Raw genomic sequence first — 108,219 nt, forward strand, 5'->3', positions numbered from 1 at the left:
GAGCTGCAACAAAATGTTGCACTTGTAGATGCTCCGTGTTCAGGATTGCATCCATTCTGTTACAACTCTTTGTTCTTGATAAGTGTCTTCAAGTCAGCTCCAGTTTTTGGTGACCCGATCATATTATTTTTTTTCCAAGAGTCATTCAGAGGTGGTTTACCATTGTCTCTGTCTAAGGCTGAGAGCATGCAACTTTCCCAAGGTCATTCAGGCAGTTTCTATGGCTGACCAGGGATTCAAAACCTGGTCTGTCAGAGTCCTAGTCTAACCATATCCTCCAGCTGTCCAGACCTGGGAACAAGAATTCCAACTTATTCTCTGGCATTTCATTTTTTTCAGTTGCCTTTAAAATGCTCAGTTTCTCCTCCCTCCAGTTTCTCCCTTTGTTCTCATCTTATTCAGTTGCTACAAAAGTAGTTCACTGTCAAGTAACTCAGCAGGGAGGAAAGGAGAAGGGAGGCCAGATTCTTGCCCTTCATAGTAGTCAGGTAAAAGCAAATTGCTGTGCCCTCTCCTAGCTTATGTGCTCCTCCTCATTAAAATGTCAGGGGCCCCTAAGGGTCATCCATTCTAGCCCCATTCCTCTGCCCTGCAAGAACACCTAGGAGGCTGCAAATGTAAGGGGCCCCTAAGGGTCATCCATTCCAGCCCCATTCCTCTGCCCTGCATGAACACCAAGGAGGCTGCAAATGTCAGGGTCCCCTAAGGGTCATCCATTCCAGCCCCATTCCTCTGCCCTGCATGAACACCTAGGAGGCTGCAAATGTCAGGGGCCCCTAAGGGTCATCCATTCCAGCCCCATTCCTCTGCCCTGCATGAACACCGAGGAGGCTGCAAATGTCAGGGGCCCCTAAGGGTCATCCATTCCAGCCCCATTCCTCTGCCTGCATGAACACCGAGGAGGCTGCAAATGTAAGGGGCCCCTAAGGGTCATCCATTCCAGCCCCATTCCACTATCCTGCATGAACACTAGGAGGCTGCAAATGTCAGGGACCCCTAAGGGTCATCCATTCCAGCCCCATTCCACTACCCTGCATGAACACCTAGGAGGCTGCAAATGTCAGGGACCCCAAAGGGTCATCCAAAGAGCGGCAGTGCTGAGAGAAAAAGGGAACCTCCAAGCCGCGAGGTTATTTATTTGAAAAAATAACTAAAAATCAAGACAGGGGTGTATATATTTAATAATAAAAATAATGAAAAAATAAATAAAAATCAAGGCAGGGGTGTATATATTTAATAATAAAAATAATGGGGAAAAAATAAAAATAAAGACAGAGGTGTATATATTTAATAATAAAAATAATGCATCCTGTATCACCCACTCATTGCCACCCCAGAATGCCTCTTGCACATATAATAATAATAATAATAATAATAATAAATTCATCACCGTAAATGCCAGAAAAGGATGTGATTGTCATGCATTCTTTTATGACTTTGCATCCAGATTCCCCTTTTTCCTTCGGCTCTTTCCTTCTCCCCCTCCCCTCCGCTAAATAGGACCCTAAAGATGGGGGGGACCCCCTCGCTCCCCCGGAAGCACAAAGGTCATGATGCCACCAAAGCCTCCAAAGGGCATGCACAAATATTTTGATGCGAAATGCTCGACAGAAACGGAAGGCGCTGATGTAGTAGACAGTTCCGCTAAGCATCACACAAATCGCAACTTTCGCGCAATTGTAGCGCTAACATAACGTTACGGGGGAATGACAGAAAAGCAAGCAATGTGGTAAGACATCGCGCGAAACAGTCATTTCGCAATGTTCTTTACACTTCCTTAGCGCAATTGCAGGGTCCAAAACTTGAGTCTGATAAACTCCACAATCAGCCTGTCAATGAGAACTAAGCACTCCCAATGCTAGTATGTTCCAAGCTATTTTACTTTCCAAAAGTTGTCCATCTGTAAACTTTGGAGTTTCTTTGAATCTGTTAACACCTCCCTTTTAGACAGCAGTGGTATCATTCTGACTACATAAACAACAGCATTTAGATGTCTAGATGTTAACATGGAACACAGATGGTTTTAATAAGCTTCTTAGATACTGCAAACTGTCATCTGTGAAAAGTGATGGATCCGTTTTAATTTTTAGTTCATTATAAGCACTTGTTTCTAATAAACAGATACCTTTTCAGCAGTTATCACTGCAATAATTATTTTAGAATAATAGAACATCAAATGGTTTCAAAAATTTAATTCATTGCTCAGTTTTACCCAGTGCATATAGATCAATTAACTGATAACCTCAGGAAAACTAGAATGTCTTAATACATCTTCTTCTCCAGGTGATTTGCCTTAAAGAACGGTAGCTAGAAGTCATTAGTATGCTCCAGCTTGCCAGACAAAAAGGCACTGACTATTCAGAAAATTTGTGTGATGGCATGGCTGCTTTTTTCTCCATTTGTCACACTAAAGCAGCCAAGAAAAACAACAAGCATGTATGGCACACTGAAGTCAATACTCAGCTTTAACTACCACTCAGACTAGATTATTATTTAACTTTTTTTTGGCAGAAATACTTCCCCAAGTTATGAAAAACATCTGTTTATCATAGTACATTGCTTGCCTTACTTACCTATTTTGCATTTACTCTGTTTTTCTTTTGTGAGTGATCTAGTTTGACAGAATAGCATAATGAAAAATAACTACACAATCTTCTCCTGCGGCATCTCCTTCTTTGGAGGTTTTTAAACAGAAGCTTGATGGCCATATGTCAGGGTTGCTTTGGTTGTGAGTTCTTGCATGGGAGGGAGTTGGATTGAATGGCCCTCGTGGTCTCTTCCAACTCTATGATTCTATTCTATTCTATAAATATTGGCGGGTTCTAACATCAGCCACCAGCACAGTCCCTGCTGCCTCTGGTGAATAAAGTTGTGACATAATCTGTGAGAAGGTGTGGCTGGAATATCCTCTTCTAATCTGGGACCATTCAGGGATGCTGGCATTCAGCTAGTCATCTCCAATTTGCACTGGCCCATCTGGGTAGGGAAGATGGGAATTGTGATCTGCATGGGTCCAAGAACAAATCAAGCACAAATTCTCCCTAGAAGCCAAGATGACTAAACTGACACTGTCATACTTCGGACATATAACGAGAAGGCATGACTGACTAGAAAAGATAATAATGTTTGAGAAGGTAGAAGGCAGCAGGAAAAAGGGAAGAAAGCATTGCGGGTGGATAGCCTCAATCAAGAAAACCATGGCCCTGAATCTGCAAGACTGAATAGGGCTATTGAGGATTGGGAGTCTTGGAGATGTTTCATTTCATGGGGTTGCCATAAGTCAAGGCTGACTTGAAGGCAGTTAACACACATACATATCTGAAAGACACCAGGTTGGGGAAAGCTACCCTTGAATGCCATGCTCCAATTTTATAACAGGGTAAGAGCAAGGTCATTTGAAATTTGTTTGTATAAACAAGCCCACACATTCATCACACATTCGCCACACATGAGATAGACATGAACATTATCCACCTATTTAAACATTCACCCCCATTGCTGTTTTTTGCCTTGATCTTCTGCCCTGCAATGCAGTCAAATTTACATTCAAGAGGATTTCAACTGCTGCAGAGACAAGCAAAAAATTAAGAGATGGAGGCAGCTAAACTAGACAGGTCCTCTAATTAAGTGTGTACCATGAGTTCATAAGTTAAGAATGTTTTCTCTCAGGTGTGCTTAGATGGGCACAAGTAATAAGTTCTGGTTTCACAATTTCTGTGCCTAGGAAGTAATTTTTATTATTACTATAACCCCTATGTGCTCATATATTTCCTCTCCCACATATTAGTTTTGAGGAATTACTTTTGCTGCTGTACCATTTTGAGGAGAAGATGGAGGCAATTCTGATTATTGTGGGATAGGGAGAGGGATTGCGGGGGAGCAGAGATGTAGTGGAACAAGGCTTGTGAGATCAAAGTGCAGACACTTTCCCATTAGCAAGCATGGCACGCTGTACTACTACCAATAACCACTCAGGCTTAACTGCAATCTTCCCAATGGCTGAGAACAAAATGGATTTTCCCAGAAACAATACATTCTTGTGACTCTATTGCTAACTGATATTGTTAACTGCTGTCAAGTCAACTTCAACTTATGGCAACCCTATAAATGAGAGACTTCCAAGTCACCCAATCCTTAACAGCTCTTGCAGACTACAGGGCCGTGGCTTTCTTGACTGAGCCTATCCACATATAACAGAGCACTCCTTCCACACAGTACTAACAAGTATTAGCTATGCTGCCATTTCTGTTTTCTCTGAGAGATTCTCCACAAGTGTCACTCTCTACTACTGCTGCTGCCCAGTAGCTGTTTGGCATATTTAGTCTGGCTTCTCAGCCAAAGCCTGTATGGCATAGGAGATCCTACTAGCAGCATTGCTACCATAAGCATAGCCTCTTGCCTCAGAGAACCATGCAACTCCATCTCCATAGAAAAGCAGTGCATGGTGAGCTGTGCATCATACTTGTTGCAATGTGAAATATCTGGGAGTGTCTTGGTCTTGAGTGGATAGTTAAGCACCTGTGAAAAAGGAGGCATTGAACAGATTGGTGCTGTACTTTTTAATTATGTGCTTTGAAATTGCTTTTAATTCTATAATATATTTAACAGTAGAATTTGTTTCACTGTATTCTAATAGAACAGTGTCCTGTTTTAAAAACTGTACATATTTTAAAATTTTGTTGTGAGCTTCCTTAAGTCCCAGTTTTTGAGGCGAAAGGTGAGATGTATGTCAAATAAATAGATAAAAAGCAAGCTTTACAAAAGACTTGCTCCCAATGTTGCTGAAAACATCTATGTTATCTTTGTTGACTTATAGGTAACATTTTCTTAGTGCTAGGAAAATTAAATTTTGGGATTCTACTGAGTGTAAATGTTATGATATATGCCCATGCTTCCAAATTTACTACTATACCACTGCATTGATGCAAAGGAAAAGAGAGGCCTCATCTTGTCATTCTGCCATTCCCTTATATATGTTACCTTTCACCCTAGCCATCACTTTCTAAAGGAGAAACACTACTGTTACAAGCCGTACTTGACAGCAATTGGTTGAAAACCCAAAATCCTACTTTAAAAAAATAGCGTAGCACATGTAATACCAGCAAGAGATTTGGGTCCAAGGCCAGCAAATAAATAACATTCCCCAAGAAGAACACAAAAAGGTTCATCTGCAGCATAGAAATAATGTTTTTGACACCATCTTAATTGCCATGGCTCCATCCTGCAGAATATTGGGATTTATAGTTTTGTGAGGCACCAGTGGTCTTTGGCAGAGAAGGCTAAAGACCTTGTAAAAATGGAGCTACAGCACTCAAAGTGGTGTCAAACTGCATTGTTTCTACAGTGTAGATGCATCAAAAGTGTTATCTGCAAAAATAGGTTAACCAATAAACGTGAACATGAACATATATACAGAACAGACTGACACATTTTTAAGACTTCCACTTGTATAAATGAAACACGGTAAGATGTATTCAACTTTTCCAAGTCTGTGGTTTTCCCTGAGGCATCTTAGAGTGACGCTAGATTCTATAAAGTGCTCAACAGCACATTAAGTGAATCGCTACTTCTTGTACATGCCAAATTAATATAGGGAACTCTGGATCATGACTGTACTCATGTTGAATGCACAGCTGCCAGTGATTCATGTACTGCTGAGTATGTAGGACTCCACATCCACACAGCAATGGAGCCGGATCTTGCAGGGTTAAAGCACAGGGACTTTTTGATTAACAGAGATGATGATTCCAACTTCCAGGTCTTCTAGCTCTCTGGTCCCTTTGAGTTTAGCTACAATCAGAGTAGCTGTGGATTTTTGTATACTGTTCTGAGGTATCCCACCTGTAATACAAAATCTTTTGGAATGCCTTGGTTTTCAATGGGTGATGAATATGTATCAGCTTTACAAAAGCTCTGTTCCTCTGGGAGGAAATGAAAGCTGCTAGATCACACACACACACACATTAAAAAATATGTTCCAACCCATCTGCCAAACATTTTAGTTTCTCTTTGAGGATGTGGTAATAGGGTCTGTCATAACTGTCATGAAAAGTGCCTACAAAATTTAGCAGTAATATATGCTGCACCTCTGCACCATACTGGTAAAGTTTTTGTTTGTTTGTTTGTTTATTTGTAAACACACCCATGCTGAAAGCAGACCTGATCCTTCACAGTGCTAGTACCTTACAGAGACACCATTGCAGAGACAGACTACTATCTCCTATGACCTGTTGAATTTGATGAAACCATCCAACCCTAATTGTGTCTATACCAAATTGAAATCAATAGGAAAGGTTATTAGTCTGAAAACAAACTTCAGTCCCATGGAATTCAGCAAGATTTTAGATGTTTATGAAAATTAGAAATCCATATTCTACAAAAACAAATTTTCAAAGACTGAATAAGAATATTATCACCTGAGAGTTTGGAGACCAGGGTTCGAATCCTGGCTAAGCCATGAAACCCACTGGGCGACCTTGGGCAAGTCACACTCTCTCAGCCAAGAAACTTGCCAAGAAAACCCCATGACAGGTTCGCCTTAGGGCTGCCAGAAGTCAGAAACAACTTGAAAGCACACAACAAGAACAACAAATGTCCTGGCTGCCTGCTAAGGAATCTTGGGAACTGTAGTTTTGTGAGACATTTAGCTTTCTGGCAGAGAGCTCTGGTGCCACAACAAGCCACAATTCCCAGGATTCCCTGGCACTGCGACCAGGACAGTTCAAGCTGGCTTAGTTCTGCAGTGTGTTTTGGAACAACAGCATAGAAAATGATGGCAAAAATCAAGGTTGGCTTCTCTGTTTTTTTATTTTTTGAAATGTGTGTGTGTGTATTTGAATTTTTTCCCCAGCCTGGATGGTTGAATCCGTGGGTAAAGGAACCGTGGATACGTGGGGGAAAGGTTGAGGCATGAGCTTGAGGTAAAACCCTTCAGCATAGAGCCAGGGCAGTTGAAGCGCTCTCACTCTGGATCATTTCTGCAGTGTGTGCTTTGGGCCTTGGAGTTGTTTCTGACTTGTGCCAGCCCTAAAGTGAGCCTAGCATGGATGTTTCTGCAAGGCGTGTGTGTTTGGAGCTCTTCTTGCCTGGTTGCTCCCAATCTCCCAGCGATGGCCCAGCAGCTCTTCCCCAGCAGCACCTTCTTATTCCTGGATCGAGCATCATCACAACTTCCCTTCAGTTCCTGGGCTCAACCCTTTTGACTTCTTCTTCCTTGGAGAAGAGGCTCCTCTTGCTGGAGTCTCTGGAGGGACGCGCTCTTTGGGAACCAGGGCAGGGGATCCTTGGATTTCGTGTTTCGTCTTTCATTTGGAGCCCCAGGAGGAGGAGGAGGAGGAGGAGGGCCCAGGAGCCTCCTTCCTTCCTTAGCCCTGGGGATGGCCTGGGACTGGCACTTGCTCCTCTACCTGGCGCTCTTCTTCCTGCTGCTGCTGCTGCTCTGCCTCCTCCTCTTCGGGGTCCTCAAGCAGCTCAAGAACTCCGTCGCCAGCAGCGCTGCAGGGGCTCTCCAGCCCTCCCTCCGGGAGCCCTCCTCCTGGGGCTTCTGCAGGGAGCAAGCCCTCTGAGCTCTCCGCCCAGGAAGGACCCCAGCCAGCCCCAGGCCTCCCGTCGGAGGAAGAACCAGAGACTCAAGGGGAGCTTCTCGGTCTCTCTGAGTCTGGCTGCCTGGATGTTGGTCTGCGTAAAGGAGAAGAAACTCAAGGCGAGTTTATCAGTCAGTCAGTCAATCAGTCCATCCATCCATCCATCCATCCATCTTTATAAGCACCTATCTGCCTTCCTTCAGAAGAACCACCCTGAGGGGGCTCTAGAAAAAAGAAACTTCAGGTGAGCTCATCTACCTGTCTGTCTGTGTGTCTGTCTATACATATATGTCTATTTATATAGACAAGCACCTGCCTCCTTTCCCACCTCCCTTCAAAGCAGTCGCCCAGAGGGGGCTCTCCAAAGAGGAACTCAAGGGCAGCTTTAAGGTATAGTCTCATATATAGGTCATATATAGAACATTCATACACACACACATATATTTCCTATGGACTTCCGTGTGTGTGTATATATATATATTTCATATATATATTTCATATGGTCTTCCATATATATATATATATATACACACACACACACACACACACATACTGTATATGTGTGTGTGTGTGTATGCATACATACTGTATACTCTTATATATAATCTCAAACACACACAAACACACACACATTGTGTGCCTTTAAGTAGTTTCTGATTTAGGGCAACTCTAAGGCAACCCAATCACAGGGTTTTCTTGCCACATTTCTTCACAGAAGGGTTTGCCATTGCCACCCTCTGAGGCTGAGAGTGTGTGACTGGCCCAAGGTCACCCAGTGGGTTTCCATGACTGAGCTGGGATTCGAACCCTGGTCTCCAGAGTCATAATCCAAGACTCAAACCACTTGCATTTACTCACACACAAACACACACATACACACACATGCACGTGTGTGTGTGTATGTATATATATATATGTGTGTGTGTGTATGTGTGTGTGTGTGTGTGTGTATATATATATATATATATATATACCCTGTCTAATTTTTAAGAAGAGAAACTGGGACAGTATGTTGAGCTCAAGGAGAAGCCGACATGTTCCAGGAAGGATGTTTTAGGACATGTTATGCTCCCACAGATGAACCACAAACTTCCCCAGGTGCCAAGTTTTATATGCCACCTCATTCATAGCCCGGGGGCATCAGGCTAGCACTCACCTTCAGCTTCAGCTTCTCTTCTGGAAAAATGGGACAGCAAGGGATACTGTGTGAGTTAAAAACAAGAAAAGAAATGGTAAAGAACAAGTGGAAGCAATTTTGTGCCTCTAGGGGTACATCTACACTGTAGAAAGAATACAGTTCAGCACCACTTCAACTGTTCCTGGTTTTGTGAAGCACAAAACTTCAGCACTGTTGGGCAGAGAAGGCTAAAAACCTTGTCATACATCCCAGGATTCCATAAGACACAGCTATAGCACTTAAAGTGGTGTCAAACTGCATTATTTCTACAGTGTAGATGCACACCAGGATCTCGATCAGTTGGACAGAACTATTCTCTGCAGACCCTGTTTTTTTGGTTTAAAAGTAGCTTTGGTTACTGCCTGTGCTTTTGGTCTTTGCATGATGTACATTGCCTACCTTGCACACCTTGCAGCATGAATATATATATATATATATACACACACCACTGTTTAGATGAACTAATTAAGCTGTACCTTCAGTAGAAGCCTTTGATATGTTAAGAAGCATGGGGTGGTGGTGGAAATTTTTAAAGCTTACTGAAAGCAGAAGAAGGGCTTTGAACACTTCAGAAGTGCAGCAAATAATTGCTGTCGTCATCATGATCAATATCACATTAAGGACATCTGTTCATTCTCTTCTTCTCTCTAATGTCTAATGTTTACCATTTTTTATTTTAAAAAACCCCTAATAACCAAACCTATTATTGATATGTTCATATATCTTCCCTCCCTTGGACTTTTGTTTTTAAATTATTTTATTATTTCACTCCGATTTGTTTGTCTATACATCCAACACTATTCTTAATTTGATCACTTCTTCTGTGATCAAAGGCATTTTATGCTGGAATGAGATGAAATGGGTCAACCTCATATATCTTTGCAACATTATTATTATTTGGTTCACTTTCATCTCTCCATCTCTCTTACCCTGTCTCCGTACTTCATATGTTGTTGTACATGTGCCTTCAAGATGCCTGTCAACTTGTGGGGACCCCATGAATTTCTGAGGTTTTTCTTAGGCAAGGAATACTCAAAGGTGGATTTGTTGCTAGGGTTCCTATATAGAATGTATTTTTCAGTGCAATTCCTTACATATTCCTTTTGTATAGAACATGCTGTCCAGTTTTATGGATACCAAAGTCTATAGTCCAAAACCATTTAAAATCACCAGTTAAAAAGAAATTGGCAATTGATTCTAATGGATGTGGATGATAGTTTGGATTTCTTTACTGTATTCTACCTTTTCACTTGTCTTGATGTTTAAATTCAGTACATAGATTCTGCCAGATCCTAGTGCTCTCTTTCTGTCTCATCTATTTTAATGCTATCATCTTTGACCATATAACCACCTATTTGTTTGACTTCCAAGGCCTTGTTTACATCCAGAGCATTTATGTCCCATTGGGATCAATGTGACCATTTGGTTCTCATGACTGATGTCCTAGTGATATCAGTGGGACACAAATGTGACTGTTTTGTTCTAGATTCATGTTGGGGAAATTTTGGACTGCATGCATTTGCTATACACCTTTTCTGGCAAACATTCCCTGACTGACCCCTCTAAAGTCCCCATATGTAGCCCTAGCCTGCATAGCCAATAGTGAGGAATGCTGTAAGTTGTAGTACAGCCACATCTGGAGGGTCACATCATTATCACTCTTGGACCGTATTTAACATTAGTCCTACCTAGAGTAGAATCACTGAAATCAACGGGACTCAATTTAACTGTGACTAACAGCTCCTCCCTCCCTAACTGTCATCGTCCGGCCTCTGAGAGGGAGAGAAGGCTGGCCCAGTACCATCGGGCTAGCCTGAAGAAAGAGGCTCCTCCCTCCCTAACTGTTATCGTCCGGCCTCTGAGGGGGAGAGGAGGCTGGCCCAGTTCCATCAGGGGCTAGCCTGAAGAAGAAGAGCCCTCCCTCCGGTCCATCTGCCTTGGTCCAGGCCTCAGAGGGAGAGAAGAATGCTGGACCTGATTCCCTCCCCCCTCACCATTCCCTTCTCCTTTTGTGTCGTGTCTTTTAGATTGTAAGCCTGTGGGCAGGGAACTGTCTGTTATCCCCTCTATTGTAAACCGCTCGGATTCCCAGTGATTGGGCGGTATATAAATAAAACCTATTATTATTATTATTAAATGCCATTTATTTATATCAGTGTTCTCTGGATAGAACTAATGTTGGATTTAACCTAATATGTTCCCCATTGTTCTTATTTCAGTATTGTATAGTTGCTCAAATTAACAGGCTCTCTAGCACAGAAGTTTTTAGGCACTATTTGGATCCCTGCTTCCAAAACAAACCCAGCATCATTTTCCTTGTAAAAGGTTTTCAGAGATGGAGCCTGAAATCAACAGATGTGGCATCAAGACTATCAGAATACGGATCCCTAGTTTCACTGGCCCTTGTTTCTGCATTTATTTTGTTTTGTTTTATTTTGTTTGGGCAGATATCCTTGTGAAGAAGCTTGGAATAGCAGAGTCTGTATATCTGAATGAAGATAAATTTCAGAGTGTGTGTAGGGAATACTTGTGTTTATCTGCAGTTTAGAGAGGAGCAGATGGAACAGGTCAGAGGCTAACAGTTGTTTGAAATAAAAATTACACACATGGTTAATTGGTTTCATCTCTATTTTGCAAAAAGTCTTGACTGCTTTTAATCCTTGAGACTAATAACTAGACCATTAATTTTCTTGTGAAAGGTTTCTTGCCATCAGGCCCTCGCCATGACTTCAGCCGCTGTGTACTGATGATCACAATTTTCAGATGGAATGCATCAGAGAAGAAGATTCTGCTCAGCAACCAGTTTTCCAGTGAGGGTCAGGTAAATAATTTCTTTCATAAGGCTTGACATCTGCTGCTACCTGCGATGCTAGACCCTTATAAATTACTGATGTGCAAATGCAGTCTGTCTAGCACTGTAGGAACAGTCCTCCTGTCCTATACAGTGTATGAATTCTCTAGTGGCCTCTGTCTGTATCTGACATTATTTAACACTATATATAAACAGAGAGGTACTATTGCCTTGTGGAGAGAGAGAGATTTCTTGAATCTGGGAAAACTGGTTTTAAATTACACTTCAGCAATGGATTTATTTAGTGACCTTGCAAAAGTCAGTGGTCATGCTTTCACCTTCAGCCATGGACAGGAAACCATTAGTCCCTGTGTGGCACTCTTACTTGCCCTCTGCACCTAAATTTTGCCACCAATATTTGATGGCAAAATAGTAAAAGCCCTTTGAAACAAGCAAAAACTATGTTTAAAAAATATTTTGCACTTTGCTTGAAGTTTTGCAGTCAACTGTGGAAAGACTTTAAATCAGAAATATGAATTATGTGGCCTTCTTTCCTCAAATTCCTGCATACACACATATGTTTACATCTAAAATGCCACAGAGAAGCACAGCTTTCTCCCTAAATGTTGTTTTAGGGCCTCCCCAGCCTGAAACAGCTAAAAAGTATCTTTGGAGCTGACCATACATCACTGTAACTCTATGTTTGTAATCTGTAATAATCAACAAGAGCACAACTTATGTGTTACCACCAGCACATTTTTTTCATATCGGCAGATATGAATTAACTCACATTAACTTAATTATATATGAGCTCTCTATTATATGGTGGCCTCCATATTAGCATGTGAAGGATAAGTGGGGAATCATGTAGCCTTCCAGATGTTGGCCTGCAACTCCCAGTATTTCTCACCATTGGTTTTGCCGGGGTAGGGATGCTGGGACTTGCAGTCCAACAGCATCTAGAGGACTTCATAATTCCCCTTTGGGATTTAGGGGCACATATGAGGTCTCATGAAAGGATAAATGTTAAGCCAAGAAAATTTGCTCGTCCACTGTATTTGACAGAACTGCATTTACTGAATGTTTTCCTCTCAGATGGATATTAAAGATATAGGATCACCTGTGCCTTTACCCTGAAGATTAAGCTACCTTCACATCAGTATGATTTGCTGTGCGTGTACATGTCATCATGGAGTACACACCTGCCTTATTGTAGCTATTTGTCCAAGAGACTGTTTGGAATTCCAGTCACCTGTATAAGTGCAGTAAAGGTTGTAGAATATTTCTCCAGACACTACTTTGTAATAAAAGGCTTCATTTTCATCTCTTCATATTTGCCCAATCTCACTAAATTTAATTCAGGAAATTAATGTAATATACATTTTATCCCACACCCCATCTCTCTTTTTATCTAAGTAGTATGACATTTTCTGACTTCTTTGCATTAATCTTAGTGCCCTGCTAAAGGGAACTAACATTTCTGTAATTAGTTTGAACTAATGTCTTGAGGTGTCTTTTTTTTCTCCACCATTGTCCCACTTTTCTTTCTTCATGATCACAGAAATGACAGTTTTCTTATTTTCCCAGATCTATGCTTTTAAAATCAGTCCCATCTGCCTATCTAGTATTTTTATCCTGCTTTAAATAAGTATAAAGTGTAAGTATAAAGTATCCAAAATAGGTAGGTTAAAATTATGCTAGAATAACATGCATGCAATACATTAGATTAAGCAGCCATCAGTGGAGTAGCAGAGCCAGGATTTGCAGAGCACCTGACTTGCTTAGCAGAATGGTAATGTCATCTTTGAACCTCATAAAGGTTTTCTTGCCTCCTTTGAACAGGGTGACAATTTTTTCCAGCACCAATCTATTGTTGCACGCTATTGTGATTGCACTACTGAATATTTGGGATTGGTGTCGCTTGGCCTTGAATGGACAGTTGTTATTGTAGTGGCCCTTCAAATGGTTTATAATTTATGGTGACCCTAAGGTGACAGTGGGGTTTTCTTGACAAGATTTCTTCCGAGGAGGTTTGCCATTGCCTTCCATTGAGTCTGAGAGAGTGTGACATGCCCAAGGTCACCCAGTGAGTTTTCATGGCTCAACAGTGATTTGAACTCTGGTTTCCAATACCCATCCATTACACCAAAAAAGCTTGCTCCTGCTGATGGTGATAAAAACTGTTAGAAGTGGTTTGCTAATATGGATCAACTCTAGCTGCATCCACACTGCAGAAATAATCCAGTTTGACACCACTTTAACTGTCATGGCTCAATGCTGTGGAAATCTGGAAATTGTAGTTTAGTGACACATTCAGCCTTCTTTGTCAGAGAGCTCTGGTGCTACAAAGAACTACAGATCCAAGGATTCCATAGCAATGAGCCATGGCAGTTGAAGTGGTTTCATCCTGGATTATTTCTGCAGTGTGGATACAGCCTCAGCTGCCTACATTTTGTGTCTCTCCTTGGAGGTGAGGCCATGGGTATTGTCACAACTGAGCAACTTTACTTCTAAATTTATCACTGATTACAATCTTATTTATAAGACTCAGAAAGCCTGACCACCTCTCCAAAAATATATGTGTCTTGTATCTTTTTTTTGGAAAAGCAAGTGAATACCGAGTCTGTCTTTCTCTTTCTAGTTCAGATGTTTTTCTGAGCTGATAATGGTACCTGAAGACCATTTAATATTTCTGAAGAGTTTTGAAAGAATTTAAGCAGATAAATTATTTGGCTTGAAGCAATTTTGTCTCCTGCATAAAATAAATAGTATGGTTGAGAAACCACAGATTCTTTTGTGGAGAGTTGAATGACTGAATGAATACCCAGAGATGCCAAGAGTGGATTAATAAATCAATATCTGGAAATGCCAAATTTAAATAGTGAAAGAGATAAATAAATGACAATTTGTGGCAAAATTTAACTTTAAATACATAACTACGGTGGTTTTTAGATATATTTGGCACTAAAAGGAAAAAGTTTTAGCCAGTTGACCATTGGCTGTGATTGCATAGAGATACTATGCTCTGTTGTCAGCAGCTAATTGCTAGAAAAATATTAACCAAATATAAGGAAAAGAGGTAAAAACAACTCAGGTTAGAGGACTTGGGTAACTGTCAGAGTAAAGTTGTTTGAATGCCTGACTACAACTCTGAAAACCAAGGTTTGATTATCTGCTCGGCCATGAAACCTATTGGGTGATCAAACTCTCCTTGCCAAGAAAACCCCATGATAGGTTTGCCTCCATATATTGGAAAGGACTTAAAGGCACACATCATGAAGGGAAGCAATGACAGGTTTATAAAATCATTTGGAAGTTTGAGTAGCTATCTAATCTATTTCCTGTCAGATTGTGAGATGATTAATTAATAAAGTGTTATGTGTTGTTCAACATTTCCAGCTGAATTCCAAAGTTAAGCTCACATAATATTAAAATTGATCTTTTTTTTCAAAATGTAAAAACTACTATCAATTGAGTTCATTGTTTCTCTATCGTCTTCTTTTTTAAAACTTCCAAGTGTCTCTTCTGGATAATGTATGTAAACACTGCAGTGGTTAAGGAAGTTATGATTTCAGTGTGAAATTTTGTAAACCAACTGCCAGGTTAGAAATTTTGGGACCTACTGAAAAAAACTCTGAGCGTGCCTTCTGAATGTAACTTAATACTCATTAGTTGCACTCTTTGGTTGCCTGTTTTAATCAGAATCACAGTAGTTATAAAGGAGCAGAATTTTCTTCTGGAGTAAAAGGTGAAAGAGAAAACCTTCTATTATTGAATATAGAACTGGGTTGCGATTCTCAATTACTAGCTATTCGCAATTCCTTATTCCCACAAAAATATGAAATAGAAATAGGATGAACAGCCCTAATGAGGAACTTTAAAGTCTGAAGGCCTCTGTGCCTTCAAATATATTTTCAGCTACCCCATACCATAAGTCTCCATATGTTTAGCAGACTGTAGAAGCATTTGCATTTAATAACAATTTTTGGATAGCATACTAGGAAACAACAAAGACAAACAAGTATATCAAGGGTGTAGACAATTCCCGGGTACCAGAAATTTCTTACTTTATTTAACATAGTACATGCCATCTGTTAACCTTCCTGGTATTGTGTTTGAAAGTCTTTCTTATTCCAACCTTCTCTTTCAAACCTTATCCTCTCTATATACTTTCCTTCTCATGTATCCTCTTCCACAATCCTTCTCTTTTCCTATTCTTCCATTCATACATTCACCTTTACATCTATCCTTTCCTAAACTTTCTTTCTCTTCTCAACTCCCAGACTCAAGACCTTACTAAACCATTCCATCCTTTACTACATTCACTCACCTTTTTCTACTTTCTTATCCCTCTTGCTACTTACACACTATCCTTCTTCCATTTTCTCATTTATAACTTTTGCCATCTTGGCCAGGCTGCACATATCCCAGTTTTCATCTGAGAAATGTTGGAGGGTATGCAGTTAGCTATGCTGGCAGATAGTATATATGGGTGTGCGCAGGTCTGTATAAGCAGCACTGTCCCTGATTGTTCTTCTTCAGCACTTGCCCTTGCTTCTCTGTGTTGCTGGGTGTTCTCTGCTGCACTGTCTTAAGACCCCAAACAGACAGGCCAAAATAAAACTGCTTTGGGTCACTTTGGGGTTATGCTGTTTAAATGATGCATGCGTCCTAAGAGTCCAGAAGCCGTGCCAAAGCCATGCTCCAGTCCTCTGGAGATGGCTTTGGCACGGTTTCTGGACTCTTAGGATGTATGCATCATTTAAACAGCATAACCTCCAAAGTGACCCAAAGCAGTTTTATTTTGGCCTGTCTGTATGGGACCTAAATTAACTTGCTGCCCTTAAAGTGAGATTCAGTTGCCAGTGTGGTTGGCTAGTATATATGGACTGAAGAGAATCTTGTCCTTTACCTTAGACAGCAAAATGTCTTGCTTCCTTCTTTCAAAAGCTATATAGATTTTTTTTTAAAAAAATATATATCCTTCTCTTTTTCCAATGCAGGGCAATGAACAATTTTAAAACAACCAAACACTGAATTAAACAGTTTTAAAACATTTTAAAATTCAATGAGAGAGGCTGGAGGGAATACAACACTTCCCATTTGTTAAAAAACAAAACACAACCATTGCACAACAGTGAGTGGGGAAGGAAGGGCTTGATTGAACTTTTTCTAGATATGCCAGTGTCCCTCTCCAGAAGATTGAATTGATTTTGGGCTGTCACATCTTTTAGTCATTGCTGAATATAGGGCAGGAGGAAGAGGGGGAGAAAGTGGGGTGAAGGAAAAGGGTGAGAGAAATTCTCTGTCTCCTTTCCTATCGAAGGCTGCACAAGGACGGGACTGATCTGTCCTATTTACTTTCAGCTACTTTGTAATCTGCATGAGGCAAGGTGTTAATGATTTGCTCAGGTGAGATTATCTTCTCTTTCCAGATGGACCTCCTGTCTTGCTGGGCACCATGACAGAATGCCTTATCATTTCTCCTTGGGGAGGGAAAAAGAGATGGATGCTCTGTGAGAAAAGACAACCTGTTTCTAAAGGCTGTTATGTTTGGAGACTGGACACGTTGCAGAGTAACTAATAATGGCCAGGCAACATTGTAAATGTGGTTCACTGATAAACTATAACATGCAAAATGCTTAGCATGTGTTTTCCCACTCAGAAGTATGCTTCCCCTTGCCTTCCCTTCCCTTTTAAATTTTGATTAGCCACCACAATATTTTTTTTCTCCATGGGCCTGTGTCCATGGCAATGGCTGGATGGCAGTCATCTTTTTTGACAGCAGCATAAAACAAAATGAACAGTTTTGCAGCAGTATAATCTCCCCCCTGCCACCTTCATCCACTTTGTTTTACAAATGAAACTTGAACTCTGCTGTGATTTATGTATCTGTCTTTCTGGAAACACTAAACTGAAATAATAATATTTGTAGCTGGGTTACAGAACACTCACCTTTACCACTGATGATGCAGAGAACAGAATCCTTATTTAATAGTTGTTCTTAAAGATCTATTAAGCTAAAACATCAATCAGTTGTGCAGAGTTTACATGCTTGCCAATGATTTCAAACTACAAGGCTGTAGCAGAACGGTTACATAGGCAGCTTCTATCTGATTGCATACAATAGGTATTTATGATCATATATATGTGATATATGTGGGCAGTATTTCAGAATGGCTGCCATGGTAGGTGTGGCCCATCACATAACACTTATTTCCCAGAATGGTGAACTGATAAGGCTGAAAGACAATTTGATCCAGAACTGTACTCAAATGATTTGCACAAAATGATTTCTTTGAATCCATGTTTTTTATTCTAAGAAGTCACCGATTTCACAGAAAGGCTAGTCAATTATTTTCTCAAATCGCCTCTAAAATAGATACTTCCCACATTGCAAAAGCATAAGAAAACACATGCATTCTTTCTGGATCACTCCAACCACACAACCTCTGACACTCTAGAGGGGTATTAAAGTTTTTAGTGCTCTCTTCTGCATACATTTATCCCACATCCCTATGTTGTTGTTAACTACCTTGGAGTCTACAACAACCATATTCATCCATAATGGAGATGTACAGTCTTAATTTGAAAATCGGTTGTGCCCAAATGATGACAAGTTGATATTTAAAATGTATTAAATATTATTGAAAATTGAGATGGAGGATGAACAAGTAAAAGAATGTCTGGTCAAACAGGCACAACATTTAGGTTATAATGTACATATAAAGAAGTGGACAAATGGCTTAAAGTTTATTTAAGTTATGACCTTAAGGAATTTTTTATAACCCCAGCAAGAATTTTTAAAATGTATAAAGGTTCTTTAAATCTATGTTGGAAATGTGAGAAACAAGAAGGAAATTTTTATCATATCTGGTCGACTTGTAAGAAAGCTAAAAAAACCCTTTGGACTCAGATTCATTATGATAATGAAATATATCCTGAAAATAAAATTTCAAGTGAAACCAGAACTATTTTTGTTGAGAATTTTGGATGAACAGCTGGAGAGGAAGAATGGAAGAGTTATGTGGTACATAACAAATGCAGAGAAAATGATTTAAGATCAGACATAGAAAGAGAAAAAGATTTAATCTCAAGAATACTGGTTGTTAAAATTATATGAATTTATAGAAATGGATAAGTTGACTACATTAATACATGAGAAATCATTAGATGATTATAAAAAGAATGGCAGCTGTTAATAGATTATATGGTAAAGAGGTGGGGATCTGCAATGTTTTTAGGTTTCTAAGTAAGAAATGTCTTCTAATGTAGAGGTTTATAGATTCATTTAAAACTCTTTTTGAAACATGATATATTATTAAGGCACTAAGTAAGAAATGTTTTACAGAGCTTTATAGATTTAAGTTCCTTTTGAAATATGTCATAATATCAAGGCACATTTCTTAAGTTATTTCTTTTCTTTTTAAGATTATTGCTAACGTTTGTGATAATGTTTAAATACATTTAATGCAAAAGAGCCACAGATAAGCAAGTTGAAATCCATAGTTTCCCTGTCTTTGCTTAATTTTTCCTTTTTGTTTGTTTTTGTAGTCAGTACAACTTAGATTTGTAGTTTAGTGAGGTTTGTTATCCATATATGTTTGTTTTCAGTATATAGAAATGTTTGTATTTGTTGTTGTTATTGTTATTATTGTAATAAAATATATTTTAAAAAGAAACATAAAGCCACCTCTTCTCCAGCCCAACTGACCATAATAGCAACTGTGTTAAAATCTTTTCAATATAACATTTTTAAAAAGAGTGGTGGGGAAGGAGGTTGGTGCCATGGCCTCCTTATGCCACATTAGAAGCCCCAGCCATACAGGAGAGCCACCTGGAATCAAACATCCTGAAAACCAAGGAGTGTTTATCTATTTAAGGTTGCAATCCACTGCTCATGGAATTCAGTGAAAAAACGCACACACTGGGATGATTTATTACAATGAATCTGGAAATTCTGTTTATGTTTTGTCTTTTCGTACACTGTTCAAGATATTTTATTGTGCCCATCATACAGAGTCCTGTGAACTGCCAAAGATGTAAAAATAAAAGTCCAAAACAATAGGTATATATTGTATGTGTTGCATCTGGTGATTATGTTTTGTCCCCTGTTAATGTTAGCATTTAGGTCTCAGATATAATTTTGTCAGATATTTATTACAGATAATGTACGTGAAAAGCAGTTAAACTTTTTTGAGCATTTCAGTTTTGTGAGGATGTAATCAATTATTGCAAAATAATGAAGGATATAAAAGCAATAGTTCTCTATGCAATTTCTGATTGAAAATGTCTGTGGAGAAGATAGGAGGAAGGGGGTTTTCCCCAGTAAGGAGTTGAACTTACATACTGTATCACTTGGAGGAGAAATGAAAAGGAGTTTTGAGTAAAGTAAAGCATTTGATTACAACTACGGAAGAAATACCAAAACTGGATATTGTTGCACACTCCTTTCACATGATAATGTACAACTGTAAGAGAATATATAAATAAAGCTCATCCTAATTAAAAAAAATACATGATTGCAGTTGCAAAATACTATATGATAGAGAATGAAATACCAAATAAATTGATACTTTACAGTAGCAGCAGACAATTTTAAAGAGAAAATTCAGTGGCTATCCTTACCAAGACAGTGGCTATGTTTACTATCTGAAGCAAAGAACAAAATAGCACCGGACTCCTATCCAATATGCAAAAGCAGAAGTTCAGTCTTACTTCTACACTGACACTGGTACCGTATCTCTCCCTTTCTTCACCTATAGCTTACACTTGCAGGGCAGGCTTCATGGCATAGATAGCTCTCTTTTCCAACACTTTGTTTCCCCTTGGGCAACCACTTTCCTCTGCCCACCTAGATAGGAATGGATGGATTTATATTTATAGTGTATTTATAATGTATAATACAATAATACAATTTCTGTGGTTTCTAGTAGCATATCACCTTTTTCAGATTCATAGCTGATAATCTAGACCATAACATTAGAACCACTGAGGCTCACACAATAGATATTGCTGATGCTATGGAAAATATCAAAATTTGCCTGTTGATTACATGGTGGTCTCCATGTTAGCTTGTTGGGGTGATCACTGGGGGTTTCCAGAGAGGATAAAGTAGTTTGGTGAGGCACCATCATTCTTTGGCAGACAAGGCTAAAGACTTTGCAAAACTACAAATCCCATGATTCCACCGGATGGCGCTAGAGCATTTAAAGTGGTGTCAAACTGTATTATTTCTACAGTTTAGATGCAACCTGGGAGGCACAATGCATTTCCAGAGAAGAACTAACCCAAGTGAAGAGGCAACTGATCCTCTCGTGTCTTACCACCCCTGTGAATCTCTGTGAGGTTCAAACTAGAAATTAAGGGGGACATGTATTCCTTACAATTAACTAATTTTCCCTCTTGCAAAATGATTTCCTCAGAGATAATGTGCTTCAACAATTAAACTTACAAATTAAGTCCATGTTTACCTTCCAAACACTAATAGCAATGCAAGCCACATTAAATGTATGGCATGTTAAATGAAAGATAGGTAACTGAGGAAAATCATATACTATGGCAAACAGATGTCTCTCATAATTTTAAGGAGCAACTGTTCTAAAAACATTTAAAGTATATCCTCTAGTAGTTTGTATGTGAATTTTCACCAATTCAGTGCAGTATTTGCATATGTGAGTTATGAGATAATTTACAAATTTTAATGAACATGAATTGGTTGGTTGAAAGTATGATTTTTTTTTTCTCCCATTGCAGTTCCCTAAGATATAAATGTTTCTGTCAGCTCTTCCACACTGCAGGAATATAGCAGTTTGACATCACTTTAACTGTCAAGGCTCCATCATGTCATGTGGAATCCTGGGATTAGTTCTGGTGCCTCATCAAACTACAAATCCCAGAATTCTATAACATGGCAGCTAAAGTAGTGTCAAAATGTTTTATTTCTGCAGTGTGGCTGCTTCCCAAAGCACCCAAAGGCTGCTTCCCTTCACTACACCATTATGATTTTCAAACTGATCAGTATTATCTTACTATAGAGTTGTGGAAGACTGCCCTTTTAGCATCAGATGCCACAGCCCCAATCTCGCCTTTGTGTGGCTCTTTTCTGTGCCATGCAAAGAGTGTGTAGCCTCCGGTGCTATAGCACCAATGGAGCGCCATGATGCCACCTGCCTTATGGTGTGGCATGCGCCGTCACACCAGCTTGGGGGCAGAGTTGGGGCATGTGGATGTCACACTTTGACTGTGCCCCCAGGCCTGCCTTAATGGCTGGTCTTTACAGCCCCTTGTCATTTCAAATATATAATCGTGCCCTTCCTGCTTAATTCTTAAAGCCAATAACAAAATAATGAAAATATCCCAAACCTTTGGATATGTCTGAGTTCTTCTAAATGAATAATAATTTATTGGACATACTCAATTTCTATTTGGTTGGGTCAATTAAGAAGGCACTTCTGTACCAAAAATAGAAGAGAAATATTAGCCTTTAATTTTTTTATTTGTGGTATAGTTATCTAAAATTACTGAATGGTGGCTCCTAGGGAGATGCCAATGATCTCTATAATTGGGGGATAGATTTAGGCCATTAGAATTTTTTCACGTTGTTTTATTCTGTCACTTCTGCTTTAAGGATTTTTTAAAAATATTTTATTTCTCATTTGCTTTATTTTGATGACCCCAATCTATGCTTGCTTCTCTCCCTTGACACCTAGTGCCACTATCAAGAATTATCATTATGACTAGGAAAGTTAATGTTAATAAGAAGTTGGGAAGTAATTATATTAGCCTACTTCTTAAGTCAGTAACTTTATACTAAGAAACAAGAATCAAACTAGAAATTAATGGAAATGCATGTCCTGCAATAAATCTGTTTTTTCTCCTTTGATAGCGCTATAGATGTCCGCTTCAGCAATCAGACTTACAAATGATGCCCATTTTTATGTTTCAAGCACAAAGCAAAGCATGCAAAATGAAAAATACAGAGCCAAGGATAAACATTTGTTCTGACAAGCAAATATCTTTCACTACTTGAAGGAGCACTTCTAGATATGTGCTTAAACATCTAGTTTGACTCTAAGGTTAACTATCAGTAGTGCTTCTGCTTAAATACAGTTAAGAGGTGATATGATAGCCCTGTTTAAGTATTTGAAGGGATGTCATACTGAGGAGGGAGCAAGCTTTTTTTCTGCTGCTCCAGAGAACAGGACCCAGAACAATGGATACAAGCTACAGGAAAAGAGATTCCACCTCAACATTAGGAGGAGCTGTTTGACAGTGGAACACACTCCCTCGGAGTGTAGTGGAGTCTCCTTCTTTGGAGGTCTTTAAACAGAGGCTGGATGGCCATCTGTTGGGGATGATGTATTGAGATTTCCTACATGGCAGAATGGGGTTGGACTGGATGGCCCTCGTGATCTCTTCCAACTCTACGATTCTATGATTCTGTGATTCTTGTTCTCTGAAATAACAGAAAACACGTCTGTCATAGTTCTTCAGATATTTGAAGGCAGCATTTTCCCCTAACTATTTTCTTCTCCAGGCTAAATGCTGATATCTTTCAACAGTTTGTCATAGAGCTTTGAAAATGTCCCCAAAGGACCTCAGGATTTCTTGTTGGCATTATTGAAAGCATTCGCCCTCTGGTCCTAGCTGCAATGTTACAATTTGCTTTGCACATTTTATAGTAGCATACTATGCTCAGGAAAAGCAGACCCAAATCTTCACTGGAGGTGCTTCACAGGTCTATTGATATAAAGGAGAAACTATTTCACCTGTTCTGTATATTTCTCCTTAGTAAAAGTAATTATGTCCTTTCCCAGCAGTATTGTGTAATGTTCCTAGGAATAAAGTTACTGGTCAGAAAAGAAGTGTGTGCAGTAGGTATGCATATAGTTCATTGTTTCCCTTCCAAATACCAACAACTGTGTGATTTGGCCATTCCCTACAAAACAGAGTTTTGACTTAGAAATCTCAATATCAAAGAATCGGGGGTAGGAGAGATCAAAGAAAAGCCCACACTTAAACTGTGCTAACATCTGTCTGTCTTATCTATTGATCTATCAATCATTTATAATTCTGCTGGATAAATAAGACTACAATTAATGAATTGATAATGGCTTGCTTCATTCCATATAAAATATTCATCATGATAATAGGCCCACATGTCTTTAAAATCTTCTTGTGTATATTCTGAACATTTTCTTAAATTACAGATTTAATTCACTTCATTTCAAGTTTAAACATGATGGTAGCATAAGAGACATCACAATTCTCTGGAAGTTGACTTATGACTGCATATTAGGTGTGACTATTGTAGAAGGACTTAACCCCACTGATTCCCACTTGGATAAAGTCTAAAAGCAATTTTCTGCCAGAAAATAGTTTTCCTCTTCTAGACAGGTTATTTTAGAAATAGAAAAACATGGTTATTGTGTCTTTTGTTTTTTTGCTGGGGGAGAAACAGGTTGCTCCTGGACAAGGCTTTATTGTTCTATTTATTACTTGGTGCCAAATATCTGATTTTTGTGTGGTGGTGGTGGGTCTATAAATATGCATTTATATCTAATTACATCTAATTTATCTGATTTATATCTAGATTGATCATCTACAGTATTTATAATCCTTTCATCCTTGACAGCTACTTTCCCAATTTTTTCCCTGACTACAGAAAGCCTGTTAAGGAGAAACAAGTGGGACAGCTGAACAAGTTTCTTTTGACTAGTAAAAGTAAGAGCATTCAACCTGGAAGCACTGGATATATATTTTTATCAGTGTTATTTCTGTTTTCTTTCTTCTTTTCTTGCTTAAATGTTGAAACTTATGATGTTTAGAACCACAAGAAAGTTAATATTAAGAAGAATACATCATTTCCTTTAATGGGAATGCAGTATTTTGTGTTATGTATTACAGTGGTAATTTTAGAACGTACAGAAACCTTTTAAGTCAGGAATGGAAAATGTTTTGCCCTCCTGATACTATAGGACCACAACTTCCATGAGACCTAGCCAGCATACCCAGAGGTGAGGGAAGATAGGAACTGCAGTCCAACAACACCTAAAATACTACAAAATGACCACACCCAGGGATACATTATTAGTCACTCATTTGGTGTAATTGTTTCATTGGCTCAGCATTACAGCTGGATTCTTGTTGATGTTTTACACGTGTAAGTTCTGTTATGGAAATAGTTGGACCTTTCTGTCTGATGTGGAATGTCCATATTCTGCTCATGTTTGGGGAGTGAAGCTGTGTATGTGTGCCATTGTGCATGGATGCACATGGCACATGTGTGTGTATGCATATTTTGTTATGCATGCAGTTGCACATATTCTGTCTTGATTCAGTTACCCAGTGCTGCCATTCAACAGAAGGTTGCATTCGTAACATACAATTCTGTGTGTAGGGATTTGTGCTATGAAACCCCAATGTACAATCTCAACCTTTGTGTGTTACTTGCGCAAATGAATAAAAATGCATGGGATCAGACTGTCTCATTGATACTGCAGGCTGAATATGGATGAGATCATATGCATGCATATGAAACTATGTTTTTTGACAGATGGGTCCTATTTTTGAAACTGCTCTGCGGCCTCCAATAGCTTAATCAGCCTCACCTAGACGTACCGTAAGAAGTCATAATTTTATATTATAAAAACCTATAATCTACAATTTAATATATTATGCTGGGAACTGAGATATGCCGCCACTATGCCAGCAGAAGGGCAGTTATCTCCAATTTGGGAGGGGAAAAAACATAACACAACCAGAAAATCCCTTGCCAGCATCACTAGTAGTTCCAGCTCCACAACCAGGAGCTGAGCCACCACTGATGTCCACATGTCATGCAGACAATGAGAGAGTCAAGCCACACAGGACAAACTGGGAGCACTATTTCCAAAAAATTACAGAGATTCCTGCAGGAGTAAAGCACAAACAGGCAGATGAGCTGTGATCTGAGGATGACTGGTCTGAATTTCACCATGGAGGAAACATTTTAAGTTCCCAAAGAAGCAAACATTCAGCCAGGCAGAAACAATGGTGTAGTAAAGCCAGCAGTTGCTGAGATCCAAGTATCAGGATGTTTTGCTCTACAGGGATGATGCTGTCATCTACCAACCCTGCTAACCCTGTTTCTTTTTTCTTTCTCCTCAGTTGTACACATACAGCTTCCCACAACTGCTGTGTGTGCAAGAACGGAATGATTCTCTCAAGAGGCTGTTCTGCAGGTGATACCTATCTGGTATTCCATAGCCTTGGGTTTCAGCGATACCTCACAGTCCCTCAGCCAGTGGATCTGTAGTATAGGATGGGAACTATTTAAACTCAGCTTTTCTTGGAAAGATTTCTCCAGATAAAACAACTATGGAAATGTTCATTGTGGTTAGCTGGAAAAATGCAAAATGACTGATTCATCCAGGCTTTCCCCCACCACACACAATCTGATTTATTCCAATATGTCTCACCCTTTCCAAACCTCAGTACTGTAAGAGGTATATCTGTATCTGTTATATCTTGGCTGGATAACTGTAGCCATTGGGATGCAGTGGCTCAAAATTGCCCAAAGGCCAGCTGTAAATTTGACCAGGTAGCATCTGGATGTAATTTCTAGTTTAATTTTTGAGTGTCATAGAGAGGTTTTTTTAAAAAAAAGTTTTGGGGCTTAAATAAGTTAGGGAGTAAAATTCACAATCTCTCTGCTCCCGAAAGACTGCAGGAGAATCCATGGGGACAATTTACATCTCATTTTTTAAAAATGAGTGTTTGCTGCTGTTGCTGTGTGCCTTGAAGTCATTTCTGACATATGGTAATCCTAAAGTGATTCTACCACTGGGTTTTCTTGATAAGATTTGTTCAGAAGGAGTTTTGCTTTCATCTTCCTCTGAGGCTGAGAGAATGTGACTTGTCCAAGGTCACCCTGAGAGTTTCCATGGCTGAGAAGGGAGTCAAACCCTCTAGTCTCCAAAGTCGCAGTCCAGTGCTCAAACTACTACATCATGCTTGCTTTTCTTTACAGGTTATATTTTCATTTCATTTCATTTCTATGCATCTTTCAGCCAGAGTAGGACCCATGGCAGCTCAGAAAGAGAATCAGCTAAAAATAATAAAAATTTAAAACACAATTAAAACAAACACATTAAAACAGTATAAAACCATTAAAAAGCATACAAAATTAACAAATTAAGCACCCATGATAAAAAAAAAACATTAAAAGTCTTTGCCTACTGGGAAAGGAGAACATGGAGAAGGCCATCCTAACATTCCATGGAAGGCAACTGAAAAGGGTGGGAACAGCCATAGAGAAGGCTGTCTCCTGTGTCCTCACTAAATGAATCTGTAACAGTGGTAGGACTGACAGAAAGTTCTTCCTGTAGTTCTTAAGAAAGGTTTGTATGGGGATACAAACAACAGTCTTTCAGATAATCTGGGCCTAAGGGCTTTATATGTCATGAGCAAATGAACCAAGCAATGATTTGGGGAAAGACAATGCATGCATAGGATGCACAAAAAATAGCTGGAGGGGGCACTTGCAGCCTATAGGCTGCATTTCCCTCATATCTGTCTGTATCTATATGATCAGAGCCCACTTTTATAATCAAAAAGTAGTATTTCTCAATCTGTGTTTAAGGAAATTAACAATCCCTACACCTACCGTAACTCTGTCCCCACAAGTTTCAATCAAGACTTACAAGACTGACAGAACTATAACAAGAGAAGAGCACCAAGTCCAGTTAATCTGACTGATGATCTCAAGAACAAAGAGTGTGATATTTTATTTGGAACTATAAATTATATCTTATACCCTGGCCATTATCAGGTTGCTTATTGTCATTTTGTGTCTATGTTTTGTTTTGTTTTCTCCCCCAGTAAGGGGATGTTCTGTCCTGTACTTCTTTCTATTTCAGAATCCTTGCTTCATATTCTTCCTGTAATCTAATTTGTTTTCAAGGACTAGATCAAATGGCAGGGGATCAGAGAGAGAGAAAAATGAATGTTTTTTTGATAACGTCAAGTGGCTTTTCCCTTTTTTTTAAAAGCTGGTCCATTAACATTCTAATTCAGCATTAAGGATCACAAGGGGATTCAAGAATCTTCCAGTAACACTAATTTGTAAATGGGTTGTATTTGAAAGTAGCAATTCTGAAATAAGAAATACTTTTCATTAGGCCACTGGCCACTTTCAACTGTCAAAATAGATGAAGGGGAAACACTTAACACTCTTTTCACTAACAATCCAAATTAGTCTGAACATGAATTATCTTTGACTGCTGGTATATATACATTACCAAAACAGACATATCATCTCCCTGCCTATCATTCCAAAATGAACATTTCTGAGAATCAAAGTGTTCACTGTGAAACAGCTATTAGGCTGTTGAGAGACCACTTCTGATTCCCATAACAATTAACAGAAAGAACATGTAAAGAACAATTCCCATAAAAACATGATCAGAAGTTATAGGCCTGAGATTGAAATCTACAATTTGTGCCATGGACCTTTTGTTGAAAACAGATTTATTGCAGCAGCCATCCAACCATTCCTCCTTTATATTGTCCATAATATGTTCCTGAGATTTTTTTGGATTTTGGTCAGAAAACATAGACTGGGTTAAAGGTGAGTGCTTAAGATCTTCCCTTAATGGAAGTTCAAGTCTTGTTTTCTGAATTTGTGTTTTTTTCGATAGGATGGTATTGTTATTGGAAGAGTCAAGTTCAAGTCTGCACTGAGCAATGAAACTCACTGGGCTCGAGTGTAGCTTTAAGGTTGGCAAAATGAGGGTATTGCTCCACAATGTAAGAATTCTGCCCTTCATGTAAATTTCCTTCAGTTCCTAAATTTCTAGTACTGAAGTAACTAAAAATGTCAGTTGATGATTTACAAATACAGTTAGGCAACCAAAGAAAAGGGCAGGCAAAGTTACCAAGGCAATGTAAATACAGCAAGGGTGACAGTTCTAGGTGTGAACAGTTTTCAATGTCTCACTCTCTCCAATGCTAGGAATTTAGGGACTGAAAGAAAATTTAATCTTTTTTTTTTATAATATTCCCAATATTGCCAACCTCCCACAAGCAACAACCCTCTCATTGGGCGATGCAGCAGTCAGTTTCAGCCAGGCACTTTCATAGAGATGTTCCAAGGATAGAGTGGGTAGGAAGAGAGCCATGTATACCATCTTGAATGGATTAGAGGAAACTTGGGGTACAAATGTTACTAAGGAATAAAACCGTAGTCCTTTTTACCCTGAAGGATTCCTTGAAATAACTTTCAGGTCTCATGAAATCCCTGCATAAACATTGTTATATCTACATTTTGAAAAAGTTTTTTTCCCCAATTAAAAAATATTTCAAACCCCCCCCCCCCCCCCATGGAATCCCTACCAATCTTTTGTGGAATGTAGGTTAAGAAAGCCTGATGTGGCTTATTATCATTTCTTCATCTCTTTCAGATTCTGACACTTTGGTTCTCTCTTTTCTTGGGGTTCAGCACTGATTTCCTGGATTACAGCTTCCAATTAACTCATCTACTATCTTTTACCTGTTCTGCTTGTATCATTTTCATGAGTGATGTCCTGCTTCTGTTGGACTATATCATACTGAAAATGCTTCTCAGCCTTTTGGCTAAGAGCAAGTGTAGTACTGAAAATGAAATTATTAAAAATGTTTTATATAAGAATAGTGGACAGTTCTCTTCAGGTGGAGTTAATACGGCATTCTTCACAATTCTCTGATATGGACTCCTTGTACATTTTGTCTTTGTTAGTAGCCAGATGCCTGTTTTCAGTATTTTAGATAAGCAAGGTAAGATGCCTCATAGCTGGAACATCTGAGGGATCCCTATAAATTATTTTGGGTTTTTTGGTTGTCTGTTATCTTTTATCATCTTCAGGTTATCATGAATTGTATTGTGCTATACATGCCCAATACATTTCAAAAATCTCATACAAATGTGTGTATCATTGTATACATGTTGCAAATGGATTTCTTTTGGTTAGACTGACATCCACTTTATATTTTGGGCTTACAGAATGCTAACACTTTCCTGCAAAATGTCCCTAGGGAACATAATACATTTATTTCAGTGGATACCAATTGCAGAAAACTGAAGTGTTTGCTTTCAAAGTAACACTCCCTTTGTGTATAAAATACCTTATGCAAATACGAGAAATATTCAATTGGCTCTGGCTGTTAATCAGTCCAAGCTGAAGGATGCCATTTTCTGAAACACTGAAATGAGACTGAACCAAATCTTAAAATCAGAAAGATTGTTGCAGTCCTATCTTTGTTCCTTGATACCTGGATTTACACTATGACAATTCTGTTTAAATTGCCATGCTTGACTGTAGTACCAAACAACAACAATCTTGTTAGGGGAGAATTAATAAGTATTGATACACAGACACAGGCATACTCTCTCATACTTGAACTGAAAGTATCCAAATGTATCCAGAAAAATAGAAAGAAACTGACTTAGGTAACAAAATTAATAAAACAGTTTGGAAGATAAGATTTATTCAAAGTAATACAGGATACAAAGTACAGTGGGTCCTTGTTATCCGCTGGGGTTTGCTTCCAGGACTCTCTGTGGATAACAAAATCCGTGGATGTTCAAGTCCCATTAAAGATAATGACACAGCAAAATGGTGTCCCTTGTATAAAATGGAAAATCAAGGTTTGCTATTTGGAATTTACACTTAAAAAAATATTTTCAAGCTGTGGATGCTTGAATCCATAGATAAAAGAATCCGTGGACAAGGAGGACTGACTGTAATACAGTACATGCTTTGATTCCAGTAACCAGTTGGTCTCAATGAATAACTAAAAAGCAAAGTCTTCTAGTCCATAACTGAGCTACTAGTACTGTAACACATCTGATACTCTTTCTGGGGTGATCTCCAAGTTTGAAATATTGCTCCTGTCCATTTGCAGTGGTCTGACATTCAGAGTGCTCCTTACATCAACATTTTTCTGCCCTGCCCCTACAGTTTTTTTTTTAAAAAAATAACTGTAGATAAACATGTAAATAAGCCCTGTTCAGCTATCTAGCTTAAGACTGAAATTGTACAATTAATTTCTCGAGGGTAAAGCCCAATGAACTTGATGGATAGTTTTCCTATAGCAGTTTTGGAGACAATATTTGCCTTGTGGCTCTAAATGGTTTTTAGACTCTCAGTTTTCTGAAAACCTACAACTGTGTCCTTTAACTGACTCTTTTAACTTTCCTCTTCCTTTCCCGGGACCTCATCACATTGATCTGACTCATAACTACCATCTGACTCATTTTCATTTTGCTACACTCCACCGGATTTTCCTTCTGCATTCTTTGTGCATGCAGTCATACAGGCAGCTACACTCAGCTCCGTCTTTTAAAGGGTGTTTTAAAGGGTGTTTAATTTGGCTGGCTTGTATTTTGCTGTACATAATTTCTCCATTTTATCTTATCATAAAGCTCATATTCTGATTCCAAAATCTGATAATTTTGAACAGAGGCATGGACAGCATCTCCCCCCCCCCCCCCCGGTTGAAAAATGGATATGCTTTCGGCACTTCTCTGGGTTGATTTTGGCTTTGAATCAGTCAGTCTGAAGTCTGTGGAATGTTTTTGGAAATATCCGTTTCACAACTTTCAAACACATTACTAACTCTAACTCCTACAATCTGATCTGTGTGACTTCAGTTTTAATCGTATAAGTTTTCTTGAAACTAGACACAATATAGTCATTTTTGTTTAAAAGTATCACTTTCACATTAAAATGCATAAAGTTTCACACTATAACTCAAAAAATACATGGGTGTTGAAGGGATTGTGGGATCAAAAGCCATTCATGATGGCTTACATCTGGACGAGAAAGTCATCTTTATTACTCTGCACACATAATTACTGAGAGATTGAAGCTGCCATTATTAATCTTTCGCCTCAAATTTAGTCTGATATCACTCCTCCTCCTCCACATTACACTATAACTCTGTCACTGAACTTGAACAAATCTGGGAATATCCTCACTATTGTTGCCTGATATTCATGGAGATGAGAAGAGCAATTGTGTTGTTAGGGCACATTCTTTTACAATATTCAAACTTATTGATATAACTACAGGTCATAACACAGGAAATCAAAACAAATACAGGTAAGAAAAATAAAACTATTCAATGGATAGTATCTAGCAATAGCTACAACTTTACTAAAAATTATTCAAATATTGCTAATCCATCTAATAGGTTTAGCCAATTCTTTTTCTACTGATTTCCTTTCAAAACAAAACAAAAATGGCATAAAGAAATGCATCCACCAGCAAATAACTGGTTCACTCTGCTTCTAAACTTGTGGAGTTATCAATCAGATTCAATGTCTTTGCTCTTACGGCTTCATAAAAAGGGACACTGTAGAATATAATGTCCTCCACTTGTATCCAACCACAAAAGGCTCATTCAGTCAAGTTCTGGTAAACATTTCTGTTTCTGGATTTCATGCCTTCTAACATCTTGTAATGATTGTTCATGCTCTTGCATTCAATTGTACTGTCTCCCAACATCTCCAGTCTGTCATATTTTTTAAACTGAAATTTATCAAGCCATGAGCAATAATAAAGTCAAAGAAAGAAACAACAAAGCATGGATGTAATCTCACTGGAACTAAACACATATACCAAAGAGTATTTGTGCACCAATAATTATTTTGCTACTGCCACTGTTGAAGTCAAGACACCTTTCCTAAATGAGAAACCATAACTTGTTGAACAGCAACCAGCTTCCATGTTCATTCAGCCTTCTGACATTATCAGTGAGTTTTTCTATCAATGCATTTTCCCCTATTTTTTAAAAATATATATAATAGTTGAAGTAGAAAAGCAGTCAAAGGATGTAATACAAAGTCTGACTGAATCATATCAATAAGACTTCAGGAAAACCCCTTCAATATAACCATAAGTCAAGTTGGTGCTCCAACTGCAGAGGCAGAAGAAAAGGAAACTGAAAGATTCTGTGCTAGAGTCAAGTAAGAAATTGATCACACACCAAAACAGGAAATGTTGATAATCATAGGTCATTGGAATGCAAAAACAGGAAAGAGAGCAGAATCAAAGATTGTAGAAAAATTTTGATTAAAAAAAAATAAGAGAGGAACTTATTGAATTTTGTGCAGCCAACAGTTTGTTCATCACACATTCATTCTTTGAGCAACCAAAGAGGTGACGTTATACATAGACATCATCTGAAGGCCAATATAGAAATGAAATACACTACATAACTGGAAGCAGAAGATGGAGAAACTTCATTCTTTCTGCAAAAACAAGACTGGGATCCGATTATGGTACAGACCATGAATTGCCCATATTAAAACATCAGGGTAAAGCTAAAGAACACTAAGCCAACCATTGCGCCAAAATACAATCTGAAGAACATCACAACTGAATTTAGAGGAAATGTAAAAAATACCTTTGCACTGTTAAGCTTCATTGACAGGGAGCTAGAAGTACTCCAGACTTTGTCAGAAAACACACTACCTGCATCCAAAAAGAACAAGAAGCTTCATGAGGCTATCCAATTCTGTTTTTCTGGTTTCAAATCCCTCCAGTTTTAGATCCTTTTAAAATCTTTCTCAAAGTTGACAGTGAGGAAACCATTGGCAACTTAATTCCTCTTGTCCTTTGGACATATCATGAGTAGACATGATACACTAGAAAAAAACAATAATACTTGGTAAGACAGACAGCAGTAGAAAAAGAAGAAGAGCACATTCAATTAAGAAAGCCACAAACCTGAGTCTGCAAGACCTGAGCAGAACTGTTGATGACAGGTGACTTGGAGGTCTCTCATTTATAGGACCATCAGAAGTAGTTCACAAGAACAACACCACTATACTCCTGTTGTACTATACATGTAGAAAGTTGGGGGGGGGGGGAGGAGGATTACACTGTGAATGCAGTGCAGCACAAAGGAAGTGTTTAACAGGGTAACCAGAAATGTAATGAGGGGAAGAAGGTCAGAGGAAAGCCTCTGTGGTAAACATCACACCCCCATTCCACATATTATTAGTGGACCTCACAGAAATACAAGAGAAATTAAGACGTTGGATACAGATGTGGGAATTTATTCCTGCCTGTATCAGAAACTCCAGGGACAGAAATAAACCTATACCCTCACACTGGGTTTAAAAAGTTGCAGCTAGTCCTAGAAATTTTTTTAAAAAATAGACTAGGTTGAAAGGCAAAACATTTGCATATTTTTAAACATTCTGATAGGGTACAATTCTGTGGCTTTTGGTAAACCTGGATGAGCCAAATGACATAGGTGACTTGAAGAATCTGACCTCAAGATACACTGAATGCAAAGTTTGAAAGCTTAAGAAATACATGCTTCCCCCGTGATGTACTGGTAAGGATGGCATTTATTTATGTGATCATAACCAATTTGTCTCCAGTTATAGGACCCAAGGTGGCTTGAGCATAAATTAATGCAAAATTCAGATCAAAACACATCACTAATAGAGTTGGAGAATGATTTTAAAAGGAATTAAATAAACTATCATATTTAATCCAAATATTGAAATACCACTTAAAAACACAAGAGTATAATAGCCTCCCCCCCATAAGAGGACTTTCTGTATGCTTGTTTATGGCCAATAGGCTATCTAAATAAAAAAGTATTTGCCAATGAGTGGAAGAAGCTGAGAGAGGAATCCAACCTATGTTCCCAAGGAGCAGCCATCACAAGGACTCTTTCTCAGGTCCTCACCAATGTGAGGATGGTGGGACTGAGACAAAGCCTTCCACAAAGAGCTCAGACTTGTATAGGCCTGTAAAGAGATATAAAGTCCTTCAAATCATGTGGAAATGTTGTGAAGTAGATTTATTTTTCTTAAAGTCTGGGTTTCACGAAGAGGATGAATAGTGATCCAGAACAGTGTCTTGACTGGTATCCTTTTCAAGGAGCCAATAATAGATTTTTTAAGACCGAATATCCTTTAATGAGGACAGGGAATATATTTCCAGGATAAGGGACAGCCTATTTGCTTGCTGGTTCTCTTCTCAGTAGTACTAATAGTAGCTTTTATACTAGTTTTCTCAGAGGCTGCTGAGCTTCTTGAAATATTTTCACAATACTAGGTGACCTCTTACAGTAATTGCTTCTTTTTTCAGGATGATGTTGATGAGGGTTTTGGCCCACTGCTACAGCTAAAAGGCTACTGAGGATGATCTACACTCAAGAGTCTCTTGAATCCTTGACGTTTCAGGATGTCAGGTTCCAGACTGATACCTGGGCCTAGTGTCTCTTCTTTTTCCTCAGTCTCTGGCTGCATCTGCACTGCAGAAATAATTCAGTTTGACACCACTTTAATTGCCATGGTTCACTGCAATGGGATTCTGGGAATTGTAGTCTGTTGTGGCACCAGAGATTTCTGGCAGAAAAGGCTAAATGTCTCACAAAACTACAGTTCTCAAAATTCCCTAGCATTGAGCCATGGCAGTTAAAGGGGTATCAAGCTAGATTATTTCTGCAGTGCAGATGCAGCCTGTGTGTGTGTGTGACTGCTGAACTCCAGAATCATCACTTTAACAGACCTGGGGTGAGGGGAAAGAAGTAAGTAGACATTTTAAGGAGTCAAAAGTGTATGTGTGAGAGTATGTCCACATAGACAGCACACATAGGTGACCTGAAGGCATATGTTTTCAGGTTACCTGTTGACTTGCGAGTTTCATAGAGTTTTATTAAGGAATCACCAGAGATGGTTTTGCCAGTTGCCTCCTCTGAAATATAGCCTATGGCACCTGGCATTCAGTGCTGGTCTCCCATCCAAGTACTAACCAAGGCTGACCCTACTTAGCCTCCAAGATCATATGGTACTTTACGGTACTGAGGCCAGAGGTTAGAAGAAGTGGAAGTGGTTAGGTTAGAAGAAGTCGAAAAATGTGGAAAGTTTACCAACTGAGGATAGGGTCACCTGATAACATTCCTTGAATTGTGGGAGTGTAGGTGATGCATGATAAAAATATTCCTAGTTGATTGTTTGTTGTTTGAATGGCAGGATTAGAAGCATTGCATCTGCAGCTACCTTTGGAAGTACAGCAAGAACTGGATTTCAAAGCTAAAGTATCCTTCTCCTGCAGTGAACTCTCCAGCATATGATGGGGCAACAGCAAACAGGCCTGGCATAAACATCTAGGCTGGCACAGCAGCCAGTTTGTCACAGCATCTGTTCGTCTATCTTTCTGTAGTCAGTGGTGGCCAGCTGGGTATGTCCATGGTTACAGAAGCTCACTTTATTATAACTTCAAAACTATGCTACAGCAAAACTGTGCTCCAATTTATTTCAATAGTCATGGAGGTGCCAGGGTGTACCTGAGTTTAGAAGTCAAAACTGCTCTTACTCAGATGATGATTTAAAATGCAGTGCTGATAGATCTCTCCAGTTGTTCCATTTTAACACATCGGGTATTTAGAAACAGTGGTAGGCTATAGAATGATTATTTCCGCAGTGAGATGTAGCCTGTCTGGTGCCCATTTAAAATCAACCACATGACACAGATGTCCTGGCAACGAGTGGGGGGGGGGACCACAATAATAATAATAATAATAATATATTTATATCCCGCCTCTCCATCCGTATCAAGGTGGCTTACAATAAAATCAATATAACAATAAGATAAAACCCATTATCCCTCCCACCAACACAACAATTAAAATTCCCTTATAAAAATAAAATAACATCCAATTATTAAAATAGTCACTAGTGGTTTGAGCTTTGGACTAGGATTCTGGAGACCAGGGTTTGAATCCTGCCTCGGCCATGTAAAGCCACTGGGTGACCTTGGGCCAGTCCCACTCTCTCAGCCTCAGAGGCTGGCCATGGCAACCCCCTCTCTGAAGAAACTTGCCAACTAAACCCCATGATAGGGTTGCTGTAAGTCGGAGGTGACTCAGGGTGACCAGATGCCATAACCGCAAAGGGGGACAAGGCACAGAAAAATGTAGGGCATTACAAAATAAAAGCTACAAACACTAGTATAAATATAAATTCACGCATCTTAGGCATGCTCCAAATGGAGGGTATTTTGGAATTCCTCCTGGACAGAAAGTTTAAAAGGCAGGGCATGTCCTGGAAAAGGAGTCCTTCTGGTCACCCTGAATGGAGGACCTTTTGGAATTCCTCCTGGACAGAAGGAGGAAAGGGAGGACAGGTCCAGGAAAAGGAGGACCAAGTCTGGTCACCCTGTTTAGAAAGGACCTGAAGGCCCACAAGGACAAGGGGGAAGCTCAGCAGGAGATGGGGAGAGAGAGAGAGAGAGAGAGTGGGGAGGGAGGCCAGTTTGGTCCAGCCACCCCCATGACCAAACCCAGACCCCAGCCCTAGCCACCCTCCATCTTGTGACTGTGAGGGAACTTGGGAAGAAGGCGGGAGGGAGCCTAGCTAGGAGTGCCCCCAGAAGGCCTGCCCCTCTTGGGTTGAGGCCAGAGGAGCCTGGGAGTGGCCAGAGCCCAAAGGGAGTGGGCCTCCTGGGCGGGGGAGGAGGCAGCCCGAGCTGAAGACTTTCCCACTCAGCCCTTCGCCATTGCCTCCTCTGTCTCCTCCGGCTGAAGTTGCTCTGAAGGTGAGTTAGAGGGAATGGGAGGGAGAACCCCTGCAGAGCCCCCCACTCCATCCTTTCAGACCCCCAGGAGCTCAGGTCCTGGACTTGCCTCCTCCCAAAGTGGGGAATCCCATGATCTCCGCTCCTTTTTGAGCCAGTGGTTCCCCAAACTTTGTTCCTCCAGGTGGTTTTTGGACTCCAGCTCCCCAGAATCTATTCCTCTCTCCAATCTTGCCTATTTAATTAATTTTAAGTTACATTTTATTATCTGTTGTTTTTAGTGTTATTGTTATTTTAGTTTTAGGGTAAGGGCTAAGGGGATATGCACTTTTATGTTATGTCTGTACTATGTATTTTATTTATGTATTTCATTGTAATGCGCCTTGATCCTCCTTATGGAAAGGCAGGATATCAATAAATCTATCATCACCATCATCATCATCATCTCTGGCCATTTGGAGGATATCTTTTGCAGGCTGATTCCCCATCATAACATCATTACTAAGCATTGAAACAACATGCAGGCATCTGACTAACATCTCCAGTTGTGTTTTTTAACCCTCCTGTTTGGTTTGTAACATCTTGCCTGATGAAGAAGCCCATGGAGCTTTGAAAGCTTGCAACAAGTATATTGTGCATTTCAGTTTGTCAATAAAAGTATCACTGAGGGATTTTTAGTTAGCTTTATGTTAGAGAGGTTTTACTCATGTAATGTTGCTGTTTTGGATTATACTCAGCTTGACAGGTTTTGATTCTTCTTATTTTATTTGACCCCCTGCTATGTAAAGTACTGTGCAAACATTACAGCATTCTATAAATAAATGTTAATAATAATAATAATAATAATGAATGCAAAAGATCTGACTTTAGGGCTACTCAGAATGAACATAAGAAAGCTAAAGCCCAGCCCCTGCTTCCACCCGGCAGAATTAATGCCTTTCGGCTCCATCCTATGGGATCCTGGGATTTGTACTTTGTTGTGGCAACAGAGCTCTCTGAGACAGAAGGCTTCTCAGGGAGCTACAAATCCCAGGATGTCATTGCATTGAAGCTATGGCAGTTGGAGCAGTATGAAGCTGCATTAATTCTGCCATTTAGACACAAAAAGGAGAACTTTCTCCTTGCAAGGCCTCTGGGGGAATGTTAATGGGAAAAGTCAGGGCGTTGGCTGTCGAGAGCAGAGTCCCGGAAGCGGAGGAGGCTGCATCTGCACTGTCAAAATGATCCGATTTGATGTGATGTCAAACTGGATTATTTTGACAGTGTGGATGCAGCCAGAGCCGGTGCTTTGAATATGTAGTTTGGCGCAACCGTTTCTGGGGAAACATTTTAGCTGCATCCCTTGGAAGTCTCCAGGGCTAAACCTGATACTCCTGTTCTCCTCTTTTGCAGCTTCTCTTCCTCGCCTGACAAGTCCCTGAAGCCATGGCAAAAGTAAGTCAGACTTTTCTTGTTTCTTTTTATATCGTTTTCCTTTTAAGATCCCCTTGGGTAAAAGGAAAGGCACAATTTTCACGTTTGCATCATTTGGCCTGATGTTTATTCATCTCTTTGTGGATTGATTTGCACATCTATCAGAGCTACCTCTAAAGTAAACAGGACAAAGTTGGGTGCATCTTGTTGTTGTTGTTGTTGTTGTTGTTGTTGTGTGCCTTCAAGTCATTTCCGACCCTAACCAGAAAACCTGTCATGGGTTTTTCTTGGCAAGATTTCCTTGGAGGAGGTTTGCCCTTGCCTTCCCCTGAGGCTGAGAGAGTGTGACTTGCACAAGATCACCCAGTGGGTTGCATGGCTGAGTTGGGAATCGAACCCTGGTCTCCAGAGTTGCAGTCCCAACACTCAAACCACCATGTGTCTACATTGTAAACATAGTACAGTTTGACACCACTTTAAGTGCTCTAACCTTAACCTGTAGAATCCTGGGACTGGTAGTTTTACAAGTTCTTTAGCTTTCTCTGCCAAAGAGTGGTGGTCCCTCACAAAACTATAAACCCCAACATTCCTTAGCTTGGAGCTACAGCACTTAACATGGGGTCAAACTGCATTATTTCTACAGTGTAAATGTAAAGCGAGAGTTTAATTCTGTGCAGATTTGAACTTAGATCCCCTATGTTAAAGCCCAACATCTTTGAGCATCCTTGAACTTTTCTTTCCATGGTAAGCATGCAGTACTGCAGTAATCATGTTTGGTGAAAATTTGTCAGCCAGATGAGTTGCTTGAGTTTTTAAAGTGCTTTATATCCATCCTGTAGAATCCTGGGATTGTTAGTTTTACAAGGAACAACGGGTGCACCTACACTGTGGAAATAATGCAGTTTGGCCTTCTATGCGAAAGTAGTACAAAAATTCACATCCCAGCAGTCTGTAGGATGGAGCCATATCAGTTACAGCGGGGTCAAACTGCATTATTTCCACACTGAAGGTGCACCCATTGTTCCTGCCATTTAGTGTATCCTCACAACAATCCTGTGAGGTAGGTTGACTTGAGGGGCAGTCAATCAGCCAGCTTAATTGCAAAGGGATGCTAGGAATGGTTGTCATTTTCTGACCATACTTCCCGGTGACGTTGTAGTAAATTTCCACCAAAAAAGGTACAGTACAGGGATAGGAACCAGTAAATACTCAGAGCTGCCCTGTTTCCTTTAGTCTCTTCTCCACAAATCCTTCTTTTCCAAAGCTGGGTGATTTTTGGTGCATGGGGAAGATGGCATGAGAACATGGAAAAAAGTTACTATTTCAGACTAAGAGCCCCAGAATCCTCCAGCCACTATAGTCACTGGCCATGGATTCTGCAAGCTGTAGTCTAAAGTAATAATTTCCCTAAGTTATTTGTTAAGATGGGGGAGACTTTCACTTTTTACTCAGTTTGCTAATTGTTCAAAGTTGGATTCTCTCTCAGAAACCCATCACACCAAGGGAGGGTGAATTAGGCACAATGTGTTCTCCTCCTCCCTGTATGAAATGATCCACGTCAGACTTTTTCCATTTTCCGCTCTTTTCAGCCAAGTTTCTCTGCCCTGTAAATTGGTGGGTGTTGCCTGTTTCTAGTGGTTAAGAAAGGGGAGGGGAGTCTGCTTTGCTTCCTTTTGCACTATTTACTCTTTCTGGCTACTTTGCCTTTCTTTCTTTCTTTCTTAAAAGCCGAATAGCCTTTAAGAAGTTATTTCTTCATACACTTTTGAAATAAATTCTTCCTGATGTTGCCTGACAAGGCTTTCTTGGCGTGAGGAGGAATGGTAGCTGAGGGTTAAATTATACATGGGGTGGGAGTAATAGAAGGTCAGGTTACACATGGCGTGACTGGAACTGCCAGTGTCTTTTAAATATTTTCCATAAATTGTCTCATTTGAGGACACAAATTGGATTGGGATTTTGGTAAGAGGGGACTAGAACGTCTCTGCTTGTGCTACAGCCCCCAGTCTTCCCTCTTTCCTGCTGTTAGCCACAGAGAGGGAAAACTGCAAACTGAAACCTGAGGTCCAAAACACACTGCAGAAATAATCCTGTTTAAGACTACTTTAACTGCCCTGGTTCAATGCTAGGGAATTCTGAGAACTGTGGTTTTGCAAGACATTTAGCCTTCTCTGTCAGGGAGCTCTGGGGCCACAGTAAACTACAATGCCCAGGCTCCCCTAGCACTGAGCCAGGGCAGTTAAAGCAGTCTCAAACTGGATTATTTCTGCATTATGTTTTGGACCTGAGTTTTCTCCTTCACTGCTAACTCTGGTTTTGTGGGGGGAATGACTCCATTTGCAGAATCAGTTTGGGACAGATAGACACCCCTCACCCCACCCCAGCACATCACAACTCCAGTCCAAATTCTCCTGGGATGCTTTTTTGTAAAATAAAAAGACATTTGAAGTTTCAGTTACAAAATGTCGGTGTCAAGTGCAGAGCTTTGAAACGCAACTTTCTGAAAGTATAGCTCCCAGAATCCCGCAAGCAGCCTGGCCACTATTCATGATCTCTGGGGGATTCTGGGAGTTATAATCTCAGGAAGTACAGTATCCAGTTTCCAAAGGTTAATTCTGATACAGTTTGATACCTTCATAGAATTATAGTTGCAAGGTGACTCAAGATTCTACCTAAACATTAGGAAAAACTTCCTAATGAAACAGACTTCCTTGGAGGGTTGTGCACTCTTCTTCTTTGGATCTCTTTAAGTGGCCAGATGTCCACACCTTGAGTGCTTTAGCTATGGATTCCAGCACTAAATCTAGCTCATTGTTCTTTCAGTGCTGGAATCTAAGGCTAAAACACTTGAGGTGTGGACAGCTGATCTCAGTTTAACGAAGTCTGAAGAAGAGGGTATTACCCTCCAAGGCAGTCTTTTCCATTACTGCATTATCAGGAAGTTTTTCCTAATGTTTAGGGGGAATCTTGTTTTCTTCTAATTTGAATTAATTTGTTTCTATCTTAGGACATTATCACACTATACTCTTATAGTGCTATTATTTCACTTTAACTGCTCTGTCTGCCCTATGGAATCTTTGTATTTGTTGTAGTTTAGGGAGGGACATTCAAAATTCTTAGCCAGAGAACTCTTTGTTGTTATTGTGTGCCTTCAAGTCATTTCTTACTTATGGTGACCTCCAAAACAAACCTATCAGAGGGTTTTCTTGGCAAAATGTATTCAGAGGAGGTTTCCAATGGCCTTCCCCTGAGGATGAGAGTATGTGACTTGCCCAAGGTCACCCAGTGGGTTTCATGGCCATGTTGGGAACTGAACCCTGGTCTCCAGAGTCATAGTCCAACACTCAAACCACTATGCCAAGACAGCTCTTAGGCCTCACTAAACTACAAACCCCAGAATTTCATAGGAGGCAACCATAGCAGTTGAAGTGAAATAATAGCACTGTAACAGTGTGGTATGATATTGTGCTTCATCTCGGCAGCCAAAAACAAGATGGTGCTATTTTTACATGACATCTCTTCAGATATTTAAAGATGGCTACCCTACCGCCTCTCAACCCTCTCCAAGCTAAACACATCCAGTTCCTTAAGCCATTCTTCATAGAGCTTGGTTTCCAGACCTTTCGCCATCTTGGTCATTCTTCCCCAGACATGTTCCGATTGGCAAATATCCTTCTTGAACTGTGGTGTCCAAAACTGGGCAGAATATTCCAGGTGAAGTCTGACCAAAGTAGAATAGACTGTCACTATCACTTCCCATGATCTGGATACTATATTTGAGTTGATGTAGCCTAGAATTGCACTGGCTGACTCATGCTTAGCTTGTGGTCTGCTGTCAGAAGAGAAATCTGCACAGATTGAGAGAATGTATGGTTACACAATTTTTCTAGCAATCTGCTCCCTTTACATTGGTTTTTGATGCAATATTGGTTTTTGATGCTTGGAGTCAAAGCATTGCAATAATCCTTTCTGCTTCTTTGAAGGTCTTAACATAGTCTGGCCAGAAATGAAATACCTTCAAGAATTTGGGATTTTTTTTTTTGGACTTTGGTCTTACAGTCCCCAGCCAGCATGGTTGCTGGAGATTCTGGGAGTTGTAACTCCCTGCCCCAAAGTAATCAAGATACAGTAGGTCCTTGGTATACACTGGAGTATGGTTCCATGAACTCCCCCTGCCATGGATAAAAAAATCTGTGGCTGCTCAAGTCCCATTAAATACAGTGGCATAGTAAAATGGTGTCTGTTATATAAAATGACAAAATGAAGGTTTGCTTTTTGGAATTTATACATATTAAATATATTTTCAAACCGTGGATGCTTGCACCTATGGATAAAAAAAATCTGTGTATATGGAGGGCTGACTGTAAATGTATTCTTTTCAATAAAAAAGAGTCATTCTGTAATAAAAACAGATACAGTAGTAAATTCTATGCTTGAGATGCCATTGACCTGATGCCAATAGGGCAACCTCTCCCTTAGGACCAGCTCACACCTAACATGGCAAGGATAGAGGAACTAGCGGCATGTGTGACTCAGAAGGAGGCACCATCTTATCATCTTGGTAGTAAAATGTCTTGGGCATGGAGAAGCCTGTAAATGTCAAGTCATCTGGACAAAGGTTCCTTTTCTGTTCTTTTACCCAGCATGCAAAGATTTCATGTATGCATGGGCAGTCAGTGAAGTCGGGAACAGAAGTATGGAAAGGTGGAAACGTGTTCTTGGAATGGATGGAAGGTGTCTTCAAATCAAGATACTAATTAAACTAAATTAATGTGGAAGAATTGTTTGAAAATAGGAATCAGTTTATGCAAACCATCTACATGCTGAAATCCTTGCAGTTCAGATGTGAATCTTGGGATAATATAGAAAAAATCTTGATAGTAGATTCAATGATATATTATTTAAAAGTGTGTGCCTTGAAGTCACCTGTCAACTTATGGTAACCTAATGAATTTCATAAGATTTTCTTATGTAAGGAATGCTCAGGGGTGGTTTTGCCATTTCCTAATAAGATCAGCAAAATATAAATCAAATGAATAAACATGGATCCAGACAGCTAGTTTTGCCTGCAGTTGCTTGGATGCTTGCAGTGTGGTCCAGATAATTGAACACTTGCAACCGATTTTCAGAGATACATATCTCTCACTTAGTTCAATGGGAAAGCTTTAATGGAAATGGCTTATTATTTTAAGACTTCACTAGTATCTAACAGAAGTGCTCTGAAGATGCCAGCCACAGATGCTGGTGAAATGTCTGGAATAAATTCTTCTAGAACATGGCCACATAGCCCCAAAAACCCCACAAAAAACTATGGTGCCCTTGCTTTATCATTGAAATCTTGTTATATGCTATTGCTGTGAGACTGCAGCTTATGCTTTGTATTCTGTAATTTCACATATAATTTTTAAAAAGAAGACAGCCAGGGCACATTTATTTTGTCAGACCTATAATAAGAGTTTGGTTATTTTAACCTTTTAACTCCTTTAGCTGAAGCGTTGGCTTCTGCAACTGTTTTTACTTTGTTTACTTTTGATTTATAGCTTTTTATTGTTTTTCTGTTTTCCTTGTGTATCAAGTTTATGGTTTTATTATTGTGAAGTGCACTGGAGTCTACTGTGGCAACAGTTGGCATATTAGGGTTCCATAAACAAATAAATGTAAATGATTTTATACTATAGCTACCTTGTATTTACTTTGATAAAAAACAGCAAGAATAAACTGCTGAATAAAGGTCACAAATATACTAGACAGTGCAGTTTTGTTTGCTGCATTATATACAATACCTTTCATGTTTTTCTTTTTTAAAAAAGAAAGTACATCTGGGATTGATAAGAAAGAAGCAGCCCATAATACTTATTCCCAGCCTCAGCGTCCATTTAAAAAAAAAGGGTAAATGGACATTTTTGTAGCTGTAAAGTTTTTAGATATGCTGCTTTAAATAGAGCTTGCATTGGTGATATTTGAATAACCTGATATAAAACAAAGCCAAAGAGCAGCCTTGGAGGTTGAAGTTATGACTGATGAGAGGAACAAAAAAATTTGAAAGGGGATTAAGCATTTCCTCTCCACCAGGCACTCATATTTGCATTGTCAAAGGCTGCTTTTCATTTTTTAAAAATAATTAGATGGCTGTTGCCCTTTAACTGCTTTCTCCTTTTATAACATCATCTTCCTAAATTCCTTTCCCTTGTGCAGGGCATAAAAAATAGAGTACTTTATCCCATCTCCTGTTGCTGGGAAGGTAGCATAGAAGAGTGATTTCTGTGAAGGAAACTGGTTGAAATTAAAAGCTTTTTTTATTTTTTAAAATATTTCTGTCCCACACTATATAACAATGTACCATCTCAGGGGAGCATACAAGTAAAATCAATATAAATAGGTTGAAACAATTTCAAGCAAAGGTAATTTAAGGAGATCAAAAACTCATTCAACATTACAAGTTGAAACAGGTTTAAAAGGTTAGTCTGTTCTTCCTCAACCCACTGTTCGGTGTGCTTCCCATACAAAGGTTCTATTGGGAGTCTGTTTACTTTTTTCTCCCACATCAGTCGTGTTTGGCCCTGCTGTAACATTCAAAGTTGCATGTCAAGAAGCATAACATCTAGGGTATAAGGAATGTGCAAACATGAACCAACTGCAAACAAAGTGCTGTAATCCTTCCATCTTACAAAGATACACAAGCTAGTGGATGTACTCTAAAAGTAACCTGCACTTTGCATATGCTCAGCCTTAGTTCCCTGTAGAAGTGCTAATGTGATTCTCCCAGCAGCTGTAATGTTATAGTGCAGTACCATCCCCTGAGGTCTAAAGTATGCTTTTTGCTGCAACATCCACTTTGGTAATTGGAGGAGTTTTCTTGACCTGCGTGACTTGCCTTCCCTAGGAGAGCTGTTTGTGTAGCAGTACCTGTAGTTGCCACAATGTGTGGATGTCATCTGAAGAAGCTAGGAATTGGGCACAGCTAATTATTTTGCTGTGTCTTTTGTAGTATGCTGGCATCACAGTATATCAGATAGAAAAGTGAGACCTGCTCTGAGACAGAAGTTCCCAACCTGTGCTCAGAGGAGCCTACTTCCCAGGTGCTCAGCGGCCGCTCCTGGAAAATAAAAGAAATAAAAATTGAGTAAAATTAAAGAATAAGAATATATTCTTACATGTACTCCTAAACACCATTACCTTGTAACACATAGGGTATGCCTCTTAGGGGCTCTGCCATAGAAATAAGGACTCCATGTGTCAAAAAGGTTGGGAACCCCTGCTCTAAGATATATTTGATTGGACATTCAAGGGCTGGTATTTTTCTTTCTATTTCAAATTTTTTTAGAGGTTTTGATAAAATATAGATTGAATCTATTTGTTCAGAAAGGGGCTGTACAGACTGCCCCTTTTAGCTCCAGATTGGTGCTGTAGTAACCGCACACTGCAGGTCTGATCTTGTGACCGCAGAAAGGACGCCATAGCCACCGCAGCTTTTCAGCGCTCTTTTGTCACTGCATCATCTAAATGCAGTGCCAGAAGAGTGCCTTGACAGCACCCACCGTGTAGTGCAGCGCATTGTGTCACAGCAGCCTGGGGGTGAAGTTGGGGTATGCGTTGTGTGGCGCCATGCCCCGACTGCCCCCAGGCTGGCCTGAATGGCTGGCTTGTACAGCCTCGAAAATCCATATTTGCATAGAAAAAACCATGCCATCATCTGCTTAGATTTAGAACCACAGCAGTGCAGGTGTGTGGTTGTTTGGCATGAGCTTAAACATAAATGTAAGAGTTATTGCATTAGCAAAAAAGGCATATTTCTCTAGAGAATGCAGCCCCCAAATCCCATTTTTCCATCCTTCAAAGTCCACCAACTCCTCCATTTTTTTAAAAATGGCAAGATCATCAGTCAGATTACCTCCTGAAATGAAATGACATTGGCCAGAAATGTGTACCAACAAGGCATTTGCCCTTTTACCAATATGAATCCTCCAACTCTAGAGCCCTTTTCTGTGCTGGATCTGTATTAAAAGTAGTGATTGAAAGTGATGTACTTCCTGTATGTTAGGATGTACTGGTGTGGTCTGTGGATAATTGTGGAGGCATTTGTTCCTATCCCTTCTGTGGTTTCTGACCCTTGATTTAAAACCAATATAGGTGACACTATACATGGTATAAAGAGGAACATAATTCATACACCCACCTGCCTAATATAACATAGTCAGTATCTGTGCATTTTATACTGTAGTGTCAAATCTGTAGGAATGGGATGGGTGGGCAAATATGGTCCTCCAGAGGTTTTAGAGGTATTTTTTTCATAGCTATTGGCAGCATGGCCAATGCTAAGGGACAGTGAAGGATGTCTTCCCCAAATACCTGAAAGGCCACAGTTGTCCAGACTTGTTTGAAATAAATAAAAAGCAGCCTCGGGTCTGGTATGATGTCCACTAAAATGCCCAACTGGAGATCCCCCCCCCACCATGGACACTTGGAAACATTGTGTTATGCCTTATTACACAAATACATTCAGGACAGGGGAAACCTGCTTGAAAAGCCCAGAGAAAACATCTGGGAAGAACTCACAGCCACAAATCCCCTGTCCTTGGCCACAGATAAAGGGTTGAACTATACGTTACCATCAGCTGATCTGATTTTATTAATTTAGGGGAGGGGAGGGAGCTGTGGTGGAGTTAGTTTTGGCCCTTGCCACAGTGCCAATAACTCCCAGAAATTGACATCTGTTTTCTATTTCCAAGTTACTAGCCTGTCGGTTGGTATTTGTTGTTTGACACCGTGGGGTGTTTATAGTAAAACTATTACTCAAGGTGGCATTATGTGGCATTTGGAGATTTACTGTCTGGAAGCTTTTTTTTTTTTTTACTTTTGGGCAATTCAAAAAATTTGAGGGGCTATAAATAAGTTGACACTTTCCCCACCCCTGATTTAGACGTTCACTGAAACTATAGATTCCCCCCCCCCCCCCACAGATGTGTATAAGTGGTTTGAGTGTTGGACTCTAAGATTCAAACCCTGCACAGCCAACTGAGAAACCGTGGGCAAATCACACTCTTTCAGGCTAAGATGAGGGCAATGACAAAACTCCTTTGAATAAATCTTGCCAAGAAAACCCTAGGATAGAATATCCATCCATAAGTCAAAGTTGACTTGAAGGCACACAACAGCAAGAAACAGGTATGTAGTCAGTTTGCGATGTCTTCCCCCACCAGCAGAGAAGACAAAAAATAAACTGTGTATAATATTTTTCCAGGGGGCGGGGGCGGAATTAGCTGAGAATATTTTGAATTGATAAAAAATAAGAAAATTAATACAAACTGGAAGGGTCTCATAACAGCTCTTCTTTTTTAAAACCCACCTACGTTGGGGAACAGTTAGCCATGACTTGTGCAATGTTTAGTTTGGCTTGAGTTTTGTTTGGTTTTTTTGTTTTCTTTACATCATCCCTTTGTTCATCTTCTCTTGCATGCAGTTACTACTTCTCTTGTTTTCAGAGGGCATGCATGCACACAAATGATCTGATTGTCATCCTCTCCCCTATAGCTTCGTTTACATAGTTAAGTTCTGGCTGCAATCCTGGATAATTAAATCCTGAGCGGTCTGGTAGTTTTCCAGTGAAGCAGCCTCATCTGAAACACCTGGTTTCTGCTCTTGGAAAACAAAACAAAACTCTTAACTGTATTCTCTATCACAGCCTCTGTTCCTTGATGTTCTTGTGTAACAAATACTAAACATCTAAATGGTTCTTGCTGCACCTTTGAGACTAACTGTTCAAGAGAAGTTGTACCAAGGCTATGAAAGCTCATACTACAGATTCTTTCACACATTGATTGTCTCAAAGGTGCAGCAAGATCCTTTTGCTTGTTGATGTTCCAGACTAGTATGGCTATGTCTCTAAGTACTAAGCATGTATATGCTTGCATGTGCAAGGCCTCAAATAATCTGAGCTGTTTAATTGGAATAATTTGTCAGTGAGTGAGGATGCATTGCAAAACTTTGCATGTGGGATTGATGCTTTGGATGTGCTCCCGTGGGATCTCTTTGTTCTAAAGCACTTTGCTGGAGTTTGCCAAGGCTGGTGTCATGATAAAATCTAAGGACTGAGTTAAGAGTAGCACTCACACAAATATTGTGTAACTCTTTCCTGCTACACAGTGTGCTGCAGGTTTTAACAATGAATAATCTGGATTTTATTCCCATTTGTATCTTTATAAATGTTATTCTTTGGCTTAAAATAGAATTAATGGAAAAGTTGGACAGAATACTTCTGTACACATACTGACCATTTAAGAAGAGCAAGTTCTGAATCAGAATGTACTCCTTAATTGGTGAAAATGATCAAGGAATAATTTAGCCAATACAGTCGGCCCTCCCTATCGGGCTTGCTTTGAGCTTACGTGGAAGGAAAGCCCCAGCAGAAATAATGGGGCATGTACCCGTGCCGTGCACCCTGTGCACCGCCACAAGCACATGCCCCATTATTTTCTATGGGGCTTGAGCATACACTCTTTTCCCCATAGGCGGGGGGGGGGGAGGTCTGGAACGGATCCCCTGTGTATGGGGAGGTGCAAAAAGTGCCATATGTGTGTGTGTGTGGGGGGGAGGTCTGGAACGGATCCCCTGTGTATGGGGAGGTGCAAAAAGAGGCTGCTTTTTGTGACTTCTTTTTGCGTCGCGGCCTGGAATTGGCTTTATCTGGGACTCAAACCACCAGGTGATGTCCAAGGTGACAGTGTGTGCCAGGAGCACGTAGCAAGATGTAAATATACTGTGTCATCTTTGCAAGGGGGAAGATATTCCAAGATTCACAGGAAATTGTACAGGAAGGGGCAGAGCAAGGTGTCCACATGGCAAATGTGTATATAAGCTCAGATGTCCGTTTGTACATTTTGTTGGGGTTTGTAGTTGGTGGATGGTGTTGGTATATGCTGGCATATTCCTTCTGGGTGGCCAAGAAAATATGCTGTTAGGGACATACACATGCATAAGTTGCATTATGGATGCAGGGCCAAAAAAACCATTGTGCAGTGGACATATTCTGATACTAGCAGAAGTTCCTTGTCTTCGCACATTCCACATTGTACGTTATGTGTTGTGGCTGTGTATTCTGTATTTTACATTGAGCAATGGCACTTAGTCATTGACTAGTATTGCATGTTAGTATTCTGCATGGGGTTGCATAGCATATACCTATAGTATCTCTATCTCCAGGTAATTAGCTATGCTAATAGGGTGCTAGGTTTCAGCCCTTGCATGTCTTTCTTGCAAGGGGAATGCTTGGAGTAGTGGCAGTTTGTTGGCTTGGAGCGGATATCTACCAGGTAGCCAAACATTCTTCAGGCTTTTCCCTAACTTTGGAGCTGATGAACGGTGCAGGGACTGAAGCACCCCTGCCAGCATGAGCTTCTATTTCTTCAGTGGTGGAAGGAAGCCAGAGGCACACTTACTATGGCAGTCACTGTTGCATTTAATTCACCTAGATGTCTTTTTTTTTCCTTTTGTTACTATAGTGTAGTGTGGCAGCTGTTCTGCTCAGAGGTAATATGATTCATCTTTGACCTGCCCTAGTACACTGCAAAATAAATTATGTCTTTTTTGTGTGGCAGATATCAATACTGCTTTCTTCTTTGCCCTTCCTTTTGGCATATGGGTGCCCTCAGAGGTTCCACTTATTAACAGTGGAGCCAGTGAATTAAAACGGATAAGCAGAGCTGAGTTTTTTGGATGAACTGAAAGAACAAAACCAGTGGTGGTTAGCAACTTCCATGTCAGTGGGCTAGAGAATCCATTCTGATTTTGAGGTTAACCTTTAAAGGAACTGGTGATAGGGACAAACCTATTTGGGTGATAGGGTTTTCCTTGGATAGGTCCTTTAACGTTCAGGCTAAAATCTGCACCAGATTCACCACTGCAGTGGCATGAGATCTGTTACCCAAAAAGATGGAGGGGGGATTTGGGGTCCCCACCAACTGTGTCAGCATCTCTTTAAATGTTGGGGGAATTGCTTACCTCAAGAAGACTTGTGAGAACCTCAGTAACTTAAAGATTGTCTTCGCCTATGTATATCAGTACTAATTGTAGGAGGACTCTAAATTTGGTAACTATGGTGCGGTACAGACCGCCAAAAACCGGTGGCCTCCTGGTGTCTGTTTTTCCGCCAGAGTTAAGCCACAGCCACCAAACCACTGGTGCACCCGTTACGTAAGAACCATGTATACAGGGCGCCGCCATTTTTACACCCTCGTCATGTGCTAGGGTTGCGGGGCATGTGGGTGCTCCGCCCCGAAGCTACCCTAGCACATGACAAGGGCGTCCCTAAAGGCCCGTTTGTACTGGGCCTAAAAGAAGGTTTTTATTTAGAAATATGCAAGAGTGCAACCAAAGACATGATAGCAGTTCAAACAGAAACACTATATAGAGCTAACAGAAATAGAAGTAAAGAAATTGGATAGCAGAGGCTTAGGGTTGTAGAGGGGGTATATTTACCTGTCCTGAAGAGGAATCCATGGAAAACTGTGTGTAGCTCAGATGGCTTCTGAGGGTGGCACAGTGAGTGAAAGATGCTTTCTGTGCATAAATAAGGCTAGAGCTGGAGCTGATATTTATGCAGTGGACACTTGTTATACGCTGGGGTTTGGTTCCAAGATCCCCCGTGGATAACAAAATCTGTGGATGCTCAAGTCCCATTAAATAGAATGACATAGCAAAAAGGTATCCCTTATAAAAAATGGAAAATCAAGGTTTGATATTTGAAATTTATACTTTTTTTTGAACATTTTCAAACCATAGATGCTTGAATCCGTGTATAAAAATCCATGTATAAGAAGGGTCAACTGTATCTGATATCCTAGCCTTGATAGGTTGTAGGTGCTATTCTGCACTGTAACAAAGACCGGATAGTCTTCCCAGGGAATTGAAAAAAAAATTCTAGAATGACTGATGGCTTTAATTTCAGAGTAAGAAAAACATTGACTGGATTTAGGACAAGCCCAGGATAGATGGCTAGGGAAGTTGACTGGGAACGTGCCAGGGAGTAGATAGCAAGTATGGGCTTAATCCCACTGCCTTTGTCTCCAACGCATGAGGATATGTGACAAGTCTGGGAGGAGGATGGAGCAATCAGCAAACCATTTAGCCTTTATCTTGGTATCACCTGGGTCCTCCACATGTCTTTGGGTCAATGTGCCTTTCCCATGAGAAAGCATCATGGTGTTCCAAAGGTCGTCATGACCTCAAGAACATGCTTGGCTCCAATATGAAAATAAGAAAACACCATAGACATCATGTGGAGTGTTGGGAATGCTAACAGAACCAACTTCCATGATTGTTTAAAAAATGATCCAAAAGGCAGTATTTGACAAAGTAATAATAAATAATAATAAAAGTTTTATTTATATACCGCAACCTTCCATAGATCAGGGCGGTTTACAACAGTGAAAAATACATAAATCAACAAATCGCGCGCAAACAGTGCATCAAAGAAACAATAAAAACAATAAAAAGGATAAAACCCCAATTAGCCCTTCCTCATGGCCACGGAAGAGGAGGGAGGCCCTAAAAAGATGTTCATGGGGGGAATGCTTGATGAAATAAGAAGGTCTTTAAATCCTTCTTAAATTGGGCCAGGGAGGTAGTCGAGCGGAGCTCAGCGGGCAGCGTATTCCAGAGGGCCGGGGCGGCGATGGAAAACGTCCGCTTAGTGACGGAAGAAAGCCTAGCCCCTGGCACCTTCAGGAGTTGCTGCCCAGATGTTCTGAGGGTGCGGGACGGAATATATGGGGAGAGGCGGTCCTTCAGGTATCCTGGACCCAAGCCATTTAGGGCTTTATAGGTAATTACCAACGCCTTATATTGAGCTCGGAAGCGAATAGGCAGCCAGTGAAGATCTTTTAAAATCGGTGTTATATGGCTGGTCCTGGGAGCACCAGTGACCAGCCGGGCTGCCATATTCTGCACCAATTGTAGCTTCCGAGTTTGGTATAAGGGTTGCCCCATGTAGAGTACATTGCAAAAATCCAATCTTGAGGTTACCAGAGCATGTACGATCGTTTCAAGGTCCCTCTGGGCCAGGTATGGGTGCAGCTGGCGAATCAGCCGAAGCTGATAACATGTGCTCCTGACCGTCGCACTCACCTGAGCAGTCAGGTGAAGCGACGAATCCAGAAGCACCCCCAGACTGCGCACGGAGTCCTTCACAGGGAGCGTGACCCCGTTCAGGACAGGTGGAACCACCACCATTCCTGGACCAGGGGAACCTATCACTAGTACCTCCGTTTTCTCTGGATTCAGCTTGAGTCGGTTTTCCCTCATCCAGCCCATTACTGACTCCAGACAGGCCACAAGAGGAGAGACACCATCCCCAGTCACTGCATCAGTCGGAGACATAGAGAAAATAATTTGGGTGTCATCAGCGTACTGATAACCCCGCGCCCCATGTCTCCGGATGACCTCTCCCAGCGGTTTCATGTAAATGTTAAATAGCATGGGAGACAGAATGGCCCCTTGAGGGACCCCGGTTTTAAGGGGCCTCTCGTCGGAGCATACGTCTCCCAGCTGCACCATCTGGGACCTCCCAGAGAGGTAGGACCGGAACCACTGGAGCGCAGTGCCCCCGATTCCCACCTCCGCTAGGCGCCCCAGAAGGATACCATGGTCTATGGTATCGAAAGCCGCTGAGATGTCCAAGAGCACCAGCAGGGACACGCTTCCCCTGTCGATACCCAGACGGAGATCATCGACCAAGGCGACCATGGCCGTCTCAACCCCGTAACCCGCCCGGAAGCCAGTTTGAAATGGGTCTAGATAATCCGTTTCATCCAAGACCGTCTGAAGTTGGATTGCAACCGCCCTCTCGATCACCTTCCCCAAAAATGGCAGCAGCGAAACTGGCCGATAATTATTATATACCAGGGGGTCGAGGGAGGGCTTTTTCAGAATAGGTTTTACAATGGCCAATTTGAGTTCTGATGGAAATTGGCCCTCCCTCAAAGATGTATTAATAATCCGGCGTAACAACGAAGTTACCGCCGGTCCCCCCTGGGCCGCTAGCCACGAGGGACAGGGATCGAGAGAGCAGGTCGTCTTCCGGACTCTTCCGAGGAGCTTGTCCACATCATCGGTACTCACCAACTCAAATCGATCCAGTACAATAAAGTCCACGGAGGCTCTGGACACCTCTACCCTAGGTTTTGCTTGAATGTCGGCGTTAAGACCTTCGCTTATCCGAGAGGTTTTATCCGCAAAAAAGTCGTTAAATTGGTCACAGCAGGCCTTAGAAGGTTCAAGGATCTGGTTCAGGGAGGGGGGGAGCTGAGTTAGCTCCCTGACCACCCTGAACAACTCTGCTGGACGCGACTCTGCGGACGCAATGCGAGCAGCATAGAACGAATTCTTTGTTGCTCGTATTGCCTCTCCGTAGTCCTCTAACAGTTGGTCTAGGAGAGCCTTGTCGTCTAAGCAAAGGTATTTCCGCCAACGGTACTCTAGCCGTCGCAGTGCCCGCTTCCTAGCCCGGAGGTCTTCCGTATACCAAGGCTTACATTTGGAAGCGGGCCTGAGAGGGCGCTTCGGGGCGATACTGTGTATAGCCCTTGAAAGACCGGTATTCCAGATACCGGTGAGGGCATCAACAGAATCGCCGTCGCTACCAACCATGAGCCCCTCTAAGGCCTCTTGGAACCTTCCAGGTTCCATCAGCCTTCGAGGGTGGACCATCCGAATAGGTCCACCACCCCCGGGGGGGATCTGGGTAGAGACCTTGATTTTTGCCTCTACCAGGAAATGATCCGTCCATGACAAGGGGGAAATATTAACTATTTCCGCCCACGGATTTTCCGCATCCGAACAGAAGACCAAATCGAGAGTATTACCTGCACAATGTGTGGGACCCTGTATCAGCTGGGACAGGCCCATGGCTGCCATGGTTTCCATGAATTCCCGAGCCGCACCGGATGGAACATAGCTGGCCGCAAGAGGGATGTTGAGGTCGCCCAGGACAAGAAGCCTGGGCGTCTCCAACATCAGCTCTGCGACCAACTGTGTCAGCTCGTTAAGGGAGTCCGCTAATGCACGGGGTGGCCGATACACTAACAGAATCCCTAGACTGTCCCTAGCCTTTAGGGTCAGGTAGATACACTCAATATGGGACGTCTGTCGGATGTGGTTCCTGATGAGGGACACGGTGTTCCTATGTATCAAGGCCACACCCCCCCCCGCCCACCTAACCTGCGCTGGTCCTTCACCGAGAACCCAGCAGGCAGGGCCTGAGCCCACACAGCATCCCCTTCAGGCCCTAGCCAGGTCTCGGTAATGCAAGCCAGGTCACATTTTGAGTCCTCCACAAGGTCGTGGAGGATGTGGGTCTTGTTATTGATAGACCTGGCATTGCACAGGAGCAGTGACAGGGTTTGTGGCACGGTTGGAGCGACCCTCAGGTTCCTTTGGTTGGGAGGGGGACCGGAAGGAGGGATAGATATGATGCATCGATCCCTCCTTCCCCTGGAACGTAAGCCCCTTCTCCCACCGCCATACCTCCCCTTGCCCCACACTACCTCAATAGGAGCTCCGCTCAGCACGATGTTATCCCTTCCCTCCCCAGCCTGTGCATTCCCCACCACCAGTTCCTCCCCCCATCCCACCGTGGCAATATAAAGAGCAGGGGTTTAGCCACCCCAGGCATCCCCTGCTCTAAGGGCTCGAACCCAGCCTCCCTAACCCACCTAAAAAACGCAGCTGCGCAGTTGCGCAGCTGCGCGCTTGCTCTCTGGGGAGCCGCAGATGGTAAGTCCTGGGCGGCTCCTCCGCGTGGGTGCGCAGCTGCGCAGTGTCCTCCAAACACGGAGGGCCGTCCAGCGGCACAGCGGTGGCCCCAGCAGCAGCAACACAGTCCTTGGGGGCGGGCAGAGGCGGGACGGAGGAGGAGGGCCAGACGCGTTGGATTTATCTAGGTCGCTCTCACCGACACGCCCCCTCCTCCGCCTTCCTCCAGGTGTTCCTGGCCCCCGGGATGGGCGCTTGCTCTCTGGGGAGCCGCAGATGGTAAGTCCTGGGCGGCTCCTCCGCGTGGGTGCGCAGCTGCGCAGTGTCCTCCAAACACGGAGGGCCGTCCAGCGGCACAGCGGTGGCCCCAGCAGCAGCAACACAGTCCTTGGGGGCGGGCAGAGGCGGGACGGAGGAGGAGGGCCAGACGCGTTGGATTTATCTAGGTCGCTCTCACCGACACGCCCCCTCCTCCGCCTTCCTCCAGGTGTTCCTGGCCCCCGGGATGGGCGCTTGCTCTCTGGGGAGCCGCAGATGGTAAGTCCTGGGCGGCTCCTCCGCGTGGGTGCGCAGCTGCGCAGTGTCCTCCAAACACGGAGGGCCGTCCAGCGGCACAGCGGTGGCCCCAGCAGCAGCAACACAGTCCTTGGGGGCGGGCAGAGGCGGGACGGAGGAGGAGGGCCAGACGCGTTGGATTTATCTGGTCGCTCTCACCGACACGCCCCCTCCTCCGCCTTCCTCCAGGTGTTCCTGGCCCCCGGGATGGGCGCTTGCTCTCTGGGGAGCCGCAGATGGTAAGTCCTGGGCGGCTCCTCCGCGTGGGTGCGCAGCTGCGCAGTGTCCTCCAAACACGGAGGGCCGTCCAGCGGCACAGCGGTGGCCCCAGCAGCAGCAACACAGTCCTTGGGGGCGGGCAGAGGCGGGACGGAGGAGGAGGGCCAGACGCGTTGGATTTATCTGGTCGCTCTCACCGACACGCCCCCTCCTCCGCCTTCCTCCAGGTGTTCCTGGCCCCCGGGATGGGCGCTTGCTCTCTGGGGAGCCGCAGATGGTAAGTCCTGGGCGGCTCCTCCGCGTGGGTGCGCAGCTGCGCAGTGTCCTCCAAACACGGAGGGCCGTCCAGCGGCACAGCGGTGGCCCCAGCAGCAGCAACACAGTCCTTGGGGGCGGGCAGAGGCGGGACGGAGGAGGAGGGCCAGACGCGTTGGATTTATCTAGGTCGCTCTCACCGACACGCCCCCTCCTCCGCCTTCCTCCAGGTGTTCCTGGCCCCCGGGATGGGCGCTTGCTCTCTGGGGAGCCGCAGATGGTAAGTCCTGGGCGGCTCCTCCGCGTGGGTGCGCAGCTGCGCAGTGTCCTCCAAACACGGAGGGCCGTCCAGCGGCACAGCGGTGGCCCCAGCAGCAGCAACACAGTCCTTGGGGGCGGGCAGAGGCGGGACGGAGGAGGAGGGCCAGACGCGTTGGATTTATCTAGGTCGCTCTCACCGACACGCCCCCTCCTCCGCCTTCCTCCAGGTGTTCCTGGCCCCCGGGATGGGCGCTTGCTCTCTGGGGAGCCGCAGATGGTAAGTCCTGGGCGGCTATATTGTATATTGTGCTAGCAGTATATACTAAAATACAGAGAGTTATTTTGAGTGGAGAAAGAGAAACACAAATATTCAGAATTTGTTGAAATGATATCTAGGATAGATTTAGATGAGCAGGGTAGCTGGCAAAGCCATGAGAATAGTCTTATATATTTCTTGACAGCCTCATGTTAGTATTTCAGTATATGAGAAAGGCATTCCAGATGGTGGTGATTTATTTTTTAATGGCTTGTCTGTGACAAAAGACCAGGTGGAGGAAAAATTACCCTGAGACTTCTCAAGCTGCTCTTTTGATTTCAACTGAACTCATTGTTGTGCCTAGACTTCAGATATAGACAGGTATCCCTGCAACATACAGTTACTGAGCCTTCTCTCTCTCCTCTCTTTCCCACATGTGTACTTTGGTGGACATAATTAACGCATTCATTCAACAGTGAAAGTTACTTGTGCTAAACAAAAGCTAAACAAAAGTATGTCAGCTAGCCCAGACACCAATAAATTGATTCGGCTGCAGTAAAAAAAATGTAACTCTTACATTTTGACAGTTTTAAGTATAAATTTTCTCAAGAATAGCTGGCCATTGCATTGGAGGAGCCGAATATATAAAGGGGGAATATGCATAATCTTTAAGAATAATTAGAAAAAGAGCTGGCAGGAAAAAGCTACAGAATCCTTTCCTATGTAAGGACTGTGATCAAAATGTTAGTCTACATTCCCATCGTCTATGAACTATGTGTCTATTCTGTGTTGCCTTCCTGCCACTTTCTCCTCCATCTCTACCCTATTCATGTGGTGGTAACAGCTATTTGCTTTCCAGTGAGCTTCAAATAATTTGGAAAGCTCTCACTCCATGATAATGTCAGATTGTATGGAAGCCTCACTTGTCTAATTTCCATTTTCCCTTGAGCAAGATGAATTGAGTACAATGGAATTTTGAATGACCAAACATTATTATGGAGGAGAAGCTGGATCACAGTTTCTTTGAGGAGAAAGTGGAAGACAGAGGATAATCAACATGATTGGTTGGTTAGTGTACAAACTGAGCTTACTCTTTTGCCTCTTCCTCCTTTTTGCTCATAGCTAGTCTTTCCAGGTAAAATTACTATATAATAGAAGGTATTTTCAGTGATTATACTAGCTTATAAAAAGTTTTTATACGTTAGCATAGCTTATTAAAGATTTTACCTTTGTTCCTGCATTGCCACTTATTGAATATGAGTCATTTCTTTCCCTATGCTAGCATTTTCTAAACTTGTGTCCTCCAGACATACTGACTGCAACTCTCATTATCCCCAGATAGCATGGTTATTGTCTGGATGGCACCGCATTCATGCAGGCTGACTTTGGCTGCTAAGTAAAAGAATGAAAGCCAAAAGAAAAAGGAAAGAAAATTAAAAGTTGTTTAAATTTATTTCTGGGGGGAAAGAGCATGTTTCCGAGGAAAACGTACTGTGAATTCCTGAAATAATCAACTGTGTAGTAACTCTGCAATACACAATCATGCTTGTGTTAATGGCTCATTCTTTTGGAACCTTGATTGGTTGGATTTATTTTTAGCGAAATGAGTGTGGTACATTTTCTTATTTGTCTTCTCTGCAGGCTTTCAAATTATGCAAATGTTTCTTAGTGCCTGATTGATTGGAATGTGTAAATTCATGGTTCTGCAAGCTTTTGGGGGAAAAACCCCCAACATATTTGCGCTTAGTATTTGAGGCTGGGGCTGAGAACAGAATTGTGCCATTTCTTTGTGGCTAATAGTTGGTAGATAAAATATGTTTTCCTTGCTTTACTAAAAGTGTTAATAATTTTTATCATAAGGCTAATGCACCCCTTAATAATGGTGTTTAAGCAAATGTGAATAGATATACAGTGCATCAATGTAATTTTATTTTTCTTTTAGTATACAAGAGGTACTGTGAAGCCCTTCCCTGGCTTTGATGCCAGAGCTGATGCTGAGGCTCTTCGAAAGGCAATGAAAGGCTTGGGTAAGTGCTACATGTTCTTGTGTCCTGTCTGAGTAAAGCTGCATGATTAAAACTGAGTCATGAGGAGTGGAATGGAGTCCATTGGAAGGGCAGCTTTTGTAGCCGAGAGCCCTCTGTGCTCATGCAGGCTTCCAGGCGTTAAAACATAATTGGTAAATTTACTTGTTTGGAATACAGCCACCAGCATCCTCCAGCTAGCAAAGCCAAGGTCATGCTTACAGGGGATTCTGAGAGTTGTAGTGCTAAAATGACTGTTCTGAATTCTGTTTCTGAATCATTCAGGGAACATTCAGAAGCAGTCAGCTGACCATTGCAGACATTTAAGCTTGACACATAAAAGTCTGTGAAGACTGGGGACAAGGACTTAATGGAGGGGTGTGGAAAGGCCATAGCTTGGTGGGTGAACACATGGGTGACCATCTTTCCATAATGATGGTCCCAGATTCAATCCTTGGCATTTCCAGGGAGGGCTGGATGAACTTTCAAATCCTTGAGACTGGCTATTAGGAGAGATACGAATTTTCACTTATTTCATTCTCTCACACAAGAAAGAATTTCAAAAGTTTACTCCCTACTGAGAGGTTAATAGGAATATAAAGAATACTTGTGAATTTCCTGGTCCTTGAGACCTGGTTTTGAAAACAGTCAACAGCTGTGAGATTTTTTTTTATTGTTGCTAAAAGTTAATCCTAAACAGAGAAAACTTTTGTGATTTTTTAGCATTTTTGTAAGGCAGAGTTTTTTTTTTTTGTGCAAACCATCTCCCCATCCTAAAATTTGAAAAATCATTGAAAAACGCACAGAAACTCCCATAATTTTACCTAGTTGGGAGAAAATGTTTGAAATTATTCATTCTTACATGTGAGAACAAGATAAGCAAAGATTTACATCTCTAGGTGTGATTACGAGAAGTTATAATTGTTTGATTTCTTTTCTTTTTGCATTTTGAACTTTCTTGTGAAAATTCATGTGCATTTAAATGACTTCTTTTGTTGAGGCACCCTTAATCACTGAGGATTAGAAAATTTGTGAGGATTCCTTACATGCCTAGATGCCGCTCTAGGCTCTGATTTAGTATAAGGTTTCTTTTAGTCTACCTGTGTTCCCACTCCTATGATTTTTAACCAGTGGTTATTAACTGAATAAAAATTAGAAGAGGTATTATCAGTGGGATCAGGATGTTTAGGGCTGGGTCTGATTCCTTCCTCCCACATGGACGTAGCATCTGTTCATTGATATTTATATAAGCAAAATATAAGGTGACATACTGAGAAAGGCAATTATTAGTATTTCATGAGATCCAGTAAGTGAAATACTATAAATCCATATTTTAAAATAAAATCACTACTATGTAGAACTCTTCGGTAGAAAATGAAATTTTTATTGAGAATTATAGATTGTTATTTGCTATTTACATCCTTTAAATGTTAATGATGTCTTCAGTATGTTAGCTTAACTTATGCAAATATTGATGTACAGATGATGAGTCAAAGTATAAAACAGAACATGGCTCCAAATATACTGATTTACACTGATCTCTGTGTCTCTGAAAAGTTGGTGTTGGAACTGAGCCAAAATAAAGGAGCAAATTTCATGAAAATCTGTAAACATCCTAAATTCATTTTGATGATGATTCTTGAGAATAGCAATAGCAAGTACATTTCTCATGGAATCATAGAGTTGGAAGAGACCACAAGGGCCATCCAGTCCAACCCCCTGTGTGGCAGGAACTCTCCATCAAAGCATCCCCGACAGATGGCCATCCAGCCTCTGTTTAAATACCTCCAAAGAGGGAGACTCCACCACTCTCCGAGAGAATTTGTTCCACTGTCGAACAGCTCTTACTGTTAGGAAATTCCTCCTAATACTGAGCTGGAATTTCTTCTCCTTCGGTTTATATACCTCTTATCAGTACACTTAAGCATTCCCTAAGCAGTTTACAATGTGTGTAAGCTAATTGTCCTCATCAAGTTGGGTATTCGTTTTAGCAACCTCAGAAGGATGCCAGGTTGATTCGATCCTGAGCCCTTGGCTGGAATTGAACTCACAAGCTTGTGGTTTGTGAAGAAGTGGCTGTGGTACAGTCATTTAACCACTGTGCCACCAAAGCTCCTGGTAAAAAAAAGAACTTGGTAAAAAGTGTGAGCCAGGAGCATTGCCTATACGGTACTCTAGCTTGGATTCATGATATCATATAGTCAGAACAAACATAACATCACTGGGGAGCCTGTTCAGAGTGAGGGTATTAGTTTCTGCTTTCACTCTGTTGTGACATTGTCACATAATTAAAACTTATTAGGTGGCTAATTAGGTGGTAGTCGAATAGGATTAATAACAAACCTGCCATTCAAAAATAATGCCAAAGCAGAAGGCTGGGAAAAGAAACAGCCAAAATCAGGTAGTGGGCAATGCTTGGAAAGGGGGATTGATTTCTGTGTTTTCTTCTTGTCCTGAACATTTTCTTGGGGAAATTCAGTGTCATTGAACTTCTTACTGTAAATTGAAAAGATACAGATTGGAGATTGTATGAAGCCATTTATTTAGTATTCTTCAAGTAATGCAAGATTGCTAGAAAGTGAATATTCATGCATAATTATGTTTCATGACTCATTTATATACAAAATATTGATATTTATCTTCTTGCAGTAAATCACTCTGTTTTGAATTTACATAATTTAAGGGACTGATGAAGAGTCAATCCTGAAGATCCTAACCAGCAGAAGCAATGCTCAACGGCAGGAAATTGCTGTGGAATTTAAAACCTTATTTGGCAGGGTAAGGAGGTTGGGTTGGGTTGGGAGTTTGTGTGTATGTGCCTGCATGCAGACATACATGTTTGGACAAGCCTATATAATATGTATTTTGTGAAGGGTAGTATTTTGAGTCTGCTGGCATTACCCTGTACTTTTTTCCTCCTACTCAACGTATACTGCCCCTTTTGTGTTTCGTACTCACTCCAACTACACCCTAGGTTTGTCTGACTGAAATATACATTTTGAACTGTTTTTCTCATTATTTCCCCTCATTCTCCTATGTTTCTGTTAGGATCTTGTTGATGATCTGAAGTCAGAACTTACAGGCAAATTTGAGACTCTGATGGTTGAGCTGATGAGACCTGCCCATATTTTTGATGCTCACGCACTGAAGCATGCCATTAAGGTAAAATGAGTGCAACAGAATAAAAAGATTAAAATGGTTCTTTCTTTAGAATTGAACCTCCATTGTTCATTCTCAGATAGTTTGTTATGGAATTTAATCTGCATGATTATTTTTTGGCAATTTATTTATTTTAATGACTTCATTTATCTCCCTATTCACTTGACTAATTTTAAAGAGATCTCAATGATCAGGTATTGACTTTTTGTAGGAACTAAATATAATGTCTGGCCAGTAGAGTGTGTGCAATAAAGTTATTCATACCATTATCACAATTTTACAGTGACAAAAGTCTGTCACTTTTAAATACTTTTTTTATGTTAAATTTATGACCAGACATCAGTGAGTGCCATTTTGCTTCCTGTGGAAGCTTTTTAAAAATGATTACCAACATAGCTGTTTGGGCTTATGTACTTTATAATAGTGTTAGGAAAAGGGAACCAGAATCTTGCTCTACTCATCCAAAGGTCCACTTAAGCAAGCATACTGTTTCATACAGTGATCAACCAGATGCTTGTGGCAAGTCATGGAGGCAAAGCCAATCTTGGTCCCCAGCAACACTGTTCAGAGGCATGTTACCTCTAAACCAGAATTTGGAAAAGTTACTTTTTTGGATTACATGCTGAATGTGGAATTCTGGGAATAGTTGTCCAAGAAAGTAACATTTCCAAGCTCTACTGTGAACCTGGAGTTGTCTTGGTCTCTCTCTCACATACACTCACACTTTATATATTCAAGTATTGTTGCTTATATAGTGCAAATGATATTACTTAATAGGGTGGGAGATATGAACCAGTTCGGGGACACCCTCCAGATGTAATTTGTTGAGAGAATTTCTAGTGAAGGATCTCCTCCTTTCCCTCCCAGTCTTCAGCCCTAGTTGAATAGAGGGCATTAAGTGGCTGTAGAACATTAATAAGGGGGGCAGAGTAAACAATTGGTAAACGAGTGCAGATCTGGAAAAGGAAGATGCAAAAAAGGTGTATAGATACAAAAAGGACAGAGGATTGTCTAAGTATAGGTCAGGTTGACATCAAGGTGCTCTTTCTAGCTGTGCCCAGGAACAGTCATGAGAACTGTCCATAGAAATTGCTGGAGAAATCGAAGGCCTTAATGTTGTTGGGAATGAGCATGAGGATGTCCTTCCCGCTTTCTGCAAAACTGAGAAATAACTCCCTCCCCCCAACAGACCAGTAAGGAATAAACATGCTCATTGAAGACAGAAAGTAGGTTTCTTGTTGGAGAGGGAGAATAGAAAACAAGAGAAGGGAACACAGATGGAGTATTTGGTATCCAAAACAGAAGTACTTCACATCGCAGCCTTCTGTTAATACATTTTAATATTTTCAAGGTTTAATGATTTTGACGTTACAAATCATTTATTTGTGTGTGTTTTTTTTAAAAAAACTGTATACTCTTTCACACTTTTGTAGTGTTTACAATTTGTATTCTTTTAAAATTTGTTGTTAGCTACCTTAAGTCCCTATATTGTGAGAAAGGCAGGAGAGAGCCCAGGGCCTCAAGTTCAACTCAGGCTTGCATCCTTCCGAGGTCGCTAAAATGAGTACCCAGATTGTTGGGGGCAATTAGCTTACACTTTGTAAACCATCAGGAATAAACTCTTCTAGAACATGACCACATAGCCTGAAAAACCCACAAAAAGCTTTGTAAACCGCTTACAGAGTGCTTAAGTGCACTGATAAATGATATAGAAATGTCCTTGCTATTGCTATATATAAAATAAAATAAATTTGTTTCAGTTTTCCAAATCAATGAATGCCAGTGGCTTAAATCAGTGACATACCTAATGTTCCATGAATTTGTCTATCGTGCCCTTCAGAGACATTGAAACTAGTGGTTATTGTGTTCCTTCTCTTTTAACTGTTTTTTTTTTTTTTTTGTATCTCAAAAAAGTCCTTTAGCCTGTAGCCTTCCTTCATAGGAAGCATGTTTCAAGCTCCTGGTCACTTTAGCTGCTTTTCTCAGAGTACATAGTTAATTGTTCTGTGAAGTGTTCACATCTGGCAATTAGTATTTTTTCTGAACACACATTGACATTGGCTTTCAAATTAACCCTGAAGGTTCAGCAAGGTGTGAAGAGTTGTTTCTGAAGAATGTTCCATAGAACCTTCTGATCAGTTTTGAGAAGTCTGAGCCAGACAATTGTGTAGTCCCAGGGCGGGAACTGTTCAGCCCTCCAGATATTGTTGGATATTTCAACTTCCAGCATTCCTCATCATTGCCTCTGCTGGCTAAGGCTGATGGGAATTAAATTTGAATGATATCTGAACATCCACATAATTTCTACCTCTGGTATAGTCAGTCATCATAGGTGGCTTAGGCCCAGTACAGACTGCCCAAAAAGGGTGGCCTACCAGCGCCTATTTTTCTGCCGGAGGGAAGGCTTAGCCACCAAACCACGAGGCTTCCCGCCGGCGGAAAAAGAACCTGCAAAAAGTGGGTTCTTTTTCTGTCATGGTGGCAGTGTAGTGAGTACACCACTGGCGCACTCGTTACATAAGTGCCATGTGGCGCCGTGTGGACGCCGCTCGGCATTTACATAACAATGGTGGCGTGCATGTAAACATGGCACCGCCATTGTTACTCCCTCGTCACATGTGAGGCTTGCGAGGCTTGTGGGCGCTCCGCCCACCAGGCAACCCTCACATGTGACGAGGGCACTTTAAAGGCCCATCTGTACCAGGCCTTATCTATGCTTTCCAGTTCTCTACTAGTACAGCTGCTGTTTAGCTATGCAAATAATAATAATAATAATAATAAATTTATTTCTACCCCGCCCTTCCATGGATATGATCAGGGCAGCTGATGACATTCCAGTGGCCTAACCATTCTGAGCAAAACATTATAGCCAAATATTGATTTCCCCCTCAACCTGGAATTTGGAGAAGAAGGAAGAGAGAGAAATGGCTTGTTTAACTTCATGGGATGTGGCTGAGAAAACCTTAAAGACTGTGATTTCATATTAACTTAAGAAATAAAATCAGTTATATGACAGGTAGAAGGAAGGCCAGCCATGAAAGCTATAATTCTGATGCACTTCTCTGCCTTATAATCTCTTCTTTTCCCAAGACTCCAGCAGATACTTTTTGTAATTAAGGTTATGTCAACAGTTAATGATTATATCAACCATGTTAATAAATAAAAAGGTCTTTTACTCATGTCACCTTGGTTGTATTATGCAAGTGGTTAGATCTTTGTAGAAGCTGAAGTCTGGCGAAAGCAGGCATTGATTTCTTTTCCATGCTACTGACCTTACAACTCCACTGTAGCTTTACTCTCCTGACCCAAAAACTGAAACTACATATTTGGCATACTACCCCAAACTGGGAATTCACATCATTGCCAAGCACTGTAACTGGTTCAAACATCTGGAAACCTGCCTGCATGAAAAACAGTTGTTAGCCTGTATATCTGAAGGCCATTGAGTCACTCACAAACCTGTCTACTGTGGTAAATGTGAGAGGCCTTGTTGCTCATCCTCTGCCTCCTGTAAGCATGGATGTAAGGATATGTAGACAAACCTCCTTAGTTGTGGCACCCATGTTTTGGAATTCACATCATAAGGGATTCATTGCCCCATTTTCAGGCAATATGAATATTCAGACAAGTAGAAAAAGGTATCACAGTTATCCTTGAAATCCCCCAAATGTTGGGCAGAACAAATCTGGACCCAGCCGAGGTTCTCCTTCTTCCCTGCTCAAATCTGCCTCTTCTCCTGTGCTGCTCCTCATGCCTGGAATCTCATCCCCACACAACTAAGAACTATTACTTACTTAGCTAATTTCAAGACGTTTTTGGTCCGGGGGGCATTCCAAATTACTGGTTGCTAATTTGTTGTTTCTTTGTCTTTCCTTTTATACTAGTTTGTATTATTTTAGAGATGTTTTTAATTTTGTAATGTTGCTGTTTTAGATTGTGTGCTGCTTGGCAGGCTTTATTTTTCATTTTATTTGACCTCTACTATGTAAAAAGCGCTCTGCAAATTTTACAGTGTTCTGTAAATAAATTTTAATAATAATAATAATAATAATAATAATAAATAAAAAAGATTGATTTCTAAAATATAGTCCTTGTAGACTTGCCTCTTAAGAACAAGATAGCCTGAGACTTCAGTCCTTGAAGAAGCACTTCTTCCTGTAGATATTTGCCTACTAATAAGAGATTTACCTTTGTGCCAATCCTCTGTGTCCTATCAGTGGGAGCTATACATTATGTAAAGACTTGAGAAACTCTTTAACTCCTATGTGTAATGCTGTATATTTGTAGATCTGTCAATCTGTCTATTATACAGGCCTTATTTTAGAACCAAGTTAAACCTTGGCTTTTCATCAATGCATTTAGAGCTTAAAGATCATGGCCTAACATGTAATAATAATTTCTGTGTATTGTATTGTTAGTATATCTTTATATACAATCATTAGAAAAATCACATAGAAAAGGAAACAAAGTAGGTTTGAAAACATTAGTCTTAATCAGCCTAAACATTACATCTCAGTGTTAAGCAAATACTGGTGTCATCTTTTGTGTCTTAAATGGCGAACAAATACTAGGAATGCAAGAACACTTCAACAGTTTTACAAGTAATTAGTAAACATGTTTAATTGGGATGTTATATTAATCGGATCACAGTAGCTATAGAACTAACAGTGGGGAAAATCTTTAAATCCTGTTCTTTGCTTTTGTTACATGCTTTGCTTCAGGACAGTGCTGTACAGGGGAAAAAAAAGAGTAGACAGAAGCACATGATTTCCTGTGTACACATTAGAGAAATGTTATGAGCTCATTGTCTTAATTGCTAAGTTGGAAGTTTGCCATGTTGATAATACTGCTGGGAAGATAGGAGGGAAAGACCATTACTCTGTGGTTTTTTAACTAAAAGCAATCATTTGGCAAGTTTACTAGGAAAAAGAATTTTCTTTTCGTTTTATTTAAAGGACAGTGTTCTGAGAGTTCTTCTTTCAACTGTTAACTACAACAGATTTCTTGCATAGCTCGGCATGCATTCTATTTATGGGATTTCATGTATCAATGTGAGTCACATGCTGTTCTGAAAGCAGAACTTCCAAGCCATGAATGTTGTGGTTGTATTTCAAGGGAATCTTATTTTAAATAATTAAAATGTATACATACTAGATATTGTATATTGATATTGGGTTGTAATCCCACCTTGATCCACTTGGGAGAGGCGGGAAAATATAAAATTATTATTATTATTATTATTATTATTATTATTATTATTGGTAGATAGACTCAGTTAAGAGAGCCACAACCCTGAACCTCCAGGACCTGAAAAGAGCAGTTGAGGACAGGGTGGCTTGGAGGTGTCCTACTGAAGGGGTCACCATGAATCATAGTTGACTCAAAGGTGGTTAACAACAACAACAACAAATGCAATAAATATAGTCTTTATTTTGAAATTTTAGAGTTTAAAAAGAGGCTGGAGAAAAAAAATTACCCCATTCCTTCAACCTGTGGGGGGTTAATATTAACTGTGTAAAGTGAGCAAATATAGCATCTCATCTGTTGATTCTGTTCTTTGCAGGGGGCAGGAACAAATGAAAAAGTCCTGACTGAAATTCTTGCTTCTAGAACACCTGCTGAAATCCGGAATATAAAACAAGTTTATCAGCAAGGTAAAACACTATGATCTCTACTCAGAAAGACACTTGTATTTGTGGGTACGGAAAACACATAGAATATGACACTGCTTCAGTTTTTTCCAGTTGAGAAAATTATTCCTTCATATTTGTTTTGGGTCCCATTCATATTACACAATTATAGCACTATGATTCTACTTTATCTGCCTTGGTTTTATGAAATCCTGGGCTTTGTAGTTTAGGGAGGCACTGAAGTTCTTTGGCTGAAAATACTAAATTCCAACACTGCAAATTGTAAGATACAGTACTATGGGATGGAGCCATGCCAGTTAAAGTGGAAAATAGCGCTATACTTTTACAGTGTGAGTGGGTCCTTGGATACAGGTTTTAGTTTACTGCACCATTCAGACCACATTTACTTTTGAGAAAATAGCATTGTTGGCAGATTGCATTTGCTATAAGCAGCTGTGCTTGATTATATTTACAAGCAAAGAACTAGAGCTTGGAAAAGTTACTATTTTAAAATATAACTTCCAGAACCTGTGAGACATGATTACTGGCCATTCTCAGGATTGTGGGCGCAGTCATCCAATATGCTAATCTGTAACTCTGAACTGAAAGTGGAAATTAATTTACATTTTTGTATGTGATGGTCACTCTTGTGGGCTTTTTACTGGTAGATGAATCCTCAGATAGATTGCTACCTACAGATAAATGCACAGCTTGTAGATGTTAGATGTCTTCAGATGTTTACAGAAGAACATGCTGCTCAGTACTAGATATGTTTTTTGAATGTCTTAAATTGTTTTAATTTTTAGGAAGTTTAATTACATTTTAATATGTAATTTTTAAAAATTCTTCAAGCATCCAAAGAGACCACATGGACATCACCTGATGGCCAATGTGGAAATTAAATGAACTACATAATTGGAGGCAGAAGATGGAGAAGGTCCATTCTCTCTGCAAAAGCAAGGCCAAGGTCAGATTTTGGCACAGACTATGAACTGCTAATATAAAAAAGCAGAGTAAAGCTAAGGCACACTAGTCCACACATCCTGTCAAAATACAACCTGAAGAGTATCCCCATAGACTTTAAAGATAGTTAAAGATAGTTTTAGCCTACAACTCTCATCAGACCTAGATGACATAGCAAAAGAGGAGGAATTATGGAAATTTTAATCCCAAACTATCTGGAGAGTCCTATCAGTTTGCTATAATGGAGCCTGTTCCTCTAGCCCTGCCTGGGCAGATTTCTTTCCATGTGATATCAATTGCTGTCTTTGCTGATGTCTCACAAAGCCATTACCAGTACAAATAACACTCTTGGTTATTTCTTTTTTAAAACACTGAACTAGCTCAAATTGTGTTTAATGGTTGCTCTGTATTTGTCTTTTGTAGAATATGAAGCTGACCTAGAAGATCATATAACATCAGACACCTCTGGTTATTATCAGAGGATGTTGGTAGTTCTTCTTCAGGTAAGTTTTTTTTTTTTACTACAGTACAAGTTCCATTACTTTTTGCTTATTTTAAAAGTAATATCTGTGTTTAAAAGTTACTTTTGTGGACTACAGCTCCCAGCTTCCCTCAGCCATCCTGTGTGTGGCTAGCAATTCTAGAAGTAAAGTCCAAAAAGCAACTTTTCAAAGCTTAGATACATGACTGAGTGTATGATCTGCCCAATTTATATACACCTTTTCTATTCCAAGATGGTTGGAGGGAATGTATGAACTAAAAATTGGGAATGAGGAAAGTTCAAACAACCCCACCTCCCAGGTCATCTTCATTCCTCCTTCTTGTCTTGAAGGGAATAATGTCCATTCTTTCTTTCCTCGCTACAATCTGTAACTTGGAGCCTCAGTTTTACTAGTGCAATGTTAAAGATGAACAAAATTATCAGTTTTACTTTGTACTGCTTTTGCAATTTCTGCTAATCCTAATTAAACAACAAACTGAAAGAGTATTCTTACTTTTCTTACTATAAGAGGGATGTGTATTGTAAATGTGCTGGCCTTTCATTAAGACTGACAGTAAGAACGTGGTGGTTCAGCTATTGGACCTATTGAATTCAGTGTTCAAAAAGCTCAAATGCCTTGTCTCACCCAAATTTAGCGTAGTCTGATTATCTTCATACTGAAGTCAGAAAATGCCAAAGGCTATGGGTGGGAACCATGTAGCACTCCAGATCTTGTTGGATTACAAGTGTCAGTAGCCTTAGCCTGCATACTAAATAGTGAGGAATGTTAGGAGTTGCAATCCAACAACATCTGAGAATACTGGTATAGATGGTACAGTACACATGAGGTGCACAAAACGAAGGTTAGTACAGCGCCCCCTTTGCCCTAACAGTTCTTTTTGATTGGACTGATTTTTATATTAAATGTAATCATTATTTTAATTCATGTAATTCATTAGCCTGCACTTGCTTTTTATCCCATTTAGGCTAATAGAGACCATGATGGCCCGGTTAATGAGAAGCTAGTGGAGCAAGATGCTCAGGTAAGTGAAGATTTTCTCTGCCCTTTGAACCCACATGTGTTTGAAACAGCATCTTAAAGGCAGAAACAATAGGGAATTTAACTTCCTCCAAGGAAATAATATTAGCAGCTCGTGCGGTTATATGGCTGCCTTCAGTATAATCAAGTTGTGTTTATGTGGACGGTTGTGAATTCTCAGTTTGTGGTGTGAGAGAGGAGTTGTGGTGTTAGAATTTACTTAAGCTCCATTGGGGTGGCAAACACCATGGTTATTTTTGTAGAGTAACACATTTTGAAAAGCCTTTAGTAAAAATAATGGCTGCCACAAAATAAAGTGGCAGTCACTTTTTGTGTCTGCTGCCATTTTCTCTAGAAGGCAGCACTTACTCTGGGGATCTCTGAAAACTAAAATGTTAGCCATCAACCTGATTTTCCAGAGCTTCAATTAGTGTTGTCCCCCACAAAAAGAATCCTGTAAAGGAAGCAGTTTTATCTGACTCATTTAGGGGCTTAAAGTCCGTAGATTCAGTTGATAGTTAATCTTATTTTACAAAGCTAAGGACAGAGATGTGGGGTGAATGTGTTAAAATATAACCATTAAACCATGTATGCTAGTTCAAATAACATTATTTTATCACTTGTTTAACATCATATCACTTGTTAAGGATACCACCAGAAGAAACATTTTACAGCATTACATTTGTTCTCAGTTGACTAAGTGGGAACATACTCATTTTAGCACTGATTTATACTGCTAAACAACTGTACAGTGTCAGGTATTGGCTGTGAATTAGATATAATTGGAACCAGACTCACAGATTCCAAATGGCATATTTGCAATTGCCAAAATTGAACAAAGTTTGGAGTGGTATTGGACCTGGTCAATACCCTATCCTTGTTTTCAAGTACATAAATTAATCTGATATTGTATAACTGCTACTTGTCTTGTACTGGAATAGAAAGCAATTGGTGGTGTGATTAGCTTTAATTGTGGATGAGCTGTGTCACAAACAAGATGTAGAGATCATCTGCAGGACCTTACACTATATCTGAATTGTCCATTTTTATTCAAGGAATGCACCGAGTATTGCAAAAGATTATTCTCAAATAACCAGAGCTTGAAAACATTACTTTAGAAAACTACAGTTTTCTTGAGTTTCCTTATCAGCATAGCCATTGTGTCTTGAAGATTCTGGGAACCAAGATTGAAAAATGAACTTTTCCCATAATCCTGTTAGGCAGTTTAGGTTACTAGATTGCCCAATATCTCACAGTGAGCTTCCAGGCTGAGCATGGATGTGATCCTACCACCTAGTTTCTAATTGAACTCCATATATGACTCAGTTCAGTCTTAATATTGATGTTACTCAGAAGGGATGACTCATGGAAAGGTGGAGAGCTAAAGCTACACTTTTACTTCAAAGTTGCTATATCCCAGAGCCTCCTACCACAGATGTGTCTGTTTCAGGAATCTTCTAGGCAAGCCAAGGCTTCTGATGAATAATGTTTTCCATGGTTTCACTTTGTTTGCTTTGTGTTGGTTTACAAACAGGAAAAAGGAGTGGTAACAACAAAGCGACCACTTAGATCATACTCTAGTTTAGATCAGGCTGGCTGTGTAATCCTAATTATAGTAATCCTAGCTGCTTCCTCCCAGGACAACTTCATCAAATACTGGATCTTTTGCAGTTTCAGATCAATAGAAGTGTTTCTGCAGTTTGTCAGCAGAAATGTTACAAGTCAGATATGTGAAAAATCTCGATTTTGTAGAAAAGAGGAGATAAATAGAAATACACTATTGAGGATTCTGTACTGGACTTACAGAGATAATGGAAATCATCTGCAGTACTGTGTACATTTGACAACTTTATGTAGACTTCTGTAGGCTTGATGATAATTCTAGAATCCTGTTGGCCTGATGAGAATTTCCTGTTGTTAAATCCTAAACCTGACTCTGCAAAGTAACAGGGGAGCAGGCAGTTAATTTATCCAGAAGGTTAAGTAACCTTCCTTCCCCCATGAACCTTAAATTGCATTTTGGAGTCTCTAAATGAACTTCAATATTCCTACAAGCAGGGGGGACCTGCTGGTCTTCAGAAATGGCTTCTTTTGGATCTAAATTAATTTTGAAGAAACAGTGTGGCCACAATTGCCCTGACTTGTTTTGAATCATGAGTCAACACTTTCCTCCCACATTAATGCACAGTTGGATCTGCAGGAGCAGTTTTTTAATTACAAGAATGGTGGTTTCTCAAAGCAAAACAACATCCAAAGGCAGCCGTTGATCTTGTAATTTGGATGATCCCCTGGGTTGTATTAATATTTATCTGGAGTGGCTTCTGTCCTCTGTTGTATAAGTAGAAAAAATATCCTGCAGGTACTGTTGATCTTGACACTGTTGTGCCATCCTTTAAGCAAGCCACCCTCTTTTTCATGGTCATATCTCCTTCTTTAAATAAAATAGATGATAAGTAATTTCTTGTTGTATGCCTTCAAGTCCTTTCCAACTTATGGCGACTAAGGCAAGATTTGTTCAGAGGAAGTTTGTCATTGCCTTCCCCTGGGGCTGAGAGAATGTGACTTGCCCAGCTTCACCCAGTGGGTTTTGTTGCTGAGTTAGGATTTGAACCCTGTTCTCCAAAATTGTAGTCCAACATACAAACCACTACACCATGCTGCCTTCATGATAATTAATGTTATCTACTAAAGTAGAAATGGACAACGATGACTACAGGTGTTTTCAACTCCCATCAGTCCTAGCCTGCACAGGCAGTGGGGATGGATCATGTAATACAAAAAATATCTGAAGGGTCACATCTGGAAAGGGACTTCTCAGTGTGTACATCCACACCAGAAACTATCCTGTTTCATAAATGGGATTAGTAGTTCTTAAAATCTGTAATGTTTTAGTAATACTGTTATTGATAACATAATGATATTCCATGTTTCAGTAGTTGAAGTGTTCTAAAAATAAATATAAATAAAGTCTCAGTGGTTTTTTTCTAGATCAGGAGAGGCAAGTGAGAAGCTATTGAGAAACTTACATATGACAGATTTGTATTGTCAGAAAGATTTGGAGATTATAATTGATATTATCTTACTGATCATAATTTACTTGCTTTCAAGTAGTTGTAACTGACTAAAATCTACTTTTTAGTTAGACAGCCATTTACAAATAGAGGACACAAATTCATTTTCTGAGATGTATTTATAAAGTGGGTCTTGTAGTTTGAACAAACTCAGTTGTGTAAGAAACAGTAACAGTATAAATAGTAATAATATAATTAATGATACTACAATTACTGATTACTGATAATTAATGATAATATAATTAATAATACAGTTAATGAGGTCTATTGATTAGTAACATGACAGTTTGAAAATCTCAGTCTCAGAAGATGGTGGACTCTATTCACTAAAAGTTTTAAAACAGATAATAGATGGCCACCTTTCAGGTGAATCCCTCCCAGATCTATAAAGGAGTATAACATGGAGGATCTGGTCAGATAGCACCTTTAAAACCTATGAAATACTGTGTCATTTATGTATTTTGCATCTTTTAGATTTGAACAGACAGCCATTGAAAGGATGGGTGGAGGCAAGTTGCCCCCATTTCCTTTTACATGGAGGTTTATTTGCATAGTAATTAAAAATGTGTCCAGAAAGGTTGTACAGTGATTTTATAATTTCATCAGAGGCATTGCTGTTAAACCAAAATAAATTACAACCGTATCATATCTACATTAGTAGTTTATGCTAGCAGATGGTTTTAAATAAGGTCTCTCAAGCAGACAAGACTAACATCTGGAATCATGTTTTTTCTTTATGAGCTTTTTGAAATGCTGATCATGGAAACTCTCATGTGATGTATGTTCAATGTAAAACCATATGTGAACCATTTGGCCTACTAGGTTAGGGAGGCAAAACAAGAGTATTTTTATATTTTATTTTGTTATTTCTTCATAGGAGTTGATCACATTGGAGGCTAAGTGCCTAAATTCTGTGCAAAAATGGGATTTAAATCCAGGAAAAATCCTGCAAAAGTGGATCATTTTCACACTCATGAAGGTGATTGAGCATTAACATGAAAATAAACCACACAGAAACTGGACAAAATTTGCTATTTTTTACTTTCAGGATAATCCTGAAAGTAAAGCAGCTGATTTTGTCTACTTTGTGTGCGGTTTATTTTCACGTTAATACTCTATGCCCACAGCGTCATGTGAAAATGATTCCACTTTTGCAGAATTTCCCTGTGTTAAATCCCGTTTCTGCATGAGAAAAAACCCATGTGACAAACTCCATAGTATTTATGTACCATAAAAATGAAATCTCCAGTCAGTCTACATTAAGAACATGTACAGCTGAAGTAAAAGAAATAATACAGTACAACACAAAAATTTAAAAGAAGAAATAAATAAAACACATCAACAATCTATATACATATGGAGTGAGGAAAATAATGTTTACCGAATGGAGAAGCCCCAAATAAATACATTTTACAATAGTGTTTAAACTCAGTACATTTTTCTTCTTCTTGAGTCTCATGTGTCATGTGTTACACAGTGCTTGATGAAGTGGAATCTATGTAGAAGCACTCAAAGGAATTAATTAAGTAGTAATAATTGCTCATGGTATGGCTCAAAGGTTGTGTGCCCAGTGTGGAGTTAAGTCCTTAATCCAAGTTGAAACCCTTCAGCAACTCCTCACACAAACCTTCCCTAACCTGACACTTTCCAGATATAATGAGTCTATAGTACTACCCATTATCCCTAGCCAACAAGCAAATGCTGCCTGGGGATTACAGGACCTGAAGAGTACTATGTCTGCTAATGTGTGTGTCTGTGTACAGATTTGGCAAAGGCTAATTCATGCATTTAAGTGCTCTGTGGCTAGGTATTTGTATTTACAGTGGATTTATCCACAATACAGAAGCATCTTCAAAATCTACCTTTAGAACATGAAACTTTATTGCTTTCTTCCGATTTTAACAGGAGCTGTTTAGAGCAGGCGAGCTGAAATGGGGAACTGATGAAGAGAAGTTCATCACTATCCTGGGAACTCGAAGTGTTTCTCACCTAAGGAGGGGTAAGATGGTGAAAATGTTAGCACTGTCTATGCTCTAAATCCAACCACACTCGTTGCTGTGGTTTTTAGCACATTGCATTTTATTGTTATTGTTTCATTTAAAACTGACTGTACAATGGCCACACAACAGGGTTACATAGCATTTTATAAATACGTATAAAGTAATTGCAAATTTAAATTCACATTGGGCTCATCTATATGGACAAATTACCCCAAATTGCATCCAGGCTTTGTTTTGTCCTGTTTACACAATGCAGGGTCCAAATCCTGAATTGGAGGTGGACTGTCTTCATGACACCCACACCCAATTTGGGGCTTCCTTCCCCTAACCTGTATTTGAATAACTGACCTTTTGCTGCAGGTGCAAGTCACTCTGAGATCAGAAGGAGGTGCACAGCATCAATAACATGGGTGGGTGCTTCATTCTGACCTCAGCAGTGGTGCTGGGTAATGAAGGGAGACTGTGTGGGAAAGCTATCATTTGCTGCAAGAGCCAAAAACCTGCAGCAGAGAGCAGATATAGGGAGTCCCAGGATACTCTGGGAGCACCCTGGAGTATCCTGGCAAGTGAAGACAAACTTTTATATCATCACTTGTAACTTTTTTTTTTTTTTGGTCTTTCAGTCTTTGACAAGTACATGACCATCTCTGGCTTTCAAATTGAAGAAACTATTGACCGGGAAACTTCTGGTGCTATGGAGAAGCTGCTTCTGGCAACTGGTAATTAAAAAGCCTCTTCCCAGTATATTCTTTATAAGGCCCCGAAACAGACAAGTCAGGAAAGAGCAACCTCTGGCCACTTTGGGTGCAGGGTGTGCACATGATATATGCCCCAGGAACAATTGGAAGCTGCATAGAGAATGCTTCTGGCCGGGTAAAGCCAGGACTAAAAGGACCAGGGAAAGTCCTCTCTTTGTCAGCATCCAAATTACCAGAATTACCAGTTCAGAATCATGGTGGCGGCCTGGGTCAGGATTAGATTGTGCCATTGCCATGGTTCCACACTGATCGGAGGGCAACCAGGGCTGCAGAGGCCTCACGGCACTCCAAGCTGCTGGTTTGCATGATCCCTATAGCTACCAACAAAGTATAGCAGGAAAGTCAGAATTATGTGCTTGTTAAACAGTACTGAGAGGTGGAGTGGAAGATGATTTTTAGGTGAATGTTACTTTAATGAAGTGATCTGAATTCTGGATTTTGTGATGATATAGAATGTTATATTTATAGTGATAGATCTACTGTGCCCATGTATTTGCAATTCAGTGCTACTGTATTCACTGATCATTTATTTATATACTTTATTTATATGCCACCTTTTTCATAAATTGGACCCAAGGCAGCTCACAAAAGATTCCTTCAAAACTGATGCAACTTTAAAAACAGATTTAAAAACTTCATATCAATAAAACAGGTTAAAAATACAAAATCATTAAAAGCATGCTATGCTAAAAGTATAAAACAATTAAAAATACACAAAAGCCAGTCACTCCCATCTACATGTATATAGAGATGAACCCTAGATCACTGTTTGGTTTTGTTGGATTCCAAATTTAAAGATTGTTGCTTCACAATTATTTATAATGATTTAGTTATTAAAAATAATTATTAATGGCTTCTCTGCCTACTAGGACCCCCAAGGTGACATAAAATGAAATTGCTTAAATTTCTCCTCCCCAGAACAGATAACAAAAAATGTTAAAAGCCAGATTTAAAAAACAAAGCCCAGGCAAAATAATGCCATTCTGACCACCTGCCAGTAGCTTAGCAGGGATGGACTCAGCCTAATTTCCCTTAAATTTCCATTAAAAGATAATTACAATCAAGCTGTTGCTCAGTTGTCCTGAGCAACCTGGAATCCCAAAATAGCAGAACATGCAACAGGACCTGAAGTTCTCAAATTCTAGACAGCTTCATCCAGAAAGGGTGATTTATGAAATCCTGGCCCCAAGCTTTGTAGGGCTTTCTAGGTATTTATTCACATGACTTAATTGTACAATTATGATTCCTGTGGGATCTTGAGGTTATTCCAGTTGTCCCTTCATATCCACAGGGGATCCCATTCCACACCCCACAACTCTGGATAAGTAAAAAAATGCAGGACCTGAAGCCTTGTCACCTGTGGCAGTGCATGGCTGCATGCACACACCTCCATTCAAAAAGCAGGACTTGCCATCCATGGAAGCTCAAATCCATGGATGGCAAGCCTGTGGATAACAAGAGCCCACTGTAGTTTAGTGATGCACTACAGTTCTGGTTGGAGATTCTAAATATGCCTCCCTAAACTAAAAATTCCAGGGTTCAATAGAACGAAGCTGCAGCATTTAAAGTGGAATCATGGCACTATATAGCACTATAACTGCATGTCAAAATGAGCACTTTGAACTGAAGTCAGAAATAAATCAGAGGCCAGCACAGTTGGTTCAGGACTAGTGACATCTAGGCGGGATACAAACCGCCATATAGTACGTATAGGATACGTACTAGGGTTAGGAAGGGGCGGTGCTTCCGCACCCCCTAACCCTAGTACGTATCCTATACGTACAAGATGGCGGCGCCCCTTCCACATGGGCGCCGCCATCTTTACGTACTGGACGCATAGCGTCCAGACATGTCGCGGCGCCTATGACGTCGCGAATGCGCCAGCGGCGCTTCGCGACATCATCAGTGCGCCGCAAGAAGAAGCTCCGAAATGGAGCTTCTTTTTTGCTCCGCGCGGGAGCCGCGCGGTTTGGCTGCTGCAGCTCCCGCGCGGAGTAAACGGCAGCGGCGGGGAAGCGCCGCAAAGTGGCGGTTTGTATCCCACCATAGTGTCTAAAACACAAGCCAAAACCAGATTGGCTGCCACATTTTCCACTAGTGGCAGCTTCTGATCTTTTTTCAGTGGCAAGACCAGTGTAGAGTCCATTTATAGTAGCTTAACACAAAGCATGGATCACTGGCCAGTATCCACCACTGTGGCCAACTGAACATCTGGCTTGAATTCCTATTTTTGGAGATACTAGAAACAGCTTCTACGGTGTTGGAAAGTAAATGCCATTTCCACAAACCAGCCTGCCATTGGATGATGTAGGGTTTTTAAAACTTTGTTTTCATATTAACGTATATTGTTTTGTTTTTCCAGTGAAGTGTGTTCGAAGTGTTCCGGCATATTTTGCTGAGTGTCTCTATTATGCAATGAAAGTAAGTCATTACAACAACAAAGTCACTTTTGAAGTTTAAACAGTCTTGTGTTAATGATCTATATCTCATTTTCTTTCATCTGAATCTTTTAGCTGCTTGATAGTCGAATTCTATACGTACTTACTTAGGGAATTCTATACGTACTTACTTTTAGCTCTCAACTCTAAATTCTTAGGATATGGCTATGTTCTGAGGGCATACCTCAGAACATAAGATTTCTGATTTTGCTACTAAGATTTCTGAGAAAGAAAATGCCTCAAATGCAGAATATGAAATAAAATAAGGGTAGTAACAATCTTACTGGATTTTTCTAATACTTTCAGTGCCAGCTTAAGTGTGTTATATGGAGGTACTGACAGACCATGGCTCATGATGTGTGACGACATCTGTTCTATGTTTTTAAAGTGTTTTTTTAAGTGTATATGTGTGTGTCAGATGATTCAGATTCTAATCTAAACTTGGAAGTGCAATTTCATTTTCCAGCATCATTGCAAAGCCTTCTGCTACTTAATACCAACATAGTAAATACATATGATATATGTTCTTTTTTTTTTAAAAAAAAAAAATATTTCTGTCCTCCAAATACTGGGACCCAAGGTAGCTCATAATATGATTAAAAATTTGATAGTACTAAAAACACAAGGGATTACAATTCAAAATACAGTTAAATAGATTGCAATATTAAGACAGCATCTGAATCAATGTTAGAAAATAGTTTAAAAACATGATAGGGTGGGAAAAGATGCAACACTCTTCCATTAAAAGATACAACAGCCTGATTTAGTACGTCATTCAACATTAAAAATCCCTTCCTCAGTGAATGAAAATGACAATGAGATCCTAGCTGCTACACTGAGCAAACACGCAGCTGCTCCAGTACTCCATTCGAAACTTGGTCCCCATATTTCTAAATCATATTTTAGAGCCTACATCTGGGATCATAGCTAAACTTCTGTTTGTATATGAGAACAAATAATATTCAGAATGGTATGTTTATATCCACAATGTAGACAGAGACAGCTAGCTAGGTGCATAATAACTTATTTTCTCTTATTTATCTCTGTAGTTGTTGCCATATTATTTGTTTATAAAGCAACTTTACATGTACATGGCAATGTAAAAAATAAAAATATAGATAGCCTTGCAAAAGCATACAATTTAACTTAATTAAGAAAAGTGTGTGTGCGTGTGTATGTATGAGAGCCAGTATGGTGTAGTGGTTCGCGTGCTGGACTGTGACTCTGGAGATGGGGGTTTGAATCCCCACACAGCCTTGGAAGCCAATTGCATAACCTTGGGTGAGTCAGATACACTCAGCCCCAGAAAACCCCATGATAAGTTTACCTTAGGGTCACGATAAGTCCAGGGTGACCAGATGTCCCAACCACAAAGGAAGACAAGGCACCGTAAAATGTAGGACATTCAAGAAAAATGGAGGATATTACAAAATAAAAGCTAAAAACACTAATATAAACGTAAATTCATGGTTCTTAGACATGCTCAAAATGGAAGACAATTTGAAATTCTTCCTGGACAGAAGGTGAAAATGTAGGCCGCATCCTGGAAAAGGAAGACATCTGATCAGTCTAAGTCAGAAATGACTTGAAGGCAAACCACAAAAAAATGAATATATAGGTGAAGAAAGGGACTAGTACAAATATGAAAGCAAATACAAATAAAAAATTGCATGTCCAAATACATATATCACCCACCATATGCATCATATCTCATTTTTTGTCCTTCACTGAAGCATAGTTTGGATTGCAGCCTATACTTCTGTGGAAATAAGTCCCATTGAATTCAGAGACTTAATTCAGGATATTCTTGTATAGGACTACATTGTTAAATTGAAGCCTTGTCTTGTACCTTTTGTTTTATGGTACCAGTAGTCAAATTTTGAATATGTGACTTAGATTCACACACAGTCTGAAATTTTGGGGTGCTTTTCCTTTTTTAATTATGGCACTGTGATTCTAATTTAACTTCCATGGTTGCAATCTATGACATCTTGGCATCCTGTAGTTTGGGGACATACTACAGATACCCTCCCTTAAATGTCAAATCCAAGAATTCCATAAGATGTTGCCATGGCAGTTAAAGTGGAATTGTGGCACTATAATTGTGTAGTGTGAAAGGGGCTTTTGAGATGCCAAACATCTGCTGCACAGTAATTCATAGCACTTCATTCAGCTGAAATTCTGGATTCTAATAAAATTTCATTTCATCTTGTATAATCTCTATATCTCAAAGTAAGTAAGAATATTGAACCTTAAAGTGTTGTATAGCTTCTTTAAATAATCTCTGTTGATGTCTATATCAACTTGCCCCCTTCTCCCATGTGCCAGGGATCAATACCATAGCTGTGGCTACAACTGTTTTTTCCTCTTGGAAACTTGCTAGGGATCACAGCTAGGATTGACTCTAGTCCACAGGCCACTGTTTTGAGCACTGCTCTGTTGTATCTATGTACCCTGTGTAATATTTTCAAATGTGCTTGTATGTTATTTCCTTAGTTCTCAGTCTAAAATTTAGTACATGCTGCAGTCTAAGTTTCAAAGACTTTAGTGGAAAGTACACAGCACCTGGATGTCAAAGCACTCAGCACTGGCTGGATTGTATCCTTAATGGATTTTTAAAATCCTTCTCATCTTTTTTTTAAAACCAGGGAGCAGGCACTGATGATGAAACGCTGATCAGAATTGTGGTTTCAAGGAGTGAAGTTGATCTCCTGGATATCAGACAGGAGTTCAGAAGGAATTTTGCAAAATCTTTGTACCATGCAATTCAGGTAGGCCTTTTATACAAAGAGCTTACTTAATTCTCTTTTTGTGTGGGAAATACAGCCAGTGTATGTGATCATTAAAGAACAGAAAGAACAATCGTGTCTATGTGTTTGTTGCAAAATTGTTATATTAAATAACAATTTGATGAGACAAGGAGAAGTTTTATTTCATATCAATATGTGTTAAAGCCATTGTCACAAGGCTTGTAGACTGCCATTGGAAATGAAAATAAATTGGTTTAAATATAGAAAAACTGGCTGAAATTGATTTGTAGATTGACCATCTCTTTTGTCAGCTAGCTTTCAACATTCCTCAAATTCTTCCTGTAATGCCTAGAGTTAATGACTTGGCATTCTGCATGTGGTAGATAAGTCAATGGTTCCAGTTTTGCTTGTCCAGCTTTTTGATATAATGTAGAAAATAATTCACTTGTCCAATAGTTTCCATCTACTGTTTCTGAGAGGATGGTTGCACAAATGGATTTTATGTGATGGAAGGAAAAGCTATTGTATGTCAATGATCTACTTCTTGGAGTCACAACTAACTTACTGCCTGTGTTTTGATTTGTAGAAAGATACATCTGGTGACTACAGGAAAGGCCTTTTGATGCTCTGCGGGGGTGAAGATGACTAACTTAGAGCGATACAGAAAGGAAGCCCTAATCCCTTCTATGTGCCTTCTTCCCTTAATATGGCTAAGCTTGTTGGCAATTAGAGCTGCATCCTATCAAAAGCAATTTGCATATATGTAGTCAAGTGATAAAAGTAACCCTATTGGAATTTGTATTGGACCACCTACATAGGATTGCCACTACTCAGCAGGGACCAGACTATTTGTATTGTTATTACTATTATTGGCATTATTTTTATTTCAGTATACTGTGTTTTATACATTATGTCAGTATATAGTATGTTCTCAAGAACAAATCCAGTTACCTGGAAGCCCAATGGGCTGGATTTGGACAAAATTAATTGCACTGAAATCCTTTTGCAATCAGTGGCACAAATTTAGTTATCGTGACTTACTTGCACAACATTGATTTCAGTAGGGATGGGTTGCAGCTAATTTTGGGAAAATCTTAACTGACAGCCTTAAGTAGAACAGACCCGCTGAACCAAAGAAAAGCATATAAGACTTGATTTATGGAGCAATCAAGCAATCTTAATTTAGGAACAACTATAAATTCACAAAATGTGTAACCTTAGAGTTCTCTAGGACTCTCTACTTGTGTACATATGGTGAAATTATAGGTGATCCTACCAATGATACTGTTCACCTATGAGTTCTACAGTTTCCTTCCAGTAATTGATTCAGTTCTGTACTCTAGTTGGGACTAGTGGTTAGATTTAAGCTTTGGCCAAGATTTGATGATGCCACCCTGCCACCAAACCTGCTTTTTCAGTCTGACAGCGACTCAACCAAAAGATTTCTGAAACTGTGCATCAGGGTGCTGTGAAAATACATCTGCAGTGCTTTCCCAGTAACAGGGTATGCTGAGAACAGGCAGCTGGAGAAATCCCCCCAGGGTTTTTTTGCAGTTGTTTGTCTGAACACTTCCCCAACTGGGAGAGTGCTGCAGACATCATTTCCCAGTGGCCCTATCTGCAGTGCCTTGGTAACACTTCCATTGGAGGCTGAAAAGGTAAGGTTTTGGGGTCATGTTCAGTTGTTAACAACCGTAAAAGTGAATCATGTGTAGTTACAATATTGAAAATGCAGCATGTAGTCTCATAACTATAACTAAGCGTAACTATGCTTACATTCCTAACTCAAAATAAAAATTTAACCAAAATGCCTCTCATACCAATGTACCTCTTTTTCTTTATAAAACAGGAAATCAGAAGTCTGATTCATTTTTTTTTGTGTGAAAAAGTGATAGTAAAATGCATTCCAATATTACAAACCATTTTTTGTTGAACAATATTTTGCACTTCATTTAATACTAATCTGAAGAAAGCTTCTGCTAATGGCTTCAACATTGTGAACTGTGCATGGACCATCTTCATGTATTTGTATCATCTGGTGCTATTAAAAAAGTGGAAAAAATTAAATGAGTATTCATTTGATAGCATAAAGAATTAAGAAAGCATATACTTACCACAGATCAGCCTGAAGACCTGTAATATTAAACTGCTCCCCTCTCTGGATGGTCAGAGTTTCCCCACTTTTATTCTAATCTTTGAAAATCATTTCCACTTATCCACCCCCCCCCCCTTCTATAATTTCAGTAGAAACAATGCTCACACATAATTAAGGACTAGAAACATGGTAATCTTGGCAAATCAAGTTAACGATTTCCCATATATTGGATCAAACATTGATCAGAACAGAGATTGCAGTCATGAAATCAGAAGAAAACTAAGAATGGGAAGGGCATCTGTGAAAGAACTGGACCACATCCTAAAGTGTAAAGATAAACAGCTGAACATTAAAGAGAGAATCATCCAAACTATTGTATTCTCCATTACCATGTATGGATGTAAGAGCTGGACATTGAAGAAAGCAGATAGGAAGAAAATTAATTCATCTGAGATGTGGTGCTGGAGATCATTGGAGTGTCTGGATGGCCATCTGTGGGGATGCTTTGATTGTGAGTTCCTGCATGGCAGGGGGTTAGACTGGATCGCCCTTGTGGTGTCTTCCACCTCTGTGCTTCTATGATTCTAAGAGTGCTGATGATTCTGTGGACAGCCCAAAAGACCAACATTTGGGTCCTAGAACAAATCAGGCTTGAACTCTCCCTGGAAGCCAAGATGACCAAATTGAGGCTGTGGTGCTTCAGCCACATCGTGAAAAGGCTCGAATCATGAGAAAACTTAATGATGCTAGGGAAGGTAGATGGCAGTAGAAAGAGAGGCAGACCGCATGCCAGCTGGATAGACTCAAATCAGGAAGACTACAGGCTTAAGCACAGAGGGCCTGAGCAGAGAGGTAGAGGATAGGAGGGCTTGGAGATGTCTCATTCTCAGGTTTGCTATGAGTTGAGGTCTACTCCAAGGGAGCTAACAACAACAATCTTGGCAGAATGATGGGATGGATGGATAGTTAGATACTGAAATATATAGTCTGTTCCATACTTTATTCTTTTCCTACTTCAGTGGAATTGTTACTGCCACACACTGGCTTCTCTCTTTTCCTCTCTGCAGCATGACACTTCTGTGACTCAGAAATACTTTTGAGAAACCAACATTTATGTATGTTTTAAAAATACTCTTCCATTTGATGAAATGGATTGTAATCCACAAAACCACATGCCTTAAAAGGTCTATATGATCATTAAAAGATCTGTGGCGGGTTACAGACTGCCATAAAGTACGTATTCAGTACGTACTAGGGTTAGGAAGGGGCAGTGCTTCCGCACCCCCCTAACACTAGTACGAACTGAGTCCATACAAAATGGCGGCAGCTGTTCCACACGGCCACCGCCATGATGGCGTGACGAACGCGCTGCCTCCAAACAAGGCGGCGCGGATGTGACGCTATCGCTCTGCGTGAGAGCGCTTAATGTGCCCTTTGCGTGGAGCAGGAAGGAGCTCCATTTGGGAGCTCCTTCCTGGTTTGCGTCGCTGGGCGCTGCCTTCAGATGGCTGCGCCCAGTAATGCAAGGGAGAAAGGGGAAGCGGGGTGTCCTTGGGGCTTCAAGCCCCAAGGACAGCCCTTTCCAGGCTGCGGGGAAGCGGCCTTTTGCCGCTTCCCTGCAGCCTGCAAAGCAGCGGATCGGGGCCTCGGAGGCTGCTGGTCTGGCAGCTGAGGCCCCGATACACCGGGGAAAGGTGCGCCTACAGGCCGCCCCAAAGGGGCGGTCTGTAACGTGCCTATATGATTTGCTAGTTTTGGATGCTGGTACAGCTCATATGAACCATTTCTGAATAGAAATCTTATGTTCAGCTGGATAATATTTAATAATATGAAGAAAGCAGAAGAAAACTCTAGACCAAATTCAAGTATGATAGTCCTTAGGTGCTTTAAATTTGTAGAATGAGACGGTGCAGTTAGCATTGGTTTTTGGCAGTTCAGCATCAAGAATCAGAGGAGAGAGAAGACAGAGGAATGCAATGAAGAATGAAAAAGTGTGTCCCTTTCTAGGTGTTATCAAGATGAAGACTGAGGGGCAAAACAGACTGCCCCTTTGGAGCGATTGCCGCTGCCCCTTTCCTAGCTGGATCAGGGCCATGGCAACTGCACACTGCAACCTTGATCTGGCACTTTGCTAAATAGAATGGCAAAATGCCACTCCTTTTAGTGCTGACAAAAAGATGCCCTTGCTGTTGCGGTGATGGCTTTTTGGTGCTTCTTTGATGCAGCGTGACTAAACGCTGTGCCAACGGAGCACCATAATGCCCCCATTATGTGGTTGGGTGCGCAGTGTGATGCCAGCATGACGCTGGCATCAGGGTGTACGACATCAAAACGCCATGCCCCCTTGCTGCCCCACGCTGGCGCTTCAAGCCAGTCTGTTTAGCCCCTTTGTCTCAGAGCTTGTATGTGCATCTTCCATGAGGAATGATGGAGTTTGCTTCTGGCACCCACATATGTTTGTGGATCACCTTAACTTTGCATACTGGACAGCTAGGGAACTCCAGTACAGCTGCAGATTTGGCCTGCTTTTGTGCTATTCTTGCTCATTATCATAGGTGCTTCTGTTTTAGCTAACCAAGAATACAATTATGTATCATTTGGATCAGAATGGAAGACCATATTTCTTACATACTCAGGAGCAAACTAGATGTTAAACACACATGCAAACAATAAGGCCCAGCTGTGTTTGTATTTAATAAAAAGCAACACCAGGAGGCTGGAGGTGTGAACAGGTTGCAAGAGGCAGGCAGGTCTGTGAAACCATTTTCTGTCATTTTCTTCACTGAAATGATCTTGTAGAGACTCATGTGCCTTTATTTTAAATGCATATTTGGACCCCTGGGGCAGAAAAGTGACTTGCAGACAACAATTACAGTTCCAATGACAATCCTTGGTGAGTTTCTAGCAAAAAAGGAATTGTAGCCAATGGACACAAATATGGTACCTGTCTCTGGCATGTATGACCCCCCCCCCATGCCAAGACACCATTTCATCACAAATCTTGTATGCTTATGTTTTACCGCTCTCCAGATCCCTAGGCAACTAATTGGGAGAATCCAAGCAGGAAGCATTTTGCTGCCCAAAGACAAGATGACACCCCCCATTACACCTGAGTGCAGCAGGCTGGCCTAGGAAGCCCAGGCCAGTTTGCATGGCACATACCTCTATGTCAGGGGTAGGCAACCTGCGGCCCGCGGGCCGGATGCGGCTCGACGAGGCCTTGGGACCGGCCCCAGCCCGGTCCTGCTGCCGATTGCCGCCGGGGCCTTTGGCCTCTTGCGCGCAGGGGCAAGGGGGGGCAATTGTCTATAGACGCCTCAGAAACATGCATTTATATTAACATATTTTAAAAAATCAGCAATTTTTTTTAAAAAGTGTCCACCATTTGAAAATGTTGTCCTACATTTGTCCCAGTTTATTTATTTAAATTCTTTTTAAAAATTATTTAACTATTTATTTTTTGGCTTCGGCCCCCCAGTTGTCTGAGGGACAGCAACCTGGCCCCCGGCTCAAAAAGGTTGCCTACCCCTGCTCTATGTCCTGTAGTATCCTACCATTGCGTTGTGCTCCACAACATCCATTGTGTGAGGCAGCTGCCACAATTGTCTTAAGGGTGTGGCCAGCTTTAACTGACTGATTATTAGGTATTAGATAGATTTTCTTTCTTTTGTGGAATTTAAAATTAAATGCCAATGTCTGTTGATAATGCTGGAGTCTATTAATTGCCAGGTTCAGGGACATTCTGTTATTATTATCTTGACCAGTATTGGCAGTATTCACAGATTGTGTTTGGGTTTTTCTACAGGTTTTCTCTTACGTAGCTTCTTTATAGTCATGGATGCCTTCTTATTGGCCTAAAGCAACAGCTTGCCCTACTAAAGGGTATTCCTTGAGTCTTCTGAGAAGAATTCAACATTCTCCATTTGTAAAGATTATTTGAAGAACATTAGGATTCTGGGTGGAGTAAGCTGGATGATTAATTTTGGAGTTATGCTGAAAACTTATTTTTTTCAATCTATAGTATGGCATGGTGGTTAGGGTGTTGGACTATGACTCTGGAGATTAGGGTTCAATTCCCAGCCTAAGCATGAAACCTTGGGCAAGTCGCATGCTCTCAGCCTCAGGGGAAGGCAATGGTAAACCTCCTATGAACAAATCTTGGCAATAAATCCCCAGGACAGGGTTGCCAAATGACTTGAAGGCATACAAATAAATACAAAATGGTTACTCCAATAGAAAATAACTTTTTAATTTTTTTTTTAATAACAGTTTTAGGTGAATGATTTACTTGTTTTCATCCACAAGTTCATATACATGCCTGCCCAACATTTCCTGGTTGCATATTTTGCTGAAAAAAACCCTGCTTTGCTCCAGATGAGTAAAGGAAGCCCAGACCCTTGACAGGGATGACAAAGAAGGGGAATAAAAGCTTTAAAGTACTTTTTCCTGTGGCTTGTGTATGGGTTTAAACTCTACAGGACATCCTAAAATTCTAGCAGTGGTAGCTCAGAACAAAATGTCCCTTGCCAGATAACTAAAATTCTGGAGTTTTGAACTAAGAGCTTAACTGCCATATACATGTGCAGAAGCAGTTGGGGTAGCTGGCTTCAATAGCAAATTTAGCTTCCTTATGGTTCTGGTGCCATCTAGCCACTGTCAGTGTTACTGCTGTGATACAGTGTAATATAATTTTGTCCTCTAAAAGCATGAAAAGCAGAGCTCAGAAAGGTTACAAGGTCAGCCCTCACATGGGGTATGTGTGTGTTTCCAATTCCAGAGCCCCCCCACAGATACCAAATATTGCGAGACCTCAAGTCATTGTCAATGTGCGTGCCACAGTGTTGGCATGGCTGTGTGCACGCATCATCGACAATAATGGGACAGGACCATTCACAGATGTTCCAGTCTGTGGATGGCTAGCCCACTGATATGGAGGGCTGACTGTGTTTCGACTACAGCCTCCAGAATCCATTAGTCATCATGTCATGTGTGCCCATATTGATCGGGGATTCTAGCCTCTACTGAAAGTTAGAAAGAAAACAACACAAATAACTCTCTCTTTCTTTGCCATGTGCTCCACTGTATTTCAGGATTCAATATGAACAAAATGATATTTTTTTTAAAAAGGAAATCCATTCTTACAATGTATATGAAGACTGAAAGCTGCCTGATACCAACACATTTAGCTCAGAAATATCTACATAGTATGATCTATTTAGAGGGAGGCAGTATATCTGTGTGAACAAGAGTAACAGAACTTCACATGAAAAAAAAAGAGAGCTATAACCTAGGGGGTGAACAGACCACCCCTAAGGGGTGTCCTGCAGGTGCCTCTTGCTGCGCCAGATTGAGGCCGCGACAACTACATACCACGCCCCCGACCTGGCGTTTCTGTGGTGCAAAAAGGAACCGCAAAAAGCTCCTTTTTGCACTGTGGAAAGGATGCCATAGCTACCAGCGCTGTGGCTTTTGTGTGCTCCTTTGGTGCTGGGTAATCAGGTCTCAGTCCCAGAGGAGTGCCATGATGCCGCCTGCCACGTGGTGGGGCATGTGGCGTCATGCCGGCAAGGGGGTAGAGTCGGGGCATACATCATGTGGACGCCATGCCCCCACTCTGCCCTGAGGCCAACCTTTATGGCTAGTCTGTCAAGGCTCTTAGTTTCTTTCTTTGTGGCAGGGGAAATCTTAATTTTGCAGTAGTTGTCACCTCCCTCCAATACAGTTCTTTTGCAAATAAAACCCCATAGCAACCCAGCCTGCAGAGCAGGATGAGGCTCTTGACAGTGGCAGTCTTCTTCCTCCGTTTCCTGCTTTATCACTACTGCCACATTTTAACCTTGCCATCAGCTGTGACAATGGAAAAATCTGGGATTTACTTCTTCAGATGGCACAGCCAGCCAGGACATTTTACAGTCCCTTCAGTCTGGGATTTTCCTGGTTTTCTGGAACAAATGGCAACCCTACCAGATGCTCATCACAATACAAATGAGTATCTGTGGCTTCATTTCCACTACATTATAAATTGGTTTTCAAACTGATCTGAACTGGTTTAAACAGCCCTTGTTTGCACTTGCACCAAATTTCTGGGGTGGTTTGGCGAGGGGGCACATCATTAAACCCATTTAAACCAGTTCTTCCATAACCGTGGAATTCACTGCTTCTTTTGCAATGAATTGATTCAGCATAAGTGTGAACATGCTCTCTATTTGATTTGGTTCATGTGGCATGGTCACCCCTGTGAGGTGACTCCATGTTGAATTGATCCATTGCTGAATGTGAAGTGGATTAAATTGAAACGGGTAGGTTCGATCACAGCTCGGATAGTGTGAACGTTTATTCGGCACTAAATTGCTTCATTAATTTGACTCAAAAAACAATTTATTTTGTAGTGAGAATGAGGCCACTATTTGTTTCCCAATTTGGCAAGGGGACCTATATGCAGACCTTCCTTATTAAGTTAGAGAAATCAATTAAAAGGTTACATACAATCCTCATACCATTTATCTTGCAGTAAGGCTCATTTGAACTCAGCACATATGAATACTGTACAGTTCTTTTGTTCTTTCTTCCAGGAAATTGAGTATAACACTGGAAAATATGCAAGTGGAGGTCTGGGTACACAGATAAAACAAATTGATTGCTGCACCATTGTCATCAAATACAGCACATCACTTCCCACTGCTTGCAGATGTTTCAGTACAAATGTTTAGGCCTGAATTGCAAGTTCACTCATTCATAAAGATCAATATGTTCTCATAGTTGTATGTAAATGATGTTCTGTTTACAGCCCAAGTGTAGGTCACTTTAAAAACCTGTAATTTGAGCCTCACAAAATCAGCTCTCATCTCAGTGCCCAAAGTCCCTGACTAATGAGGGCTATTCTCTACCAAATGTCAGTATTCTCCAGCAATTTCAATGCACTTGGCTTGACTTTTATCTTGTTTACAAAAATGTTTTTGACTGTGGGTGGTGTTTTTGTGAAAGCCCTTTGTTTCCTCACAAAATTCATTATTTTAGAATGACTTTCAAAATGAAGAAACATTCAGATTATTTTTAAACAGACAGAAGAAAAGCAAATTAAAAGAGTCAATAAATTCTGCAAAATTTTAAGCCATCAAGAACACTTTATAGCAGCATGTTTACAATAGGACTAGAAACTACAGGCAATTGTATTCAATAGTACATCTATTTACTAGGATTAAATAGTAAAACTGATGGTCATGTGTATAGTATTAGTTAGCAGTGAGATGATTCAGGACTCACTTTCCAGAGGGGAAGCCAAGTTAGTTGCAGGTTGCAGCATAAACAACAGGCAATCTTGCAACATTTGAAGATGTAGAGCCCTTTCACACTGCACAATTTGATTTTAACCTTTTGATTCTACTTTAACTGCCTTGGCTGCATCCTACAGAATCCTGGGATTTGTATTTTGAGAAGAGCTAAAGCTCTCTCAGAGAATTCTAAATATCTCCTGAAAGGACAGGTTGCTTACCTGTAACGGTATTTCTTCGAGTGGTCATCTGCGAATACATACAAATGGGTTTTACTGCGCCTGCGCAGTGCTGCTCGGCTACTTCTAGAATCACTGGGCAAAGTAGACTTTGCAACTTATGGCAACTTTTTGGCGGTAACTCCGCCCACCCTTTATAAGGCCCCTGCCTTCCCGCTCTTTCCTCAGTTCCAACCTTTTCCGCTGCGTAAGCGAAGAATGAGCCAATCAAGAGCAGGAAACTGAGGGGAGGATGGGCGGGATTTGTATGTATTCGCAGATGACCACTCGAAGAAATACCGTTACAGGTAAGCAACCTGTCCTTCTTCTTCGTGGTCTCTGCAAATCATACAAATGGGTTAGACTGACAAGCTTAGGTAAGCGGCGGAGGGAGTGTCCTGAAACCAGATAAGGCTAAGCAAAGCGGTTTATTTTCAACAATAAATATTTGAAACCACAATAACTATCAGTCTTTTGTCAATCATTTCTTGTCAATCATTTGACAGCATTAAATTAGGAGCTGCAACTCCCATGCAGCAAGAAGAATATGAAAACCAGAACTGAGACCCTAGGGGTCTAATGTAAATTTCATAACATCAAATGACAGTAACATTCCCTGGGTATAACAGAACCACCAAACCAATGTGGCATTAGTAATACAAATTTCAATGCAACCCAGAAACCAATACTGCTCTACCAAAAGCTGCATCCTGTCTGGCCCTCGTGTCCAGTCTGTAATGTTTGATAAAAGTCATTGGCTGGGACCAGACAGCAGCTTTGCAGACATCCTCCAGAGGCACCCCAGTCAAAAAAGCGGAGGATGCTGCTACCGCCCTAGTTGCATGCGACCGTACCCTGGTAGGGAGAGGCCTGCCCAACAGTTCATAGCAGAGGTGGATGGTACCAGCCACCCATTTAGAAAACCTCTGCGTCGAAACGAGCAGTCCCTTTTTCGGTTCCGAGTAACACTGGAACAGTCTCTCGGAACGGCTCGAACCTGCAGTTCTGTCCAAGTAGAAGGCCAAGGCCCTCCTAACGTCCAAGGTGGGTAAAGTCCGTTCGACCTCCGTAGTCGGGTTTGAGGCCAGGGTAGGCAGCACAATGTCCTGACACATATGAAAGGCCGACAACACCTTAGGCAAGAAGGTGATATCGGTACGGAGAACTACCTTGTCCTTATGGAATCTCAAAAACGGTTGGTCTCTCCGTAAGGCACATAGTCTCAAGTCTGTTGTGGCCATAGGTTCAAAGGGCTTGGATTGTAAGGCCGTCAGTACCGAGTCCAATCTCCAAGCCGGGGTCGGTACCGAAACCGGGGGGTAGAGGTTGCCACAGCCCTTCAAGAAAGCCTTAACAAAGGGGTCTCTGAAAAAGGAAGGTTTGTCCGCAAACTGAAACTGAGAACAAATGGCAGAAAGATAGCACTTGATGGAGGTGAGGCTAAGTCCCTCCTCCAAAAGTGCCATAAGGAATTGCAACACCACCGGGGTAGAGATCTGGTCCTGATCAATATTCCTATCGGACAGGAACTGGCATAACCTCTTCCATTTCAAGGCATAAGACCTTTGAGTGGACGGTTTGTGGGCAGCAAGGATCACTGTCCGCACAGAGTCTGGCAATGTAGCTAGGAACGGAGCCTCCATGCCACCAAGGGTAGGTTTTCCATGTCCGGATGACGGACCCGGCTGTTCTGGATTGTAAGGAGGTCTGGGCGAAACTCGATCCGGAGAAACATCCCCTCTGACAGGTCCAGTAGAGATGGGAACCACGGCTGTCTGGGTGATGAGGATTGCGTCTGACCGATCCGAAGTCATCTTGGATACCACCCAGACAATCAGCGGGAACAGAGGGAAGGCGTAAAGCATGTCCCCCGACCATGTGAAACTGAACGTGTCTCCTAGGGATCGTGTGCAGCGCATCCTGGAACAGAATTGGGGACAGTGAGAGTTGGCCTCGGTCGCGAAGAGGTCGATTTGGGGGGTTCCCCATCGGCCGAATATGTCTCTGATCGCCTCCGGGTGAAGCCTCCACTTGTGCGAGACTGACGAGGCTCTGCTGAGTCGGTCCGCTAGGTCGTTGTCCTCTCCCGGGAGGTGAATCGCCGGGAGATGGATTCGTCTTGGGATGCACCAGTCCCATATCCGCATCGAGATGTCCAGCAGTGTCATCAACTTGGTGCCTCCTTGCTTGTTTATGTAGAACAGGACCGTCGTGTTGTCCGTTCTGAGGAGTACCACCTGGCCGGTCAACACCGACTCGAATGCCCTCAGGGCCTTTTCTACAGCCAGCATCTCGAGGGCATTGATGTGGAGTCGTCGCTCCGTCAAGGACCACTTTTCCTTTATGACCAACTGGAGCAAGTGAGCCCCCCAGCCATCCAGGGATGCATCGGTTGTTAGAGTCAGCTGCAGCTGCGGCGGGGAGAAAGGTAAGCCGGTGCAGACATTTTGGGGGTTAAGCCACCACTTGAAGGAGGACGCGACGGGTCTCGGGATGGTAAGCCACTTGCGCGGTGAGTCCATCATCGGATCAAAGACCGAGAGGAACCATCTCTGCAGAGGTCGGAGTCAAAGCCTTGCCCACGGTGTCACGAAGGTTGTGGAGGCCATATGTCCCAGAGCCACCTGGGCATCTCTGGCTCTGACCCTCCTGTAGCTTAGGAGAGGACGCAGAGCAGACCTGAGTGACTGAAAACGGTCCTGAGGAAGGAACGCGGTGCAAGTGTCGGAGTCTAACATGGCGCCAATGAACCGGACCTGCTTGGAAGGGTCAAGGCGGGACTTGTCCAGGTTGATCACCAGTCCGAGAGATCTAAGGAGTGTGATTGTGAAGTCGATGGCCTGAAGGAGCCTTTCCCGCGAGGAGCCCGCTAGAAGCCAATCGTCTAGGTACGGGAACACCCTGTAGCCTCTTTGATGAAGATAGGCCACCACCGGTGCCAGGCACTTGGTGAAGACTCTCGGCGCCGTCGCCAGTCCAAACGGCAGAACGTTGTAGCGGTAGGTGTCGGAGCCGATGGCGAAGGTGAGGAATCTCCTGTGGTCCTCCCGAATTGCAATGTGGAAGTAGGCATCCTTCAAGTCGACCGTCGCAAGCCACAGGTCCTGGTGGAGAAGGGGCAATATGGAAGCTAGAGTCACCATACGGAATCGACGGTAGTGGAGGAAATGGTTTAGTTCTCTCAAGTCCAAGATGGACCTAATCCCCCCATCTGGTTTAGGCACCGTAAAATATCTGGAGAAAAAGGCTTGGGGCCAATTAGCAGTCTGTAGCGGGGAAATGGCCCCTTTTTGCAGCAGAGAGCGTACTTCATCGAGAAGGGTGTCCGAGGGTGGGGTGGGAATAAAAGTCCCCGTCAGGGGAAGTTCCTTGAACTCGAGGGCGTAACCCCTACGGACGATGGTAAGTACCCAAGAGTCAGTTGTTATAGTGGCCCAGGTGTCAACAAAGGGCCGCAAAATGTTCAAGAAGAAGGGAGATGGGGGGACGAAGTACACAGGACCACATCACGATCTTTTCTTGGCCTGGTCCTGCTGGTGGGGCTTACGACACTGGGCTGGAGGACCTCGTCTACCGGAGGAGGAAGAGGAATGAGAGGGGTACCTAGGGTGCTGGGAACCCTGGTGTTGGCCCTGTTGATCCTGTTGGAAGGGCCTAAACTGCTGGCCTTGAGGCTGCCACTGGCGCTGTCTTCTCCGGAACTGAGAAGTAGAGGAGGACATACCATGTCTCTTGGCGGCCGCCTTGAGTTTGAACTTTCTGTTGAGACGGTCGTCGGTCTCCGCGTGGAACAACCCTGACTCGTCCAACGGCATGTCCTCGATGGTTGTCTTGACTCCAGGGGTCAAATCGGTTCCATGAAGCCAGGCATGGCGCCGAAGAGCCAGCGAAGCCGACATCGCCTGACCTGCACAGTCAGCTACGTTGCGGGAAGCTGTGATGAGCCAACCCCTGATGGAGAGGGCTTCATCCCTGATTTCGACCAGCCTCCGCTGCACTTCATCCAGGACGTCTGGGATCAAGGGTGAGACATCCTCCATCAGAGCCTGGACATAAGCCCCCATGCAGGCGGTATAGTTAATCACCTTTACCGCCAAGGAGGATGCCGAGTAAGCCTTTTTTTGCCAGGCCATCCACCTTGTGGGCCTCTCGATCAACAGGAGAGGTGGCCTGCTTATGAGCTGCATTTAGCTGGGCTCCTTCAACAATAGCTGAATTTTGTCTCGAGTGGGTCGAGAGCCAAGGGCAGCTTGCTGGAGCGAACCTGTATAGGGATTCGATCTTCCTAGAAGTTCCCGTTAGCGAAGCCGGGGAGTCCCAGGACCTCTTGAGAATAGACTCCAAAGATGGAAGGAGTCGGATGGAGGGAGGGGTCGGGACCCGTCCCTCTACCCGGCGCTCGACTGGATCTTTAGCTGCTTCCTCAGGGTATTGCAATTCGATGTCCAGAGCCCTGGACATCTTGATAACATGTTCGTTAAATGTCCTGAGGTCGTCAGTGGGAGAGGCCGGTTCGGGGTGATGCATATTCTGCGGAGAGTCGTGAAGTGAAAGGTCCTCATCCGAGGGGTTGTCCGAGGAAAGGATCGTCTCCGTGTCTGACTCTGGGTCCGAGTGGCTTGGTAGGACCGCTTCCTTGACAGGTGTTCGAACTGGTGCCGCCACCCGGGCTCTAGGTGGGGCCGACTTGGGGGGCTTTGACGATGCGGCCGTCAGCGGGTGATCACAGGCTGCCTGGGAGTGTCGTCTATCCTTGAACCTTCTGAAAGCCGTGTCCCTTGTGACAGCCATATAATACCGGCCCGATTCCGAGTCGTAGAAGACATCAGGGTCGCCGCCCTCTTCGGGATCATCCTCAGAAGGCACTCGCAGAGGTTGGCTCAGTACCGGGGTGGGAGAACGGTCGCGTCCTGATGCGGGTGTTTGAACCGGCTCTTCAAAGGGCAGAGTGGTGTCTTAGCCTTCCTCTTCGGGGCACTTGGTGTTTGCAGGGGGAAGAACGGGTTCACCTCCAGCTCTGAAACGGTGGAAGGGCCCGAAGGTCTCGCCACCGCGGCTCCATCACCCTTCTTCGGTGCGGATCCGGCCCACTTGAGGATGGCAGTCTCGGGAACAGCCTCCTTTGACTTTGACTCCTTGGCACCCTTCTTGGACACCTTGGATGGCTTCGAGCCCGAAGCAGTTGATGGATCCGTCTCATGCCTCGATTTCGAGGATATAGTGGAGACGACGGACGACGCCTTGGCAGGAGCGACGGGTGCCAAACCCTCCGTCCCCGACGACTTATGGGGGCGCTTTGAGGGCTTGTCGGTGGCTCTGGACTTATCTGAGTCACGGGCCACATCGTGAGATGAACCGGCCACTATTGGGGGAGCCGAGGCTGCCCTAGCCGGGCTATCCCGAGCCTTGAAGGCCATAGCGGATGCAGACACCGACAGGGCCAACGATGGACGGGAATCCTCGACACGAACCTTGCCCTGTGCGATCGCGGAGGTTAAGCGGGACTCACGGTTTTTCCTCGCCTGGGATGTCATGGATCAGCAAAGTCAAAAACAGTCCGAGGTCAAGTCCAGTAATTCAAGAACAAAGAGCAAGCGAAGTTCCAAGAGCACCAACGCGGCGGAAAAAAGGAACTGAGGAAAGAGCAGGAAGGCAGGGGCCTTATAAAGGGTGGGCGGAGTTACCGCCAAAAAGTTGCCATAAGTTGCAAAGTCTACTTTGCCCAGTGATTCCAGAAGTATCCGAGCAGCACTGCGCAGGCGCAGTAAAACCCATTTGTATGATTCGCAGAGACCACGAAGAAGAAATAATGATACATAGTGGGAACAATTTTACCAACATGTACTTATTGCAGCTTTTAAAATTATTCATCTTTATTACTTAATATTTTATTGAATTTAATAGTTCCCTTAGAAAAAAATAACCATTTTAACATCAAATTTATGAAGCCCTCAGGGACATAGCCAGGATTTTAGGAAGGGGGGGGGGTCCAGACTAGGTGCCACCATTATAATGGGGCTTGGGCGAGGTGACGCAGCGGCATGCACCATTCATTTTTCTAATGGAAGGGGGGGTCCGGACCCCAAGAACCCCCCCCCCCTTGGCTATGTCCCTGAAGGAGATTCACTCTCCTGTTGCTTTTTAAAGTCTGTTGACAGTTTTCAAAGAATGCAGCCTCCCTCAGGGCCAATTTAAAGGGACTGAATTCATTATCGAACTAGCACTTCTAGACCAGAAAGTGTACAAAAATAGTAGTTCCTCAGTAAGTATGAATAGGTGATCCTATCCATATGTTTTTTGTTGTGAGTACATATGGTAGAAAATCATCAAAAAGAGAAAAAATAACTTTGCTAGGACAACATCTTTTTTATTTTGACAGGCCTTTGGTTATTCATTGGTTGTTGTAGACGGGACTTTTTCTTCCATAATGGGGCTGATGTACTTTTATTTGCATTGTTAATATGTGATTTTAAAATGAGTTAAAATAGGATAGCTTATATTGTGTTGAAAATTTTTCTTATTATAATAATTGTTTATTATTTATTATTTTAAAGTTTTAATCTATGATGTTACCTGGTTTAGGACTTTCATTGGGAGAAATCTCAAATCTCAAATGAATAAATAAATAAAAATAAAGGAAGAAGTTGGTGTAATGGTCATGTGAGAAATGTGGATGTACTCCGCATGTCCTAAGCCACAAAAAGTACAATCTATGTAGCAAATCCACTGCCTTTGAAATATTTTTCTCTGTTCTGTTGATACTCAGAAGCAAGGTACACCGCAGGAGGAAAGAAGCTGAATCAACAAAGCACACCCTTATTCCAGAATACTGTACTTTAAATAAATTATAGGTCTAGGCTAGGTAACTTTTAACAAAACCACAAGGAGGAGATGTTCAACCCTTACTATACCTGCTGCAGTTCTGATGAAAATCACCTCATCTATATACTTCTTCATCTATTTTCACACACATATGCCTTAGGTAGCAATTACCAATTAGGAAGAAGGTTTCTATTGATGCTGATGGCCTCCCCCCTCCCCACAACTGAACACAATTTCCCCCAGCTACTGTTGAACAGGCTTGGCTTAGGGAGGTGTCTTAGGGAATATGTTGACTCGCACAGCAGACTATCTTGGGCTGCATCTGCAGTTTGACACCATTTTAATTGCCATGGCCCAATGCTATGGAATTATGGGATTTGTAGTTTTGTGAGCTACTTAGTCTTCTCAGTCAGAAAGCTCTAGTGCAACAATGAACTACAACCCCCAGGTTTCCATAGGATAGAGCCATCGCAAGTAAAGTGGTGTCAAACAGCATTAAATCTGATGCAGTTTTGATCATTTGCCTCCCGAGGGTGAAACGTCTCCTAGCTAAAAGGTACTGATTTCTCCATTAGAACAGAAAGATTCCAGTCCCATTGATTATAAATTACAAAATTACATGTCCAATAGGAAACACCAAATTAAGCACACAAGCTATCATATGTAAAAGACAAACTTTAATTTGGACAGGGCCATCATTGTCATGGAGGCCTTCAAAGCCTGAGCCACACCAAGATTTTTGTAGTCTTTGCAAAAGGGAAACATGGGTTCTGAAATTCTTGGTTATACAGCACCGTGGAATCAAATTTAACTTGTATAAATAAACCAGGATTTGCCACCTTGAAGGTTTTTGTGCACCCAGGGAATCACACAATCTGTTTCTTTGTTTAAAAGCAGCAAGTTGTGTGATTGCTAAAATTCATGCCATTGTATTTGCACCCTTCTATTTATTGCTGGAAAGCTATTGATTCAATTAGAAGTTTCATATTCATGGTCTTTTGTTGAAGTATTACTTTGACTAGCATTATACACATAATTTGTAAGCACAGAGTGATATTGGAGGAACAAAACAACACAAGCACAGGAAGACAAGATAAATAAACCAATACATTGTCCAAAAATCAAATACTTTGGCACGCTAACAGTATCAATTATAGAATTAATTGCATGTGAAAATTAAATTCTATTCAGTAAATGTCATCCTATTCAGTGTACTAATCCAACAAGGTTTCAAATACTCAGGGGCTCTACAGATTGACAGGAAGGGGTGATGAGGCTTTGCCCTGGCTGCAGGCTGCGCCAACCACATTCTGTGGCCTGCACACGGAGCAAAAAGAAGCCCCCAAAGGGGGCTTCTTTTTGCACCATAGATGAGGTGCCATAACCGCTGCAGCACAGAGTTATGACACCCCTTGTACGCATAGGGTTGCCATAAGACAGGACCTCCAAACCGAGACAAATGTAGGACACCATTTTCAAATGTAGGACACATCTTTTTAAAATGGAGGACACACGAAAAAATTTGATGGTTTTTAAAAAATGTTAATATAAATCCATGTTTATTAGGCATGATCAAAATGGAGGACATTTTGGCATTATTCCTAGACAGATGGCAGAAATGTTCTTCCCTTTCTGGCCAACCCCCCCTCCCCCCATTCCAAACAGCACATTTGGGCACTGAACATGGCTTTATTTTAACATGGCCTCTTGCATATTTCAGAGGCTTATTGCATAACCAAACTCTTTGGGTTTCACACTGAACATGGGTTCACATGGCTATGCATATTGAATATCTGACATGGTTTAAAGGTGGTTTAACAAGAAGTGGATTTGCCCTCGGTTTCAGGTGTCTTGCACCAACTATACTTCTCAGAAGTGTGTACTTGGTCAAGGTACTTTGATTTTTCTTCACTGCGCATGAGTTTGGCCATGCCTCAGAAGCTGGCTAATATCAATATCACCATCATCATCATAATCATCATTGTTAAAGCAGACCATTTAGCATTAAAAGCACCATAAAGACAAAGAAATGCACTTTGGAAAGTCACACTGTCTTGCCTTCAGAAAGAGTGCATGCCTCAGAAACTGACTGATATCATCATCATCATCATCATCATCATCATCATCATCATCATCATCACTATCATTGTTAAAACAAAGCAGACCTGTACAAATGGAATGAAAATCCTCCTCCTCCTGCTCCTCCTCTTCTTCTTCCTCCTCTTCCTCCTCCTCCTCTTCTTCTTCTTCCTCATCTTCCTCCTCCTGCTACTCTTCCTCCCTCTTCCTCCTCCTCCTCCTGCTATTCTTCTTCTTCCTCCTCTTCCTCCTCCTCTTTCTCCTCCTGCTATTCTTCCTCCCTCTTCCTCTTCCTGCTACTCTTCCTCCCTCTTCCTCCTCCTGCTCTTCTTCTTCTTCTTCTTCTTCTTCTTCTTCTTCTTCTTCTTCTTCTTCTTCTTCTTCCTCCTCCTCCTCCCTCCTCCCTCCTCCCTCCTCCTCCTCATTCCTCCTCCTGCTACTTTTCTTCCTCCTTCCTCCATCCTCCTCCTGCTACCTCCTCCTCCTCTTCTTCCTCCTCCTCCACCTTCCTTCCTCCTTCTTCCTTCCTCCCTCCTCCACCTCCTTCCTTCCTCCTTTCTTCCTCCCTCTTCCTTCTGCTACCTCCTCCTCCTCTTCCTCCTCCTCCTCCTCCTCATCTTCATCCTCCTCCTCCTCGGTGCCAAAAAAGGGCAAAGGAAATGGCCCTTTCCTTTGCCATCTGGCTGCAGCCCGGCCCAACAGAGGAGCTCCTCCTCCTGAGGCTGGCTGGCCAATGGGGGCAGACTGGGGCTGGACCAGCCCCGCCCCCTGCCAGTGCTCACAGGCTCCGGGCTGGAGAAGGGGCAGGCTGTTCAGCCCCAGCCTCAGGAGGAGGAAGTCCTCCTTGTTAGCCCTGCGCGCGGCCCTGCAAGAGCGCGTGCAGGGCCAGCGGAAGTGCCCGCGGCCCAGCGCAGAGGAGGAGGAGGTAGGTGGGTCGTGCTGTGTGCCACGTGCACGCAAAAAAATGAGGAGGAGGAAGAGGGCGGGCTGCACAGCTATGCAGCGCCCAAAGGAAAGGAGGTGGGGGAGGAGGAGGTGGGTGGCCACTTGCGGGAGCGCGCGGAGGAGGAGCGCCACGCGGCCTGCATCCAAGGCAAAATACGGGCCCCAACCCGGGAATTGGTGGAACCGGACCGGGACTGGGCCGGTTCCACCAAAAGCGGGATTTTCCCGCCTACAGGCGGGTTATGGCAAGCCTATGTACGCAGTGCTGTTTGGGTGCTGCGCACAATGGACATCATCGTAGTGCGCCCCATGTAACCCCGGCAGAGAAAGAAGGACTTGGAGCATGTGAACGCTCAGCCCTTCTTCAGCCCTACTCCGGTCAGGCCGGCATAAAGTGCCGGTCTGCACTGCCTCTAGTTATTAGGTTCCCCACATAAAATACTCTCTGTGTTGGTTCCAGATTACAGTTTTATTATGGTTTAGATCTGTCTAACCTTTATTCATTCAAAGAAGGATAGGTGCAATCCTATCCTTATTTCTGCTGGGTGGATGAAGATAGGATATTGTTCCCATGCACGAACCAATGCTGAAGAAATGCTGGCATAAGGGAGGCATGCTAGTGAAGCATCATTGCCAATCCTAAAACAAAATATAGTGGATTGAACCACCAATATTTAGGATGTTGCATTTTATGAATGATTTATTTTTCCACCCAGGCTAATGTTGTGCACCTTGATTTGAATGTATGAAGAGGGGGGGGGGGGCAACATTTGCTGATCTGCCTCAGGCAGCAAAATATAGCTTTAGCACCACAGTTATATAAACACATTAGAGCCAGCATGATATAATGTTTGAGTGTTGGTCTATGACTCTGGAGATCAGGGTTCTATTCCCTTTTTGAACACAAAAACCCACTGGTGATCATGGGCAAGTCATACTCTCTCAACCTTAGAAGTAAATAATTCTAGAGCAGTTGATTTCCATAGCAGAGCAGAGATTTGAACTCTGGCCTTCCAGAGTCATTGTCCAACAGCCACTATACCACATTGGCTCTAAATAATATATACTTCTAAGTACCTTATTATATATGCTCCATATCCTTCTGTAAGAATAATTATGTATGGCATGTATGGCAAATTTATCCTAGTGAGACCAATAGTCAGTCCCTCTTCTAGCCTGTTCCATAGCTAGTGGCATCACTAGGGATGTGTGAGGGGTTCAGCCCACACCAGGCGACACCTCAGAAGAGGGGTGACACCCAGGCTGGCCGTTCTCCCACTGTGGGGGGGGAAAAGGAGCAAGCATGCTCTTCATGGCTTCATTGCAGCAGCAGCTTCCTCCTCGGGAGGTGTACTGAGCCGAAAGTTTATAGCCTCAGCAAACTTTGGTTTAGGCTGCAGTTAGCTTTAAAAATGTGCAGGCCTCATGCATCTTACTAGGAGAATTGGGTGAGGGAAAGTTCTCCTTGTCTGTGAGGCTTTGGAAGGGAGGAGGGATGGCATTCCAGAGCTAAAAGATAAGATGTTCCAGTTGGTCCCAGCACCTGGAAATGGGATAAACAACTTGCTGAATAGGCACGGGAATGTCTTCTCCCCTTTCTCTTGGTGCAGGCTCTGTAATACACATGATGATGTAGCATATGTTAAGGTGATAGAAAAAAGCAACCATTTATAAGATAGTGGAGAACAAAGGACCCTTGCCTTGCAGGGAAGCTTGCAACCCTGTGTGGACAATGTGTGAGTGTAAAGTGCTCTGCCAGGGCATGCCACCAAACAGAAACACTGGGTATCTGATTTTGTTCCTTCTGACAGGTTAAGCTGGAGTGTGTGTGTGCTATGCTAGAGTGTGTGATTGCTCTTCTTTTCCTCTATGTTGTCTGATATATACTTAGCTTTCCTTTCATTCTTTATATCTAGTTGTTGGGAACTGAAGGGTGGAATTGCGGGCCTATGCTCTCTACTCTTCTTTCTACCTTATTTCCTTGAATAAAAAGCCTTCTTGGGACCAAAACTGTAGTGGTTAGAGGATACTGCTCATATCCTCTGAACCCATACAGTTGGCAACTAGACAGGCTGAGTGTGTTACACTTGACAGCTAGTGTTGAGCTGTGAGTGTGCATTCAACTGCTAAGGCTATGAGAATGTTCTGCTTGACAGCTAAGGTTGAGCTATGAGTGAGGAAGCCTCCACTGGCTGAGCTGGAGTTGTGAGTGTAACAGGAGGAGACCACCACCCTGGTGAAGAAGAAGAGTAAGTGCACCCCTTTTGGCTACCATTGCCCCCTGGTAGCCTCCCCTGGCAGCACCCTACTCACTGGGTGATACCAGGGATGGGAATGCTATATTGCCCATTGTGGTGCATAAAACACCCAGCTGACCAATCAGAAGGCAGGTGAGGGCTGTTATACTTCCAGGACTCTAGAAAAGGGAGTGGCTGGAGTGTGATATCCTGCAGGATATTGTTAGCTTTGGTGACTGTTAGGACTAAGTTTAAAAGAGGAACTTAATAGAAGGACTGAGTGAATCTTTAGTTACTGTATAAGAAACTAGTGATTTAGTTAGAGAGTTATAAAACCAATGATAACTATAACAAAGTAGAAAGTAACAATTACATAAGATATCATATTGAAAACAACACTGTTAAAACTTCTTGTAAATAAAGTTTTATTTGTTTGATTCAAGAAGGACATGCCTGGACTTGAGTTAATACCACGCTACTTACAATACACAACACTGGTGGCAGAGGTGGGAATAGAAAATCCCATGACCTTGCCATCATAGGAGTGTGTCACATAAAGTGGTGGCAGCGGTGGGATAAGAACTCCCGGGTGCCTGCCTTCATAGAAAAGGATTGTGGTGTGAGTGCGTGTCACACCCATGTCAATAATAATAATAATAATAAAATGCATTTGTATTTTCATGCCCAGGTAGATCGAGGCAGGATTACAACTGAATACATACAGTACAAAATACATCATTAAAATATACAGCAACTGGCAGATAAAACAATTAAAACAATACAATCAGTGATGAAGTTAGGTGTTCTAAAACCTGGATAGAGGGTAGGACACTTTCTTCACAAAAGATTGGGTGGATAGGTCTGCCGGAAGAGATATGTTGTTGATGATGATGTCATTAACTTTATTTATACTCAAGGTTTTCCATTTTCCCAAAACTGGGACATGTTTTGCAGTCTTGATAATGTCCCCTTTGAGGATATTGCAATGTCTATTACCTAAAGACTGGAAGTAGGTTTGAAGGACTTTGCTGACATTTAGGATTCACCTGATTCAGCTTGGTTTCTCTCAACCGTATCTGCATTGTGCCCCATGTCTGCAAATGCTTTGGTTTCTCACAGGTTGGTTTGGAGCCATTCATCTTGTAAAATTGTCTACAAAGTTGTACAGTTAAAAAGTATTCATATAAAATCAACTAGCATCAATTACTGTAAATTACCATAGATTGTGTGAAGTTAAAAAAATGTAATTACAGAAAACTATCCTATTTTACAGCTTGTTGTAAACAATTACAGGTTTGATCTATGTACTGCAATAGTTGGAAGGGAAAGTGTCTAAACTGTTATATGTAGATGTCACTGAAAGCTGCTGTTTTTCCCTGCTTTTAATTGCCTTTTGAGTTAAATACTTTGAACTGATTAAGTCCCTCAACATTTAAAGAAGCTGGCACAGTTGGTCAGGACCCCCAGTCTCCCTCACCATTTTGAGTATCAAGGTAGGTGTGGTATTGCCATAGGTAGTTGTTGTTGGAGTGATCACAACAATGAGATCATCAGGGAAGCTTTGTAAGATGTGAATGTGGAATTGAAACCAAGTTGAAATCTGATATTTTAAAGAAAACATTTTTTTACTCAGGGCAGTACTCTTAAAATAGACAAGGAACATTATAATTGCTGCCTAGGAAAACCAAACAATGTAGAGTGAACATAACAACACAAAAGCGTATATCATCCCAGCCTGTCCTTCAAAATGTGTGTGTGTGGTGGTGGTGGTGGTGGTGGTGGGGTGCAAAACAGGTTCAGGGTCACATTTCTATGAATGGCCCTGGGCCTGTGAATGCTGGAAATGAATCCTGCCATGTTAATCAAAAGTTGCCAAGGGCTGAACAGTGCCAGTCAGTAGCTGACAAGGACAGAAACATTCTTAAATACAATAGGTAATCATTCAACATTCAAGCTCCAAAATGTCAGCAAACTGCAGCTGTGAAGGGCTTTGCTGTAAACAGATCCATCACATAGGCAATACGATGTGGTATGGTATCAAATTCTCTTATCACACCCCGTGATAGGAACAAACTAGTCAAAATCAATTCAGTTGGGAACATGGAAATTTGCCTTAAAAAGAGGCAATTAAATTTATTTTCAGACTAAAATTATTGACTTAAGTTTTAACTGTGGTACAAATATTTCTCCAGGATTATATTATAAATTGATTAATTAACTCTGATACTAAAGACCCAAGAGTTTTTAAAGTGCTCTGTTGTTTTTTTTAAAAACTAACACCAAATTCTTTTGCATTTTTGGAGAATGATTCTTCCTTGTTGCTAGTACCTCAGGACTGGGGAATTACAAAACTGGTTTACATATGTGTCTGTCCAAAGAGGTTTCACTCCACAGATTTGATGGATCAGACTGCAGACTACAAAAATGCTAAAATACATCAGTTAGTTCCAAAGAGGCTGCTACACTCCTCCTCCCCACCCCTTTCCTTCTTAAGGCTGAAATTAGGACTTCCAAGAGGTTAATTGGATTGAGAAGATGCATCTGGAACTGATCCATCTCCAATTTATATCCCAAAATAATAAAAGATGTCTGTTATTGAAGCCAGACATTTCTTTATAACTGTGAAATCTGAAAGAGTTCAGAGAGTGGAAGTGGCATTTGAAATCTATGTGAAGTAAATATCAGAATAAATAAAATGGAGGGTTTAAAAATTTAAAGTCATGGCTCATCCAGACTGATGATTTGTGCTGATTTATATCATACAGTTTAATGTTGTTTCTTGACGCTTCTTGTCACTTTTCTGTCCTAATACTCTGACTTTAAAATAGTCACTTGACAGGTGGTGTCTGCATGTGTGTCTTCCTTGTGACATGGATTGTGACATTAATTAGGGTGTGTTCAACCCTCTTACATATGCCACACGTGTTTCCAGATGTTTGCTCTCCTGACACAGTCCCTTTCTGTTTCTTTCCAAATCTTTTTTGATTATTAATTTTTAAAAATTCTCTAGAGGTATAGTGCTGAAGTGGTAAACTGTAATGGTGTTATTGCTGTGTTTGCTTCTTCAGAGCAAGATCACCCTGCCCGTGCACTTTCTCATGGGCAGTTTGGGAATGTGTGTGCGTGCATATGCACACATATGTATACATATGTTTGTCTGATCATGCTGAAAAGAAACAACAGAAGATTAAGGTTAGGCATCACTAGGAGGTGTGAGGTGTGTGGCCTGCACTGGGTGATACATCAGAAGAGGGGTAACACCTGGTTGGCCCCTCCCAGCTTTGCTGCAGCAGTGGAGTCCTTCTCAGCCGTGGCGGCAAAAGAGAGGGCCGAGTATGCCCTTTGGCTGCAGCTCCCAACAGCCCCCCCCCCAGGTGATACCAGGGGTGGAGACACCATTGATTTGCCCCATTATAGAATGACACTTTAGTGTTATAAGCCAATGTTGGAAGTACATGAATTTTGGTATCCCTGGGGGTATCCACGGGGGATCTGTTCCGGACTCCCCCAGGGATACCAAAATTCATGGATGCTAAGTTCGCAGTGGCTCCAATAGCAGTGCAGCCATGCGGCTACGTCACCATTAAGGACAACAGGACTTCTTACCTGGCTCCCCGCTGAGCAAAACAAACAAACTAAAGGCTTTAGTCCATCTGTGGATTCAAGCATCCACAGACAGCAAGCCAATGTTGTCCCCAATAGCAGTACAGCCACACATCCCTGACACCATTAGGAACAAGAAGACATCTTGCCTGCCTCCCCACCAAGGGCTCAGAAGGTCACAGAATTCACTCTGCCAGAACAAAAACAGTGAACTCAGGGCCTGCCACAGTTGTCTAGGAGATGCCCACTGGACTTCCTCACTGCGCCCACCTCTCCTGCATTCTCATCCGCCACTGGTCAGAGGGAGCTGCCCGTCACCCAGTCCCAGCTGGCCCAACTCCCTGGGTGTTTGATGGCTCCCTCTAAACAGTGGCTGACAAGAATGGGGAAGAGGCAGGCATAGAGGCAGCCCAGCAGGCATCTGCTTTATACTAGGGATGTGAAAAAAGACATTAATGTTCTGCCTGGATAAAAAAGTTGGGAGGGCTTTTGACACATGAGAAACCTTGCTGGTGAAAACAAACACATCTGTGAATCATAGAGTTGGAAGAGACCACAAAGGCCATCCAATCCAACCCCCGGCCATGCAGGAACTCTCAATCAAAGCATCCCCGACAGATGGCCATCCAGCCTCTTTTTAAAGACCTCCAAGGAAGGAGACTCCATTACACTCTGAGGGAGTGTATTTCACTCTCGAACAGCCCTTACTGTCAGGAAGTTCCTCCTAATGTTGAGGTGGAATCTCTTTTCCTGGAGCTTGCATCCATTGTTCCGGGTCCTGTTCTCTGGAGCAACAGAAAACAAGCTTGCTCCCTCCTCAATATGACATCCCTTCAAATATTTAAACAGGGCTATCATATGACCTCTTAACCTTCTCCAGGCTAACATCCTCAGCTCCCTAAGTCGTTCCTCATAGGACATGGTTTCCAGACCCTTCACCATTTTGGTCGCCCTCCTTTGGACATGCTCCAGTTTCTCAATGTCTTTTTTGAATTGTGGTGCCCAGAACTGGACACAATATTCCAGGTGGGGCACTATTACTTCCCTTGATCTAAACACTATACTTCTATTGATGCAGCCTAAAATCATATTGGCCTTGTTTGCTGCCACATTGCACTGTTGACTCATGTTTAATTTGTGGTCTACTTGGACTCCTAAATCCCTTTCACATGTAGTCTCGTTCAGCCAGGTATCACCCATCCTATATCTGTGCATTTCATTTTTCTGCCCTAAGTGCAGAACCTTACATTTCTCCGTGTTAAAATTCATTTTGTTAGCTTTGGCCCAGCTTTCTAATCTATTCAGGTCATTTTGAATTTTGATCCTTTCCTCAAGGGGCATTAGCTATTCCTCCTAATTTGAATTCTTTGTACTTTGTTAATTTGGTCAGGGAAATTCATTTACACAGAAATACATGTATGTGTTCTGTACAGAAAAAGTATTTTGAAGAAGAAGCCTTGTTTTCTGTGCATAGCAGGTATATTTTGTCCAAAATATGCTGTTTCCGAGGGAAAAAAGTTATTTCTTTTACTGGAAACAATTTTACAATTAAACATGTTTCTTGTACGGCAAAATTTTGCAAATTTTTGCACATCATATTTTCTTGAATGATATACTAAAGAATATATATTGGTTGAAAAGAATCCCACATTATCATGGGGAGAAAATCACTGAAATTATTCATTCTTGCATGAAGGAATGAAATAAGCAGAGTTACATTCCTGCTCCACAAAGGAATTTGCACATTGTCCATGCTGTAGTTGTTAGCTGCCCTCAAGTTGACTTTGACACATGGTGACCCTGTGAATGAAAAAATTT

General features: G+C 41.5%; 2 protein-coding genes and 1 pseudogene across 2 annotated transcripts; all 3 read left to right on the plus strand.

Moving 5' to 3' along the window:
- The first annotated feature begins 7,376 nt into the window (after positions 1-7,376).
- On the plus strand, positions 7,377-7,565 carry SMIM43 (small integral membrane protein 43). The gene has a single exon (XM_089527059.1). It carries the CDS (start codon positions 7,377-7,379, stop codon positions 7,563-7,565), a length of 189 nt encoding a protein of 62 aa, XP_089383185.1.
- Positions 7,566-29,147: 21,582 nt separating this feature from the next.
- Positions 29,148-29,274, plus strand: LOC149313007 (U2 spliceosomal RNA; annotated as a pseudogene).
- Positions 29,275-37,082: 7,808 nt separating this feature from the next.
- Positions 37,083-82,948, plus strand: ANXA5 (annexin A5). The gene is made up of 13 exons (XM_089525865.1): positions 37,083-37,134; positions 38,506-38,547; positions 58,761-58,845; positions 61,526-61,620; positions 61,891-62,004; positions 67,565-67,655; positions 69,018-69,097; positions 70,062-70,118; positions 75,091-75,184; positions 75,809-75,904; positions 78,306-78,364; positions 81,030-81,152; positions 81,718-82,948. The coding sequence occupies exons 2-13, from the start codon at positions 38,539-38,541 to the stop codon at positions 81,778-81,780; spliced, it is 966 nt and encodes a 321-aa protein (XP_089381991.1). The 5' UTR covers positions 37,083-37,134; positions 38,506-38,538; the 3' UTR covers positions 81,781-82,948.
- The last annotated feature ends 25,271 nt before the right edge of the window (positions 82,949-108,219 follow it).

The sequence above is a fragment of the Sceloporus occidentalis genome, unplaced genomic scaffold, assembly GCF_023333645.1.
Source record: "Sceloporus occidentalis isolate IW3139 unplaced genomic scaffold, rSceOcc1.0.p SCAF_5, whole genome shotgun sequence".
Lineage (NCBI taxonomy): Eukaryota > Metazoa > Chordata > Lepidosauria > Squamata > Phrynosomatidae > Sceloporus > Sceloporus occidentalis.

Excerpts from the sequence above, each read along its gene's own strand:
- SMIM43 (XM_089527059.1), top strand. The coding sequence starts at position 7,377 with ATGGCCTGGGACTGGCACTTGCTCCTCTACCTGGCGCTCTTCTTCCTG.
- ANXA5 (XM_089525865.1), top strand. Across the intron at positions 75,905-78,305 it reads GAAGCTGCTTCTGGCAACTG|TGAAGTGTGTTCGAAGTGTT; the intron begins GTAATTAAAAAG and ends TTGTTTTTCCAG. Across the intron at positions 81,153-81,717 it reads CTTTGTACCATGCAATTCAG|AAAGATACATCTGGTGACTA; the intron begins GTAGGCCTTTTA and ends TTTGATTTGTAG.